Source organism: Arachis hypogaea, chromosome 12, assembly GCF_003086295.3.
Source record: "Arachis hypogaea cultivar Tifrunner chromosome 12, arahy.Tifrunner.gnm2.J5K5, whole genome shotgun sequence".
Taxonomy (NCBI): domain Eukaryota; kingdom Viridiplantae; phylum Streptophyta; class Magnoliopsida; order Fabales; family Fabaceae; genus Arachis; species Arachis hypogaea.
The window spans coordinates 2,826,535-2,965,989 of NC_092047.1; the positions used below are offsets into that span (position 1 = coordinate 2,826,535).

General features: G+C 32.0%; 13 protein-coding genes across 59 annotated transcripts; 5 read left to right on the forward strand and 8 right to left on the reverse strand.

Annotated features, from left to right (window-relative positions):
• The first annotated feature begins 2,909 nt into the window (after window positions 1–2,909).
• LOC112726345 (putative disease resistance RPP13-like protein 1) lies at window positions 2,910–31,856 on the forward strand. 32 transcript variants are annotated; one of them, XM_072210051.1, is made up of 8 exons: window positions 2,910–6,845; window positions 7,093–7,138; window positions 7,230–7,313; window positions 7,442–7,515; window positions 7,670–7,945; window positions 8,092–8,211; window positions 8,307–8,417; window positions 8,515–8,905. In XM_072210051.1, exon 1 carries the CDS (start codon window positions 3,078–3,080, stop codon window positions 6,825–6,827), a length of 3,750 nt encoding a protein of 1,249 aa, XP_072066152.1. In that variant the 5' UTR covers window positions 2,910–3,077; the 3' UTR covers window positions 6,828–6,845; window positions 7,093–7,138; window positions 7,230–7,313; window positions 7,442–7,515; window positions 7,670–7,945; window positions 8,092–8,211; window positions 8,307–8,417; window positions 8,515–8,905. The 32 variants fall into 32 exon arrangements, with proteins under 32 accessions (XP_072066152.1, XP_072066154.1, XP_072066141.1 ...); XM_072210053.1 differs by having other exon boundaries at window positions 7,680–7,945; window positions 8,298–8,421; window positions 8,523–8,905; XM_072210040.1 differs by having other exon boundaries at window positions 7,680–7,945; window positions 8,298–8,417.
• On the reverse strand, window positions 10,668–12,589 carry LOC140177186 (probable serine/threonine-protein kinase At1g01540). 3 transcript variants are annotated; one of them, XM_072210070.1, is made up of 4 exons: window positions 12,135–12,344; window positions 11,473–11,591; window positions 11,145–11,354; window positions 10,668–11,024 (listed from the first exon to the last, which is right to left on the reverse strand). In XM_072210070.1, the coding sequence occupies exons 2-4, from the start codon at window positions 11,524–11,526 to the stop codon at window positions 10,866–10,868; spliced, it is 423 nt and encodes a 140-aa protein (XP_072066171.1). In that variant the 5' UTR covers window positions 11,527–11,591; window positions 12,135–12,344; the 3' UTR covers window positions 10,668–10,865. The 3 variants fall into 3 exon arrangements, 1 of the variants encoding a protein (XP_072066171.1); XR_011868994.1 differs by lacking the exon at window positions 11,473–11,591 and having other exon boundaries at window positions 12,135–12,589; XR_011868995.1 differs by lacking the exon at window positions 11,473–11,591 and having other exon boundaries at window positions 12,229–12,479.
• A 2,333-nt stretch (window positions 31,857–34,189) lies between the features above and the next one.
• LOC112729078 (probable serine/threonine-protein kinase At1g01540) lies at window positions 34,190–37,088 on the reverse strand. The gene is made up of 7 exons (XM_072210069.1): window positions 36,188–37,088; window positions 35,703–35,807; window positions 35,493–35,615; window positions 35,237–35,407; window positions 34,997–35,126; window positions 34,660–34,869; window positions 34,190–34,539 (listed from the first exon to the last, which is right to left on the reverse strand). Exons 3-7 carry the CDS (start codon window positions 35,612–35,614, stop codon window positions 34,381–34,383), a joined length of 792 nt encoding a protein of 263 aa, XP_072066170.1. The 5' UTR covers window position 35,615; window positions 35,703–35,807; window positions 36,188–37,088; the 3' UTR covers window positions 34,190–34,380.
• Window positions 37,089–40,195: 3,107 nt separating this feature from the next.
• LOC112726346 (putative disease resistance RPP13-like protein 1) lies at window positions 40,196–45,504 on the forward strand. Of its 3 annotated transcripts, none has more exons than XR_011868997.1 (3): window positions 40,196–43,981; window positions 44,373–44,445; window positions 45,041–45,504. XR_011868997.1 is itself a non-coding variant. In XM_029290484.2 (2 exons), exon 1 carries the CDS (start codon window positions 40,327–40,329, stop codon window positions 43,975–43,977), a length of 3,651 nt encoding a protein of 1,216 aa, XP_029146317.1. In that variant the 5' UTR covers window positions 40,256–40,326; the 3' UTR covers window positions 43,978–43,981; window positions 44,373–45,504. The 3 variants fall into 3 exon arrangements, 1 of the variants encoding a protein (XP_029146317.1); XR_011868996.1 differs by having other exon boundaries at window positions 40,224–43,981; window positions 45,033–45,504; XM_029290484.2 differs by having other exon boundaries at window positions 40,256–43,981; window positions 44,373–45,504.
• Window positions 45,505–46,309: 805 nt separating this feature from the next.
• On the forward strand, window positions 46,310–52,284 carry LOC112729079 (putative disease resistance RPP13-like protein 1). Of its 6 annotated transcripts, none has more exons than XM_025779452.3 (5): window positions 46,310–50,622; window positions 50,870–50,917; window positions 51,009–51,092; window positions 51,229–51,320; window positions 51,785–52,284. In XM_025779452.3, the coding sequence occupies exon 1, from the start codon at window positions 46,768–46,770 to the stop codon at window positions 50,602–50,604; it is 3,837 nt and encodes a 1,278-aa protein (XP_025635237.1). In that variant the 5' UTR covers window positions 46,310–46,767; the 3' UTR covers window positions 50,605–50,622; window positions 50,870–50,917; window positions 51,009–51,092; window positions 51,229–51,320; window positions 51,785–52,284. The 6 variants fall into 6 exon arrangements, with proteins under 6 accessions (XP_025635237.1, XP_029146315.1, XP_029146316.1 ...); XM_029290482.2 differs by having other exon boundaries at window positions 46,347–50,622; window positions 51,793–52,284; XM_029290483.2 differs by having other exon boundaries at window positions 46,347–50,622; window positions 50,870–50,897.
• A 185-nt stretch (window positions 52,285–52,469) lies between these two features.
• Window positions 52,470–55,734, reverse strand: LOC112726348 (probable serine/threonine-protein kinase At1g01540). Its single transcript, XM_025775702.3, has 7 exons — window positions 55,002–55,734; window positions 54,050–54,154; window positions 53,841–53,963; window positions 53,585–53,755; window positions 53,345–53,474; window positions 53,017–53,226; window positions 52,470–52,896 (listed from the first exon to the last, which is right to left on the reverse strand). Exons 1-7 carry the CDS (start codon window positions 55,610–55,612, stop codon window positions 52,738–52,740), a joined length of 1,509 nt encoding a protein of 502 aa, XP_025631487.1. The 5' UTR covers window positions 55,613–55,734; the 3' UTR covers window positions 52,470–52,737.
• A 4,478-nt stretch (window positions 55,735–60,212) lies between these two features.
• Window positions 60,213–67,829, reverse strand: LOC112726350 (CAAX prenyl protease 1 homolog). Of its 3 annotated transcripts, none has more exons than XM_072210074.1 (16): window positions 67,746–67,829; window positions 67,322–67,526; window positions 66,888–67,156; window positions 64,348–64,495; window positions 64,155–64,239; window positions 63,971–64,066; window positions 63,275–63,340; window positions 63,024–63,122; window positions 62,775–62,888; window positions 62,564–62,674; window positions 62,303–62,365; window positions 61,513–61,605; window positions 61,275–61,388; window positions 60,954–61,025; window positions 60,779–60,844; window positions 60,213–60,568 (listed from the first exon to the last, which is right to left on the reverse strand). In XM_072210074.1, exons 4-16 carry the CDS (start codon window positions 64,488–64,490, stop codon window positions 60,452–60,454), a joined length of 1,239 nt encoding a protein of 412 aa, XP_072066175.1. In that variant the 5' UTR covers window positions 64,491–64,495; window positions 66,888–67,156; window positions 67,322–67,526; window positions 67,746–67,829; the 3' UTR covers window positions 60,213–60,451. The 3 variants fall into 3 exon arrangements, with proteins under 3 accessions (XP_072066175.1, XP_025631490.1, XP_025631491.1); XM_025775705.3 differs by lacking the exon at window positions 67,746–67,829 and adding an exon at window positions 65,511–65,680 and having other exon boundaries at window positions 67,322–67,581; XM_025775706.3 differs by lacking the exon at window positions 67,746–67,829 and having other exon boundaries at window positions 67,322–67,596.
• LOC112726347 (uncharacterized) lies at window positions 67,809–70,947 on the forward strand. Of its 2 annotated transcripts, none has more exons than XM_025775700.3 (2): window positions 67,809–68,288; window positions 68,949–70,947. In XM_025775700.3, exon 2 carries the CDS (start codon window positions 69,070–69,072, stop codon window positions 70,873–70,875), a length of 1,806 nt encoding a protein of 601 aa, XP_025631485.1. In that variant the 5' UTR covers window positions 67,809–68,288; window positions 68,949–69,069; the 3' UTR covers window positions 70,876–70,947. The 2 variants fall into 2 exon arrangements, with proteins under 2 accessions (XP_025631485.1, XP_025631486.1); XM_025775701.3 differs by having other exon boundaries at window positions 67,941–68,288; window positions 68,926–70,947.
• A 3,009-nt stretch (window positions 70,948–73,956) lies between these two features.
• On the reverse strand, window positions 73,957–79,944 carry LOC112726349 (CAAX prenyl protease 1 homolog). 3 transcript variants are annotated; one of them, XM_025775704.3, is made up of 14 exons: window positions 79,401–79,944; window positions 78,195–78,342; window positions 78,000–78,084; window positions 77,816–77,911; window positions 77,127–77,192; window positions 76,869–76,967; window positions 76,620–76,733; window positions 76,408–76,518; window positions 76,156–76,218; window positions 75,388–75,480; window positions 75,147–75,260; window positions 74,830–74,901; window positions 74,653–74,718; window positions 73,957–74,442 (listed from the first exon to the last, which is right to left on the reverse strand). In XM_025775704.3, exons 1-14 carry the CDS (start codon window positions 79,429–79,431, stop codon window positions 74,326–74,328), a joined length of 1,275 nt encoding a protein of 424 aa, XP_025631489.1. In that variant the 5' UTR covers window positions 79,432–79,944; the 3' UTR covers window positions 73,957–74,325. The 3 variants fall into 3 exon arrangements, with proteins under 3 accessions (XP_025631489.1, XP_072066177.1, XP_072066176.1); XM_072210076.1 differs by lacking the exon at window positions 74,653–74,718 and having other exon boundaries at window positions 73,957–74,479; window positions 74,804–74,901; XM_072210075.1 differs by lacking the exon at window positions 74,653–74,718 and having other exon boundaries at window positions 73,957–74,479; window positions 74,796–74,901.
• A 2,323-nt stretch (window positions 79,945–82,267) lies between these two features.
• LOC112726352 (protein REVEILLE 5) lies at window positions 82,268–86,540 on the reverse strand. Of its 2 annotated transcripts, none has more exons than XM_025775708.2 (8): window positions 85,878–86,540; window positions 84,610–84,667; window positions 84,081–84,204; window positions 83,797–83,988; window positions 83,578–83,712; window positions 83,305–83,414; window positions 83,092–83,151; window positions 82,268–82,834 (listed from the first exon to the last, which is right to left on the reverse strand). In XM_025775708.2, the coding sequence occupies exons 1-8, from the start codon at window positions 86,138–86,140 to the stop codon at window positions 82,733–82,735; spliced, it is 1,044 nt and encodes a 347-aa protein (XP_025631493.1). In that variant the 5' UTR covers window positions 86,141–86,540; the 3' UTR covers window positions 82,268–82,732. The 2 variants fall into 2 exon arrangements, with proteins under 2 accessions (XP_025631493.1, XP_025631492.1); XM_025775707.2 differs by having other exon boundaries at window positions 83,569–83,712.
• A 6,759-nt stretch (window positions 86,541–93,299) lies between these two features.
• On the reverse strand, window positions 93,300–96,353 carry LOC112726353 (uncharacterized protein At1g01500). Its single transcript, XM_025775710.3, has 2 exons — window positions 95,093–96,353; window positions 93,300–94,004 (listed from the first exon to the last, which is right to left on the reverse strand). The coding sequence occupies exons 1-2, from the start codon at window positions 95,789–95,791 to the stop codon at window positions 93,771–93,773; spliced, it is 933 nt and encodes a 310-aa protein (XP_025631495.1). The 5' UTR covers window positions 95,792–96,353; the 3' UTR covers window positions 93,300–93,770.
• Window positions 96,354–105,977: 9,624 nt separating this feature from the next.
• On the forward strand, window positions 105,978–108,445 carry LOC112726354 (heavy metal-associated isoprenylated plant protein 39). The gene is made up of 3 exons (XM_025775711.2): window positions 105,978–106,353; window positions 106,681–106,756; window positions 107,902–108,445. Exons 1-3 carry the CDS (start codon window positions 106,348–106,350, stop codon window positions 108,297–108,299), a joined length of 480 nt encoding a protein of 159 aa, XP_025631496.1. The 5' UTR covers window positions 105,978–106,347; the 3' UTR covers window positions 108,300–108,445.
• Window positions 108,446–122,093: 13,648 nt separating this feature from the next.
• Window positions 122,094–127,079, reverse strand: LOC112726355 (1-aminocyclopropane-1-carboxylate synthase-like). Its single transcript, XM_025775712.2, has 4 exons — window positions 126,740–127,079; window positions 126,438–126,569; window positions 125,805–125,965; window positions 122,094–123,503 (listed from the first exon to the last, which is right to left on the reverse strand). Exons 1-4 carry the CDS (start codon window positions 126,908–126,910, stop codon window positions 122,450–122,452), a joined length of 1,518 nt encoding a protein of 505 aa, XP_025631497.1. The 5' UTR covers window positions 126,911–127,079; the 3' UTR covers window positions 122,094–122,449.
• Window positions 127,080–139,455: the final 12,376 nt, after the last annotated feature.

Consider the following 139,455-nt stretch of genomic DNA (forward strand, 5'->3'; position numbering starts at 1 on the left):
TAAGTTTACCCACATTATTGTTAAGACATTTTTTTTCTTCTACTAATGTCATGTCAGTAACATTGTTTATTTGGAAAAATTTTAGTATCGACCACTCAATTTTTGCCAAATCAACTATTATTTTCAAATCAGCAAAAAAAATAAAATATACAAAAAAATATACAATAGAAATACATGCAAATTGGTTTATCAAAGTTTGCGTGGTTCGTCTATGGGAAACATTAAAACCCATAAATGAAGAAGAGTCTCTTTGCTTAGAAATGATTATATTAGATGAAAATGTACAAAACAAACATATTTATTGTGTTTTTAAATTGAATTTACGAAAAAATACTTTAATTATTTTTACTTTTTATATTATTTTATAATACTTTATATATAATTGTATTTTAATATCGTTAAAATTATATTTCTTTTAATATGCTATTCATTGTTTCTTTTTTAATAACTTAAAAAAAAATGTAGTCAGTTCTTTTAACTAATTATTAACTATGATTTACTAACACCATAGGGAACATCTCTTCATGTAATTGTGAAGAGAAATATGATGAACAAATTCAAATATTTGTTATAAGAAGGAAAAGTCTATACTATAAAAAAATTTAAAAATAGAAGATGCAAATGATTTGTATAGACCAATTAAAGGTACAGTGAAAGCAAATTTTTTACTCATAACTGTTGTGAAAGAAATTAAAGATTCAATTTTAAACATTTTTCAATACTATTTTGAATTTACATCACATGAGATATTGTCCGATAGAGTTGGTAAAAAAAATATTAACAGGTAATTTCACTTTATACTATTTCAATTATTCTTATTAAAAATAACTTATTTAAAAAAAAATTCTACACATTTTTTGTTCTTTTTATTGTAGATGTCATTGGAAAGCTGCATGCACGTCAAGAGATTAAGGAGAAAGAAAACCATACAAATTCAAGACAACATATATGCAAAGATGGAACAAACAACACAATAGAAAGTGCTACAACCCAATAATTCATAAAAAACATGCCTTCACAATAATCTACAACAAAAAGAAGAAAGCAACAACTCTAACAATAATCAATAAAGAAGAAGGAGGACGAGCGCCACATAATAAGACTAAGTTCATCAACTAAAACAAATGCAAAAATCAAACTACCAAATAAAAATATCACTTTGTACAACTCAAACATCCAAATCTTTTGTACTACAAATTATTTTAAACAAAATATCTTTTAAATTTAACTTTAGTTTACCCATATTTAATTTAATTCTACAAAACATAAGTACGAGACTGAGACATTACTACAAAATTTAAATCTTAAGTGTTAAAATCTTTTAATATTATAATTTTGGATAAGCCAATAAATTTAAAAAATTTCTATAAAATCAAATGATTTTTTGATTTAAATCTAGTTACGGTTTTACATCTTACATGTTTAATTTATAATTCAATTTCAATCTCAACTACCTTGCTGTTTACTACAAATTCATTTCATTGCATGCATTATTAGCTTGTATTAGAAATAATTATTTTAGACTTCTTTAGTTTGTTGGGTAATAGTCAAATTAGTCTCTAAAAAATATAGTAAGAAAGGAAAGAAATAGAGTGAATTTTTATTTTCTTTAGATGTGTTTAGATGGAAGGAAAATAAGACGGAAAAAAATGTTATAAAAAAATAATTTTACCCCTATATTATAAAATATATTAAAAAAGTGAAAGGGTAGTATTGGAAATAGAGAGAGAAACATTAGTTTTCTCTCCATTTTCTTTCCAATGTTGGAGAGCCCCACCAGTTTTTTTCCATCCATTTTCTTTCCTCTTTAATTTTCCTTCTTAACGAAACAAAGAAAAATAATCATTTTCCTTCCCATTTTCTTTCCTCCCTTTTCTTTCCTTCCATTTTCCTCTCAAACAAACATAGTGTAATTGATAACATATATAATGCTTAATATATCTAATTGGATATTGACTAAATATGTTTATGAAAATTTTTTAATTTAGTCATTTTTTCCAATTACAAAACTCTTATTTCTAATATGAACTAGTGACTAAATTGATAGATTTTCGTAATAATCACCATCCAATTGAACATGTTATGGTCATGTATGCTATGATATCTATCAATTAACATTTCACATCATCAATCATTGATGAAAATTGTGAGTGGAGTAATTGAAGGACAGATATCATTAATTCGTAATTTTTGAAGGATCAATTTAATTAAAAAAATCTTTCAGAGACGAATTTGAAAAATATTTTATCTTTCCGACACTAATTTAACTATTAACTCTTAGTTTGTTATGTTTCTTTCATCTTTGTATTTTGTCAATGCTTATAAACAAAAGTCTGTCTCTATCTCTATTATTTGGTGTTTAGATTGTTTTTTTATTTTTACTGAAACTAAATCCATGATACGCTTCACAACTAGTTGTAAACTTGTAATAGTTCAAATACTTAACTCTTAATATAGTACTGAGTGGTGACTAGTAACTAATATTAGCATAACTACTCCGATTTGATGCATTTGAGAGAGATTAGTTTGGTAGTACTATTGAACCCGGTCCCATAACATAACACGTTAGTTGAAAATTGAAACTTACCCCAAGATGCATTTATGTTGCCTGCATGAAATAAATTTGAATCAAGGACTAAAATTAGTGCGAGCCAGGTGGGACAACTTGAAGTCAATGTCCTCTTGCCTGAACCTGAATTATTGGAAGGTGCAGCTCTTCATCATATCACATTATACAAAATTAATGAATTAAGTTTTCAATCACATGGCAAAAATTAAAGGTAACAATAGAGAAGTTAATGGCAAAAATGAAAATTACTTTGTATGCACCTTCCAAATTAATAGAGAGCTAGAAAGACAGTCCCACAAAGGACATCAATATTTAATTATTAGGACCCTCAGACCCCTGTATCGTTAATTATCTTTGTCTTGTTGCCAACAAATTATTGACAACTGCTTCTTCATCTTAACTGTAAGCTTTGATATACCAACACACACTTCGGTTACAAAGCCTGCAAGCGTTGCGTTTTTTACTCACCTTCATATCTAAATTTCCGATCACTTGTTGAGATCATATCATGGCTGGTGAACTTGTTGGTGGAGCATTTCTTAATGGCTTCCTTAACGTTGTCTTTGACAGGCTCCTTACAACTGATGCTGTCAACTTGGTCCTGGGAAAGAAGCTTGGCCGTGACTTGGTTGAAAGGCTGAAGACTACTCTGTTGGGTGCTGAAGCTCTTGTTGCTGATGCTGAGATGAAGCAGTTTGGCAATTCATCGGTGAAGGAGTGGCTCGATAATCTCAGGGATGCTGTTTACTGTGCTGAGGACTTGCTCGACTCTGTCCTCATCAAAGCTAAAACGGGAGAAAAGGTACGGTCTTCCTGGCCTATTAGCTTCTTCAAGGACCGGCATAGGGAGATGGTAGATAGGATGGAAGAGGTGGTTACAAGAATACAGCATCTTGGAAACCAAAAAGATTCCCTTGGTCTTGAAAAGATTCCCACTGGTGGCTCATCATGGAGGACTCCAACCAGTTCTCTTGAGAGAGGGAATGTGTATGGCAGGGAGGATGACCAGAAGGCCTTAGTCCAGATGCTGAAGGACAACAATGAGCATCACCTGTCTGTGATAGCTATTGTTGGCATAGGTGGGGTTGGTAAAACAACTTTAGCCCAATGGCTGTACAACAATCAGGAGGAGTTCATGAAGGGATTTGATCTGAAAGCATGGGTTTGCGTTTCGGAGAAGTTTGAAGTTGCTGAGACTACAAAGAATGTCATAAAGCAGCTCCATGGAGGTACTTGTAGTCTCGATGATTTCAATTCACTTCACAATGCTTTGAAAGGAGAATTGTCCAATAAGAAGTTCTTTCTTGTTCTTGATGATGTTTGGAGTGATGATGCTGACAAATGGAGAAATTTTATGACCCCTTTCCAACAAAATGGGAATAAGGGAAGTATTCTTCTTCTGACTACTCGGGAAGAAAATGTTGCTTCCGCAGTTCAAAATTGTCACCCTTATTTTCTCAGGAAGTTGTCGGAGGACCATTGTTGGTCAGTGTTTGCGGAAAATGCATCTTTTCCACAATCAAATTGGAGTGCAGCACTTGAAGAAATAGGCAGAAAGATTGTCAAGAAGTGCGATGGCTTGCCATTAGCTGCAGAAACACTTGGTCGCTTGTTACGTACTAAGCATGATGTTGAGGAATGGAACAAGATACTAATGAGTCATATTTGGGAATTTTCGGTGGAGAAGAGTAAGATTATTCCAGCATTACTGATAAGTTACTTCCATCTTCCTCCACATTTAAAGGGTTGTTTTGTTTACTGTGCTCTATATCCCAAAGATTATAAATTTGAGAAGGATGAATTAATCCTTATGTGGATAGCAGAAGATCTTTTACCACCACCAAAGAGAGGAGAGAGTTTAGAAGAAGTTGGTTGCGAGTGTTTTGATGAACTTACTTCCAGATTATTTTTCACGAAGAGTGAAGGCTTTCGTCATTATTTTGTGATGCATGATCTCTTGCATGACTTAGCAATATTCCTTGCTGGAGACTTCTACTGCAACTCAGAAGAACTTGGTAAAGAGGAGGAGATAAAGATTCAGACTCGGCATTTGTTTGTGGATTTATATCATTGTAGCTCAAAACTTTATAATTCTATTTCTAAAGTAGAATCTTTGAGAACATTATTATTGTTGGACGATTTCTCATCTCCCGACTCCAACACTGAAGCGGCAACATATGAGATATTATCAAAGTGTAAATACTTGAGAGCTTTATCCTTCTGTAAACGTAAAATGAGAGGTTTATCCTTCAGTGTACCTGTTGTGGTGCCTGATTCAATTAAAGAATTAGTCCATCTGCGCTACTTGGATCTGTCTTGGTCGAATATTAAGACATTGCCAGAGTCTTTGTGCAACTTGTCTAATTTGCAAACCTTGAAGTTGTATCATTGTCGTAAGCTAACTACGCTGCCTAGTGGTTTGCATAAACTTTTGAAGTTGCAACATCTCGATATTAGAAAAACTGCTTTGGAAGAAATGCCCAGAAAAATAAGCGAATTGAAAGAGTTGCACGTTTTAAGTTCCTTTGTTGTCGGCAAGCATGAAGACAATGGAATCCATGAGCTAGGGGGGCTGGAAAATCTTCATGGACCCCTTGAGATTAAGAAGTTGGAGAATATTGTTGATGTGAAAGAAGCAGAGAGTGCAAAGATAATGGATAAGAAGCACATTCATCAATTATGGTTGGAATGGTCTTCAGGCGAAGATATGGTTTCAAGCTCAGAAAGAGAAAAAGTCATGCTTGATAAGTTGCAACCGCAGAATGGGTTGAAAAAGTTGAAAATCAAGGGATACAAGGGTACAATATTTCCAGATTGGTTGGGGAACTGTTCCTACCAAAACATGACACGCGTATCTCTAGAGTCTTGCAAGAATTGCTGCATGCTGCCCTCACTTGGACAGCTGCCATCTCTTAAGTCCCTCAGCATTGGAGTTTTGGATCAGCTGAGGAGTATTGGCGAGGAGTTTTACAAGAATGAAGGAGATCATCATTCTTCGCATATTGCACCGTTTCCCTCACTGGAGACTTTGGTATTTTATGACATGCCATGTTGGGAGGTGTGGCACGTATCTGAGTCGGAAACATTTCCTCAACTTAGGAAGTTTCAAATAACAAATTGCCCAATGTTGAAGGAAGAGATGCTTAATCAGGTCTTCTTTAGAATCGTTTCTTCTTTGTCGGATGTTTCCAAAGTTCGCAAACTAAGTATAGGCGACGAAATGTATCCACAGATGAAGACCATGATTCTTGATGGGGACAGTTTCTCAGTTAGGGGATGTGAATCTGTGAGGGAGTCTGCATTAAAGGCAATGAAGAGCATGAACCATCTAAGTTGCCTGCAAGAAATAGACATCTCAGGGTGTTCCTCTCATGTATCCTTTCCGGGCAATTGTTTTCCCAAATCTTTGCAAAAGCTGAAACTCTCCCAGTGTAGTAAACTAGAATTCCCAGAGCAACAGCAGCACAAGTATGATTTGGTAGACCTACAAATGGCATACAGCTGTGATTCACTGACTTCCTTGTCGTTGGATGTCTTTCCCAATCTCAAGAATCTCGGGATATATGAGTGTAGGAATCTGGAATCAGTGTCAATGTCAGAGGCACCACACGCTGCTCTTCAACGTCTCTCCATCAGTAGATGCGACAAATTAGTGTCATTAGCAGGAGAAGGACTGGCTGCACCCAACTTGACTCATCTCGGCGTCGCATATTGCAACAAGTTGGAGGCATTACCACGTGACATGAATAGTCTACTCCCAAGTTTAGACTCTCTCCGGATATATGGCTGCCCAAACATTTGCAGGTTGCCAGAGGGTGGTTTGTGGCCTAACTTGAAAGAGCTTCAAGTGGGAATTTGCGAACAACAAATGAGGGATCTATCATGGATGCCCAACTTCCACGCCCTCACTCTTCTTGCAATTGATGGTGCTATGTGTAAGAACATAAAGTCATACCCAGAGGTGGGTTCGCTGCCTCACCTTCCCTCTCTTACCACTCTGAGACTCTATCAATTTCCAAATCTGGAGACATTGGAGTGCAACGAGCTTCTCCGCCTCACCTCCCTTCAACAATTAATAATTCAAGAATGTGAGAACCTGGAGAATATGGAAGGAGAAAAGCTGCCTCCCTCTCTCTTGCTACTCAAAATTCAATACTGTGATTTGCTGGGAGAACACTGCAAGAACAAGCATCAACTAATCTGGCCCAAAATTTCCCACATTCGCACCATTGAAGTGGACTCCAAACAAATTGTCTGAACAGAGATTTCTGTGCAGGTAATTCTCTAATCTTCATGATTCACACAAGCTACCACAATTAAATTCACACATGCACAAGTCATACCAAAAAAATGATAGCTTGATTTGTGGAAAGAAAACAGTTAAACAATGGTGTTTTTTCTTTGCCTAATCTTTATGTTTATGCTTAACCAAATTCATTGTACATATCAAATTAAATACGGCTATTAAAATCGTTTACGAGATTGAAAATGTACTTGTTTCTAATCCTTTTTTTTTATCAAAGTTACCTATCGTGCTAGAAGATTCAAGGTAAAAGGAATCAGCATGAGGTATATAAGCTTTCAAAATAAAAGGATCAAATTATTGCTGTATAATCTTTTCTAACAGTAACTATTTCTTCCTTGTCTTGCTTGTATACAGAGATAGACTGTCCAACGTGCTATCTGAAATCATTGGTAACATATTGTACCATATCTATCCTTATCATCAGCAAGAACTAGAAGAGTAAGTTGGGATTTATGCCTTCAACTGCTTGCTGGATTTGTAACTCTTAAGTTGAATAGATGGAGAGTTATTCATATTATTATACACTCATCTAATGCCTTGTATAATTTCTTTTGAACACGCTATAGCTAATGTCATTAGAAGGTCAAGTTGCGATGAAGCCATCAGACAACAATTTCATCTCTATCAACTTCACTTATTGGTTAGACTCTATCCTTTTTTTTTTTTTTGAAATTATTATTTTTAAATAAACTAAAATATAGGCATACCATGAATTTAGCCAATGGTCTTTATCCTGGTATGTGCAGTTTGGACATATATAACTGTGCTTGGTTTTTCTGATGACAATCTCTTAGTCTTGAGCAGAGAAGGTCAAATATTCTGAAACCGAAAGAGTGTCAATTGCAGAAAAGGAGAGGGAAACTTAAAAGCTAAAATGTCGTGGATAATTAGCTGCTTGCAATGGTCAACAAGGAAAGTGGGAAACAACACCTTACAAGCTAGCTGCTAAGGGGGAAGAACCACTCTCCTTATATACAACATCAAGCATCCTATACTACTCGATGTGAGACTTTGAACACCCATAATACCCAAGTCCCTAACACAATGCATATATGAAGAGGCTTGATTGAGTATGATTAAGTTGTCCCTTTCAGCACATAATCTTTATATAAATTCAAACCATATTTACATTACCTTCATTCAATCAAAAGAAGTTATTTCTGTTTTAGCTTCAGGTTGGTATAGTTACTCTATTCCTCTCTGCAATTTACTTCAGGTTGGAGAATATGGCAGGAGAAAAGCTTCCTTTCTCTCTGTTACTATTTCAAATTCAAACACTGTCCTTTGCCCGGCAAACGCTATAAGAAGAAGAGTTGCAGCTAAACTCTTCATGAAGGTAACATAAACTTGATGGATCTAGAGGTATTGATCTTTGAAGCTGCTCTATCTCATATCATTTCTTATGGATACCAACTCAAATAGATTTTCCAGAGGCATCAAGGGATAGATAACTGCTGTGCTGGAGGATTTGCTTTCTTTCTGGTTTCAACCATTAAAATGCGCATTAGGCAGCTTCTGTGGCAATTGCAACTTGGTGAGCATGTAAGTACATTTGTCAAAATTTTGCATTGCGGTATTATTATTTTGATGTCAATCTTCTCTGAAGCTGAATCTGTCTCTTTCGGTTCTGTTTTTGAAGCTAAAAAGGAATGCAACAATGTTGAACACATCATTGTGTATTTATCAAGCAGGTTCTTATCATAGTCCTTCAACTTTGAGGTGTGATCGCTGTCCGTGCTCTCTAGCCAAAAAGTTCATAAACAACCGCTATCTATTGTATCATTGATTTCACCATTTAGTTGTTCTTGGACAAGAGTTCTGCATGTATGATTAGTATGTAGTGCTTGTAAGTTTTGAGACTTGTTTGTAGCTTTGATTTGGAAAATAGAGAATATTTTTACCTTCCCGTGGGTTTTTTCCCTCTCACATTGAGAGGTTTTTTCCCACGTTAAAATTTGGTGTTCTGTTGTTCTGTCTTCTCTTCAATTATTTGCTGGTATTGATGCTTCCGTATTATGCCTTTGACAGGTTTAGTTTATTCCCACCATGAATGATCATTTTACAATGTTAAATATCTTGCCTATGAAAATTATATTGAGGTGCATTCTATATAACTAGTAGTTTAATGTTTCTCTCTCCTTTTTTTATAAGAGAAAGAAAAGAATTAAAGAAAACTAAAAGCAATTCAATTTGACTGTACTAAACTCAGGAATATTGAAAATAATGCACCAACAAATTATCTTAGAAGGTTTTCATAGGTGTATACAAGAACTACTCTCTTCCTTGAATAAATGGAAGAGAAGAATCATCCTCTTCCAAAAGGAAATTCAGTTTCATTAGAAAAAACTTTTTCAAAAAAAAAATGTATGAAAAAAAAATATTGGTTCCCCCTTTCCCCCTAAATCATGGTCGAGGGGACGACAAGATTAGAAAATTGCTAAAAACATACAAGTTGTATGCTAGAATTACTGTCTGTTTGGGAAATACCAAAAAGCTACTTTTTTCAACTTTTGACTTATAGAAAGTTACATTAATGTGTTTGGTATAATTTTTTAGATAAACTTTTAACTTTTCAAAAAGTTATTCAAGAGCTTTTGAAGAAGTTAAAAAATGTGACTTCTCCTATTTTCAAAAGCTATTTTATCACTCTTATTTAATGCACAACTTTAAAACAAAGATTTCTATAATAACTATCCGAACTCAAAATAACTTACTTAAAAATTATTATTAATAAAAGTCTTTATATTTTAAGCTCCTTTTTTAAAAGAACTTATTTAAGAAGTTTAGCCAAACTGGCCCTTAGTATGTTACAAAGTTATTTTTATAAGTTGATAAAAATAATTGAAAAAAATCAATATCACTTGATAATTCTCAAATGAGATATATTTTTAGACGCAATAATAATAAATATGAGAAAAATATTTATTCTTGGATGCAGGAACAACCTTATTTTAGAGATGCAAGGCAATTAATGTCAATCACCAGAGTGAAAAGGTGTATAAGACTAAAAAGAGTGGTTTAGACATTAAATCATAACTAACTAACTAACTAAAGGTTGAATAAGGCAGCAAAAGACAAAGAAAAAGGATGTCCCAAAAAGACATTCATGATCAAGCTACCAATTAGTGCCGATTGTCTGGCTTCTAAGGACAAATTGGCAAATTCTGGAGTGGCAAGTTTTGCATTGATTGTGGATCCTAATTCTCTAAATGATCAAATAATGATATACTTTCTTACTTAAATTGCTTGTTCCACCAATTGAGCAATCATAGCCAAAATGACAAAAAAGTTACAGCTACATTTAATATTTGATTAGCCAGCCAGCAAGACCAATTCCCACAAGCATCCAACTATGAATTAGGCAATGATGATGATGATGCAATGATATTTCTTCTATCAAGATAGCTGGATGGTAGGCCTAGCATTAATGATAGTGTATAATATTCATTTTTCTTGTTCTTCATGTGTATTTATTTACCACTTTTTTTGTATAAGATGACTCACATTCAATATTCGATCCAAGTTACATAGCAATAGAATGATGAGTACATAATAAATACATAAAGAATAAAATAAAGAAAAAAAAAAAACAAATCATACAAGCTTTACTCTAGGTCTAATGCTCATAACAACTACACTCACAAAATGACAGGCACTTAATTTATGATGGGGCCATAAGTTATGATGGACCAGAATGAGACAAAGGTAGTTTGATACTACAGTTTGAACAACTTGAAAATATTAATACTTTTTATTCAACATTTGAGCTACTTTTGTCGTATAAAGCAGAAGGACATCAAAATTTTGATTTTTAGTAATAATGAATATGAGTATACAATGAATCCTAAATTGTGGTGGGAGAGGAAATTATGCAGCAAAAAATACACTCATTGCATGTTGTCCAGATTGAGGTAGAAATTAATATAGGCAAACTACTAAAACCAAAAATAATAAATACATAGCTACATTTACCATTTAACAACTATCATCTCAATCTAGTGGGATGGGCAAGATTTTACTACTATTATCATCTTCACTTTGATCAGTGATCTCTCCACCTAGTCGCTTTCTCTCTCTGCTAGAGTTCTTTTGCTCATGATGATGATAATTGCGATAGGATCGCGACGATTCTCCTCCGGTCCTCTGCTCCTACAAGAAAGAATGATAAAGTAGTGATAAATGAGAATCAGATTATAGCAATGCTGAATCATCTTGCTTTTGCTCTCCAGTTATGTATAATGTAGAGTTCAAGAAAGGGAAAGAACATACGTCACGGAATAGGATCTCGTCGGCCTCAAGCATGTGGATTATATGTCCGATTTTAGGTCTCTTTGTGGCATCAGGATCAACACATTTAAGAGCAACCAACAGAGCAAGCTTAAGAGCCTTTGAAGACGGCTTTTCAGGAAGGTTCGGATCAATGAGTTCCTCTGATTTTCTATTGCCAACCATAGTTTTCAACCACTCAATTAAATTAACCTGCAAATATACCAAATTCTAGTTAGGAAAACAGAAAAAGAGAGAAAATAATCAGCATAGAACAGTGTAAGAAGATTAAAACCAAAACTGTATACTATTATTGGTTATAGCCTCTAACCTCTCCTTGGGGTTTACTATAATCAACGGGACTTCTTCCGGTAATTATTTCCATATTAAATATCTCAAACTATAAACGTCACTCTTCTCAGTCAGCATGCATATTCCAGTGCAACATAACTACAGAACAAGAAAAGGAGAACATGAACTTTGAAGCCTAAAATATTTGAGTATAGAAAGTCTTTCTGCAGCTTCATTTCCTCAGAGAACGAGTGCATTCTAGAGACATACACACATACACTCATACTTGTTGCTCAAGTGTTGGGCTTCTTAGTGTTTCTAATTAAAAACTAAAAAGGCTTCTTAGTGTTTCTAATTAAAAACATTCGTGTGCTTCCTTATTGGTGTTATTCTTTAAGGTGAAATTTGTTTTGATAGCCTAGACTGAACTTTGGTTCTTGAAGGCTTACTTATCTATTCCTAAGAAGAATTGAAATAAAAAATACTTTTGGTTTGAGATGAACTTTGGAGGTGTTCCAGTCTGAAGCTGTCACTTACTTTTTAAAGATAAACACTATATTCTTAGTACACGGTTACCTGTAATATCAAGAAATTGTGTGTTTATCAATTTGTATCAGTAGATGTGTGTGTAAGATGAATATTGTATATATTAGAAAACTGTTCATCCGATGTTAATTAAGTTGTTAGTGAAATGCAATTAACCTGTAAGAAATAGAATCAAATTGAACTTTAGCATCCTCGAATTCAAGGCATTTCTGAATTGAAGCAGTAATAACTGTAAGGGAATGGCTCAAACCTATTAAAACAGAGAATAGCTCATGATCCTATCTATGGTCATTGTATATTCTCTTCAAAATTTTACAATATGGAGGACTATATAGCTTCCAAAACTCTTATTGAAAAATTTAAAGTATAGTTTATCTCTCAAAGAAGAAAGAAATAAGAAGTTAAAAAAAAAAAAGAAACAATCACAAGTGTCTCAATCAGTAAAAAGAATTGCAGAAAACTGTACTACTGCCTTTCTCGCACGAAATTGAAACCTTCCTCGACTTGTATTTTTGTTGCGTCTTTCATGAATTAAAAACACAAAGATGAGCCATTATTACAAAAATTTAGATCGAATTCTTAAAACTTTCTAATATTATAATTTTGGATAAGCCAATAAGTTTTAAAAATTTCTGTTAGATCAAATTGTATCAGGTTATGGTTTTACATGTTTAATTTATTCTTCCATTTCAATCTCAACTACCTTGCCGTTCACTACAAATTCATTCCATTGCATGCATTATTAACTTTTATTAGAAATAATCATTTTAGAATTCTTTAGTTTATGTTTCTTTAGTCTTTGTATTTTATCTATAAGTAGAAACAAAAAAAAATCTCTCTCTCTCTCTCTCTATTATTTGGTGTTGAGTTTTTTTACTAACAAAAATATATATATTTTATAAGGAAAAAAGAAAAAGAAAAAATCTACTAGTCGATACTAAATCCAAGAAAATACTGCTTGATAACTACCTGTAAATCTGTAATAGCTAAAATATCCGGATTTAGATCTTTTAAATTTTGAATTTCACTCTACAGGTAAAGTGTGATCTCTTGTCATTTATTTCATTAGTGGGATTAAGAGAAAGTATGAGAGATAAACCGGTGAACCGACAATACCAATCCGATCCAATATTCTGATATTCAGACCGCATAAGGTAAAAACCGGTGAAAACCGGTCAAACCCGGACTGAACCCCTGTCTTCAGGGAAATAGAAGTCATCCATTGACCATTACCGTGGACTATTATTTTTCGTATTAATATAGATGCAAATTATAATACATATACATATCTTTCATCAAATAGTTTACTTCTATTTAATTTATTTTAATTTTAGTTATAAACTCACTCATTCTTAAATTAATTATATTTTTATTTAACAATAATTATAAATTCACTCATTTTTTTTATAATTATACAATATCTATTAATATTATTTTTAAATAAATACTTGTAATATATAACAGTATAAAAGATATAAATTAATTAATTATTAAAATTTAAAATAATAACTATTTTTATATAAAAATAAAATAAAAATATTTATGATAAAGTAAAATTAACAAAATACTTATTGTTTTTGTTCCGTATTGTTTTAGAATAGTTAGATATTCTTAAAATATTAGTGAAAATATATTTTTTAAATTTTAATTTCACATTTTTTACTATTTTTTATTTTTTATTTATATAGGACTGGGTTAATCGGTTCAACCATCCATCGGTTGACCAATGATCCAATGACTCAGTAGTTTGACCGGTTCGATCATCGGTTCGGTTCTGACAACTATGTCTGAAAGTAAAAAGTCAAAATTTAGAGGATCCAAATTCAAAATACCATAACTCTCAATCTGATGCTGAGTAGTAACTAATATGCTATATAGCATAACTACTTTTTTTTTTCTAGTTTCCTATGGTATTCTCGAACTGCTAAGACTTAATTAAGTGGATTAGTGAGCTAACTATCATCCCAACCATCTTGGTTTGCATAATTACTTCTATTTGATATGTTTGAGAGAGACCAGTATAGTAGTACTGTTGATATTTGAACCTGGTCCCATAACATAACACGTTGCTTGAAAGTTGAAACTTTCCACAAGACGAGTTGAGGTCAATGTCCTCTAGCTAACAAGTTAGAAGCACCACACAATCATAAAGGGAATACACTGAATGAAGCTGAATTATTCGAACTTGGAAGAAGGACCAACCAACTCCTCATCACATCACATTATACGAAATTTCCACAAAAATCTACAATTTCCACGTCTAGCAATCACATCGCTTGTTTCAAAGTTTTGGAAATGAAAGGTAACAACAAAAATGAAAGGCAAAAATGAAAATTACGTTGCAGGAACCTTCCAAATTCCAAAATAACAATCAAATTATTAGCCCCTCAGACCCTGTATGGTCAATTGTCTTTGTCTTATTGCCAATAAATTATTGAGAACTACTTCTTCATCTTCACTGTAAGCTTTGATAAACCAATACACAGTTCGGTTACGAAGCCTGCAAGCGTTGCATTTTTACTCACCTTCATATCTAAATTTCCGATCACTTGTTGAGATCATATCATGGCTGCTGCACTTGTTGGTGGAGCTTTTCTTTCTGGCTTCATTAATGTTGTCTTTAACAGGCTCCTTACAATTGAAGTACCACGACAGTTTTAAAACTTATAATATATAATATATATCCAAAAATTTATATAACTAGAAGCCCGATGAAGGAATAAAGCTCAAATTGCATATAGCGAAATTACGAAACACGAAGCGTTCACACACTATCACTAAATGCGTAGGCACGAACAGAGAAAGGACATAATATATATAAAACTTTATAGATAGCTCTAGGATACACAAGGTAATAATTAAATTAAACAATATATATACAAAAAGATGACTAGTCACAACCTGTTGAATTTAGGCCGGCTAGTCAAATTGAATACAGCAGAATTATGAGGTTTTAAAAAAAAAACAGCAACAATCTATCTCTCAAAGTTTTCAAAAGTAAAGCCTCTAAGGCAACAAGGTTATATAAATACAAAGGATGAGAGAGCGACTACATCAAAATAAAGCAAAATAAAACAAGGAAGAAACTATACTCCGCTTTGTCACCATCTCGCAACTCACCGAGGTGGGTTACGACCTGCATTTGAAAAACAACAACATATCGTATGAGAACCGGAGGTTTTCAGTATGGTAACAGTGTCCAGTATATAAGATGTAATGTTCTGGGACGCCAAAGGCAATCCTAGAACTTCACACCGATACAGATATTCAAGCTTAGAATAAATAAATAAGTTAAACCATAAACAGGGTATTCTATCTTAGGGGATTTCTAACTAACATAGCACCGCTGTCCCACAGCCTTCGCCAGCCTAACCTCCATGCGATCCCATCGCCACCGCCTGCCGAGCCTCCTCAATCCCAGTAGAAAACACAGTTAATGCAAACAAGTAAGGCACAAGTGATATACATATACAGCAAGTAAACAAATAGCAAGTAGACATGTGATTCATTTAGGCCTAACTGAAGTTAAGCAAAGCAAACAAGTATATAGAAGATGCATATGATGAATGTCTGTCCTATTAACTCGTGATATCACTTGTCAGTCTATAAATGCCAACCCAACACATCCTCCCGGATGTAGCCTTCATGTCATGCCAGAGATATAGACTCTGCACACTCATGCAGCAGAGAAGTCTGCTATGCCAGAGATATAGGCTCTGCACATTCATGCAGCAGGGAGTCTGTCACGCCAGAGATATAGGCTCTGCACACTCATGCAGTAGGGAGTCTGCCACGTTAGAGATATAGACTCTGCACGCTCATGCAGCAGAGAAGGAATCAACAACAACTGTCTCACCATAAATAATTACAAGGATATAGTGTCTGGTAGGGGTGTTCATGGTTTGGTTAATCTAAAAACCAAACCAGTTTTTTGGTTAACCAAAAATATAGTATTAGTTAATTAACCAAATTGGTTTTACATGATGAAACTGGTTATTAACCGGTTAGTGAAATTCAAAATCGGTTTTTAACCGGTTATTAAAATAAAAACTAGTTTTTAAAAAATAACCGCTTTTATATAGAAAAACCGATTTCTACATTAAAAAATCAGTATAAAAACCGGTTTTTACACCAAAAACCGATTTTTATACCTTAAAATTGGTTTTTACATGTAAAAAAATATTTTTACACAAAAATTAATACTTTTACATACCAAAACCCAAATTTTTAAACCTTTTTTTAATTGAATTTTTTTAATCTAATTTTTTTTTTCTTTTTAAATGATACAAGTAACATTTGTAAATAATGAAATCCCTTCCATTACTTTCGTTCTTTTTTCTTTCCTATCTCTTTTTAACATTTTCTATAAATAATTTTTTCTAATATAAATAATTTTCTTTCTAAATGATACAAGTAACATTTTCTTATCTCCTTCTTTCCATCTCTCGCCATCTCTCTCCCCCTTCTCTTCTCTCTTCCTTCTCTCTCTCTCTTTCTCCCATTCCCCTCTTTCTCCCCCTCCCCTCTCTTTCTCTTCCTCTCTCTCCCCTCTCTCCCCCTCCTCTCTCTCTCTCCTCTTCTCTTCCTCCTCTCTTTCTTTTCTCTCTCTTCCCCTCCTCTCTATCTATCTCTCTCTCCCCTTCCCCTTTTTCTCCCCCTCTCTTTTCTCTCTCTCCCCTTCCCTCTTTCTCTCTCCCACCTCTCCCTCTCTCCTTCTCTCTACTCTCCTTTCTTTTCTCTCTCTCCTTCTCTTTTTCTATCTCTCGTCTCTCCTTCTCTCTCTCTCCATCCTCTCTCTCCTCTCTCTTTCTCTCTCTTTGTCCCCTTTCTCTTCCTCTTTCTCTCTCTTCTTCTCTCTCTCATATCCTTCTTCTCTCTTCTTATCTCTCTCTCTTTTTTCTTTCTCCTCCTCTATCTTCTCTTCCTCTCTCTCTTCTCTCTCACTTTAGAGAGAAGAGGGATAGAGATTGAGAGAAGGTTGAGAGAGAAAGAGAAAAGAGAGAGTAAGAAAAGAAAGAGGAGAAGGAGAGAAAAGAAAGAGAGGAAGACAAGGGGAGAGAGAAAGAAGAAAAGGAAAGAGAGAGAAGCGAGAGAGAGAAAGAGAGAAAAGAAAAAAAAGAGAGAGAAAGAGAGGGGAGGAAAAGGAGAGAGAGAGAGAGAGAGAGAGAGAGAGGAGGGGAGAGAGAGAAAGAGAGAGAAGGAAAAAGAGAGGAGAAAGGAGAGAGATATGGGAGAGAGAGAGAGAGAGAAGGAGAGGAGAGGAGAGAGAGATAGGAGGGGAGAGAGAGGAGGAGAGATAGAAAAAGGGAAAAGGTAATTAGAGAGAGGAAGGGGAGGAAAGAGAGGAAGAGAGAGAAGGGAGGGGAAAAGAGGGCAAGGAGAGAGAGAGGAAGTGAGATAGCGGAGAGAAGGAGAGAGAGACAGAGAGAGAAGGAGAGAAAGAGAGAGAGGGAGAGAAGGAAAGAGAGAAAGAGGGAAGGGGAGAGCGACAAGGGAGAGAGAAAGAAAGATGAGGGAGAGAGAGAGAGAGAGAGAGAGAGAGAGAGAGAATGGGAGGGGAGAGAGAGAGAGGAGGGAGAGGGGAAAGAGAGAAAGAGAGGAAGAAAGGGAAAGAGAGAGATAGGGGAGAAAGAGGAGGAGAGAAAGAGGGAAAAGAGAGAGAGAGAGAGAGAGAGAGAGAGAGAGAGAGAGAGAAAAGGGGGAGAAAGAGGGAGAGAGAAGCGGAGAGAGAGGGAAAGGAGAGAGAGAAGGGGAGAGGAGATAAAGAGGAAAATGAGTGAGAGAGAAGGGAGAGAGAGAGGGGGGAGGAAGGGGGAGAGAGAGGGAGAGGGGAGAGAAATGGGGGGAAAGAAGAGAGAGAAGGGAGAAAGAGGAGGGAGAGAGAGAGAGAGAGAGGAGGGGGAGAGAAAAAAGGAGAGGACAAAGAGGAGGAGGACAAAGAGGAAAATGAGAGAGAGGGGAGGGAGAAAAGGGAAAAAGAGAGATATGAGGAGAGAGAGAATGGAGAGAAAGAGGAAAGAGAGAGAGAGAGAGGGAGAGAGAGAGAGAGAGAAGAAGAGAAAGAAGGGAGGGAGAGATAAAGAGAGAAGAAGGGGAGAGGGAGAGGAAGATGGAGAGGGAGGGAGGGAGAGAGAGAGAAAGAGTATGTAATTTGGTTTTGAAATTAGGTTTTGATTTTAATTTGGTTTTGGTTTTGGTTAACCAGTTAAAAACCGATTTTTTTTAATTTGGTTTTGGTTAACCAATTCTATAAAATATGGATATGATTTTTAAAATTGTTTTATTAAACTGGTTAACCAAAATGTGGTTATGGTTTTTTAACCGGTTAACCACATTTTGGTTTTTTTATGAACACCCCTAGTGTCTGGTACACTCTTGCAGCAGAAAAATTGCCACGCCAGGGATATAGGCCCTGCACACTCTCATATAATCCAATAATTTCATCATTTCTTTCCAAGTTCTCAACTCATCATAACCATCACCGGTTTTTAATTTCTCAAATTCATCATAAGCATTCCCATTTCTCAAAAATCTCTTCAACCATATACTTCACAACTCAACATTCACCAATTCAAACTAGAAATTACACAAACCTTCCAAAACTTATGTCGTTGGCTCTAAACTCATAACTAAAAATACCCATGTTTATTCACTTATTATTTTCTCCCTTGATTCAAAGCCTAAAATACTAGCAAAAAGATTTTAAACAAGTATTACGGAAGTTTGCAAGCTTGCCGGAAAGGTAAAATAGTTAAAAACAGGGTTTTAGATGAAAAACAGGGCTTGTGCATACACACAGGATTGTGTGCGTACGCACAACTTGCAAAATTCGTCGGGTGTGTATGCGCACCAGATTGTGCGAATGCTCTCAACAGTAGGAATATCCATATGTGTGCGTTCGCACCAGAGTGTGCGTACGCACGTTTTCTGAAAATCACAGGGTGTGCGTATGCACAAGTGAAAATGTGGCCCCTGTTCAGAACACGCGCACAGCAGTGTGCGTGCGCACATAAACCAAAACTCAATTTCTGCAACATCACAGAAATTAGATTTTTGACACCGACTTCCAATAATCATATCTTTTTCTACAAAATTCCGATTTTCACAAAATCTATACCGTTTTAAAGCACTTTGAATTATCTTTAATTTGATACCAAATTTAATCAATTTCAAAAACTGTAGCTCAAGATATAATCCACCAAACTTGGCCTAAAACTGTAACTCATTTTGTTGCTTTCTTCTTTATGTCGTAGATTCTTGTGAAGGCATATTTTTTATGAATTGTTGAGTTGTATGCACCTTCTATTGTGTTGTTTGTTCTATCTTTAATTTGCATGTATGTTCTTCTTCCGAAGATGTGTCTTAAATTTGTATGATTTTCTTTCTCCTTAATCTCTTGATGGGTATGTGATCTTCGTCTGATGATATTAGTGTTGGCGAAGTTGGTTTCTATAATCAATAAATGATTTAAATTAGAAATAAAAATAATGTCTTGAATAAGTGAATTTTTTCTGGAGTATTACCTGTTTTATTTGTTGTAATGGGTGTTGAGGTTCAGTGTTTTTTGTTGGAATAAATGTCTTGGTAACAGTGTATTATTGTTGACAATCTTTTTTGAGATTAAAATAATTTATTTTGACTTTAAATATAAGTGTAAGGTTGCACAAATTTTTCAATTGGGATGATATTTCAATGTCATTACTTTTCTAGAGTGTCATTAGATTTGAAGCAGTTGTGCCCAACACTTTTTGTTTCTTCACCATCAAATAGTACAAAAATTGTTGTAGTACTTTGATCTGAAATAAGTATTGGGTTAGTAACTAATAATTTGATAGATGTGATTATGAAAAGTATATAGAATTACCTTATTGTTGGATATTGTGGTGTTTGATTACATGTGCTACAAATGTAGTTGTCTCATTTTCATCTAATATAATTATTTCTAAGCAAAGAGGCTCCTCTTCGTTTGTGGTTGTTAATGTTTTTCATAAACGAACCACGTAAACTTTGATAAACCAATTGTCTGTTTGTTTGGTAATATTGTCCAAAGAATGATACTTCATTAAGTAAGTTTGAGATGTTGTGTAGTTTGGAAATAAATTTCTTGTGCTAAATTTGATGTTATTTGAAGAAATAGTGATAAGAGACTTATATAAGTAGGTCAAATAGAAATTTAAATATTTGTCACGTAAAATTTATTATGATTAATAATATTATTATGACATTTGTAATATGGATGTTTATTATATTTAATGAGTTATTTATAGAAATTAATTATTGGAGGTTATAAATTTATTGTATAATTTATTACATTTAATAAGTTTTTTTTGTATAGTTTATTTTTTTTTGCTGATTTGAAAATAATAGATAATTTGGCAAAAATTGAGTGGTTGATTCTAAAATTTTGCCAAGTAAGCGACGTTACTGACATGGCATTAATAGGATGAAAAACATGTCTTAAAAATAATGTGAGTAAACTTATGTATCTACTTTTATATATTAAGAATAGATAATCATTTTAGAATTCTTTAGTTTATGTTCTTTCGTCTTTGTATTTAATCTATAAGTAGAAACAAAACTTTGTCTCTCTCTATTATTTGGTGGAGTTTTTTTACTAACAAAAAATATATATTTTAGAAGGAAAAAAGAAAAGAAAAATTCTACTAGTCGATACTAAATTTAAGAAAATACTGCTTGATAACTATCTGAAAATTTGTAATAGCTAAAATACGAGGATTTAGATCCTCTAACTTTTAAATTTCATTTTAGAGGATGAGATATCACATTTTATCATCTAAAATAAAAATTCAAAATTTAGTAGATTCAAATTCAAAAGAACTGTTGATATTTGAACCTGGTCCCATAACATAACACGTTAGTTGAAAGTTGAAACTTTCCACAAGACGAGTTGAAGTCAATGTCCTCTAGCTAACAAGTTAGAAGCACCACACAATCATAAAGGGAATACACTGAATGAAGCTGAATTATTCGAACTTGGAAGGATCAACCCCTCATCACATCACATTATACGAAATTTCCACAAAAATTACAATTCCACGTCTAGCATCACATCGCTTGTTTCAAAGTTTTGGAAATGAAAGGTAACAACAAAAATGAAAGGCAAAAATGAAAATTACGTTGCAGGAACCTTCCAAATTCCAAAATAACAATCAAATTAGTAGCCCCTCAGACCCTGTATGGTCAATTGTCTTTGTCTTGTTGCCAACAAATTATTGAGAACTACTTCTTCATCTTCACTGTAAGCTTTGATAAACCAATACACAGTTCGGTTACGAAGCCTGCAAGCGTTGCATTTTTACTCACCTTCATATCTAAATTTCCGATCACTTGTTGAGATCTTATCATGGCTGCTGCACTTGTTGGTGGAGCTTTTCTTTCTGGCTTCATTAACGTTGTCTTTGACAGGCTCCTTACAACTAATGCTGTCAACTTGGTCCTGGGAAAGAAGCTTGGCTCTGACTTTATTCAAAGGCTGAAGACCGCTCTGACTTTATCCACAAAACGCACATGTTATCACCTTGACTAATAATTTCCAATCTATGTAGTCTTTCTTTAGTATTTACTCTTCCTATCAGAGTAAACCAAATAAATAACTCTACTCGTAGCGGCACCAAATCTTTTCATAGGGTTCTTGTGAAACTGTAGCTGGTTATATACTCTGGGAGAGATTCGGACTATACTACCTGCACAAAAGAATTAGTTGAAAATATACCTTCCTTGTCAGACTTCTAGAAAATTCTGTCTTGCTTATCATGTGCTAGTTTTACAGGCCTTAAAGACTCATGCAAACGATCCACTAATTCCAACTCCCATTGGTATAAATCTCGCCTCCACTGGAAATTCCAAATCCATTCTAACCCATCCCAAAACCCACAATCCCCTATGACAGATCCTTTTTGGTTTGAAATGGAGAAGAGCCTCAGAAAACTCATCTTTAACGGACCACTTTGTAGCCAAACATCTTCCCAGAATCGAGTCCTCCTTCCGTCACCCACCTCCATAAACAACCCCGCAATAATCTTATCTTTCACAGTACTATCCTTGAACTGCAGCTGGCAGATATCCTTCTATGGACCCCCTCTGTTAGGTAATGTTTGAGCTGATAACATCACACTGGGTCCAAATCATAACAAGAGTATACTACCTTCTTCCATAATGGACATTCTTCTTTTGAAAAGCACCACCACCACTTGAATAGGAGTCTAGTATTTCTGACCACGGCATCACCTACCCTCAATCCCCCAACTTTTTAGGGGCTTGGACCACCTCCCACTTAACTAGCGCCAGACCATTCCTACATTCCTCCTTGCTCCACAGCAATCTTCTCTGCAATGATATCAACTTTTCTGCCACTGCCTTCGGCATCTTATACAGGCTCAAGTAGTACACCGGCAAGCTATTCAACACAGACTTAATAAGAACTAGCTTACCCTCTTTATTGAGCACCTTTGCCTTCCACAGGCTGAGCTTCTCCTCTACCTTATCAATTATTGGTTTCCAAGTCCTGACCAGTCTTGGGTTCGCTCCTAAAGGGATGCCAAGGTATCTGACTGGAAGGTATGCCTCCTTGCATCCCAACAAGTTGCACATGTTGTACGTCCACTGCTGTTCACAATTGATTGGGATTAGACTTGATTTATCAAAGTTAATGGTTAACTTCGACATCATCTCAAAGCACCTTAGCAATCTGGCATAGTTTCTGATGGTCTCTTATTCTGGTGGACAGAACAATATAGTGTCATTTGCAAACTGGAGATGTGACAACTCTATATTGTCCTTTTCAACTAGCAGCGGCACAATACGTCTGTTCCTGACTGCCTCCCCTACCATCCTATGCAGAACATCAACAACTAGAACAAACAGAAATGGAGATAGAGGATCACCTTGTCTCAAACATCTCTCCATCTTAAAAGGTTTAGATGGTGAGCCATTTACCAGGATCGACATAGACGCTGTAACCACACACTCCTTAACCCATTCCCTCCATCTCCAACCAAAGCCCATCTTCTGTAACACAATGTCCACAAATCTCCATTTAACCCGATCATAAGCCTTCTGAAAGTCTAGTTTAATGATTGCCGCTTTTTTTCTTTTCGTCTTCAGCCATTGCAGTGTTTCGCAAGCAATAAGTGCCCCATCATGTATTTTCCGATCCTTCACAAAAGCGCTCTGCGTCTCCCCCACTAGACCTGGCATGACTGATCTCATCCTTCTGACTATCACTTTGGAAATCACTTTGTACACGCAACCTACCATGCTGATCGGCCAGAGGTCCTTAATCTCCTTGGCTCCAGTGTACTTAGGTGCAAGAGACACCCAAGTAATATTGGAGTCAGAAGGCAACCTTGAAGATCGAAAGAAATTCATAACAGCTTTGGTAAACTCTGCACCAATCTCATACCAGCACTTCTTAATGAAGTTCATGTTATACCCATCACTTTCTGGAGCCTTGGAAGATTCGCAATCCCAAACTGCCTCTCTAATCTCCTCCGATGTCAGTAATCTCTCCAAAGCTATGGACTCCTCTTCATCAATCCGGTTTACCAGTCCGTCCCTAAATCCCACCACCGGTGATCTCTCCTGGTGATACAAATTTTTATAGAAATCTCTAATAGCGATCTTGATCCTAGCTTGATTTCTTACCAACCTTCCGTTAATTAACAGGGTATCAATTCTGTTATTCCTCCTTCTTGCCGATGCCAAGTTATGAAAGTACCTGGTGTTTTTATCCATATCCTTCGCATGTTTGGAGCGTGACATCTGCTTCTAGTGTATTTCTTTTCTCACGTACCACTGCTTGCAATAGCTTACTAGAGCCTTCCTTCTAGCCTCCGATGTACCATCATATACTCCATTTCCTGCCAACTCATCTATCTTTCTGATTTCCTCCTCAAAGTGTTGAATTTTCTTATCCATGTCACCAAATTTGTCCTTATGCCATCTTCCCAAAGGCACCGTAAGAGCCTTCAGCTTATCTGTGAATTGCACCTCACCAAGATTCCTCAATTCCTCTCTGACCATTCTTAGGAAACCTTCATATGTAAACCAGGAGTCTAAGCTTTGAAATGGACGCGGACCACCTCTGCACCTGGTATTCTGAACTATAATTGGACAGTGATCGGACAGGCCTCTCAATCCACCTTTTAACCAAACCTCTGAGAACTCCTCCATCCATTCTACACTCACAAGAACTCTATCAATACGACTACAAGAGTAGCCTCTAAACCATGTATATTTGCGATCATTCAAAGGCAAATCCACTAACTGCATATCTTGAACCCAGCTCTTAAAATCTTCTGCTGATGCTGTTAATCTGTTCTGACCTTTCCTCTCTTCAACATGTATAACTTCATTAAAGTCACCCATGTAACATATCGGGACTTGACATAAGCCAGCTATAAAGCTCAGTTCCTCCCACACAACAAGTTTATCCGCTCTAGTATGAGCACCATATACCAAACAGAAAGCACAACGAAAATCATTTTTCAAAAGGACTCCTTCAACACATAACCATCTTTCCCCTTTGTAACAATTATTCATTCTGAACAGCATGACGTTCCACATCAACAGTAGACCCCCCGATGCGCCTTCTGATCCTACAAACTCCCACCCCACAGCATCGCTCTCCCAAAGCTTTTTATTCACTTATTCGCTACTATGATTGAGACCTATTTTGAATATAACTTAATAATGTAATTTTTTTTTTGAAGTTAGGAGTGAGACTCAAACTCAATATTTTTAAATAAAGATAGAAAGACTATGCTATTTTAATAATAGCTAGTTGGCAATTTTTTAAAATTAATTATGAAACTTTTGTTTTGTATGATTTTGTTAAAAAAATACCAATAAAAAATTAGCTACTAAATTAATTATTATATATTTATATATATTTATATATTTTATTTTATAAATTTTTAATTTATATTTTAAATTTCAATATTTATTCTATATAGATAGCATGATCAAATTTTATAATATTTTTAAAAAGGAGGTAAACTGTTTTTTTTTTTTAAAAATAAAGCAACTCTACATCAAAACTAAATCATAATTTCATTTAGATATATATTGTTTTCTTTAATATATTATTTTGTCTAAACAGATAGTAATTATTAAGAATTCAAATTTAAAATAAATTTTTTTAATATAAGAATTTTGGTAACATAAGCATTAAAAACATATTTTAAAAATATCACAAAAAATATTTTTTAAAATTTATTAAAAAGATTTTTTATATTTTTAATACATTAAATATATCAAAAATTTAAATCCTCTTAAAATATATCTTTAAGATACAAGATAACTAACTTGAAAATAAAAATACTTGTAACTCTAAATTGAGTCCTGAACACATTCGCTCTCATTCTTACTTTACACTTTTGAGACTCAAATTCCTGAGTTCAGTTACAAACTTGTGAGCATTGTTACTCTCATTCTAATCTGCAGAATACTCTTACTTTTCCTTGATATCACCATGAACAAAGTGGGTGAAGCTTTTCTGTCTGGTTTCATCACTGTTCTCCTGGAGAGGTTCATTTCAGCTGAGACTTACAACTTGGTGGTGGGGAAGAAGCTTGGCCCTGAATTGGTGAGAAGGCTGAAGACTGCTCTCTTGGCTGCTGAAGCTCTGGTTGCTGACGCTGAGCAGAAGCAGTTTGGTAACCAATTGGTGAAGAAGTGGCTGGATGATCTGAGGGATGCTGTCTACAAGGCTGATGACTTGCTGGACCGTTTCTGCATCAAAGCTGCAACTCAGAAGAAGGTAGGAACTTTCTTGCCTAGCTTCCTCAATTTTGAAGAAAGGCAGATGGTCAATGAGATAGAAGAGGTTGTTAGAACCATTGAAGATCTTGAGAGATGCAAAGAAAGCCTTGGCCTTGAAAAGATTCCCACTGGTAGCTCCTCATGGAGAGTTCCATCCACTTCTCTTGCAAGAGGGAACGTGTATGGCAGGGAGGATGACCAGAAGGCCTTAGTCCAGATGCTGAATGACAACAAAGAGCATCACCTCTCTGTGATCTCTATTGTTGGCATTGGTGGGGTTGGTAAAACAACTTTAGCCCAATGGCTGTACAACAGTGAAGAGGAGTTCATGAAGGGATTTGATCTGAAGGCATGGGTTTGCGTTTCAGAGAAGTTTGAAGTTGTTGAGACTACAAGGAATGTCATAAAGCAGATCCATGGAGGTACTTGTAGTCTCGATGATTTCAATTCACTTCAAAATGCTTTGAAAGAAGAATTGTCCAATAAGAAGTTCTTTATTGTTCTTGATGATGTTTGGAGTAATGATCAACATCAATGGAGAAATTTTATAACCCCTTTTCAATACGGGGCTAAGGGAAGTACTATTCTTCTCACTACTCGTACGGAAAATGTTGGTTTAGTTGCTCAAACAAATTATCAACCTCTCATCCTCAATACGTTGTCAGAAGATCAATGTTGGTCGGTGTTTGCATCTAGTGCATCTTTTCCAGAATCAAATGGGAGCCCTGCACTTGAAGAAATAGGCAAAAAAATAGCTAAGAAGTGTGATGGTCTGCCATTAGCAGCAGAAACACTTGGTTCCTTGTGCAGAAACCATGACGCTGAGGAGTGGGGGGAAATATTAAAGAGTGATATTTGGGAGTTTTCTACGAATGACAGTAAGATAATTCCAGCATTATTAATAAGCTACTATCATCTCCCTCCATATTTGAAACGTTGTTTTGTTTATTGTTCATTGTTTCCCAAAGATTATACATTTGTGAAAGAGGAATTAATCTTGTTGTGGATGGCAGAAGATCTATTACGGGTATCAAATAGAAGAGAGACTTTAGAAGAAGTTGGTAGCAAATATTTTGACGATTTAGCTTCTAGATTATTTTTTAAAGAGCATCAACATAACCATCATTACTATTTTGTGATGCATGATCTCTTACATGACTTGGCAATATTCCTTGCTGGAGATTTCTACTGTAGATTATCAGAACTTGGTGAAGAAGAGGAGTTGGGGAGTTTGACTCGTCATTTGTCATTTGGAAAATTGAATCGTTCAGTCTCAAAAAATGTTAATTCCATCGCTACATTCGAATCTTTGAGGACATCCTTGTATGTCAATGATTTGTTTAGCATGGAAAGCGTAGCATCAAAACTTAAATACTTGAGAGTTTTATCCCTTGGAAAACTTGATGTGGTGCCTAATTCAATAGGAGAATTGATCCATCTGCGCTACTTGGACCTCTCTGGGACTGATATTAAGACATTGCCAGAGTCTTTGTGCAACTTGTCTAATTTGCAAACACTGAAATTGTATTATTGTTTTCAGCTAACTACGCTGCCTAGTGGTTTGCATAATCTTGTGAGTTTACGGCATCTTGATATTAGAGGAACTTCTTTGGAAGAAATGCCCGGAAAAATGAGCAAATTGAATCAATTGCTCGTTTTAAGTTCCTTTGTAGTTGGCAAGCACGAAGACAATGGAATCCAGGAGTTAGGAGGGCTGGAAAATCTTCATGGATCCCTTGAGATTAAGAAGTTGGAGAATATTGTTGATGTGGAACAAGCAGAGAGTGCAAAGATAATGGATAAGAAGCACATTGATGCATTATGCTTGGAATGGTCTTCAGGCGAAGATATGGTTTCAGACACACAAAGAGAAAAAGTCATGCTCGATAACTTGCAACCACACAATGGGTTGAAAGAGTTGAGAATCAAGGGATACAAGGGTACAATATTTCCAGATTGGTTGGGGCGCTGTTCCTACAACAATATGACAAGTGTATGTCTAGAGTGTTGCAAGAATTGCTGCATGCTGCCTTCACTTGGACAGCTGCCATCTCTTAAGTCCCTCTACATTGAAGGTTTGGATGAGCTGAGGAGTATTGGGGAGGAGTTTTACAAGAATGAAGGAGATCATCATTCTTCGCATATTGCACCGTTTCGCTCACTGGAGACTTTGGTATTTTATAACATGGCATGTTGGGAGGTGTGGCACGTATCTGAGTCGGAAACTTTTCCTCAACTTAGGGAGCTTGAAATAAGAAATTGCCCAATGTTGAAGGAAGAGATGCTTAATCAGGTATTCTTCAGAATCGTTTCTTCTTTGTCGGATGTTTCCAAAGTGCGCAAACTACATATAGACGGCAATGTTATAAAACACAACGAGGCCATGAATTTTGACGGGGATAGTTTATCAGTTAGGGGATGTGAATCTGTGAGGGAGTCTGCATTAAAGGCAATGATGAGCATGAACCATCTAAATTGCCTGCAAGAAATGGACATCTCAGGGTGTTCCTCTCATGTATCCTTTCCGGGCAATTGTTTTCCCAAATCTTTGCAAAAGCTGGAAATCCGGAGGTGTAGTAAACTAGAATTTCCAGAGCAACAGCAGCAGAAGTATGATTTGGTAGAGCTACAAATAGAATACAGCTGTGATTCACTGACCTCGTTGTCGTTGGATGTCTTTCCCAATCTCAAGAATCTCAAGATAGAAGGGTGTAGGAATCTGGAATCAGTGTCAATGTCAGAGGCACCACACGCTGCTCTTCAACGTGTCTCCATTTTTTGGTGCTCCAAATTAGTGTCATTTGCAGGAGAAGGACTGGCTGCACCCAACTTGACTCATCTTGAAATCAGCTTATGCTTAGAGTTGGAGGTAAACATGAAGAATCTACTCCCAAGTCTACAGTCTCTCAAGATATATGGTTGCTCAGACATGTGCAGGTTGGCAGAGGGTGATTTGCCGCCTAACTTGAAATCACTTGCAGTGGGAATTCACGAGCAACAAATGAGGGATCTATCATGGATGGCCAACTTGCATGCCCTCACTCATCTAATAATTGAAGGTTATTACTGCCACAACATAAAGTCATACCCAGAGGTGGGTTCGCTGCCTCACCTTCCCTCCCTTACCACTCTTTATATTAAATACTTTGAGAATCTGGAGACATTGGAGTGCAACGAGCTTCTCCGCCTCACCTCCCTTCAACAATTAAACATTTATAACTGTTCAAAGCTGGAGAATATGGAAGGAGAAAAGCTGCCTCCCTCTCTCTTGCTACTTCAAATTAAACATTGTGGTTTGCTGGAAGAACACTGCAAGAACAAGCATCAACTAATCTGGCCCAAAATTTCCCACATTCCCACCATTGAAGTGAACTTCAAACAAATTGTCTGAACAGAGATTTCTGAGCAGGTAATTCTCTAATCTTCATGATTCACACAAGCTACCACAATTAAATTCACACATGCACAAGTCATACCAAAAAAATGATAGCTTGATTTGTGGAAAGAAAACAGTTAAACAATGGTGTTTTTTCTTTGCCTAATCTTTATGTTTATGCTTAGGGCTTATTTGGGTGAGCTTTTAAGAAAAGATCTTTTTCCGAGTTATCTTTTTTTAAAAGATCTTATAGAAAAGTAAAAGTAATTTTATGTTTGGATATCTAATGTAAAAAGGTCTTTTTATTAATCAATTATGTTTGGGTATAACAATATAAAAGTACTTTTTGTTTATTTATTACATGAAAAACATCTTTTTTTAAGGAAAAAAGATCTTTTAAAAAAAGATGTAAATTACAGCTTCTCAAAAAAGATCTTTTTTTGATTTTACTAGTGCTTTTACTTTTACTACTAGAAATTTGCCAAACACGTTAAAAAATAAAAAAAGATCTTTTTTTTAACAAAATAATAGCGTCCAAACATGCACTTAACCAAATTCATTGTACATATCAAATTAAATACGGCTATTAAAATCGTTTCCGATATTGAAAATGTACTTGTTTCTAATCCTTTTTTTTTATCAGAGTTACCTATCGTGCTAGAAGAATCAAGGTAAAAGGAATCAGCATGAGGTATATAAGCTTTCAAAATAAAAGGATCAAATTATTGCTGTATAATCTTTTCTAACAGTAACTATTTCTTCCTTGTCTTGCTTGTATACAGAGATAGACTGTCCAACGTGCTATCTGAAATCATTGGTAACATATTGTACCATATCTAGCCTTATCATCAGCAAGAACTAGAAGAGTAAGTTGGGATTTATGCCTTCAACTGCTTGCTGGATTTGTAACTCTTTAAGTTGAATAGATGGAGAGTTATTCATATTATTATACACTCATCTAATGCCTTGTATAATTTCTTTTGAACACGCTATCGATAACCAGTTTTCCCAAGGTGAACTCGATTTAGCTAATGTCGTTAAAAGGTCAAGTTGCGCATCAGACAACAATTTCATCTCTATCAACTTCACTAATTGGTGAGTATCAATCTTTTTTTCTTGAAATTATTATTTTTAAATAAACTAGAATATAGGCATACCATGAATTTAGCCAATGGTCTTTATCCTGGTATGTGCAGTTTGGCCATATATTAAGCTACTTAAGATTCTGTTCTGAAATGTCTATATTGAAAATCTTTTCTTTCTAACTTGTAATATTATGGAAATTAAATTATACTTGTTGATCACTTTATTTTTCTCTCTAACTGCATTTAACTTCTTCTTTGCAATTTCACTTTTTGGTGGCATTTATGTTTGTTAAATATCATTTCACTGCTGATCCTAAAATCAAAACAATGATCCAACATTACTGCAGTATTATGCATTTCAGAAAAAAAGTGTAGAAAATAAAAAGAACTGAAAGACTATAGAATGATAACTGTGTGTTTGGTTTTTCTGATGACAAACTCTTAGTCTTGAAATGTTATTAATTTGTGTATTAGTGTGTCAGGAGAAAGCCTTTGAGCTCTGCATGAGATACATTGGGGAATAAGCAGCAATACAGAAACATGGGAATACCCTTGCTGTCACTTGAGCAGAGAAGGTCAAATATTCTGAAACCGAAACAGTGTGAATTGCAGAAAAGGAGAAGGAAACTTGAAAGGTAAAATGTTGTGGATAGTTAGCTGCAATTGTCAATACGATGCACATATGAAGAGGCTTGATTGAGTATGATTAAGTTGTCCCTTTTAGCACATAATCTTTATATAAATTCAAACCATATTTACATTACATTCATTCAATCAAAAGAAGTAATTTCTGTTTTAGCTTCAGGTAGTATAGTTACTCTATTCCTCTCTGCAATTTACTTCAGGTTGGAGAATATGGCAGGAGAAAAGTTGATGGATCTAGAGGTATTGATATTTGAAGAAGAAGAGTTGCAGCTTAACCCTTTATGAAGGTAGCATAAACTTGATGGATCTAGAGGTATTGATATTTGAAGCTCCTCTATCTCATATCATTTCTTATGGATACCAACTCAAATAGATTTTCCAGGGGCATCAAGAGATAGATAACTGCTATGCTGGAGGATTTGCTTTGTTTCTGGTTTCAACCATTAAAATGTGCATTAGGCAGCTTCTGTGGCAATTGCAACTTGGTGAGCATGTAAGTACATTTGTCAAAATTTTGCATTGCAGTATATTATTTTGATGTCAATCTTTTCTCAAGCTGAATTTGTCCCTTTTGGTTCTGTTTTTGAAGCTAAAAAGGAATGCAACAATGTTGAAAACATCATTGTGTATTTATCAAGCAGGTTCTTATCATAGTCCTTCAACTTTGAGGTGTGATCGCTATCCATATTCTCTAGCCAAAAAGTTCGTAAACAACCGCTGTCTATTGTATCATTGATTTCACCATTTAGTTTATGTGGTCATGTTCTTGGACAAGAGTTCTGCATGTATGATTTGTAGTGCTTGTAAGTTTTGAGACTTGCTTGTAGCTTTATTTGGAAAATAGTGAATATTTTTAGCTTCCCGTGGGTTTTTTTCCCTCTCACATTGAGAGGTTTTTTCCCACGTTAAAATTTGGTGTTCTGTTGTTCTGTCTTCTCTTCAATTATTTGCTGGTATTGATGCTTCCATATTATGCCTTTGACAGGTTTAGTTTATTCCCACCATGAATGATCATTTTACAATGTTAAATATCTTGCCTATGAAAATTATATTGAGGTGCATTCTATATAACTAGTAGCTTAATGTTTCTCTCTCCTTTTTTTTATAAGAGAAAGAAAAGAATTAAAGAAAACTAAAAGCAATTCAATTTGACTGTACTAAACTCAGGAATATTGAAAATAATGCACCAACTATTAATTATCTTAAAAGGTTTTCATAGGTGTATACAAGAACTACTCTCTTCCTTGAATAAATGAAAGAGAAGAATCATCCTCTTCCAAAAGGAAATTCAGTTCATTAGAAAAAAACCATTTAAAATTCTTTAAACAAGAATTTGGTTGGCTGATCAAGATCCAACTCCAAGAGTGACAATAAAACTTTTTAAAAAAAAAATGTATAAAAAAAAAATATTGGTTCCCCCTTTCCCCCTAAATCATGGTAGAGGGGAACAACAATATTAGAAAATTGCTAAAAAGTAAAAGCATACAAGTTGTATGATAGAATTACTCTACGTAGTATGTTAAAAAGTTATTATTATAAGTTGATAAAAATAATTGAAAAAAATCAATATCACTTGATAATTCTCAAATGAGATATATTTTTAGACGTAATAATAATAAGGTGAACTCTACCATACCCTCTCTAAAATAAAGGATAAATTACCCCTTGTGACATATATAGTCATTATTGATAAATTATCTTTTCATCAGAACACCAAGATTTACTTTATCTTCTTTTTCTTTATGTTTCCCTTGAAATTTAATAACAGTGTCATTTTCATCATCTCCACCAAATATACCTCTTCCCTAATTTAAAAAAAAAAACTAATGCATTGGTGAGAGCATATTAAACTATTATATTGTCACAAAATATTAAATTATTATTCAGATAACAATAAGACAAAATGGAATAAGTATTTTAATATTCACATTCGCCTCAAATATTAATTAATTATTTTATTATTCATGCCATTAATTATGTACAAGAATTTTAATTATGGCGCAAATTCATATCTGTCATATAAACCCATATCTTCTTGCTTCTCTCCGAACGTAATATCTTCTAATACGAAAAGAAATTTTAGAAAGAAGAAAGCTGAAAAATTGATAGTTGTGCTCATTGAAATTGGAGATTAAAAACGTAAGAACAAGTTCAAAATCCTAACTTAATTGATTGAAAATGGTGATTCAATTTGAAAGGAATTATAATTTTAAAATTGGAGAAGAAGAAGTATATTTGGTGGGGATGATGAAAATGACATTGTTATCAAGTATCAAGAGAAACATAGCGTCAATTGAAAAGAAAAGAGAAGATAACGTGAATCTTGACTCTGATAGAAAGATAATTATCGATAATCACTATATATATTACAAGGGATAATTTATCCTTTATTTTAGAGAGGGTATGATAAAATTCACCTAATAATAATAAATATGAGAAAAATATTTATTCTTGGATTAAGGAACAACCTTATTTTAGAGATGCAAGGCAATTAATGTCAATCACCAGAGTGAAAAGCTGTATAAGCCTAAAGAGAGTGGTTTAGACATTAAATCATAACTAACTAACTAAACGTTGAATAAGGCAGCAAGAGACAAAGAAAAAGGATGTCCCAAAAAGACATTCATGATCAAGCTACCAATTAGTGCCGATTGTCTGGCTTCTAAGGACAAATTGGCAAATTCTGGAGTGGCAAGTTTTGCATTGATTGTGGATCCTAATTCTCTAAATGATCAAATAACGATCCACTTTCTTACTTAAATTGCTTGTTCCACCATTTGAGCAATCATAGCCAAAATGACAAAAAAAGTTACAGCTACATTTAATATTTGATTAGCCAGCCAGCAAGACCAATTCCAACAAGCATCCAACTATGAATTAGGCAATGATGATGATGATGCAGTGATATTTCTTCTATCAAGATAGCTGGATGGTAGGCCTAGCATTAATGATAGTGTATAATATTCATTTTTCTTGTTCTTCATGTGTATTTAACTATTTATTTACCACTTTTTTTGTATAAAATGACTCATATTCGATATTCGATCCAAGTTACATAGCAATAGAATGATGAGTACATAATAAATACATAAAGAATAAAATAAAGACAAAACAAAAATCATACAAACTTTACTCTGGGTCTAGTGCTCATAACAATTACACTCACAAAATGACAAGCACTTAATTTATGATGGGGCCATAAGTTATGATGGACCAGAATGAGACAAAGGTAGTTTGATACTACAGTTTGAACAACTTAAAAATATTAATACTTTTTATTCAACACTTGAGCTACTTTTGTCTTATAAAGCAGAAGGACATCAAAAATTTGATTTTTAGTAATAATGAATATGAGTATACAATGAATCCTAAATTGTGGTGGGAGAGGAAATTATGCAGCAAAAAATACACTCATTGCATGTTGTCCAGATTGAAGTAGAAATTAATATAGGCAAACTACTAAAACCAAAAATAATAAATACATAGCTACATTTACCATTTAACAACTATCATCTCAATCTAGTGGGATGGGCAAGATTTTACTACTATTATCAACTTCACTTTGATCAGTGATCTCTCCACCTATTCGCTTTCTATCTCTGCTAGAGTCCTTTTGCTCATGATGATGATAATTGCGATGGGATCGCGACGATTCTCCTCCGGTCCTCCGCTCCTACAAGAAAGAATGATAAAGTAGTGATAAATGAGAATCAGATTATAGCAATGCTGAATCATCTTGTTTTTGCTCTCCAGTTATGTATAATGCAGAGTTCAAGAAAGGGAAAGAACATACATCACGGAATAGGATGTCGTCGGCCTCAAGCATGTGGATTATGTGTCCGATTTTAGGTCTCTTTGTGGCATCAGGATCAACACATTTAAGAGCAACCAACAGAGCAAGCTTAAGAGCCTTTGAAGACGGCTTTTCAGGAAGGTTCGGATCGATGAGTTCCTCTGATTTTCTATTGCCAACCATAGTTTTCAACCACTCAATTAAATTAACCTGCAAATATACCAAATTCTAGTTAAGAAAACAGAAAAAGAGAGAAAATAATCAGCATAGAACAGTTTAAGAAGATTAAAAGATTTAAAACCAAAACTGTATGCTATTATTGGTTATAGCCTCTAACCTCTCCTTGGGGTTTACTATAATCAACGGGACTTCTTCGGGTAATTATTTCCATAATAAGTATCCCAAAGCTATAAACATCACTCTTCTCAGTCAGCATTCCAGTGCATGCATACTCCGGTGCAACATAACTACAGAACAAGAAAAGAGAGAACATGAACTTTGAAGCCTAAAATATTTGAGTATAGAAAGTGAAACTAACTGATAAGAAAGGGAAACTGTTTGGTTAACTCATACTAACCCAAATGTCCCCATCACTCGGGTTGTGACATAGCTATGATCAGAACAGAGAAGCTTAGCGAGCCCAAAGTCAGAAACCTTTGGGTTCCATTGGCGATCAAGGAGTATATTGCTTGATTTCACGTCTCGGTGGACAACTTTTGGTTCAAGCCCCTCATGAAGATAAGCCAATCTGAAAAACACACATTACTGTCAACAAAACATTTCATGCAACAACATGCGAAGCACTTCAAGCAGATTAAGATCATGATCCCTACCCTTTCGCCGTTCCCAAGATGATGTTCATCCGGATATCCCAAGTCAGAGGGCTTACAGAATCAACATCCCCATGCAGCCACTGGTCCAGATTCCCATTGTCAACATATTCATACACAAGCATCCTGAGAAACATATCAATACTTAAAATCTTACTAGTCTTGAACTTTTTAGCTTTAATTTTTTCCAAATGAAATGTCAAGAGTTAATACCTGTATGCGCCCTCAACACAGTATCCAAGCAATCTAACAAGATTCTTGTGCCGCACACGACCAATAGCTTCTACTTCTACCCTAAATTCTCTCTCAGCTTGTCCCCTAAAATGAGTCAAACATTAGGTGCTTACTTATATACAAGAGTAAGACCAGAGAACCTTCATTATATTGAAAAGAGTAAACAATCAAGAAAAAAAATCCAGAATATGACACTGCAAAACTTTTGAGAAGCAACAACAACAAAGAAACACAGTTGTGAACTTGTGATTCTTTTCTTCACATCAGTGGTAAGTCATGCTACCTTGAAATCAAATTATTAAGAAAATAAGTCCAAAAGAAGAAAGAGAAACATTGTATTTCATGTTCCTTCCTCTTGATTCAAAATTTCGAAGGCCTATAACTTCTTCACCATCTGCAACCAAATTGAAAAATCCCGAAGACACTAAGTACACAAATTTACTACGGCCAACCATGAAACATACCAAGTGTATTGATGATTACGAAACAGAATACACCAACCAAGTAAATGAACCAGGATGGAGCAACTGCCAAAATTTGTTGCAGAATAAACTTTAGAAGAAGTTGGTGCTGAGTGTTTTGATGAACTAACTTCCAGATTATTTTTCACAAAGATTGAAGGTCATGACGATTCTTTTGTGATGCACGATCTGTTGCATGGCTTGGCAATATACCTTGCTGGAGGTTTCTATTGCAACTTAGAAGATCTTGAAGAGGAGGAGATAAGGATTCAGACTCGGCATTTGTGTGCAAGTTCACGTTATTGTAGCACAAAACTTTATAATTCTCGTTCTAAAGTAGAATCTTTGAGGACATTATTATTGTTTAATGACCAAATCTGGCATCATGAATTCAACATTGAAACGGCAATATGTGAGATATTATCAAAGTGTAAATACTTGAGAGCTTTATCCTTTGATGAACTCAATGTGTTGCCTAATTCAATAGGAGAATTGATCCATCTGCAACTTGAATCTCTCTGTGACAAGTATTGAGGTACTACCAGAATCGTTGTGCAACTTGATAATCTACAAACATTAATATTGTATCATTGTACTGAGTTGACCATAATGCCTAGTGGCATGCATAATCTTGTGAATTTACTGCTCCTTGATATTAGGGAAACTTGCTTGCAAGAAATGCCTAGAGGAATAAGCAAATTGAAACACTTGCGTATTTTAGATTACTTTGTGGTGGGCAAGCATGAAGATAATGGAATCCAGGAGTTAGGAGTGCTCTCAAATCTTCAAGGCTCATTTGAGATTAGGAAGTTGGAGAATGCTGCTGGTGCCAAAGAAGCAAAGAGAGCAAGGATGATGGATAAGATTCACATTGATGGATTAAGCTTGGAATGGTCTTCAGGTGCTGATATGGTTTCATTATCAAACACACAAAATGAAATAAAAATTCTGGAAAACTTGCAACCGCAAAATGGCTTGAAAATGTAGGGAATCAAGGGATACAAGGGTACAATATTTCCAGATTGGTTGCGCATTCTTCTTACCAAAACTTGACAATTGTAGGTCTGTTGTATTGCAAGAATTGCTGCAAGCTGCCTTCACTTGGAGAGCTGCTTCTCTTAATGTCCTGTACATTCAAGGTTTCGATCAATCTAGAGTGTTGGCATGGAGTTTTACAAGAACAAAGGCCATCATTCTTCTTCGTATATTACACCGTTTCCCTCACTTGAAACATTGGTGTTTGAGGATATGGCAAGTTGGGAGGAGTGGCACTTACCTGACTCAAACTTTTCCTCAGCTCAGGAAGCTTGAAATAAGAGATTGCCCAATGTTATAACTATATTTTGATTATCTTGCATTAATAGATTCTGCTGCATACTTAAGATACTTAACTATATTCATATTGCACAGTCAATTGTGATATTATTTAAAGAGACTGGCTATTATGATTTTATTGAGCAAGAAAGTTTTTTGATGGTATTTGATTCAATCGCCTTCTCAATACTATCAGTTGTTTTCTAAGTTGGAATATCCGTAAGCTAATGAAGTCCTTTAGTGAATAAATAATAGAGTAAAACCCCTCACCCGTCCCTAACCATTTATGAAATTGACCTAGCGCCCCCTCACGATTGGAAATTAACAACGCGGTCCTTAACCATTCTCTCTATGTGACCAAAAGGACCCTCTTACCGGTACTTTCGATTAAGAGGGTCCTTTCAGTCACACAAAGAGAATGGATAAGGACCGTGTTGTTATTTTCTAATAGTGAGGGGACCGGGGAGGGATTTTACTTAAAATTAAAAAATAAATAAAAAAAGCATTGTTTTAAGTTTTGCATCTAATGCATTCTGTCATATTTTACATGTGAACGGAGAGCAAACAACGTCAAACTTAATAGATAGCACGAAATCATTAACAACGAGACTTAACACAAAAGTGATAATTATTTGGGTTGATTAAGCATTATTATGTCTTGGATTTAGGGTTTTAAGAACGACATGTATGTTCTATATTGTTGAACCTAAAAAAAAAGTTAGTTCAAGATTATTAATCCATACACCTTTTTTCTAGAAAAATTAAACTGCTTTTCTTATTAGTGAAATTAAATTCATCAGCCATAATTTTAATAGTAGGGTTACACGTAGAGACTAACTATTCTTTTTAGATTTTTAGAAGTGATATTTGTTTCATCCAAATGTTCATGATATGACTAATTAATTTTAATTTAATTTTACGTATTTTAATTTTGTTTATTTAGTTACTAATTTGAATTTTATGTCAGAGGATTTAGAGTTTTCTTTATTTAACCTAAAGTTGAGTGAGTTTCTTCGATTTAATTTCCAAACCAGTGAACAAATTATATTGAGGTATTTCTTTCTTATTGCATCAAGTAATTGAATACAAAGAGAATCAGTTGATCTTTTATTCAATTTCTTGATGCAACAAGAAAGAAATACCTCAATCTAATTTGTTCATTTGGAAATTAAATCGAAGAAACTCACTCAACTTTAGGTTAAATAAAGAAAACTCTAAATTCTCTGACATAAAATTCAAATTAGTAACTAAATAAACAAAATTAAAATACGTAAAATTAAATTAAAATTAATTCGTCATATCACAAACATTTGAATGAAATAAATATTACTTCTAAAAATCTAAAAAGAATATTTAGTCTCTACGTGTAACCCTACTATTAATATTTAGTCCCTAACCATCTAGAAAAGGACCTGGCGTCCCTTGACCATTAGAAAATAACAACACGATCCTTATCCATTCTCTAGTGTGACTGAAAGGACCCTCTTGTCGGTTTTCAGGTAAAAAATAACCGGAAGTACCGGTAAGAGGGTCCTTTTGGTCACACAGAGAGAATGGTTAAGGACCGCGTTGTTAATTTCCAATGGTGAGGGGCGCCAGGTCAATTTCGTAAATGGTTAGGGACCGGAGAGGGGTTTTACTCTAAATAATAAGGAATGGATTAAAAAATTTTGCATTATGGAGGACCAAATGATTTTTACACATTTAATATGTCAAAAGCTATACATTTGCATCTCTTCTATAATTTATCTTGGAGCATCTTTCAAAGAGAAATTATATTAAGTGTTTGTTATTTGTGTGAATAAATATTTTAACTTCCAACTCTTCATAAAAAAAAAAAAAAAAATAGACATTATGGTATTTCTTAGAAGGTATGTGTTTGTTATCAGAAATTGTAAAGAAAGTGGAACTGAGCATAATAACTATTTAGTTGCTTAGTTGATACTCCTAACTTGTAAGAGAAAGACATAACAAGAACAGATATCCTTAGCACATAGCAACATAAGTAATTAAAAACAGAAAAAGTAAGGAATCCGAACTCGAAATATATAACATTGCAGAACTTTTGACAAGTGAGAACATAATCAATACAGTGGTATGGGGAAAATTTATCAACTAATAAACAAGATAATATTATACATGATAAAGTAGAAGTTATTTATTATTGACGAATAGACTAACATGAATATTCTTTTGTTAATTGTCCTTCTGCCAAGAAATTATGAGAACTACAACTATCAATATTGATGGCTTATTTATTTCTTCCTTTTCTTGTTTCTACATGAAGATACGAAGGTGGCTACCATGCTTGTGGATTCTTCTGGATTGTCAAGCTTACCAGCACTGCTTTGAATATCATGTGGTTTCTTAAACTTCACACTAGTCTAATGATTAAGAAAGCAAAAGTAAGAAAATAAAACAAACACAACATAAGAAGACTAATAAAAATACAAAAATTATTACCACAGCAAAGCCAATGTCTATTGCCAACAAATTATAACCTTATATTATTGCCATAATACCATGATCCATGTGCAACTTCATGCTCCTTAGTTTTATACAATATTTTTGCTATTTAACAATGTGTTGCTTCTTTCAAACAAGAATTAACAAATGGAGTTAGTGCAGAGCCAGCTAAGCACTCCTCTGATACCGAATTTTTTATAGTTACCTTGGCGATACCACGTGATTAAGAAAACCCCTCTATTGACTTCTTTTTTCACTTGATTAAGAAAACCGCTCTATTGACTTCACTGCACCCTGCAACCGTTGTTCTCTTACCTTTCTCTGCAAATCCATTCATTTTCTGTTGTTGTTGAGATCATATCATGGCTGGTGCACTTGTTGGTGGAGCTTTCCTCTCTGGCTTCATTAACGTTGTCTTTGACAGGCTCCTTACAAAAGATGCGGTCAACAAGGTGTTTGGCAAGAAGCTTGGTTCTGACTTGGTTCAAAGGCTGAAGACTGCTCTGTTGGGTGCTGAAGCTCTTGTTGCTGATGCTGAGATGAAGCAGTTTGGAAATCTCAATGTGAGGAAGTGGCTCGATAGTCTCCGGGATGCTGTTTACTGTGCTGAGGACTTGCTTGATGCTGTCCTCCTCAAAGCCACCACTCAAAAGAATGCAAGTTTTTCCTGGTGGTCCCCTAGCTTCTTCATCAACCAAGATAGAGATGACATGGTAGACAAGATTGAAGGGGTGGTTACAAGAATTGAGGATCTTGGAAAACAAAAAGATTTCCTTGGTCTTGAAAAGATTCTCACTGGTAGCTCATCATGGAGGACTCCATCCAGTTCTCTTGTAAAAGGGAGTGTGTATGGCAGGGAGGATGACAAGAAGGCCTTAATCAAGATGCTGAATGACAACAATGAGCATCACTTGTCTGTGATTGCTATTGTTGGCATAGGTGGGGTTGGTAAAACAACTTTAGCCCAATGGCTGTACAACAACGAGGAGTTTATGAAGGGATTTGATCTGAAAGCATGGGTTTGCGTTTCAGAGAAGTTTGAAGTTGTTGAGACTACAAGGAATGTCATAAAGCAGATCCATGGAGGTACATGCAGTCTCGATGATTTCAATTCACTTCACAATGCTTTGAAAGAAGAATTGTCCAATAAGAAGTTCTTTATTGTTCTTGATGATGTTTGGAGTGATGATGGTGACAAATGGAGTAATTTTATGACCCCTTTCCAACAAAATGGGAATAAGGGAAGTATTGTTCTTCTGACTACTCGGGAGGAAAATGTTGCTTCCGCAGTTCAAAATTGTCAGCCTTATTTTCTCTGGGAGTTGTCGGAGGACTATTGTTGGTCAGTGTTTGCAGAAAATGCATCTTTTCCACAGTCAAATGGGAGAGCAGCACTTGAAGAAATAGGTAGAAAGATTGTCAAGAAGTGTGATGGCTTGCCGTTAGCTGCAGAAACACTTGGTCGCTTGTTACGTACAAAGCATGATGTTGAGGAATGGAACAAGATACTAATGAGTCATATTTGGGGATTTTCTTTGGAGAAGAGTAAGATTATTCCAGCATTACTGATAAGTTACTTCCATCTGTCTCCACATTTAAAGCGTTGTTTTGTTTACTGTGCTTTATTTCCCAAGGATTATAAATTTGAGAAAGATAAATTAATCCTTTTGTGGATCGCAGAAGATCTTTTACCACCACCAAAGAGAGGAGAGAGTTTAGAAGAAGTTGGTTGTGAATGTTTTGATGAACTAACTTCCAGATTATTTTTCACGAAGATTAAAGACGGTAATGATTATTTTGTGATGCATGATCTCTTGCATGATTTATCAATATTCCTTGCTGGAGATTTCTATTGCAACTCAGAAGAACTTGGTGAAGAGGAGGAGATAAGGATTCAGACTCGGCATTTGTTTGTAGATTTAAGTCGTTGTAGCTCAAAACTTTATAATTCTATTTCTAAAGTAGAATCTTTGAGAACATTATTATTGTATGGCGGTTTCTCATCTCCCAACTGCAACATTGAAGCGGCAACATGTGAGATATTATCAAAGTGTACATACTTGAGAGTTTTATCCCTTACAAAATTTGATCTGGTGCCTAATTCAATTGGAAAATTAATCCATCTGCGCCACTTAGATTTGTCTTACACTGGTATAAAGACATTATCCAAGTCGTTGTGCAACTTGTCTAATTTGCAAACCTTGAAGTTGTATCATTGTCGTAAGCTAACTACGCTGCCTAGTGGTTTGCATAATCTTGTTAGTTTGCGGCATCTTGATATTAGAGAAACTTCCTTGAAAGAAATGCCCAGAAAAATGAGCAAATTGAAGCAGTTGCACGTTTTAAGTTCCTTTGTCGTTGGCAAGCAAGAAGACAACGGAATCGAGGAGTTAGGAGGGCTGGCAAATCTTCATGGATGCCTTGAGATTAAGAAGTTGGAGAATATTGTTGATGTGCAAGAAGCAAAGAGGGCAAAGATAATGGATAAGAAGCACATTGATGAATTATGCTTGGAATGGCTTCCAAGTAAGGATTTGGTTTCAAGCAAACAAAAAGAAACAGACATTCTTCATAACTTGCAACCGCAGAATGGGTTGAAAGAGTTGAAAATCAAGGGATACAAGGGTACAATATTTCCAGATTGGTTAGGGAGCTGTTCCTACGAAAAGATGACACGTGTATCTCTAAAGTCTTGCAAGAATTGCTGGATGCTGCCTTCACTTGGACAGCTGCCATCTCTTAAGTCCCTAAGTATTGAAGGTTTCGAGCAGCTGAGGTGTATTGGCGAAGAGTTTTACAAGAATGAAGGAGATCATCATTCTTCGCATATTGCACCGTTTCCCACACTGGAGACTTTGGTATTTGATAAGATGCCATGTTGGGAGGTGTGGCACGTATCTGAGTCGGAAACTTTTCCTCAACTTAGGATGCTTGAAATAAGAAGATGCCCAATGTTGAAGGAAGAGATGCTTAATCAGGTATTCTTCGGAATAGTTTCTTCCTTGTCGGATGTTTCCAAAGTTCGCAAACTACGTATAGGCGACCACTTTATAGAACGGCACACCGAGGCCATGTTTCTTGATGGGGATACTTTAAGAATTAGGGGAAGTAAATCTGTGATGGAGTCTGCATGGAAGGCAATGATCAGCATCAACCATCTAAGTTACCTCCAAGAAATACGCATCTGGAGGTGTAGAAAACTAGAATTCCCCCAGCTACAGCAGCACAAGTATGATTTGGTAGAGCTACAAATACTAGACAGCTGTGATTCACTGACCTCCTTGTCGTTGGATGCCTTTCCCAATCTCAAGAATCTCCAGATATCATGGTGTAGGAATCTGGAATCAGTGACAATGTCAGAGGCACCACACGCTGCTCTTCAACGTCTCTCCATCCGTGGATGCGACAAATTAGTATCATTTGCAGGAGAAGGACTGGCTGCACCCAACTTGACTCATCTCAATGTTAGCAGGTGCTCAAAGTTGGAGGCATTACCACGTGACATGAAGAGTCTACTCCCAAGTTTACACACTCTCAAGATATATGGTTGCCCAAACATTTGCAGGTTGCCAGAGGGTGATTTGCCGCCTAACTTGAAATCACTTGGTGTGGGAGGTTGCGAGGAACAACTGAGGGATCTATCATGGATGGCCAACTTGCACGCCCTCACTCATCTTATCATTAGAGGTTCTGGTTGTGATAACGTGAAGTCATACCCAGAGGTGGGTTCGCTGCCTCACCTTCCCTCCCTTACGACTCTTTGTATTGAATACTTTGATAATCTGGAGACATTGGAGTGCAACGAGCTTCTCCACCTCACCTCCCTTCAACAACTACACATTTCATTCTGCATCAAGCTGGAGAATATGGAAGGAGAAAAGCTGCCTCCCTCTCTCTTGCTACTTCAACTTACAAGGTGTGGCTTGCTGGGAGAACACTCCAAGAACAAGCATCAACTAATCTGGTCCAAAATTTCCCACATTCGCACCATTCATGTCAAAAACGGATTCTGAGTAGGTAATTTTCTAATCTCTCATGTTTGTCATTTCCTTTATTTTAAAAACAACATGCTGTTTTTCACAGAGGGAAAAAGATGATAGCTTGATTTGTGGAAAGAAAACAGTTAAAAAAATGGTGTTTATTTCTTTGCCTAATCTTTATGTTTATGCTTAACCAAATTCATTGTACATATCAAATTAAATGGGGCTATTAAAATGGTTTCCAAGATTGAAAATGTAGTTGTTTCTAACCCTTTTTTTCTATCAAAGAGTTAGCTATCTTTTTTAGAAGATTCAAGGTAAAAGGAATCAGCATGAGGTGTATAAGCTTTCAAAATAAAAGGATCAAATCATTGCTGTATAATCTTTTCTAACAGTAACTATTTCTTCCTTGTTTTGTTTGTATACAGTGATATATCAGTGCCCAGCATTTGGTAACATATTGTACCATATCTATCCTTATCATCAGCGAGAACTAGAAGGGTAAGTTGTGATTTATGCTTGCAACTGCTTGCTAGATTTTAACTCTTTTAAATAGATGAAGAGTTATTTTCATATTATTATACACTCATCTAATGCCTTGTATAATTTCTTTTGGACACGTTATCAAACAGGTTTTACATATACTGAGCTACATAAGATCAGGAAAAATATATTATTATTATAATATGCAGGGGTAAAATATTCAAGAAGAAATCTTGTCTTAGAATATTTGATCTTTTGGGACTTAAAGGGGATGGCTACTGCTACTCTGTTCTAAAATGTCTATACCGAAAATCCTTTCTTTATAACTTGTAATATTATGCCAATCAAATTATGCTTGTGGTCACTTTATTTTCTATCGAACTGCATTTGACTTCCCCTTTGCAATTTCACTTTTTTGGTGGCATTTATGTTTGTTAAATATCATTTCACTGCTGATCCTAAAATCAAAAGAATGTTCCAACATTACTGCAGTACTAAGCATTTCACAAAAAAGTGTAGAAAATAAAAAGAACTGAAAGACTATAGAATGATAATTTTCTGATGACAAACTCTTAGTCTTGAAATGTTATTAATTTGTGTATTAGTGTGTCAGGAGAAAGCCTCTGAGCTCTGCATGAGATACATTGAGGAATAAGCAGCAATACAGAAACATGGGAATACCCTTGCTGTCACTTGACCAGAGAAGGTCAAATATTCTGAAAACAGAAGCAATGTCTATTGCAGAAAAGAAGAGGGAAACTTGAAAGCTAAAATGTTGTGGATAGTTAGTTGCAATGGTCAATACAATGCATATATGAAGAGGCTTGATTGAGTATGATTAAGTTGTCCCTTTCAGCAAGTATGAGAGATAAACCGGTGAACCGACAATACCAATCCGATCCAATATTCTGATATTCAGACCGCATAAGATAAAAACCGGTGAAAACCGGTCAAACCCGGACTGAACCCCTGTCTTCAGGGAAATAGAAGTCATCCATTGACCATTACCGTGGACTATTATTTTTCGTATTAATATAGATGCAAATTATAATACATATACATATCTTTCATCAAATAGTTTATTTCTATTTAATTTATTTTAATTTTAGTTATAAACTCACTCATTCTTAAATTAATTATATTTTTATTTAACAATAATTATAAATTCACTCATTTTTTTTATAATTATACAATATCTATTAATATTATTTTTAAATAAATACTTGTAATATATAACAGTATAAAAGATATAAATTAATTAATTATTAAAATTTAAAATAATAACTATTTTTATATAAAAATAAAATAAAAATATTTATGATAAAGTAAAATTAACAAAATACTTATTGTTTTTGTTCCGTATTGTTTTAGAATAGTTAGATATTCTTAAAATATTAGTGAAAATATATTTTTTAAATTTTAATTTCACATTTTTTACTATTTTTTATTTTTTATTTATATAGGACTGGGTTAATCGGTTCAACCATCCATCGGTTGACCAATGATCCAATGACTCAGTAGTTTGACCGGTTCGATCATCGGTTCGGTTCTGACAACTATGTCTGAAAGTAAAAAGTCAAAATTTAGAGGATCCAAATTCAAAATACCATAACTCTCAATCTGATGCTGAGTAGTAACTAATATGCTATATAGCATAACTACTTTTTTTTTTCTAGTTTCCTATGGTATTCTCGAACTGCTAAGACTTAATTAAGTGGATTAGTGAGCTAACTATCATCCCAACCATCTTGGTTTGCATAATTACTTCTATTTGATATGTTTGAGAGAGACCAGTATAGTAGTACTGTTGATATTTGAACCTGGTCCCATAACATAACACGTTGCTTGAAAGTTGAAACTTTCCACAAGACGAGTTGAGGTCAATGTCCTCTAGCTAACAAGTTAGAAGCACCACACAATCATAAAGGGAATACACTGAATGAAGCTGAATTATTCGAACTTGGAAGAAGGACCAACCAACTCCTCATCACATCACATTATACGAAATTTCCACAAAAATCTACAATTTCCACGTCTAGCAATCACATCGCTTGTTTCAAAGTTTTGGAAATGAAAGGTAACAACAAAAATGAAAGGCAAAAATGAAAATTACGTTGCAGGAACCTTCCAAATTCCAAAATAACAATCAAATTATTAGCCCCTCAGACCCTGTATGGTCAATTGTCTTTGTCTTATTGCCAATAAATTATTGAGAACTACTTCTTCATCTTCACTGTAAGCTTTGATAAACCAATACACAGTTCGGTTACGAAGCCTGCAAGCGTTGCATTTTTACTCACCTTCATATCTAAATTTCCGATCACTTGTTGAGATCATATCATGGCTGCTGCACTTGTTGGTGGAGCTTTTCTTTCTGGCTTCATTAATGTTGTCTTTGACAGGCTCCTTACAACTGATGCTGTCAACTTGGTCCTGGGAAAGAAGCTTGGCTCTGACTTGATTCAAAGGCTGAAGACCGCTCTCTTGGGTGCTGAAGCTCTTGTTGCTGATGCTGAGATGAAGCAGTTTGGCAATCCATCGGTGAGGAAGTGGCTCGATAATCTCAGGGATGCTGTTTACTGTGCTGAGGACTTGCTCGACACTGTCCTCGCCAAAGCTGCCACACAAAAGGAGGAAAGTTCTTCCTGGTGGTCCCCTAGCTTCTTCATCAACCGAGATAGGGATGACATGGTAAAGAAGATGGAAGGGGAGGTTAGAAGAATAGAGGATCTTGGAAAACAAAAAGATTTCCTTGGTCTTGAAAAGATTCCCACTGGTAGCTCATCATGGAGGACTCCATCCACTTCTCTTGAGAGAGGGAATGTGTATGGCAGGGAGGATGACAAGAAGGCCTTAGTCAAGATGCTGAAGGACAACAATGAGCATCACCTCTCTGTGATAGCTATTGTTGGCATAGGTGGGGTTGGTAAAACAACTTTAGCCCAATGGCTGTACAACAATGAGGAGGAGTTCCTGAAGGGATTTGATCTGAAAGCATGGGTTTGCGTTTCGGAGAACTTTGAAGTTGTTGAGACAACAAGGAATGTTATAAAGGAGATCTCTCCGGATACTCAATGTCTTGAGCACTTCAATTCACTTCACCATACTTTGAAAGAAAAATTGTTGAACAAGAAATTCTTTATTGTTCTGGATGATGTTTGGAGTGATGATGGTGACAAATGGAGTAATTTTATTACCCCTTTCCAATATGGGAAGAAAGGAAGTATTATTCTTCTGACTACTCGCGGGAATAATGTTGCTTTAGCCGTTCAAAATTGTCGCCCTTATTTTCTCAGGAAGTTGTCGGAGGACTATTGTTGGTCAGTGTTTGCAGAAAATGCATCTTTTCCAGAATCAAATGGGAGTGCAGCACTTGAAGAAATAGGCAGAAAGATTGTGAAGAAGTGTGATGGCTTGCCATTAGCTGCAGAAACACTTGGTCGCTTGTTACGTACAAAGCATGATGTTGTGGAATGGAACAAGATACTAATGAGTCATATTTGGGGATTTTCTGTGCAGAAGAGTAAGATTATCCCAGCATTACTAATAAGTTACTTCCATCTTCCTCCACATTTAAAGGGTTGTTTTGTTAACTGTGCATTATATCCCAAAGATTATAAATTTGTGAAGGATGAATTAATCCTTTTGTGGATGGCAGAAGCATTGTTAACACCAGAAGGAGGAAAGAGTTTAGAAGTAATTGGTCGTGAGTATTTTGATGAACTAACTTCCAGATTATTTTTTACAAAGAATAATGACAGGGATGATTATTTTGTGATGCACGATCTCCTGCATGACTTAGCAATATTCCTTGCTGGAGATTTCTATTGCAATCTAGAAGAACTTGATAAAGAGGAGGAGATAAGGATTCAGCCTCGACATTTATGTGCAAATTTATGTTATTGTAGCTCAAAACTTCATAATTTGATTTCTGAAGTAAAATCTTTGAGAACATTATTATTATTTGGCGATTGCTCATCTTCCAAATGCAACATTGAAGCGGCAACATGTGACATATTATCAAAGTGTAAATACTTGAGAGCTTTATCTTTCTGTAAACGCGGTGTGGTGCCAAGGTACATGAGAGATTCATCCTTCAGTATACTTGTTGTGGTGCCTGATTCAATTAAAGAATTAGTCCATCTGCGCTACTTGGATCTGTCTCGGACGAATATTAAGACATTGCCAGAGTCTTTGTGCAACTTGTCTAATTTGCAAACCTTGAAGTTGTATTATTGTTGTAAGCTAACTACACTGCCTAGTGGTTTGCATAATCTTGTGAAGTTGCGACATCTCGATATTAGAGAAACTGCTTTGGAAGAAATGCCCAAAAAAATAAGCGAATTGAAAGAGTTGCACGTTTTAAGTTCCTTTGTTGTCGGCAAGCATGAAGACAATGGAATCCAGGAGTTAGGGAGGCTGGAAAATCTTCATGGACCCCTTGAGATTAAGAAGTTGGAGAATATTGTTGACGTGAAAGAAGCAAAGAGCGCAAAGATAATGGATATGAAGCACATTGATGAATTATGGTTGGAATGGTCTTCAGGCGAAGATATGGTTTCAGACACACAAAGAGAAAAAGTCATGCTCGATAACTTGCAACCGCACAATAGGTTGAAAGAGTTGAAAATCAAGGGATACAAGGGTACAATATTTCCAGATTGGTTGGCGAGCTGTTCCTACAACGATTTGACAAGTGTATCTCTGAAGTCTTGCAAGAATTGCTGCATGTTGCCTTCACTTGGACAGCTGCCATCTCTTAAGTCCCTAAGCATTGAAGGTTTGGATCAGCTGAGGAGTATTGGTGAGGAGTTTTACAAGAATGAAGGAGATCATCATTCTTCGCATATTGCACCGTTTCCCTCACTTGAGAAATTGAAGTTTGATGACATGGCATGTTGGGAGGTGTGGCACGTATCTGAGTCGGAAACTTTTCCTAAACTTAGGAAGCTTGAAATAAGAGATTGCCTAATGTTGAAGGAAGAGATGCTTAATCAGGTATTCTTCAGAATCGTTTCTTCTTTGTCGGATGTTTCCAAAGTTCGCAAACTACGCATAGGCAACTGCTTTATACGACCGCCCATCGAGGGCATGTATCTTGATGGGGATAGTTTAACAGTTTGGGGATGTGAATCTGTGAGGGAGTCTGCATTAAAGGCAATGATGAGCATGAACCATCTAAATTGCCTGCAAGAAATGGACATCTCATGGTGTTCCTCTCATGTATCCTTTCCGGGCAATTGTTTTCCCAAATCTTTGCAAAAGCTGGAAATCCGGATGTGTAGAAAACTAGAATTCCAGGAGCAACAGCAGCACAAGTATGATTTGGTAGAGCTACTAATACACAGCTGTGATTCACTGACCTCCTTGTCGTTGGATGTCTTTCCCAATCTCAAGAATCTCAAGATACATAATTGTAGGAATCTGGAATCAGTGTCAATGTCAGAGGTACCACACGTTGCTCTTCAACGTGTCTCCATTACTAACTGCGACAAATTAGTGTCATTTGCAGGAGAAAGACTGGCTGCACCCAACTTGACTCATCTTGAAGTTAGTGGATGCTCCAAATTAGTGTCATTTGCAGGAGAAGGACTGGCTGCACCCAACTTGACTCATCTTCGTGTCACACATTGCTCAAAGTTGGAGGCATTACCACGTGACATGAAGAGTCTACTCCCAAGTTTACACTCTCTCCACATATATTGTTACCCAAACAGTTGCAGGTTGGCAGAGGGTGATTTGCCGCCTAACTTGAAAAAGCTTCATGTGGGAATTGGCGAGCAACAAATGAGGGATCTATCATGGATGCCCAACTTGGACGCCCTCACTCATCTTACCATTAGAGGTAGGGAGTGTAAGAACATAAAGTCATACCCAGAGGTGGGTTCGCTGCCTCACCTTCCCTCCCTTACCACTCTACATATCGAACACTTTGATAATATGGAGACATTGGAGTGCAACGAGCTTCTCCGCCTCACCTCCCTTCAACAATTAATAATTCAAAAATGTTGGAAGCTGGAGAATATGGAAGGAGAAAAGCTGCCTCCTTCTCTCTTGCGACTCAAAATTGAATACAGTGGTTTGCTGGGAGAACACTGCGAGAACAAGCATCAACTAATCTGGCCCAAAATTTCCCACATTCCCACCATTCAAGTGGACTTCAAACAAATTGTCTGAACAGAGATTTCTGAGCAGGTAATTCTCTAATCTTCATGATTCACACAAGCTACCACAATTAAATTCACACATGCACAAGTCATACCAAAAAAATGATAGCTTGATTTGTGGAAAGAAAACAGTTAAACAATGGTGTTTTTTCTTTGCCTAATCTTTATGTTTATGCTTAACCAAATTCATTGTACATATCAAATTAAATACGGCTATTAAAATCGTTTCCGAGATTGAAAATGTACTTGTTTCTAATCCTTTTTTTTTTTATCAGAGTTACCTATCGTGCTAGAAGATTCAAGGTAAAAGGAATCAGCATGAGGTATATAAGCTTTCAAAATAAAAGGATCAAATTATTGCTGTATAATCTTTTCTAACAGTAACTATTTCTTCCTTGTCTTGCTTGTATACAGAGATAGACTGTCCAACGTGCTATCTGAAATCATTGGTAACATATTGTACCATATCTATCCTTATCATCAGCAAGAACTAGAAGAGTAAGTTGGGATTTATGCCTTCAACTGCTTGCTGGATTTGTAACTCTTAAGTTGAATAGATGGACAGTTATTCATATTATTATACACTCATCTAATGCCTTGTATAATTTCTTTTGAACACGCTATCGATAAACAGTTTTCCCAAGGTGAACTCGATTTAGCTAATGTTGTTAAAAGGTCAAGTTGCGCATCAGACAACAATTTCATCTCTATCAACTTCACTAATTGGTGAGTATCAATCTTTTTTTCTTGAAATTATTATTTTTAGATAAACTAGAATATAGGCATACCATGAATTTAGCCAATGGTCTTTATCCTGGTATGTGCAGTTTGGCCATATATTAAGCTACTTAAGATTCTGTTCTGAAATGTCTATATTGAAAATCTTTTCTTTCTAACTTGTAATATTATGGAAATTAAATTATGCTTGTTGATCACTTTATTTTTCTCTCTAACTGCATTTAACTTCTTCTTTGCAATTTCACTTTTTGGTGGCATTTATGTTTGTTAAATATCATTTCACTGCTGATCCTAAAATCAAAACAATGATCCAACATTACTGCAGTATTATGCATTTCAGAAAAAAAGTGTAGAAAATAAAAAGAACTGAAAGACTATAGAATGATAACTGTGTGTTTGGTTTTTCTGATGACAAACTCTTAGTCTTGAAATGTTATTAATTTGTGTATTAGTGTGTCAGGAGAAAGCCTTTGAGCTCTGCATGAGATACATTGAGGAATAAGCAGCAATACAGAAACATGGGAATACCCTTGCTGTCACTTGAGCAGAGAAGGTCAAATATTCTGAAACCGAAACAGTGTGAATTGCAGAAAAGGAGAAGGAAACTTGAAAGGTAAAATGTTGTGGATAGTTAGCTGCAATTATCAATACGATGCACATATGAAGAGGCTTGATTGAGTATGATTAAGTTGTCCCTTTTAGCACATAATCTTTATATAAATTCAAACCATATTTACATTACATTCATTCAAACCAGCAAGACCAATTCCCACAAGCATCCAATGATGATGATGATGCAATGATATTTCTTCTATCAAGATAGCTGGATGGTAGGCCTAGCATTAATGATAGTGTATAATATTCATTTTTCTTGTTCTTCATGTGTATTTATTTACCACTCTTTCTGTATAAGATGACTCGCATTCGATATTCGATCCAAGTTACATAGCAATAGAATGATGAGTACATAATAAATACATAAAGAATAAATAAAGACAAAAAAACAAAATCATACAAACTTTGCTCTGGGTCTAATGCTCATAACAACTACACTCACAAAATGACAAGCACTTAATTTATGATGGGGCCATAAGTTATGATGGACCAGAATGAGACAAAGGTAGTTTAATACTACAGTTTGAACAACTTGAAAATATTAATACTTTTTATTCAACACTTGAGCTACTTTTGTCTTATAAAGCAGAAGGACATCAAAATTTTGATTTTTAGTAATAATGAATATGAGTATACAATGAATCCTAAATTGTGGTGGGAGAGGAAATTATGCAGCAAAAAATACACTCATTGCATGTTGTCCAGATTGAGGTAGAAATTAATATAGGCAAACTACTAAAACCAAAAATAATAAATACATAGCTACATTTACCATTTAACAACTATCATCTCAATCTAGTGGGATGGGCAAGATTTTACTACTATTATCATCTTCGCTTTGATCAGTGATCTCTCCACCTATTCGCTTCCTATCTCTGCTAGAGTCCTTTTGCTCATGATGATGATAATTGCGATGGGATCGCGACGATTCTCCTGCGGTCCTCTGCTCCTACAAGAAAGAATGATAAAGTAGTGATAAATGAGAATCAGATTATAGCAATGCTGAATCATCTTGTTTTTGCTCTCCAGTTATGTATAATACAGAGTTCAAGAAAGGGAAAGAACATACATCACGGAATAGGATGTCGTCGGCCTCAAGCATGTGGATTATGTGTCCGATTTTAGGTCTCTTTGTGGCATCAGGATCAACACATTTAAGAGCAACCAACAGAGCAAGCTTAAGAGCCTTTGAAGACGGCTTTTCAGGAAGGTTCGGATCAATGAGTTCCTCTGATTTTCTATTGCCAACCATAGTTTTCAACCACTCAATTAAATTAACCTGCAAATATACCAAATTCTAGTTAGGAAAACAGAAAAAGAGAGAAAATAATCAGCACAGAACAGTGTAAGAAGATTAAGACCAAAACTGTATGCTATTATTGGTTATAGCCTCTAACCTCTCCTTGGGGTTTACTATAATCAACGGGACTTCTTCCGGTAATTATTTCCATAATAAGTATCCCAAAGCTATAAACATCACTCTTCTCAGTCAGCATTCCAGTGCATGCATACTCCGGTGCAACATAACTACAGAACAAGAAAAGAGAGAACATGAACTTTGAAGCCTAAAATATTTGAGTATAGAAAGTGAAACTAACTGATAAGAAAGGGAAACTATTTGGTTAACTCATACTAACCCAAATGTCCCCATCACTCGGGTTGTGACATAGCTATGATCAGAACAGAGAAGCTTAGCGAGCCCAAAGTCAGAAACCTTTGGGTTCCATTGGCGATCAAGGAGTATATTGCTTGATTTCACGTCTCGGTGGACAACTTTTGGTTCGAGCCCCTCATGAAGATAAGCCAATCTGAAAAACACACATTACTGTCAACAAAACATTTCATGCAACAACATGCGAAGAACTTCAAGCAGATTAAGATCATGATCCCTACCCTTTTGCCGTTCCCAAGATGATGTTCATCCGGATATCCCAAGTCAGAGGGCTTACAGAATCAACATCCCCATGCAGCCACTCGTCCAGATTTCCGTTGTCAACATATTCATACACAAGCATCCTGAGAAACATATCAAACTTCAAATCTTACTAGTCTTGAACTTTTTAGCTTTAATTTTTTTCAAATGAAATGTCAAGAGTTAATACCTGTATGCGCCCTCAACACAGTATCCAAGCAATCTAACAAGATTCTTGTGCCGCACACGACCAATAGCTTCTACCTCTACCCTAAATTCTCTCTCAGCTTGTCCCCTAAAATGAGTCAAACGTCAGGTAGTGCTTACTTATATGCAAGAGTAAGACCAGATAACCTTCATTATATTGAAAAGAGTAAACAATCAAGGGGAAAAAAAATCCAAAACATGACACTGCAAAACTTTTGACAAGTAACAACAATAAAGAAACATAGTTGTGATTCTTTTCTTCACATCAGTGGTAAGTCATGCTACCTTGAAATCAAATTATTAAGAAAATAAGTCCAAAAGAAGAAAGAGAAACATTGTATTTCATGTTCCTTCCTCTTGATTCAAAATAACAAAGGCCTATAATTTCTTCACCATCTGCAACCAAATTGAAGAAACCCGAAGACGCTAAGTACACAAATTTACTACGGCCAACCATGAAACACACCAAGTATATTGATGATTACGAAACAGAATACACCAACCAAGTGAATGAAACAGGATGGAGCAACTGCCAAAATTTGTTGCAGAATAAATTATACTAGAATCATTTGACCAATCCTCAGGTTAACTGATTCAAATTTCAACATCTTTATTAGACTCTAACCAAATTAGTTGAAAAAGCACAAACTTTCACCATCAATTAAAGTAAGCAAGAACACAACACAACACAACATAACATAAAGAAGTCAATTTTGATGCACAGTTTTGTGTCTACATCCAATTAATTATGTATTATCAAGTCATCAAAAATAACTACAAACATAATTGGACGAATGTGTAAACAGTTTTATCGTTTTCAGTACATCATAATTAAATTCTTATACTAATGAACAACATATATGAATTGAATTTGTGATGATCAAATGCAAAACTTAGCAGAGAGAGAGAGAGAGAGAGAGAGAGAGAGAGAATACTTGTTATTCAAGAGATTCTTAACAGCAACATTGGTACCATCAGAGAGAACACCACGGTACACGATTCCATAGCCACCTTCACCGATCACATTCTCCTCACACATTCCTCCAGTCGCATCCTCCATTTCCCTCAGCGTAAACCACTTCCCCCAACCAAGATGCGAAACCTCTGGTCCCGCCGATACGCTTCCACTCCCAAACGACGACGTCGTTTCGCACACGCTTCCTCCTCCTCCTCCTCCTCCTCCTCCGCCGCCGCCGCCGCCGCCGCCTTTGCTTTCTCCGCTTGAGAAAGCCACAGCAGACACCACCCTGCGGTGCTGCTCCGCCGCCGCAGCTTTTCCGATGTCGAGGTGGAGTTCATGCGGTTGAGGATTGGGAGGAGTGGAAATGATTTCCTGGATTTCCTTGGAGACGAGAGGAGTGAGAGGCTTGTGGTTGCGGCGGTGGCGGCGGTTGCGGCGGGAGGTGAAGCAGAGAGAGAGGAGGAAGAGGGAGAAGACGATGAGAGCGCCGACGAGGATTCCGATGAGGACCCATAGACGGAGGCCGAAGATGGAAGTGCGCTTTGAGAGCTGTGTTTCTACGAATGCTGCGTCGTAGACTGACATTGTTACAAGTTCGAAGTGAGAAGTGATGAGTGTGTGTTTCTCTCAGAGAGAGAGAGAGAGAGAGAGAGAGAGAGAGAGAATCAGAATCTGAGTGAGTTCAAGTGAGAGAGACGGAGAGAGTGTTCAAAAGAAAAACTTTCAAATAAATTATAAAAAATATAAAAATACGATTATTATCAACTACTGTAAATTTGAAATTTTTTTATTTTTTTTATTAAAGAAATACTCGAATTCGTAACTTCTAAAGAATATGGAGAGGTTATAATTATTTTTTAATTATAAAACAAAGAAAATATATACTTGATTATTAAAAAATACTAAGTCAAAACAAAATAGTATTTATTATAAAAGATGTGTATATAATAAAATTGATAAAATATTTTATAAAATTCTAATCATTGTTCGTAAATTTTGTATTTTTTAAAAAATATATTATATATATTAAAAATTATAATATTTTACTAAATCCCAATCTTTTTAAGTTTTTTCTCCTTATTTTGTATAGTTCAATGAAAAATTAAAAATTAACAAAGGTAAGGAAAGTACTTTGTAGGCTAAAAATTTTTATTATGGAAGATAAATTCAATTCTGTTGGTGGTGCATAGGTTTTTATTTTGATATGAAAATCAGTAATCAGTAGGTCCAGATTACTTTGTAAGTTAATTTTTAAAATTTTGTTAATATCAAATTGGAGAGTCCAATTTGTTTGTTGTGACTTTTAAAAAAAATTCATAAATCAGATAATCCGATTTTTATTCTTAATAAATTAGATGGTCTGATTTTTATTCCCAAAAAAATCAAAAAATTTAATTTCTACATTTTAAATAAAAAAATTTCATATTTATCATCCATAATTCTAAAAAACCCTATTTCCACCCCCAATATCAAAATAATTTGAATACTTTGTAGGTGAGAGGACAATAGTACATCCTTAATATCCGCAACAATCAAAGGAGTAATAAGGAATCAGATTTGGAGAAGGCTCTTCAAACGAAACTGAAACTGAGTTAGCTTTATTTCTGACAAGATATTTTTGTTTCCATAAACACATGAACAAAAGTCAAGATTCACATGCCACTTCCTCCATATCAACCTTTATATTTAAACTACTCTCTTTATAAAATGAGGTTATATAATGTCACGCATGCTGCTTAAGATTTAAGAAAAGAAAACATAAATAATTATAGAAGAAATTATTTCTAGTTAATTTTCATATTATAATTATGTATATATGTTGATACCTTTAAGCTAATAACATCATTTTAGCAAATCAGTTAGATTGGTTATGATTTAAGTTAGTTGTAACTAGCTGTAACATTATTTTAGCAAATTAGTTAAATTATAAAATTTCGCTTTAGGTAAAGATCTAACTAAAAGAATAATTGCCGATGAATAATAGCTCAAATGACATAGTCTCCTCATACTCAATTAAGAGGTTGCGGGATCGAATCTCCTATCTTTAGTAAAAAAAAATAAATTAAGAGAATAATTGAGACTATTGTATCAAGTTTTTTCATAACAATTTCTATTAGAAATAAATTTTCTAACATTTGATTCCGTACCACTGAAAAGTTTAGCAGTACATTTGAAAGATAGCCCTAAAAAAAATGAAATAAATTCTCAAATAATTCGTTTATATGGATCATTCGAGGTTGAGACCAAATATCAAAATAACATTGTCAAAAATAAATAAGATAGTATCTCCATTTATTCATCAAAAAAGACGCATTCTTTAAAGTTAGAATGGATTTTTTTTTATATCTAGTTAACTAATTTACTAAAAAAATGTTACAGCTAGTTACGGCTAACTTAAATCATAGCCAATTTAACTGATTTACTAAAATGATGTTATTAGCTTAAGGATATCAATAATATAGACAAAAAAAATTAAAAATATCTTGAGGGAGATAATACTCAATTTGGTCCCTGAACTTGCATGCAAGCCACAATTTAGTCCCTAAAGTTTCAATTGCCTTTATTTAGTCCTCAAACTTTGTGAACATAACTCATATTAGTCCTTGAAACAATTTTCAACGTACAAACGTTACCGGAACACTGTCGTGAACAGTCGGATGCCACACTAAACCTTGTAAAATGATGTCGTTTTAGTTTTGGCACTCAAATAACCCAAAAACAACATCGTAAATGGTGTTTATTAAAATTTTACCTAACAAAATAAGTGATATGATACCGTTTTTGAGCTATTTAAATACCAAAACCAAAACTACATCATTTTACAAGTTTTAACATGACATTTGATAGTCTATAACAGCGCTCCATTAACGTTTTTATACTAAAAATCGTCTCAGGGACTAATATGAGGCACGTTTATAAACTTTGGGGACTAAATAGAAGCAATTGAAACCTCAGGGACTAAATTGAGACTCGCGGGTAAGTTCAGGGACCAAATTGAGTATTAACTCATCTTGAGGATAAACGTAAATGAATGGATAACGTTATCTTTATTAATTGTTAGGTAAAGTTTTAACATATAAAACATTTTCCTATCCTTCAATGTTGCATAATAATTGTCCAAAGTGACTTAATAGAAAATTTATAATTCTACCTTTTTAATTAAATTTTATTATTTTTAATATCCTCGAAAGATATTCACGTTTTAACCTTATAATAGAGAGCAATATACCTAAGATTAAGGACTCATATCTTACTATACACACAACTCATTTTGATTATACCAAGAATAATAATTTTCTAAGCTTAACTGATTTGTTTGTTTCGTTTTCTGTACTAGGTTGCAATGATTAATGAATGATTTTAAAATCCTCGTTTCACTATTCCATCACTATTAAGTGAACAGACATGAAAAAATTGCATAATGTACGAAATGGATAATGTTACGTGGGACCTAAACTTTTTTTTTTTTTCTGAAAAATTATGTTTTGTTTAAATACGTGAGACACAAACTATAATTTTGGTAGTAACACTTCAATTTTTTTTTTTTTCTGGTTAGGCTTGGATATGCAATAAGTTTCAGAATGAGTACCAAGAAGGTTAAGATTGATTATGTAGTTGTAATTTAGAAACAAGGTTCAATTTATGAATGAATAATTAATTCAATTATTTCATTTTTTTTATTGTTCTACTTATACTACTAAGTTTCCGTGAAGGTATACATTTAAGAAATAAAAATGAGAGTTATCTCTAATAAACTAGTGAATATAGTATTCTAGTGAATCGTGACAAATTTACAAAATGTAATTAAAAATAGTCGCCATTAATGGGTTGCCCCCATGGATTTAGACAGCATAATGCACCATGAAAGTTCGAAAAGGCATTTCTTAAAAAAAATATTATTTGTCTTGTGGTGGTTATTTTTTATTTTCTTAAAGAATAGGATTACTTAGTCTTACACTCATGTTTAACTTTTTTTTTTATTTTTTAATCACTTTATCTTATCTTTAAATCACTAAACAAAGTGAGCTCCATTTGGAGCTCTACGGCATTAATTACTGCTGATCAACTATGAAATTCTTTTAATACAATTTATTCATGTAATTTGATCAAGTTACTCACTAGTCAATAAGGTATTTTTTTTAAGGTGCAAGTGGTTCAGTGCAAAAATTTCATGCATTATTATATCATATAATGTAGGCCACTAAAGTCTAGTGCTTTTTCAAGAAGGCATTATATAGGAGGGGAAAAAAATACAAATGTTTCGGTGACTAAATTTCTTTTATATTTATTGTATAATTGGTATTTTATTTAGCCGATTCTACCTAATAGAATAAGGTTTTGTTGTTGTATTATATTATTGGTATTTTATTATTATAGAATAAAATATAATTCTCATGTAATTATTGGATTTAGTACACCATGGGTACAAAAATATATGTAATGAGAATATGAGATAATGAAATAATAAACACATAGCGAATATAAAATATCAAAAATACGAGTAAAAAACGATTAAAATAAAACAACTGAAAATATTGAAGAGTGTGGAACAAAGTGGGGTAGGTCACAAGAAATAACAGTAAAAGTAATGGGATGCTACCAATTAAAGGCAGATATAGATAGCATCTAAGTAGGGCAGGTCATAAAAGATATGAAACAGATGTCTGGTGTTTTCAAAAAGCAAATTCCAGAGCCAATGAGTTATAGTTCAAATGGCATAATCTCCCCATACTCAATTAAGAAGTTACGGGTTCAAGTCTTATATTTTTGGTATAAAAAAAAAAAAACATTCCAGAAAATGAAGCGTGAAAAAAAAATGACCAATTTTATGATTTAGTTATTCCATCCAATCAATTTCTTTAGGATGTTGGAAGCCAATTAAGGACACATAAGGGATCATATAGGTGAACTTCAAACCATTGCTTTGAATGAGAAAGGAGCATCACTTTATCCCTTGCTTGCCATTGAAATTTCTCTTATGAATTCTTTATAACACATTAAGCTTTAGTTTGAGCATTATATGTCAAACATAAGGATTAAAGTAGCTAATAATGCATATTTTTGAAGTTCCTATGTTGTCTAGTGAAGACTTGAGGTTTAAGATAAGGTTTCTTTTTTGTCAATGCTTTACTATCATCCACTTAAAGGAGCTAGAATATTCAATCAATCAATTGAGATTTAAAAATGAAATGTAAAGGTAATCTACTTTCATTAAATAATTTCATCAGAAACTGAAAAGTAGAGAATCTTATAGACTACTCAAAATTCAGAACAATGGATATCAAATAATCCTTTTTAGTTATTAAACAAACAAACTTATCTGATTCAAAGCCTTGCTACTAAACAAACAAATTGTAGCACTCATTCATAGCAAGTTAGAGTACAATGAAGCTTTGAATCTCTTCGTCTATAGTTTGTTTTTCCCTATTTTTCCTTCTTATCTGATTTGTCGATTGCAGCCAACCGTTCAACAAGAGGGGGATGAGAGTAGTGATATGCAGAGTACCATGGATCTGTGTTCATAGCTGATAGATTCTCCTCCTGAAAGTCACAATTAGAAATTCAGTCAGATGCAGCAGTAAAGATTCAAGATTACTCCATCTTTTACCAGGAACAAAACCCATGTACTGATTAATTTTGCATAATTTCAAGCAAAGAATAAAATGTTAGGTATATCATGAATCAGATGTATCGCCGAAATTCATAAACATACAATTATATGAAACTAGAACATCAAATAGATAGAATTACCTGTAGTTTCACAAGGGCGTCCCGTAGTTCAGCTGCGTATCCAAGCTTCTTGGCGAAAGCATCAGCCTGCATTGGATGATGATACACATAAGTAGAAGAGAGAGATTTAAACAGGAAAACAGAAAACAAGAACATCACCACTGTAACACATGGCTGAATAAGGAAAGGGAGTAACCTGGAATTCAAATGATCGGCTCACGAGATTCAGACCAAAGCTCACAAGGTGCTGGATGGGGATTACAGTATGCTGCCGATAAAGCCAGGTAAAAAAAAAATGTCAAAGGCATTCTAAGTAAATTTGAAACATTACAGTAAAGAAATGTCAACAAGGAGGTTCGAGTGAACGAGCTCTTGTAAACTAACCGGAAAAAATGTACTAATGTGACCATCTTTTATAATGCTTCTTTACAACATGCTTCGTCTTTTCTGCGGTTTTAATGGACAGACAGAAACTAGCTATACTACTTTTCAACTCAACCATGATTTCGAAAAATACCTGAAATATGATTAGTCCAATGAGGACTGGCTGTGTATCAAATCCAAAACTTCGAAACAGATCGCTTGAGTTCCTCACAAGAGTATATCCGCCAAATTGCAATAGTGTAAGAACCTGTACCAATCAGAAGAGTATATATCAGGCAAAATAGTCACCCAACTCAACAATGAATAGCTCAAAGCAATGTGATGGGACAAGAAAGTATGTTGTATGAGAAAAAGAATGCTACTACACAGACCTGGAATAGAACAAACCCGTACACAGTGTGGTTAAGCTTCCAATGCCCCAGTTCATGGGCAATAACAGCTACAACTTCATCATCATTTTTGTACTGTAAAATAACATTTGATAATGTGAACATCAACCATGACCAACTACTATACAACTAAGGATATGATATCAATAATATATTCCCCAAATGTTTGCAAACATTTGTATATCAATAATATATTCCCCAAATGTTTGCAAACATTTGTTAGTTTATATGGCTTTTGTCACTATGAGTTGGCCTCCACAATTCTTTCACATTTGCCCCCCAAACGCGACAAGAAAAGGAAACAGCACATTATTTTTTAAAATAAAAGAGTTTCATTAAGATGCATAGAAAGAATTTTTTTTTTTTGGAGGGGAGGATGAGGGATAAGAGGCCCTCGATATGGTAGCCAAATACAAGGAAAAGAACTGTAATTTCCTACTATATCATATGATAAGTAAATCTGCATTTTGGTCCCCCAATGACAATGTCATGTCATATGGTTCTTCAGTTTTTAAATATAGTAGTTCTCAAGCAATAAAAATTAGTACTATAATCTTCAATATGCAAGCTTAAACTAGACTAACTTTCCCAAACCAAGTCAATAAGTAGAAGACAACCGTATGCATAGAAGGATTCTAGATTTATTAAACAAGTCACTGCTTGAAATAATGCAAGAAGGGTTTTCAAAGAAATAATTACATAAAGCCTCACAGGTACACAGAAGAAACTGTAACAATCACAAACATGAAAATAATTTACAGTAATCTAAAACCTGCTGAATCAATGTGTCATATAAGACAATCCGCTTGTTCTTGAAGAATCCATACATATAGGCCTGCAATATTTGTAATCATATATTGAGGAAAATTTAATAATAGAATCACAACAAAAATGAGAAAAAAAAGAATACACATCCTGTAGCCTATGCCACTATTGAGCTGTGGTGGTTCCATCCTCATGTAAATAAATAAATAAATAAAAAGGAAAAGGAAATGGAAATGGAGTAGTAGATTTCAAGGACTTCAATCCTTACATTGCTGTGGCTTGACCTTGTTGATCCATCAACAACAAACAACTTCTTTAATGGAAACTTGAGGGAGGCAGCAAGTTTCTCAATTTTCTCCCTGAGTGTACCTTCGGGAAGCTGGACCCCAGCAAAACATGAAGGGAGTGGTGATTAAAAAAAAATATTGCACATTCAAAAACTGTTCTTAAAAGATTATTTAATGTTTTGAAATACTAACTGGGGTGAATTTGTTGAAAAGTGGAGCTATCAGGACTGGATAAATTGTCATCATCACAAGAGAAAGAACAAGAATGAATCCCCATAGATAGATAGCAAGGTAAGGACTTCCTTTCTGCAAAAATCATAGAAGAAAGAATATAAGCACTCTAAAATTACAATAACAGTGATAACATATACAGTATGACAGTAAATATTGCAACGAAAAGTTTACATGTGATAGTTGTTTCAACAGCGCTCAGGATCTTACCTGCACCATTACAATAACTGCAGCCACAATAGGTGGACCAATTACAATGGCTATCAACATTCCTTTGATCATGTCCCTAAAGAACAACCATATTGTTTGCTGTAATAGATGAAAAAGGTAACAACATGAACCATTATGAAGATGAAATGTATAGAAGCTAGACAATATTATCATTTAGCAAAATAAGACATTAAACAGAAATAATTTAAAAAAAATAAAGAATACAAGAGGATCAAAGGAAGAGCATGAACCTTGTTGAAACCATGACGGGCCTCAATCACAAAAGTTAGGTACAGAGAGAAAGGCAAATCAGTTATCTGCAAAAACAGGTAGTAAAGCTTAGGTCATTCATTCACAGATAAGATGTGAATTGAACACTACAACAAAAGTGACAAGGCCTTCTCCGACTAAGGGCTCAATACACGGATCGAACAATAACATTGAGTCCTCTTGTGAATCGTGTTTGCAAAGAAGCCATTCAACCTTAGTCAATCTTAATTGTCATCAGTAATTTTTCCTTGCTTCCCTCTACCTCTAATTATTGAACAGCTTCTCATTTTGTTCTACTCCTTACTAAGGCTTCTACTGGTGTTATTCCTGGTCTTCTCTTGTCTTTTGTGACCACTCTTAAAAATAATACTCATCTTTGCAACATTGAGGTTTTTTGCTTTTTGGTTTTGGTTGCCGAACATTCATTTAAATACAACAGTGCAATACAAGTAGATTTGCATTGAATATTGAGTGGCAGTTTTCTATCGCAAGTAACACTCAACACACTGCCGTATCTCATCCCAACAACTCAATTCTTATGGTTCACATCTCTCTTTATTTTCCATAATTTTGCAAGATGGACCAAAGAAACTTAAACTGGAATGGAATATACGATGTAAATATTGATATCAATAAAGCTTATTTTTATCAAAGGTCTTGCAACATTTTGTACATACCTGTGACCAGAGCATGACACCAGCTAAAAAACCAAGGGTATGCAATATTTCATTTTCTGCATTCAGACCTACGAATGTCATCAAATGTTCTGATTTCTGCAATCAAGAATAGGATTAATTGGTCAAGACTCATGATATAGTTGCTATGTTGGGTTTCACAAAAAACACTGAATTGAACTTTTACCTTCCAAAACCAGGGTAACACCCAAAAGTACAAGATTGTGGAGTCCATCACTACTTTTACAAACTTCTGAACAAAAAGGAAGTATCTGAAAAAAATAAATAAACCTCCCATGTATAAGAACATTAACAAGACATAAACTATAGAAGCAAACTTCAGGAAGACATATGAATATCAAATAAACAAAATAACAAACCTTTTATCAAGACTGTAGGCCCTGGATTTCAAAAATTTATCTTGGCTGATTACGCCTTCTAAAGTCTTTGGAAGAGTAGGAAGTTTGAGTGCCTTATATTGTCGTATATCCAAGTAAGTTTCAAAGAAGTACATAAAGATCATAAACCCTGAAAATTTATTAGATGAAAAACATAAATCAGGTATATCCTATATGTTTCTGACATGTAATATTACCACAGTCATACACAACATTGGATGATTTGGGGTAAATCCATACAGAATCAACACTTGATATGACATTGCCAACAAATTTTTCGTTTTCTAATTGATATTTCTTAATTTATTCAAAGCTACAGCCCGAAAATGCTGCAGATTGTCACAAGTGTATAATTAACATGTTCTATTTTGGTTTAAGATGCTTAAGGAGTTCATCTTACAACCAAAGCCAGCTAATTTATAAGAAACACTCAAACGAGTAGAAATGCAATACAAGGCAACGATGTTCTCATCAGAAAAATAATATTGAAAAAAGGCCACAATGTTATCAAACTCTCATTTACCAGTTCAGGTCCATAAATTGAGTTTGATTCGTGTTTATGTCAACTTTGAGTTTGATTACTTTGCAAGGACGCTTTTGACCAATTCAGTTCACTCTAGCTAGAAGTTATAAGTACTATGCACTATTTAACTCCCACAAAGATATGAACATAAAGAATCATGACTATATCGATCACAAGGTTTTACCTTCTTTTTTCATATCAATTATCCATAAAACTCAACACTTCTAACTCAAATTTTCCTAGAAATGCACCTAGCTCCAAGGTCCTATGAAAATTGAAGGATTCATAATCCTCATAAGGTGAAAGAAAAAAATAATAATTTTCACCTAATCGGGAGGAATTAAAAACAAAAAAAAAACCCATAAATTTTGATGATAAACCCTGAATTCAGATCCCAGAAAAGTTGAAGATAAACCTAAGCTTCCCACAAGTCATTCACATGAAAACTCATCACAAATGGAAACCTTCTCATATCATGAAATAAATGAAACAAATTATCAACACAGCTAACAGCAGCTCATTGAAAACGATTCCTAGCTTGTAAGAAAGGACATGGAAAATTACGACAGTGCCATTGCACAGAGAGAAGAAGAAGAGGAGGGAAGCAGAAGAAGGAGCTCACCAACAACAGCTTCCATATAAGGGAACGCCATGGCTGAAGTATCTGAAGAAGAAAAGGAGCAAAGGGAAGATCTTTCTTGTTTTCAGCTGATACTAGTTTTCCAATGTGCCTATATATATAATGGGAGTTGGGTTGACCCAATTGTGTTTTCTTGGGTCAACACGCCAAATCTGTTTGGTGAAGATATTTTTGTGTTTCATCAGTTTTACTTAAGAGTTAAGATATATATATATGGTAACTACATAAATAAATTAAATGGAATCAGATATTATTCGTTTATAATCTTTCTGAAAAAAGATTACATTTCGATCCTGTTTTATTTCTATATAATCCGCTGGAGATTTCAGCAAGTTATAAGATAATACATAAATTGTAGGATTTAAAAGCGGTTTATATGCAAACAGAAAAAAAAATGTAAATTGTGAAACTTCAATGCGGTTTACATGAAAAAAAAAAAAAAATAAACCATAAGACATTCCAGTGATTTATAAAAATTTATTAGAATATGATCGAAATATAACCTTTCTTCAAAAGTTGTAAATGAATAATATTTAATTCTATTTAATTTATTCATGAAATTTGCCACAAGGATGTTTATTTGAAAAATTATTAAATTCTTTTCACTAAGTCATGAGAAAATAAGAAATTTATTTTTAATAGATTGTAAGTATATAAAACTTTTTATTATCACTCAATCATGTTTTTTTTGTTACCAACAAAATCTAGAGGGTTTATAGTTTAGATGATATCCTTTAAGCATTTGATAAGAGATTTGATTTCTAACTATGTATATGAAAATATTTGTTCAAATTTACAACACAGTTGATAAAAATATTTGTTTTTATCTGTGTATTTCTTGTATTATTTATGTCTAATTAGCATTAGCTTTAAATCATCATTGGAGGATGAATTCAATGCATGATGTTGGATAAACTTTTTTCTTTTGACTTAAGTTCAAATTATGATTTTTGGAGTTTAACCAAACTTCCATACATGCTTTCAATTGATCCAAGCAATGTACATAAAACGATTTAAGTATTAACCTTGTCAAACTATTAAAAGTTTTCATGTCAAATACAGATAAGGGATTCAAGTCCCCTTAAGTTTTGATTTCCATTTCTAAACATTTCAGTAGCAGATTTTTCAGCTCATAAAACAACTAGGGGAAAATATTGAGGATCCCCCTATAACAAAGGCAATAGTTAATATTCCAAAGTCTGTGCTAAACAGCTCTATTTGTAGTAGTAACTACCTATAATAACAAACTGGTAATTACTAAGCTAGCATTGCAACAACTTTAGAAGAACAAACTTGATGTCCCAGAAAGATGGAAAGAAAATTGCAAATTTGAATTAGGGCTCAAATAAAATAAAATACCTCCTTTGGTGAGCTGCTCAATTTCCTTCCCCTTCTTCTCCAACTATGAACTAAGCCCCGAGACCCTGACCTCCAACCTATTCACTTCCTTTCTCAAAACTCCGGAATCTTCTTCAGAATCAAATGGCTTCCGATGCATAACAGATTCGACCACATCTCCCACCGATTGGAAGTAAAGCCTGCAAGCATCGCTGACCCTGCAATTCTGCTTGCAAACGGGGCAAGTGTGCTTCTTCACTCTCGAACAGTACCCGAACCATTGCTGCAAGCTGCAGAATTTCCAAACACAAACACGCACAAGAAATTATCGAGTTAAAAAGACGCAACTTTAGTTAGGTTTTTCTTCAATTGAATAGCGAAAACCGAAAAGCGGGTTTGTAGCGGGAATTTTCACATTTTCTTTTTCTTTTGTTTTTAATTTTAATTTTGTTTACCATAGCTCGTGGAAGACGTGGCCGCAAATGGAGATAGACTGAAGATCTTCGGAAACTGGTTTGAGATCTTCGTAGCAAATGGAGCAAATTGTGCCGGCGAATTCACCTTCTTCGTCCACCATCACGTTGCGGTGCGTGGTGGTGGTGAGCTTCAACTGTTCTTCACTCTCTCTGAGTTGTTGTGAACATGTTAGGTTATTATTTTCTCGCCAGTGGCAGTTTTTTTTTTTTCCGAGAAAATAATTAGGGAGAATAGGAAGAAATTTGAATCTTCTAAATTTTGAATTTATATTTTAGAGAATAAAATATAATCTCTTACTAATTTTTTTTATATTTTTTTTATTCTCATTTATAATATAAATAATAAAAAATTATATTTTATCTTCTAAAATAAAATTTAAAATTTAGAGAATTTAAATCCAACGGAAAAAATGGAAGAGAAAAGAATGGCGCAAAATTAGATTTGGTGGAATGAGCTGTGTTATTTGAGAAGTTACTAAGTTAGAGTTCTAGTAGGTGTCTATAGTTAGAAAATGTCACATCAGCAGATATTTCATATTCATTATTAGAAAATGAGATGTCTGAAACACAAAAACGACACCGTTTTGTTTATTAGAATAGGAAAAGAGAACCCTAGTCCCTAATTCTAAAATTCCCAATCATCTCTCAGTCTCTGCGCTCTAACTATCCCTGTTGCATACAGACACGCACAGCAGCGGCGTCTCCGCGCATCTTGCCGGCAGCTGTGCCTCATCTCCCCGCCGCCAGTCGCCGCTCGTATCTGCTCGATGCTCGCCGCCAGTCGCTGCCTTGTCTCCTTGCCGGCAGACCTTGCCTCCTCTGTCTGTGTTGAAGCTGCCGTCCTGCTCAGCCGTGGCTCGCCTTCTCTGCGTCTCCGTGCCGTGCCTCCTCTGTCTCTGGTGCTCTTGTTTCTCTTCCATTGTCCAAGCTGAGCTAGGTTGCAGAGGTGAGCTTTATTTATTTTTGGTTATTGTATATCAATCTGTTTGCTTTCTCTTCTAGGTGTGCTTTATTGTATATTAATTTTCTTGAATTGTATCTTAATCTGTAATTGGTAATTTCTGTCAATTGGATTTTTGACTATTTATTATATATTGATCTGTTTTGATGCTAGTGTTGTGAGTTGTGACTAAGGTTATGTGATTTATGCTTTATTGTATATTAATCTGTAATTGGCAGTAGTTGTTGTCAATTGGATTTTTTTTCTAGTTATTGTATATTGATCTGTTTTGACTTTTGATGCTGGCGTTGTGAGTTGCGACTAAAGTTATGTGATTGATGCTTTATCGGATATTGATATGCTTGATCTGTTTTGATGCTTTATTGATGCTTGGTTATGTTTATTTGGTGAATTTGATACTGAATTTGCTGAATTAATTGCATGCCTTATGAGTAGAAAATTGTTTAAATTAATTAGATTTTATAATTTATTACATATGCAATCCACAATCAAAAACTATGTTTTGATCAAATTGTGTATTGTGTGGTTACTTAGATTGTTGGAGAAACCTACCTGTAAAACTAAGATAGGAAATGATTAAATATTTAACCATTATCACGGCTTTCTAAAGTTTGTATGACAGTATAAATCATTCCGCTGTTGCAGGAATAGGAGCCTTGATGCTATCACACTTCCCATGCTTCTATTTCATTGAAGGTGGAGAAAATATAAGATCATTATTCGGTGATGATGTTTTAGCTTCTTCCATATACAAAAACCCATCACAATGATCAGGGCAATAACACGTTCACATTCTCTTATTATACCCCTCCACCATAGCGCTCCCCAAACCTGTCAAACCCAATTCCGAAGCCTCACATTGGAGACCAAAGATGGGGATCATGCTGGCAACATCAACTCAAATGCCAAAGACCGTAACTTTGTTGATTTCGTCATCGAAATTTGCAGAGTCACTCGGACAACACCGCGTTGGGAGACTACCCTTCTTTCCCAATACCCATCTTTCAATTTCAAAGAGCCTTCTTTCTTCCTACATTACCTGACCCACCAGAACAATGCGTTCTTCTCCCTTCGATTCTTTCACTGGCTTTGCTCTACTTGTGGCTTCTCACCGGACCAATCTTCGTGCAGCGCCCTCTTTGATCAACTTGTGGATGCTGGGGCATCTAAAGCTGCAAAGGCCTTGCTTGATTGCCCCGATTTTAACCCTGGGCCTCATTCATTGGAGGGTTACATAAGGTGCCTTAGCAGTGGTGGAATGGTTGAAGATGCACTCCATGTGTTTGATAAATTGCAAAAGGTTGGATTTTGTCCGTCAGTGGAAACTTGGAAGAAATCTCTATTGGGTTGTTTGAAGATTGGGAGGACTGATCTGGTTTGGACATTGTATGGGCGTATGTTGGAATCTGGTGTTGCGGCTAACATTGATGTTGAGACTGTTGGATATCTGGTAAAGGCGTTATGTGTTGAAGGCAAGGTTTCGAAGGGATATGAACTTCTTAGGCAGGTTCTAGGGAATGGCTTGAGTCCTGACAATACTGTTTTTAACACACTTATTAGAGGGTTCTGTAAGAATGGAGAGTATGATAGGGTATCTGAGATCCTTCATATCATGATTGCCAAGAAGGGTAATCCAGATATCTTTACTTACCAAGAAGTCATCAATGGGCTCTTGAAAGAGAACAATTCTGAGGGATTGCGGGTTTTCAATGATATCAAGGATAGAGGGTATTTCCCCGATAGAGTCATGTACACAACAGTGATCGAAGGCCTCTGCAAGAAGGGACAGCTTGGTGTCGCAAGGAAGTTGTGGTTTGAGATGATTCAAAAAGGGTTACTTCCTAATGAGTATACCTATAATGTAATGTTACATGGGTATTGTAAGGCTGGTGAACTTGTTGAAGCAAAGAAGCTCTTTAAAGATATGCGTTCTAGAGGTTATGTAGGAAACACATTTAACTACACCACAATGATTTCGGGTTTGTGTTCACATGGTGAGGCACATAAAGCATGGGTCTTGTTTCAAAAAATGCCTCAAAGGGGTGTGGTTCGTGATTTGATCACTTACAATTCTTTGATTAATGGACTTTGCAATGAGGGGCATCTTGTTAAGGCAACAAAACTGTTTAATGAACTTCAGACACAGGGTTTACAGCCATCGGCTTTCACTTTTACTCCTCTTATAAAAGGACTTTGTAGATTTGGAGAAACGCAGGAGGCAATAAGGTTATGGAATGATATGCGTGATAGGCACTTGATACCACCCTCTATTACACATGACCATATTATTAAGGGGTTATGTAAAGAAGGCAATTCTGCAGAGGGAATGAAATGGCTGCGAAGAATGGTGAGATGGGAGCTAAAACCAGTGTGGAAGACTTTAGAGATCCTGATTTGCACTCTATCACAAGAGAAAAGGTTAGATGATGTTTTGATTGTCTTAAATTCAATATTTAGATTGGGATATACACTTGAACATAGCACAATTCATTTTTTAGTGACGATATTTAACTGGAAAAATGATTGCTTTACTAGTTTATGTTTGGAGAAGATATTAGGAAATAAAAGATAAGTTGATGTTGTGTATATCTGACTTTGTAACATCTTTTTCCAATAGAATGAAGAAATTGAGTATCTCTTGTAAGCTTTTGAGACTATAATCCTGTTGACACTTTCCATTGTTTCCATGTGTTCTTCTTGTCCAGTGAAATAAATACCTCTAAATGAAGCAAACGAAAATTATTACTATCGATTTGAGTTGAGTTAGCTTACATGTTATTATCATTAAACGAAATCGCATATTGCACAATTAGGATTGTGAATCACTTCATAAATGGTCGTGAGACTTCTAACTTCTAAGCTTCCTGTGAACATTCAATGGTAAAATGCTAGTGATTATAGCAAGCATACATCCTATTTATTCTAGGAAAAAAATTGCATGATGTCCGAAATGGATAATGTTACGTGGGACCTAAGCATTTTTTTTTCTGAAAAATTATTTTTTGTTTAAATACGTGAGACAAACTATGATTTTGGTAGTAACACGTCGATTATCTTTTCTTTTCTGGTTAGGCTTAGGATATGCAATAAGTTTCAGAATGAGTACAAAGAAGGTTAAGATTGATTACGTAGTTGTAATTTAGAAACAAGGTTCAATTTATGAATGAATAATTAATTCAATTATTTCATTTTTTTTAATTGTTCTACTTATACTACTAAGTTTCCGTGAAGGTATACATTTAAGAAAATAAAAATGAGAGTTAACTCTAATAAACTAGTGAATATAGTATTCTTATGAATCATGACAAATTTACAAAATGTAATTAAAAATAGTCGCCATTAATGGGTTGCCCCCATGGATTTAGACAGCATAATGCACCATGAGAGTTCGAAAAGGCATTTCTTAAAAAAAAAAATTATTATTTGTCTTGTGTTGGTTGTTTTTTATTTCTTAAATAATAAGATTACTTAGTCTTACACACTCTTGTTTAACTTTTTTATTTTTTAATCACTATCAGTTTATCTTATCTTTAAATCACTAGACAAAGTGAGCTCCATTTGGTGCTCTTTGCCACTAATTTTACTGCTGATCAACTATGAAATTTTTTTAATATAATTTATTCATGTAATTTGATTAAGTTGCTCACTAATCACTAAGGTATGTTTTTTGAGGTGCAAGTGGTTCAGTGGTAAAATCTCATGCATTATGTCATATAGTGTAGGCCACTAAAGTCTAGTGCTTTTTCAAGAATGCATTAGATAGGAGGGGGAAAAAATAAAAATGTTTCGGTGACTAAATTTCTTTTATATTTATTGTATAATTGGTATTTTATTTAGTCGATTCTGTTTAGTGGGATAAAATTTTGTTGTTGTATTGTCTTATTGGTATTTTATTATTATAGAATAAAATATAATTCTCATTGAATTATTGGATTTAGTATACCATGGGTACAAAAATATATGTAATGAGAATATGAGATAGTGAAATAATAAACACACAACGAATATAAAATATCAAAAACACAAGTAAAAAACAATTAAAATAAAATAACTGAAAATATTGAAGAATGTGGGACAAAGTGGGGTAGGTCACAAGAAATAACACTAAAAGTAATGGAGTTAATACTTAAAATGAACTCTAAAATTTGATTTTCGATTTAATTTAACCTTTGAATTTTTAATTGATCCAAATTGTACTGTGAAATTTTAACACATGCCTTAAGTTGCCCCTTCTATCTATTTCCGTCACTGGAAAAATGACGTGGCAAATTTAGTTGACATCTGACACTGGCACAAGAAAAACGACGTCGTTTTTCAAAAATCCAATTCCTTGATCCTTCGTTATTTCAAATTTCCAATGTGCCAAATCCAAACAAACCAACAAGAAGCTCCTGCAACATCCTTCTACCACTGCGTATTCGTAATTGTTGCCATCTCTTTCTGGATCGTGCAACCTTGGCCACTGCACCGACATGCACCATTCGTCGCCCCTTCCTTCTCCTCCTCCTCCTTATACTGTATCTTCCTGTTCTTTCTCTTACCCATTTTGTCTTGGCCGGAATAATTAGCCTCTAAATCAGCCACATAAATCACATGAAAGTGGAACAGCATTCACGACGGTAGCGACAGAATCGTATGTGCCGGAGTCCGAGGTGGGGTCGGCAATGTGGTCAATGGGGGAGGGGGCAGTGGTTCTGGCATCGACGGCTTTGAGAACGTGGAGGGAACTCTCGATGAAGGAAGAGGATGAGTTGAGGTTGTAGTGTTGCACCAGAACCCTATCCCTCATTCTATATTTTCTTTTTCAATAATAATAATAATAATAATGATAATTAAGAATCAGTTTGAACTTTGAAGTGAAATGAAGTAGAAGAGGTTGTGGTTGTTGTGAATGAAGAAGTTGCTCATGCGTATGTGGATGAAGGTGATGATGATTACTTGATCACTAAAAATGGATTGGAGAGAAGCCATGGAAAAAAGGAGAGTGCGAGTGATAGATTTAGCGGCTATACAGAGGAAGAACGAAAAAAGAAAAAAGAAGAAGAGATGAGTCTAAAGCCAAGGATGAGACCATAACTGAAGTTTCTGAAGCTCGAAGTAGTACCCAAACTATGGTTGATTGAGGAGGAGGAAGAAGAAGAGGGAGAGCAAAACAACATCGTTTTGGAACAACTAGCAAAACAACGTCGGGTCAGGTTTCCAGTGACGAGAATGAACGGAAGGGCCAACTTGAGGCATGCGTTAAAATTTTAGAGTACAATTTAGGATAATTGAAAATTGAAGTGTTAAATTGAATCAGGAGTAAAATTTTTTAAAGGCCATTTTGAGTAATAACTCAAAAGTAATGAGATGCTACCAATTAAAGGAAGATATAGATAGCATCTAAGTAGGGCAGGTCATAAAAGATATGAAGCAGATGTCTGGTGTTTTCTTTAAAAAGTTGGAAGCCAATTAAGGACACATAAGGGATCATATAGGTGAAGTTCAAACCACTGCTTTGAATGAGAAAGGAGCATCACTTTATGAAGTTCCCATGTTGTCTAGTGAAGACTTGAGGTTTAAGATAAGGTTTCTTTTTTGTCAATGCTTTACTATCATCCACTTAAAGGAGCAAGAATATTCAATCAATCAATTGAGATTTAAAAATGAAATGTAAATGTAAATGTAATCTACTTTCATTAAATAATTTCATCAGAAACTGAAAAGTAGAGAATCTTATAGACTACTCAAAATTCAGAACTATAGAAATTAAATAATCTTTTTTAAGGCATGGTGTTAGTCATTAAAAAAATAGCATGCTAAGACATCAAAAGGGCCTTCAATTCAGTTTCATTTCACAGCCAAGGCATTTCTATTTTCCTCTCACTCTAATCTGAGCCTTAATCATTTAGATTCAACTTTGAACTCTGCATCAAAGCATTGCTATTGAAACCTATATACTACACAAACAAATTGTAGCACTCATCATTGCAAGTTAGAGTACAATGAAGCTTTGAATCTCTTCACCTATAGTTTGTTTTCCCTATTTTTCCTTCTTATCTGATTCATCGATCGCAGCCAACCGTTCAACAAGAGGAGGATGAGAGTAGTGATATGCAGAGTACCATGGATCTGTGTTCATGGCTGATAGATTCTCCTCCTGAAAGTCACAATTAGAAAATCAATCAGATGCAGCACTAAAGATTCAAGATTACTCCATCTTTTACCAGGAACAAAACCCATGTACTGATTAATTTTGCATAATTTCAAGCAAAGAATAAAATGTTAAGTATATCATGAATCAGATGTATCGCCGAAATTCATAAACAGACATTTATATGAAACTAGAACATCAAATAGATAGAATTACCTGTAGTTTCACAAGGCCGGCCCGTAGTTCAGCTGCATATCCAAGCTTCTTGGCGAAAGCATCAGCCTGCATTGGATGATGATACACATAAGTACAAGAGAGAGAGATTTAAACTGGAAAACAGAAAACAAGAACATCACCACTGTAACACAAGGCTGAATAAGGAAAGGGAGTAACCTGGAATTCAAATGATCGGCTCACGAGATTCAGACCAAAGCTCACAAGGTGCTGGATGGGGATTACAGTATGCTGCCAATAAAGCCAGGTAAAAGAAAATGTCAAAGGTGTTCTAAGTAAATTTGAAACACTACATTAAAGAAATGTCAACAAGGAGGTTCGAGTGAACGAGCTCTTGTAAACTAGCCAAAAAAAATGTATTAATGTGGCCATCTTTTATAGTGCTTCTTTATAACATGCTTCGTCTTTTTTGGGGTTTCAATGGACAGACAGAAAGTAGCTATACTATTCAACTCAACCATGGTTTTGAAAAATACCTGAAATATGATTAGTCCAATGAGGACTGGCTGTGTATCGAATCCAAAACTTCGAAACAGGTCGCTTGAGTTCCTCACAAGAGTATATCCGCCAAATTGCAATAGTGTAAGAACCTGTACCAATCAGAAGAGAATACATCAGGCAAAATAGTCAACTCGACGATGAATAGCTCAAAGCAATGTGATAGGAGAAGACTAAAGTAAATATGTTCTATGAGAAAAAGAATGCTACTACACAGACCTGCACTGCAACAAACGAATACACAGTGTGGTTAAGCTTCCAATGCCCCAGTTCATGGGCAATAACAGCTACAACTTCATCATCATTTTTGCACTGTAAAACAACAATTGATAATGTGAACATCAACCATGACCAACTACTATACAAATAAAGATATGATATCAATAATATATTCCCGAAATGTTTGCAAACATTTGTTAGTTTATATGGCTTTTGTCACTATGAGTTGGCCTCCACAATTCTCTCACGTGCCCCCAAACACAAAAGAAAAGGACACAGCACATTATTTATTTTTTTTTTTTTTTGAATAAACGAATTTCATTAAGATGGATAAAAAGTAATTTTTTTGTTGGGGGGTGAGGATGAGGGATAAGAGGCCCTCCATATGGTAGTAGCCAAATACAAGGAAAAAAACTGTAAATTCCTAATATATCACATGATAAGTAAATCTGCATTTTGGTCTCCCAGTGATAATGTCATGTCATATGGTTCTTCAGTTTTTAAATATAGTAGTTCTAAAGCAATAAAAATTAGTGCTATGATCTTCAATATGCAAGCTTAAACTAGACTAACTTTCCCAAACCAAGTCAATAAGTAGAAGACAACCGTATGCATAGAAGGATTCCAGATTTATTAAATAAGTCACTGCATGAAATAATGCAAGAAGGATTTTCAAAGAAATAACTACATAAAGCTTCACAGGTACACAGAAGAAAGTGTAACAATCACAAACATGAAAATAATTTTTAAAACTCAGTAATCTCAAACCTGCTGAATCAATGTGTCATATAAGACAATCCGCTTGTTCTTGAAGAATCCATACATATAGGCCTGCAATATATGTAATGATATATTGAGAAAAATTTAAAAGCCCAACAAAAATGAGGGCAAAAAAAAACATCCTGTAGCCTATGCCACTATTTAGCTGTGGTGGTTCCATCCTCATATAAATAAATAAACAAATAAAAAGGAAAAGGAAAAGGAAATGGAGTAGCAGATCTCGAGGAGTTCAATCATTACATTGCTGTGGCTTGACCTAGTTGATCCATCAACAACAAACAACTTCTTTAGTGGAAACTTGAGAGAGGCAGCAAGTTTCTCAATTTTCTCCCTGAGTGTACCATCCGGAAGCTGGTCCCCAGCAAAACATGAAGGGAATGGTGATCAAAAATAAAATATTGCACCTTCATAAACTGTTCTTAAAAGATTATTTAATATTTTGAAATACTAACTGGGGTGAATTTGTTGAAAAGTGGAGCTATCAGGACTGGATAAATTGTCATCATCACAAGAGAAAGAACAAGCATGAACCCCCATAGATAGATAGCAAGGTAAGGACTTCCTTTCTGCAAATATTATAGAAGATAGAATATAAGCACTCTAAAATTACAATAACAGAAATAACAGATAAAGTATGACAGTAAATATTGCAACAAAAAGTTTACACGTGATGGCTGTTTCAACAGCGATCAGGATCTTACCTGCACTATTACAATAATTGCAGCCACAATAGGTGGACCAATTACAATGGCTATCAACATTCCTTTGATCATGTCCCTAAAGAATAACCATATTGTTTGCTGTACAATAGATGAAAAAAGTAACAACATGAACCATTATGAAGATGAAATGTATAGAAGCTAGTCAATATTATCATTTAGAAAAATAAGACATTAAACAGAAAGATAATTTTAAAAAAACAATAAAGAATACAAGAGGATCAAAGGAAGAGCATGAACCTTGTTAAAACCATGACGGGCCTCAATCACAAAAGTTGAGTACAGAGAGAAAGGCAAATCAGTTATCTGTAAAAACGAGTAGTAAAGCTTAGGTCATTCATTTGCATATAAGATGTGAATTGAACACTACAACAAAAGCGACAAGGCCTTCTCCAACTAAGGGCTGAATACATGATAAGAACAATAACAGAGTCCTCTTGTGAATCGTGTTTGCAAAGCCATTCAACCTTAGTCATTCTTAAATGTCATCAATAATTTTTCCTTGCCTCCCTCTACCTCTAATTCGAACAGCTTTTCGTTTTGTTGTACACCTTAATAAGGCTTCTACTGGTCTTATTCCTGGTCTTCTCTTGTCATTTGTGACCACCCTTAAAAAATAACTCTCATCTTTGCAACATTGAGGTTTTTTGCTTTTTGGTTATGGTTGCCAACCATTCATTTAAATACAACAGAGCAACACAAGTAGATTTGCTTTGAATATTGAGTGGCAATTTTCTATTGGAAGTAACACTCAACACACTGCCGTATCTCATTCCAACAACTCAATTCTTATGGTTTGCATCTCTCTTTATTTCCATAATTTTGCAAGATGGACCAAAGAAACTTAAACTGGAATGGAATATACGATGTAAATATTGATATCAATAAAGCTTATTTCTATCAAAGGTCTTGCAGCATTTTGTACATACCTGTGACCAGATCATGACACCAGCTAAAAAACCTAGGGTATGCAATATTTCATTTTCTGCATTCAGACCTACTAATGTCACCAAATGTTCTGATTTCTGCAATCAAGAATAGGATTAATTGGTCAAGACCCATGATATAGTTGCTATGTTGGGTTTCATAAAAAACACTGAATTGAACTTTTACCTTCCAAAACCAGGGCAACACCCGAAAGTACAAGATTGTGGAGTCCATCACTATTGTTACAAACTCGTGAACAAAATGGAAGTAGCTGAAAAAGGTAAATAAACCTCCATGTAGAAGAACATTAACAAGACACATAAAACTATAGAAGCAAACTTCAGGATGACCTATGAATATCAGATAAACAAAATGACAAACCTTTTATCAAGACTGTAGGCCCTGGATTTCAAAAATTTATCTTGGCTGATTACGCCTTCTAAAGTCTTTGGAAGAGTAGGAAGTTTGAGTGCCTTATGTTGTCGTATATCCAAGTAGGTTTCAAAGAAGTACATAAAGATCATAAACCCTGAAAATGGATCAGATGAAAAACATATATCAGGTATATCCTATATGTTTTTGACATGTAATACTACCACAGTCATACACAACATTGGTTGATTTGGGGTAAATCCATACAGAATTAACACTTGATATGACATTGCCAACAAATTTTTCGTTTTCTAATTGATATTTTCCTGATTTATTTGAAGCTGCAACCAGAAAACACTGCAGATTGTCACTGAGTGTATAATTAACATGTTCTATGTTGGTTTAAGATGCTTAAGGACTTCATCTTACTACCAAAGCCAGCTAATTTATAAGAAACACTCAAATGAGTAGCAATGCAATACAAGGCAATGATGTTCGCATCGGAAAAATAATATTAAAAAAAGGCCACAATGTTATCAAACTCTCATTTCCCAGTTTAGGTCCATAAATTGAGTCTTACAGTTTTACAAAATGAGCTTTATGATTCATGTTTATGTCAACTTTAAGTTTGATTACTTTGCAAGGGGTGGCTTTTGACCAATTCAGTTCACTCTAGCTAGAAGTTATAACTACTAGTCTACTATGCACTATTTAACTCCCACAAAGATATGAACATATAGAATTATGAGTATATCGATCACAAGGTTTTGCCTTTTTTTTTCTCATATCAATTATCCATAAAACTCAACATTTCTAGCTCAAATGTTCCTAGAAATGCACGTAGCTCCCAGGTCCCATTAAAATTGAAGGATTCATAATCCTCATAAAGTTAAAGAAAAAAAAAATTCACCTTATAGGGAGAAATTAAAAAAAAAAAGAAAAACCCTAAATTTTTATGATAACCCCTGAATTCAGAACCCATAAAAGTTGAAGAAAAACCTAAGCTTCCCACAAGTCATTCACATGAAAACTCATAACAAATGGAAACTTTCTCATACCATGAAATAAATGAAACAAATTTCTATCAACACAGCTAACAGCAGCTCATTGAAAACGATTCCTAGCTTGTAATAAAGGAAATGGAAAATTACGACAGTGCCATTGCAGAGAGAGAAGAGGAAGAGGAGGGAAGAAGAAGAAGAAGAAGGAGCTCACCGACAACAGCTTCCATATAAGGGAACGCCATGGCTGAAGTATCTGAAGAAGAAAAGTAGCAAAGGGAAGATCTTTTTTTTTTTCAGCTGATACTAGTTTTCCAATGCGCTTATATATAATGGGTTTTGGGTTTAAGGTTTTGAGTTGGGTTGACCCAATTGTGTTTTGGACTTTCGGGTCAACACACCATTCATCTGTTTTACTTAAGAGTTAAGACACAAAACAGTTTATATATATATATATGGTAACCAACTTGGGTTGGTCGGGTGGTCAGCTCACTCGTCCGCTTAAGTAAGTATCGCGAGTTTGAATCCCGCCTTGTGCATGCAGCAACTCATTGGCTAGCGACAGACCTTTAAATGGAGTTCAGATCCACAACGGATTAGTCCTTAACCTGTCGGGTTGGGGGATACCGTTTGAGTAAACCAAAAAAAAAAAAAAATATATATATATATATATAGTAATTACATAAATAAAACTTCCATGAAAAAAATATATATATATAGTAAAACTTCGAAGCGATTTACATGAAAAAAAAAAAAAAGTAAACCATAAGACATTCCAATGATTTACGAAAATTTATTATAATATGGTCGAAATATAACCTTTCTTCAAAAGTTGTAAATGAGTAATATTTAATTCTATTTAATTTATTCATGAAATTTGCTACAAGGCATGTTTGTTTGAAAAATCTAATAGATTATAGATTCATGTCAGTAAGTCATGAGAAAATAAGAAATTTATTTTTAATAGATGGTTAGTATATAAAACTTAATATTATCACTCAATCATGTATTTTTTCTTACCAACAAAATCTAGATAGTTGATAGTTTAGATGATATCCTTTAAGCATTTGATAAGAGATTTGCTTTCTAACTATGTATATGAAAAGATTTGTTCAAATATATTTGTTTTTATCTGTGTATTTCTTGTATTATTTATGTCTAATTAGCATTAGCTTTAAATCATCATTGGAGGATGAATTCAATGCATGATTTTGGATAAACTTTTTTCTTTGACTTCAGTTCAAATTACGATTTTGGAGTTTAACCAAACTTCCATACATGCTTTCAATTGATCCAAGTAATGTAAATAAAACGATTTAAGTATTAACCTTGTCAAACTATTAAAAGTTTTCATGTCAAATACGGATAAGGGATTCAAGTCCCCTTAAGTTTTGATTTCCATTTCTAAACATTTCATTAGCAGATTTTTCAGCTCATAAAACAACTAGGGAAAAATATTGAGGATCCCCCTATAACAAAGACAATAGTTAATATTCCAAAGTCTGTGCTAAACAGCTCTATTTGTAGTAGTAACTACCTATAATAACAAACTGGTAGTGACTAAGCTAGTTTTTATTAGTGTAAAATTGTGGAACCAATTGAAAATGTGTCTGCATATCAATAAAATAATGTGAGCTTTAGTGTTCAGTTCTTGTTCTTTACTTGTTTTGTCCATAATATTGGTGAGAGTTCCATCACAACAAAAAAAAAAACATGAGTTTTGATCCATGGATACCAAAAAAGAAAAAAAAAATCAGTACTTTAAGGTACCGTTTGGTGGAGAGATAGAGACAGAAAGACTGAGACTAAGAGACAGGGATGGAAATAAATTTCAATATTCTATTTGGTGCAAAATGGGAGACAGAAATTGAAACAAGAATGAAACTCTAATTTAATTTGCACAAAGGGTAAAATTGGAATTCATTAATTGAAATGAGCGTATTTTAGGTATAAAATGTTATTAAAGTTTCAGTCTCCATCTCTAAAAATTTTAGTCCCCTGTGTCCTTACTTTTTGGAGGTACTGAAATACTAAAATTTTGAAAACAGAGAAAAAAATTTTAGTACTAGTCTCTGAATCAACAAACATAATACTAAGTCTCAGTCTCTCAGTCTCTGTGTCAGTACCTCAAAACAAACGCTACCTAAGAGATGCTACTTGTATAAAGGTTTTAGTGTAGGTGGATACTCTAATAAAGATTTCATAATTGTCTTCATATAAAAATACTTTATTGTGACCATTAGATGATAGATTTTAGGGCTTAATTTTCATATACTATAAAAGTGTTATTTTTATTTAAAGTTGGCAAAACAAATAAGTCACACTTTTTAGACCAAGATCATCATAAAAAGATGTTTTTGACATCTTCATTGGAGTAGCTGCCTTCAATTTAAAGCTATGTTTTTGAGTATCTACATTATTCCCATTTCATGATAAGTACTTCAAGGCATCTTTATTTGAATTGTTATCCGCAAAAAAAATTGCTCACTAGTTTGTTGAAGGTACAATGAAGATAGAGTCTCAATTGATACTCTTACATTATGTTGTTCTTATAATCCAAAAGAACAATTTAGAACTCAATCAATATCTGAAAAGATAGAAGTTATTGAATGAAATGAAAATTTGACCTTGAATTATCATGATTCATGAGGGTCTAAAAAGCAAGGGAGAAAAAAATGAAGAGAATCCAGACAACCCCGGTACAATAATGTTGGAATATTCTTATGTTACTGGTGGAAATTATTTCTCACCGATATTGCACATGCTACAATCCATACCAAAATGCTAAGATGCTTGGCTACATGGTACTAAGGAATCTAGGATCCTAGGACTTGGAATCATATTTCATTCTTCAACATCTAATGTTCTTTTCTAAGAAAAAAAGGTCTGTTCAGGTAAATTTAATCTTTCAACTACCAATTTCTCATCAATAACTGGTAATTATAATAAATTTAAAACACTCAAAATTATAACCTAATAATAGTATAAGAATGTCTCCCCTCATATCAAGAAAAATTTTAGGGAAATTATGACCTTTTTGTTCAGAAGTGCGAGTAGCTGCTTAATCAACTTCAGCAGAAATTTAGACCAGGCAACAAGACAAACTTTTATTATGTAAAATATATGTAAATGCATGAAACCATAAAGTAAAAGCTGCATGGCTTTATTGGTTTATATACACCACCATACACACAATCCTAAGTCCCTACTTGTATATACTACATTGTAGAAAGGAGAGCTTTCAAAGCATAACACACAAAACCTGAAAACCACTCAACATACTGTACATCATAGCCTCCAGAAGTTAACAAAGACACTCAAATTGTCCAAGGCATTCCAAGGATATACATTCAAGCCTCCTAACAAGGATTCTTCCTTACCTAAGGTCCTAACCATATGCCTAAATAACTATATATACGGTATTATATACACATGTTTGCATCTGCATCCTACATTTTTCTTCTTCTAGCAAAACCTTCTGTCGCTTTCCACCTTCTCACATGTCTGATTTTGTATGCATCAGAAAATGTTCTATCTGCCAACACCTTAAGCAGTTAGAACAGCACTCTCAGATTTGAGCAACTTGCTGCAAGGATTGACAAACTTTGCCTCTTCAGAGTTGGCTCCGTATGACGAAAGCAACCTCTTCTGCATTGTTTAAAAAAATGGGAAACAAGAGAATAGCTCAGTACACCATATTATAGTACGCAGGATGAGAGTAAAAATGATGCTGGAAAAGTCTGGAAAATGACCGGACAAAACTCGACCATAGAATGGACAAAGTAATGCACTAAACTTCAGAATAGATTCATCTTTTATCAAATGATTGAAGAATACAATAAAAAATCGACATGCACAGTCACTCTGTTGGAGAAGTACCATTGGAAAGGGGAAACAAAACTTACATGATCCTCAAATTCAGGACTCATTAGATTCATGGAGAGGTTTCTCATCAACAACAGTACCTGCAAAAGAGAGCCTTGTGAATAACTCGAGCAGAGGGGCCATGAATTTAAACCATAATATCAGACTTCCCTTGTAACCTTGAACCTTTACACACTGCAGAAAAAAAGGAATGATATGGAGGCAAGGCAAGGGAAGGACTAGAGAATAATTACCGTTTCCATATTTATTGGGTCCATCTGTTTCAGCCTCTGGAGATGATTAGTAGAATTGGGATCAAATACACTGCCAATGAAGCTGTAGACTTGTGCAAAATCTGGCATAACTGTATAGAACAGATGAATTTGTCAACAGGACAATCAATCATCATAAAATATATATAGTATGAAACAGATGCATAACAAATGACAACAATGCACAATTCAAACACTATTGATGCAAAAACAAGAACCAAAAACCATTAGTTGCAGTTTAAGTACCATCCCAACCTTTAATTGGCTTGGTCTGGTTTCTTTGTTCAAACCCATTGTTACTTGGCCAAGTTGGAGGGGTGTTCTCATTACTGCTGCTATAGCAACAAGTAAGAGGGACAGCTTGTCCAGCTCCAGCCAATCCCATATCATCTGTCAAAACAAAAAGTTCAGCAAAAAGCCCCTCATATTTTAATATTGAAATGTCAAAAGGTGGCATTGAGGTAAAATAAAGACCTTTAGTTGCTGGTGGCACATTGCTTGGGGCCACATTGCTTGGTGGCATGGTGTTATAATTCCAAGATGATAAAGGCACACTGGTTACTGGAGTTCCTAGCACAGATGATGAATCCGGGCTATAAATGTATGCAGGTTCAATGAAAGCTGAGGAAGATTGCAATGGCCCAGTGACATGGGATGCAGTAGGAGCTGATAAAATGCAGAAGTAGAAACCAGTGTTAATTTAAATACTACGCAACAGAAAGAAACAAGAAATGCATGAAATGTAGATAGATGCTAACCACTCTTGGGAGCTTTTTGAGGGTATGGATGAGAAGCTTTTCTCTTTGGCCGAGGGGGAGGTACATGTTCACTTGTTCCATTCTTCTGGACTTTAAGGAAATATTTTTGTGCATGACTCCGTATCTGCCAAGAAATAGGAGAAGCAAAGTTGATTCTACATTTGTTCATGGAAGGATGAAGAGAGGATAGAAATAAGACCACACAATGAATGTTTAGACATTTCAAAAGAAGAAAATTGATGAAGCACGTACAAATTACAAGTGTGTATTCCTATGCCTGTAAATAGATTTGTTTTTAAGGGAAAAGATAAGAAACAAAGTGAATAGCACCAATCATCACATATAACTGAATAAATTTAACAAAATACATAATTTGGAATTCAAAAATAAATAATCATGTTAAATAACGAACAAAATATAAAGTCACATCATTCTCACTGTCTAGACAGAAACCAAAACTATCCAGCAATCACCAGTAACTTCTTCTCTGCTCTTCTAAATTTTATTTTTCAGTAACAATAATAATTACCTGGATAACAGTTTTTGAGCCGACAAATGCTTCAATCTTCTTCCAATCACGATCAAATCTGAAACCAATCAAGAGAAATATAGAAGGAAATAAGCAAAACAAGACCATCAAGAAAATAACACAAATATTATAACAGGCACCAATTTTTTTGGATACCGTAATTCAATCTCATAAAAGTGGTGAATCCCAATCCTATGGCTTTGCCTAAAACTCAAATCAATGACTAATTTTCTGATACTTGTATGAAATGAAAGATTCCATGACTTGTAAAACCTATTTCTTTCAATTCTTAATTTTAGCAGAATCTTAGTTATTTAAATTATAAAGAACAAGAAAATAATTTTATGCTCCATGTTTCAGAAGCAGATTTCGTGCAATCCCAGCTCACAGAGGTGTGAGATTGAAAGCACCAATGGTTTTGGTAGTGATGTGGAGGAGCTGACTCACAGTAAAGATATCCGGTAACAAAGGGGGACTTCTAGTACAAGGTACACTAACTCCATAAGCACACTTTTGCAGCGCTATGCTATGCATTCACAAGGGATGCATATATCCTCTAAGGCTCACTAGTCACTACCAAACAGTTCCTACGGTTTAACCCTCAAAAACTAAAAAACCTATACTTTTTTCTGGGGGGGCAGGGAACCCTAGCAACCAAACTGTGATAAACAATATAAGGAAGAAGGAAATAAGTAAAGGACTTTGAGACCCCAAATTCAAGAACCAAATTGGTATACAGTGTTAACAATATAATCATTTTTACATGATCAATCAACCACGTGTTCCTTTTATCATTCAATGAGTTCAAAGTCATCACACGAGATATCAAACTCGCTAATCAACATGAAAAACACACATTTGGTTTAGATTTAGCTCACTTGCAGCTCAAAATATGATCTATTATCTAAAGCTTCCTGAGATAACTTTCAACAAGGGGGAGAAATTTTATTACTTCCCTGAAATCGGCTATATCAAACATAATTTTACAAAATTCAATAAAAAAACTTTTGAAATTCCAAAAACTCATCACCAATCCACACAATCTTAATTATCCATAAAATTCAATAATTAGGGAAGTAGGAGGTGGTGGGGAAGAGATACTAAAGAAATAACCAATTCTCACCATTCATCTTCATCCTAATCCAAACATTTAACCAGTATCAAACTTTACCTAATACACAAACAAAATCAGATATCCCAAAAACCATAAAAATCCAATTTTTATATTCAATTAAAACCGAAAATATAAAGAATTTAAAAAAACTTACAATTGAAGAGCTTCTAGAAACTTGTCATGCTCCTGCTCGGTCCAGCTCTCCCTAGACTTAGTAATCGTGTAGGGTTTCCGGATCTTCTTACTCGGATCCTCCGCCACGTTAACGGCGGAAGACGCAGCTGATGGCACGGTTGCCGGAGCATGCTGCGGCGGAGGCGGAGGCGGCATCGGATTAACGCCGGGAAGTCCCATATTGGACGAAGAAGGATCGAAGAAGAAAAATCCTTGAGCTGGGTTCGGATTCACCGACACCATCAAGTAACCCTTAGAATTCAATCAGAACCAAAAACCGAAAAACAACTCCGATTGCGTTTCAGATTTTCCTTCTCTTCTTTTTAGGGTGTGTGACTGTGTCAGTGGGTTTTCCAACAAACTCTGCGTCTGCTTGTTTCTGATGTCCGTTATCGTTTTTGGATCGCAAATTTTTGTGTGTCGTAATCTTTCGTTTCTCTCGAATCGAAATGGGAGGCTCAGGTTTTATAGAGGAAAATGGCGGTGTGAAATGTCTGTAATACCCTCAGCACATGGCTTCTATACATATAATGAGTGGCCGTGGCGGTTTCTCTTTTTGGAAATTTACGTACAAACAATTTTCTTTCCCCCCTAAAATTAAGAGTGACCCTAAACTCGCTACTATTAGAAGAATATAGAAAAACTATACTATTTGAGTTATAACTTATTAATACGAATAAATAATATTTATATTAAATAAAAATTAAAAAATATTATATATATATATATATATATATATATATATATATATATACTAAGAGAAACCAAAAATATTTTGGTAATGGTAAAAATTATATGAGGTGATAAAATTATGTTTATTGACGATGTTTTACTTCAATTTCTTAAAACTATATCATTATTTAAAAATAAAAGAGAAACTGTGTAAATATTATTAATAATTTGGAAAATAACAAATAAAAATATTACAACTATTATAAAATAATGAAGAGAATACTTTGTGTTTTAGTATTTATTTTTTATGAAACATAAATTTTCTCATAATCATTAAAAAAATAAAAATAAGAGAAGAAGTATGGTCCTAATTTGTTATATTCATTAAAAAATTTATGAAATTGAGAGTCATAAGAAGAATTCCTCATGTCATATATTCTTAAGGCTAGTCACAAGCTTAGTTTAATATAATAGGTTTTAATTTTTTTTTCATATATTGTAAATGTAAAAAAAATAAATATAAATTGACATTATGTATTCCTATTTGATTTAATCATTAATTATTTTAAACATATAAGGCTATGTAATTTAATATGATGACATACCTTACATTTGTGTTTATATTTAATTAGTGAATAATAATTACACATTTAAGAAAAATATGCATTGATGCATGGTATTTAGCCTACAATTCTAAGAATTTGATAATGTTTCCTACTAAATAAACTATTTAGTGATTTGAATGCATTGTATCAATGCCTAACTTCCTAATTAGGACGTTCTCTCTTCTTATCCTTTATATTATAAACTTGGTATGTGTAAATTAGGCTCAAAACGTGTTAGGAATAGATAGGTAAGAGAAATATTCCATATCAATATATATATATATATATATATATATATATATATATATATATATATATATATATAACTATTTCACTATGTTTTTATTTCTTTAGAGTTTAGGCTCTAGTTATATAAATATTATAAAATGTTCAAGAGAGAAAAATATGATTGACTCATTTAAATATTTAATATTTTGGTTTAGTCATCTAATATTTTGGATTGATTAGCTTTAATTTCTGTTCGGTTGGTCGGGTACCGGACGTTTCGGGTTAGGACTCTGAGGTCAATGCTTCGGTTGATGGGATAGCTCGTCTGGTCGCGGTTTCCAAATTCCGGGTGAGCGAGGTCCCGAGCACTTCTGATGGAGAAGGGGGGGGCCACCTGCAAAGACACTCCGACGCCCTTGTCAGAATATGTGCAGGCGGAGAGAGTGATGTATGAAATGTGACGTACCTTGGGGGGAGAGCCAGTCTCCCCTTATATACATGCCAGTAGTGGGCCCTTCCAGTGGGCGGGCCCACACTCTCGAGGGTGTTGTCACACGGCTGTGCACAAGCCGTACGGGACACGTGTTCGGGTCGGGTGGAGGGCGAACCATCGGGCCGGCGAGAACTCGGGTCGGGTCGACCCGCGCGAGTTTTGGGCCAGGCCGTAACAATTTCTCATAAAATATTTTGGATTGATTAGTTTTAATTTCTCATAAAATATTTACGATGGTGTTACATGTATATTAAAAATTAGTTATCAATTAATTACTGAATATTAAAATAAGTATTTGATATTTTATATTATTTTAGGATAAAATACTAAATTAGTCTCTTATGTTTAGGCGTAATCTTATTTTGGTCTTTAAAGTTTAAAGTGTTCTATTTGAATCCAAAAAAGTTTCATTTAGTTTCAATGTAGTCCCACTGTGACGTCAAAGTTAAATAATTAATGAAATATCCTACATGACAACAGTACAAGAATAAGGTTGATAATCTGGAGAATAACTGAATAAGTACAAGTTTCAGAGGCACAAAATCAACTAGGAATACATCATTATATTTATTTATCAATTTTTTATAATTTAAATGAAATATTTTTCATAGAACTATGGAGAATAATAAATAAATGTATTGATACATCCACAGTTGATTTTATGCCTCTGAAACTTGTGCTTATTATCCAGATTATCGACTTTGTTTTTGTACTGCTATCATGTATGATATTTCGTTAATTATTTAACTTTAACCTCACGGTGTGACTAAATTGAAGTTAAATAAAACTTTTTTGGATTTAAATAGAACACTTTAAACCTTAAGGACTAAAATAGAATTACACCCAAACGTAAGGACCAATTTAATACTTTACCCTATTATTTTATTATCATAAACAAATTTAATTATCGTCCATTACAAGTATTTTAGTTAATTTTTATTGTATATAAAATATTTTTATAAAACAAATTACACAATTTGTATCAACTTAAGTGATATATATTAATAAGTACTAGTAATAACCCAAAGTTTGCTCATAATTTAATACGACAACTTGAAACTTAGAAACTAATGCTGCTACCATGGCGAAAACATTGTAATAATGTAATTATATGAATGGAAGCGTAGCTTCAAAGATCCTAAGTTGACTAATTATATTTTGAATGAAAATGATATAATAATATTAATATCCAATAGTCTTTAACACAGTATATCCGAATTCTAAAGTGATAATTAAAATTGTGGGGTAATTGAAACGTAAGGAGAAATGCAATGTGATCAAAAGTATATTACTTTAGCTTTGAGAAGGTTTAACTTTAGGCTCCATAAATTTTAGCTTAAGAAACAACTTTTTTTTCCATGTGTCAACAAAATAATCTATGTTGCAACTTGCTTTAATACAAGTATATCCATGATTAGTATTATTTTACTATTATTGTTATTATTAAAAATATTAAATAAACAAGGTGCTAAAGAAAAATTAAAAATTAATTTTTAAAGGTTAGAACGTGGAAGGTTTGGAACTTTGGATGCTTCTGAAGGCTACAATTTACTAGACACTATATGCTGCAAAGTCTATCCAAAACTATATATTAATTTTAAAACTATAAAAAAAATTCTCATTACAAATAGAGACTCATTAATTTAGATATGCCAATCATATGTATGTTATGTATCGACATGAATGATAAAATGAAACCTGATAGAAGAAGAAATCGGACCATCTGAATTCTATGCAAAAAAAATTGGGTAACCAAATCGGATGGTCGAAATTGTGAGGGATGGAAAATTTGAACTTTAGGAGTAATTAATCGAACCGTCTGATTAATTTTTTTTTCTTAAAATCAAAACGAACCCTTTGCTTAGATTTTTTATTTTATTTTTTTTCTTAAAATCAAAACGGACCCTCTATTTAGACTTTTTTGTCTTTTTTTTTTTATTTCTAAAATCAAATAAGATCTTCTGAGTTTTATTAAAAAATATTTTGTAGATACCCTCTAATTGGACCGTCCGAATTTCTTACTCTAAATTCCTCGATCCGATTTTAACCCCTTTAACACTACATTCATAAAAAGCGCCCCTATTCTCCATAACGTTGTATCACCTACACTCTCCTCCATATTAAAAATAAAAAACGACAAATAGAAGCTTTTAATATATCTGGAATTTTTCCTTTTTTTTTTCTTTTAAGAAAAAAGAGTATTTTTTATATCTTAAAAATAATTATTAGCTAAATCATTTTAATATTAAATATATAAAAAATGTTAATATTAAATATTCTAAAAATATTAATAATTCAATAATTTTAATTATTATTTTTTATCACAAAATATATATATATAATTAAATTAATAACTAAATCAATATTTCTAGAACACCTAATAATTTTCCAATTTATAGATGTAGGCATTATTGTCTCACACATAGAAGTTGTAGTGTTTGGAAATGTCATGTGGGTGAGATACTAAGATTCTGACAGCAAAATATAATATTGAAACAAGATAAATGTGGTGGTGAACATTGAGGACTCAGTGAGGTACGAAATTACCTTTATACCCCTATCCTTGTACTATTTATATATAGGAGTTACCGGACAAAGCTTAGTACCTTCACTTTGAAGAGTTCTAGACTTCTAGTTTTGTCTAGAACTACAAAAGGATAACTAATCCTGTTGAAATAGGTATTGTCATAGAATCATAGCTCCATTTTTATATTCACAATTGATATAATAATTAATAAGAGAGTTACACTTGAACTTGATAGGTTCTATACAAAAACTTTGAAATGTATTGTTTTAATAATTTTTAACTGTTAATTAAAATTAACATTTAAAAATTATTAAAATATCGGTATATTAGTATACTTAAAAAATTTTTGATTTTATATATGTCAGTAATTTTATCTTTAGTTATAATTTTTTAATTAAGTTTACAGTTGAGTTTGAAATTTTATAAATAACTCTTATTCTTTTATACAAGTTTTAAGAATAATTTTTATTTTTATTATTTTTTCTCAACTTTATAGAAGGCCAAGAAGGCCACTTAACATTTAGATAATAAGAGTGGGAAAGGTATTAATCGATTCACTCGGATTGAATTAATTTTCATGCATTTTTATTATTATTCATCTCTTGAAAATCATAAAAGTAAGACATGTCAATTGATAATTATAGCAAGATTAAGGGCTCGTTTGAAAAATTTTAAAAGTAATCTTTTTTGAATTTTTGATTTATAAAAAATAGTAGAAAAATAGTAGTATTAATGTCTGGTGTAATTTTTAAAATTAAATTATAGCTTTCTAAGAATTTATTTAGGAGTTTATAGAAAAGTTAAAAAAAAGACTTTTCTCATAATACTACTATTTTTTATCATATTTTTATAAAATAAGTATTTTAGAACTAAAAATTTAAATATAAAATAATTTATTTATAAATTACTTAATATAGTTATTTATTGTTTAAACTATTTTATTAAAAAAAATTTAATTAAACTATTTATCTAGGCCTAAGTCCTACTATTGGTACAAACTTTGAATGATAAATACTAAATAGTTTACAATTTAAAAGGATTTGCGTTTAGCTTATGAACATGCATGTTTAGATATTTTTTAACTTATTATACAAAACAATGGCTAAGAAAAATTTAGGATGAATAATCAAAAGTTTGAATAGTTTGGTGGAATTTCTTTCTTTTTTTTTCTTTTTTTTCTTTTTTGGTGGGAGAGAGGGTATTCTAGAATGGAAAAAAATTAAGTGAAAAAAATTAATTATTATTAAATTTATAATTTTTGTTATTTGTAAGTTTTATTATTTTGATTTAAAAATAATTAAAAACTCATTTTTTATCATGAAAATAGTAGAATTTCTATTTTTTTTTTCAACAAGAATTTATTTGAGTTGACAGTAGCAAATGGTATGTGGGCCCAAGGAAATGAGGATTCCATTGATTTGCACATGATATTATGGTCCAAAAAAGTCATATCAATCACGAGGTTACAACTTTGGGTGGCCCATAAAAATTAAGCCATATGCTTCATAATTACGCCTTCACTCTTTGCATTCAAGCAAAGTGTGTGTCTTTCCACTTTCATGTCCCATAAATTTGAACGTCTAAAGTTACTAACATATATATATGCTTCTGATCTGTCTCTCAGATTAATCTCATTCTTAATTTATTCATATAGTTAAAGTAAGTAGTCATTTTTCCTTTCGAGATTCACTAGTGTTCAATTGATCTTATTCTAGTATTCATTCTTAACGGTTGTTATATGTACAAGGTAAAAAACTTTTGAAGTGGACAAATGAGTTGATTACTGGACTAATGTTTAGAATAACTTATTCAACCGAAATTTAAATTGCATTTGTACTTTAAAGAAATGCTAAAAGCCTAAAACAATTGAGAGTGATATAAGCTTTTGAGAAAATTACTTTGGGAAGAATAAATTAACAGTTACTTTTAAAAAAATTTAAGAATGGAATAACTATTTTTTTCCTTTCATTATTTCAAAAATCATATTTTAAACAAGAATAAAGTATATTTTTTATTTTCGAAGTTCGGCAAAAATGTTAAAAATATTCGTAAGTTTCATTTTGTTTTAATTTTGTCCTAAAAATTTTCGATTTGAATCAAATATATCTCTAACCACTAATTTTTCAAAATATTTAGGACCAATTCAACAACAATTTTACAAGAACAACCTTCAACCCAAGCAAATCAAGCATAATTTCATGCATTTTATTGGACTGGTCTTATTTTTTAAAAAAAAATTAGCAATCAGAAGTATATTTCATGCAAATCGAAAACTTCTCGAATAAAATTAAAACAATAAAACTTAAGAGTATTTTTATAAATTTTACCAAATTTCAAAGATAAAAAATATACTTTACCTTTTAAACCATTGTTTTGGTTTTGATATAATAATAATAATAATAATAATAATAATAATAATAATAAATAATTATATTCTTAATTACCATAGAGCACAATAAAGAAGGTGATGAAAAGTTGAGTTAGGTAGAAGTAAGAACTTTTATTTTTATTTTTATTTTTTGGTAAAATGGAGATTACAGAAACTTAACCATATTTCTAGACTTTCCCTTGAAAAGCCTTGTTAGTCATGTCTATGGAACAAAGCTATCTGAAATTTCAAGGCAAATAAAATTTCCAATTCCAAAATCACTTCCTCATCTCATCACTATATTCAAATAAAACTAGAAAACTTGATCAAATAACCTTGTCCTATGGGCTATGGTGAGGTATACATGCAGAAAACCTATATTAATGTATAAAAAAATGAGAATAAAAATTATCAAAATGGTTAAGACTTGCTGAGAGTTTGATGAATAATTTTTTTCCATATACATAGCATGCAAAGTTGGGAACAAACACTATAAATGCTTGCAAAAATTGAGCTCTAAAGACTAAAATTGTTTAAACAATATATAATATCTACAAGACTAATAAACAAATAAAATCTCGGATACATATGCTCAGTGTCAAAACTCAGTAACTCTCACACACCACACCCTCAACAATCTTCTTGTATTTCTCTATTTTTTTTCATATCTATTATGGTGGAGGATCAGATAGAATTTACAGCACAGTGTAAAATCAACAGACCACAGTGATACATCAACATATATCAGCAAGACAAGGCTATAGAACAAAACCATTCACAAACTCCACTTATCTACAAAATTAACATTTTGTGCATTCAAGTATTTCTTGCTTTCTTGGGGGTTCTACTTTTGACACTTTCATCTATAGGAAAGTCCTATTATCATCGATCGGAGCTACAAAGTATCCTCCTTTTGCTATTTTATTTTTCTTTTTTTGTGCTTATCTTGAAACTAGAACGACGGAATTTGTTGTTACCGGTCAGAAGAATCTCCTTCTAAAGTTCCTGGTTGTCGTTTGATAGGAACGCATGAGGAGACCAACGCCAATTCCAATCCCTACACACATCCCAAGGCCGATTCCAACACCAACTCTAACACCGGCATTAAACCACGAAAGTTGTCCGTCCTCGCCAAGATACATCTCTTGAGGATAGAAACCATGGCCCATCATCTTACCATCAGGATCATAGTCATCGGCATCCGGCCCTGTTATCTGCACAAGTATCATCCATGTTAATATTAATATCAGGAGTTCCAAATAGCTTGTCCAAAATCTATCACTAAAAATGCGGGAATTGTGCTCTAACCAAACACTAAGAACTAGTGGTGCATACATGTTGACCAGTGAAAAGCTAAAAAGCTTACTTTGATGATTAAGTGAGACAAATATAAACATTATGCTAGTTGTTGCTAAGGTACACCTATGGGAATGGTATTGGCATCCAAGGTGATTGGTCAAGATAGTACCGGTCGGTTGTTTACACAAAAAAAATGTTGAGAATTTATGAGACATAAGTAGAAAACTAAAATTCTTTGTCATGGCACTAAAAGCATATGAACCAATGAGAAAGGAGCTACTGCATTCAATCAAACATATGGCTTGAAATAGTGATCCCAGTTGATGGCAGGAACAGTCATAAAAAATACAAGCATATGGCTTGAAATCGACATGTGCAATAACAGATTCTTCAAATTCCACGCGCAACTCAGACTTTACCCAGCATGAAAAAACACAAGCATGACTCCATGCAAAGGAACAAACAAAATCACTAAATAATCACACTAATGTTATTCCTAAACACGTTCAAGCAGTTAAGGAATCATCCGACGGAGATTCAAATACTTGCAGAAGCATTGCTTATAAAATATAAAGAAACAGACACTCCTAATTGTAAAGCAAACCAACTAAATAATCTGACAACCTACACAGAAAATCATCTGAGACGCCAGCACTTCCAATCACATCCATAATTCATCATCAAAAACAACCACCACCACCTAGCCTTTACTCCACTATGTGGAAATCAAACAATTTTTACATTGCACCATCATAAACCCTATCTTCAAACTATTAAAACCTAGAACCTTTCTAATGGTTTTTCCTCTCCATAGTTTCTGTATCCAAACCACCTAAGACGAGATTCTATCATCTTCAAAACAAAACACCAACATTCCTCTCTAATGTCTATTGGATTAATTCCCAAATCCCTAATCCAATTTTGTATAATTTGTAAACTAACTATCCAATACATCATTCAAAATTGAAAAATCTTAGAACAAAATTGACACAAGAAAAAGTACCTGCAATTTCCCATTTGGTACCAATGCTTTAACACCCTTGTGCTCCTTCTCCATCACCTCTTCATCTTCAGGTATAGCATCTAAAGTGAAATGCCTTGGCACCCTCCTCCTTGGACTCATCTGAATCGTCTTGCTTAGAATCACCGGCATGCCGGAGCAACACCCTGCAACATAAACCTCGATCGAAGGCGCCGAAACCCCAAGTTTCGGCCTGAAAAACGCCGAAGAACCCGACCCAACCGAACCAGCCGCCACGTGGCATTCAATGCTCCAACCTGAACCCGAACCAGAACCCGCAGGAGGAACCACACTTCCCCATTGACTCTCCACACGCTCCAAAGACCCGCATAGGAACAACAACCCTTCTTTCTCGTAAACCTCGAACTCCACGCTCCCCGTGGCGCGCACGCTATCGGTGCTGACGTATGTCACCTCGGCCGAGTCCCTGTCGACGCGGTCACGACGAAGAGTGAGCGGCGCCGCCTCTGTCGCCGCCGGAACGGGAGAACCGTTGATCTGGAGGGATACGCCGATCTCGCGGTGCGGGTGGCGAAGTACGAGGTGGTCGGGGACGGCGTCGACGAGGCACGGCGAGATTCGGACGTAGAAGAGCCTGATCTCAAGCCACGCCGAATGGTTCAGCGACGGAAACGGAATCGAGTTCGCCGTTTTCGCAATTGCCTCGTCGTTTTGATCCATCTATATCGGAATCAGGAAATTCCGCTTTTTGAATGTGCAATCGAAGCCCCTTTGGTGAGAATCGAAGCCGGGTGTGTTCAATTTAGGGATTTAATTCTGTTTTCAGGTGCTATTATTATAAGGATCCCGTGAAGAATTTGGGGAAAAGAGAGAAAAAGTTATGGTTTTGAAGGTGAAATTGGAGACCCTTTTGAGGGAATTGAATCGAGAGCGAAGAAAAAGGGGATGGGTTTTAATTAACTAAAAAAACAAACAAAAACAAACAAAAAGAAAGATCTTGAGAGAGAGAGAGAGACAGGGGAAAAGAATGATTATGTTGATGAATTTAGTTATATGATTTGATTATGAGGGTGATTTTTATACTAAAGAGGGTTTTTGTTTTGGTGTGTGAGAAGTGAGAAGATATTAATAGAATCATACGCAGTCAACTCAAGAAGAGAAAGAGAAGGAAGAGACGCGTGTTCTGTTGGGGTGTGATCGGAGAAGTTAGATTTTTCTGTTATGTCTTTGTTTTCTTTTGTGCCTCTCTCTCTCTCTGTCACAGTGCTCAACTTCAAAATTCAAATGCTGTTTTTCTTTTTCTTATATAATATATTGAAGAATATTGTATACCTTTATTCCTATTTTTAGTCAATTTAATTTGATTATAAATATGCATATATTTTATATATATCTTAATATAAATAGAGATATAGTCTAACTCTTAAATTAGGTTTAAAATTATATTTTAATTCAACAAAAATATTTAATAACAAAAAAAATTAATTAAAAACAATAAAAATTTATCTTATTTAATATTTTTAATTATTATGTAATAATTAATAAAAATTAAATAAAATAAATTTTAGTTTTTTTTTTTTGGGAACATAATCTAAATCATAAGTGTATCTTGTGTAGATTTATTTCGATTTTTAATTTTTTTTTTAAAACACTAAAGATAAATATCTTAATACTTGCTAAAAAGTGTCAGAATCTCTCGATTAGTGTGTCAGAATCTCATGTAATATACTTCTACTTCCTAAGAGATACCAACTCAGAGAAAGGAGATTCTTCCTTAAAAAATTGGATAGGGACTAGGGAGAGCTATGTTCTTTTCTAAACTGGGATGACTTCAATTTTGGGCTGAATTTATTTGGGCTTTGTTGGCCCAGTTGCTACACTAAGAATTGAAGTCTATGCATCCAACTTGGACACTACTATCAATTTATCATCTAAAATTGGGCCAAGACCAAAAACAAAACGCCGCCCAATTTATAGCAAACAAAGAAATCATTAGCTTAACCAACTTGGACTAATGAAAAAAAAAAACTGAAAATTAATCGAGTAGTTAGGTTACTCGTTGGTTCACTTAAATAAATATCGAAAGATTTGAATTTTGCATTGTGTATGTAACAATTTATTAGTCCAAAACAAGCTCTTACATAAAGCTAAAATCTGTGACGGATTAATCTTTACCTTGTCGAATGGAAGTTTTTTTTTTGTTGGAACAAAGGGAGCTTCACACAATAAAGTGGAACAGAAAGGAATAAAGCACCACAAAATACAAGACATAAATATAAACAAAAAGGTATAATCCATTGTTATCTTCGGCATTGCCATCAACAATCAAACGGATCAACTCCACACCATTCCCTATAACTCAAGAAGGATATAATCATTACTCCTTCAACACTTGTCTCTAAACTCTGGAAAACTCTGCTATTCTGCTCAAACCAAATGTTTTAAATAACCGCACAAAATCCTATCAGTAAAACTGTAACTCGTGATGTTCTTTGAGAGAGTCTCTTTCTGCAATACCTGCATAAAAGAATTTGTAGAAAAAACACATTTTTTTTTATCAAATTTCTATACAACTGAATCAACCAATAATCTTACAATCTATAATTGGCCATAAAGTTGATTGAGCAACTCTAACTTTCATTAAAAGAATTCTCTCCTCTACTAAAAATTTCATATCCACTATAACCCATCCCAAAATCCACCGTCCTATTTCGGATTCTTGTTGATTTGAAGTTAGCACAGGAAGAAACATGATCATTGTAACAATCATTAACTTGCACCAACAATAATATACTATTATACTCCCAATATTGTGTTGAGTAAACTATATTATTATTGCATTAAAATTGGTATATCGTATGACATACCAAATATTATCATCAAAATCCAAATAAGCCTTAATTACGATATTACATAGTGTTGGATTCAATTAACTCCGGGGTCATTTTTATAGCTGATATGTATTGTATTCAGAATAAAATTTTTTCAGATAAAATTAATAGAATTATAGAAATCCATGTTAAAATGGGCAGGAAAAATAGATAAAAGTATAGAAGAATTAAACATCCAAATCCGTTGGTAACTCCCATAATTATTGTACATTATGTGGTCATCCACACTATAAATCTCACAAGACTATAAAATCTGAAAACTGGAAATTCATCCAAAATAAAAAGCCGAAAAATTAGTAGGAAAATGTTTGTAGGGACAAAGAAATGAGTGAGCATGACTCAGCTAACAGTCTGACACTGACTCATTGGGCTCCAACTGAACCTAACAAAGTATTGGAAAAATTTTAAATGTACCGAAAATACTAATATTCTATTATAAAAAATATATATATTAATTAAAATTAATGGTTAAAATAATTGGAATACTAATATTTTAATACACTTGAAACTCTTCCCAAAGTATTTTTGCATGTTAAAAATAAATCAATGATTTGATATGATAAACTAACTATTTCACATAATATGTACTTATATTTTTCATCTTTACATAAAAATTAATTTAATTATCTTCATGTGAATAGCTAACAATAATAAATAGAGTTAATACTTGAATTAATTTTTAAAGTTATATTCGCACAAAATTTTAATTTACTCAATTTGATATTTTATTTTAGTATTTTTTATTTATGTTAGTCTTTAATTCTATTTTTATCACAAAATTATTAATGATATAGAGAAATAAACCGATGATTATCACACTAAATAGTATAAAATTATCTGGTATGGCTATTAAAATTTTTTACTTCAATTTATTTTTTAGAATATCTCTAAAACCCTTTAAGTAAAATTAGAATCTTAGTTTAAAAATTTGATGAGGAAAAAATTGAGGTAATAAAATTTTAATACCACATCAAATAGTTGTTAATAAATGTCCTTTTATTAGAAATTTGTTGAAGAGTTGGAAAAAAACCCTAGCAGAGAAAGAGTACGTACTCCGTACTCAAAGAGAATGAGAGAAGGAGAAAGCGGGGACGAGCGGTTGAGGGTGAAACACGGTGAGGAAGATGGCCATGCCATCGGAAGAGATAAGGGGGAGAGCGTGGGTGGGTGTGCATCCGGTGTTAAGGAGGGTTCTTCTCGAGAGGGGTTAGGAAAGCCAACCAAGGTCTCTTTTAGAGATAAAGTTATTGGTGCAGAAAAGTCTAAGGCCTTTGCATTAGTAGGGTCTTTATCTGGGGATGGTATCGCGACGGTGACAGGTAAGCAGGGTGATTCTCGTCCACCAAGTGTCAGTTTTACCAAGGAGGCAAAGAGCTGTCTAGCTGAACCTTATAAGGAAGCCATCGTGATCAAGGTGCTGGATAAGTATTATGGCTACACGGCTCTCATGCATAAGCTCCGGATAGTATGGCGCATCAAAGGAGGGTTTGATTTGTTGGATGTGGGATTTGGATATTTTTTGGTTAAATTTGATATTGCTGGGGATCGTGAGAAAGTCATTCTTGGTGGCCCGTGGTTGATAGACGGTCACTATGTTGCAGTAAAGCCATGGGATGTGGATTTTAGGCCATGCGAAAAATCCTTTGGATCAACGCTGGTATGGATTCGAGTCTCGGGACTTCCAATTTGGTGCTACCAGGAACAAGCAATGCTGCGAATTGCTTCTGCAATTGGGATTCCGGTGAAAGTAGATTTGGCTACTAAGCTTGCAGAAAGAGGAAAATATGCCCGAGCTTGTGTTCAAATTAATCTTGAGTTGCCTGTAATTAAACATATTATAGTGGAGGGTGTGACTTATGAAGTGGAGTACGAGAGTTTACAGTTGATTTGTGCTACTTGTGCACGGTATGGGCATGATAAATCGTTGTGCATGGAGAAGGAGTCCTTGGAAGGAAACATAAATTCCTTTGGTGATGGAAAAAATAATGAAGCCCCAACACTAGTGCCACACAACAATCATGAGATTCAAAAAGAGGCTGAATCAGAAGCTCGTGATTTGGGTGAGAAATTAGGAGTTGTTAAAGGGAAGGATGTGGTTACGGAATCATTGGCTCCTCACGTGCCTGATGGTCTTGTTAATGAGGCATGCATGGATGATGGAGAGGGCTGGCAACAAGTGCTGCGTAAGAAAAAATTTACAATGGGCCAGTCATCAGGTTTGAAGGACCAAGATGGAAAGCAGCACAAGTTTGGTTCGAGAAGGGTTCCAAGGCCCAATTTGCATGGTGATGGAGGCAAATCAACTGGCATTAGGATGGGGAAGCAAGAAAAACATGAAATTGCGCCATCTCCATCGCGCAGAACTCCTGCACGTCGTGGAATTTCTCTACGGAAGCGTCCTCGGCCTTCCTCCTTGCAGAACTCGCCAGTTGATAAAAATGGTGGCACAACGGAGGAAACCTTAGTAGATGGAAGCATGGCAAATGCAGTGTCAGGGGGTCCAAAGGTGGCAATTATTGAGGATCAGAGTGTGCCAGTACCGCAGGACAAACCACCTATTGAGGTTGGTGATTCTGTTTAGAGTTTATGTTCTTATTTATTCTGTCCCTATTATTTATGGATAGTTTAAATATGATTGTTTGGAATATTAGGGGTGCTTCTAATAAGTTAGCCCGGGTGCATTGTAAGGAACTTGTTAGGAAATTTAGACCTGTTTTCTTTATTGTGGTTGAAACTCACTCCCCTTTTCAGCATTTAAAATTATTTTGGGAAAGGTTGGGGTATCACTCTGTTGGTATAGCAGAGGCAGAGGGGCATAAGGGAGGTATTTGGTTTCTATCCTCTATGAAGGGTGTTTGTTGTAAGTTCATTGATGCTTTTGATCAGGGTGTTACTGTTGAGGTTCACTTTGATAATTTAATTTGGAGGTGTAGTGGTATTTATGGCAGTCCTCAATTTAATAAAAGGGTTCTCCTTTGGGATTATCTTGTTGCACAATCCATGGTTTTTCAAGGACCTTGGATTGTTCTTGGTGATTTTAATGAAGTCAAATTTTCTCATGAATCTAAGGGCTGTCAATTTTCTCATCAAAGAGCAGACATGTTTGCTACTTCATTAGGGGATAGTGGTTTGTTTGATCTGAAGACTATCGGGAGGCAGTTTTCTTGGTACAGGAGGGTGAAAAATTATGTTGACGTGGCAAAAAAGCTTGATCGAGTATGTATAAATAGTAGTTGGTTATCTATCTTTCCAGAGGCTTATGCAGAAGTTTTAAATAGGCTTCAGTCTGATCATTGCCCTATTCTGGTGCGTTGTAAAGGTCGTCCTCAGCCTAAAGGGAATCGACCTTTCCGATTTGTTGCTGCTTGGGCTACTCATCCTGGGTATAAAGATATTGTGAACCAGTCATGGTGGTCTGGTAATAGAGGAATTCATGGCAAGCTTTCAGAAGTACAGAAGAATTCACTAGAGTTTAACTCGAAAGTATTTGGTAACATTTTTGTTAAGAAATGTGAATTAGAGCAGCAGATTAATTATTTACAAAAGCGTTTGGAAGTGGTGGATAGTATTTATTTGCGTCAGAAAGAGCAACAGTTGCTTGATGATTATAATAATACTCTAGTGCAAGAAGAGCTCCTATGGTTCCAAAAGTCCAGAGAGCAGTGGGTAAGGTTCGGGGATAGGAATACAAGATTCTTTCATATTCAAACTCTTGCGCGAAGGAAGCATAATAAGATTCATGGCCTTTTTCTCAAGGATGGAGTGTGGGAAACTGATCCAGAGGTTCTGAGTCAAGAAGCAGAGTCTTTCTATAAAAGCTTATTCTGTCATTTGGATTATGTTGATTTGGGTTGCCTTGGTGATGTGCCTCTTCCTTCTCTGAATGAGGAAGCTTGTAATAATCTTACGGCACCAGTTACTATGGAGGAAGTTAAAACAGCTGTTTTTCACATGAACTCTTTTAAAGCTCCAGGTCCGGATGGGTTTCAAGCTTTCTTCTTCAAAGAATATTGGGAGATCATTGGTTTTGATGTTTGGAAGATGGTTAAGCAGGCATTCTCCGGTGTTACTCTTGATCCGAGAATGTTGGAGACTTTACTGGTTCTCATTCCAAAGGTTGAATCACCGGTATCTATGAAAGATTTCAGGCCGATTAGTCTCTGCAATGTAGTTTACAAGATCATCACGAAGGTCCTTGTTAATAGGCTTCGTCCTCATCTTGCGGAGATTGTTGGCCCGCTTCAAGGAGGATTTATTCCGGGACGAGGAACTCCTGACAACATCATTATTGCTCAAGAAGTCCTCCACTTTATGAAGAAGACTAAATCAAAGAAAGGCACACTGGCCTTTAAGATTGATCTGGAGAAAGCTTATGATAGAGTTGACTGGAGGTTTTTAGCTCATACCCTTAAGAGCTTTGGTTTTCCTATTCCTACACTTAATTTGATTATGAATTGTGTCACTGCTTCTTCCTTATCTATTCTTTGGAATGGGAGTCGTCTGAATGGCTTTACTCCTAGCCGAGGTCTTAGACAAGGAGACCCTATGTCACCCTATCTTTTTGTGTTGTGTATGGAGCGACTGGCATGCTTTATTAGTCATCAGGTTGATTTGGGCTTGTGGGAGCCGGTTGCTATTTCTAGAGGGGGACCAAGAATATCCCATTTAATGTTTGCGGATGACTTGCTTCTATTCTGTAAAGCTACAAAGAGACAAGTGCAAAATGTGATGTTGGTTTTAGAGAGTTTTTGCAAAGCATCTGGGATGAAGATTAATGTGGAGAAGTCTAAAGCGCTTTGCTCCAAGAATGTCTCTGCAAGAAGGAAAGAGGTTTTCACTGGGGTATCCTCTATCAGATTTGTCCAGGATTTGGGCAAGTATCTTGGAGTTACCCTTAGCCATTCTAGGGTGACTCGTTCAGCTTTCAATGGTGTCCTGGATAAGATTCGGAGTAGGCTAGCAAGCTGGAAAGGGAGTTTACTCAATCGGGCTGGTAGACTCTGCTTGGTTAATTCTGTTGCCGCTGCTATTCCCACGTACCAGATGCAGGTCTCTATTTTTCCCAAAGGAATCATTAGTAAATTGGAGTCTATGATGAGGAATTTTCTTTGGAAAGGACAAGTTGATGGAAGAGGATTGAATCTTGTTAGTTGGAAGGTACTGGTTACTCCAAAAAAATATGGAGGTTTGGGGATTAGAGATCCTTATTGTGTAAATATTGCTCTTCTTGGGAAGCTAGTTTGGACTTTTTTCCAGCAGCCAAACAAGCTATGGGTCCAATTATTGGATGCCAAATACCGATCATCTCTATATGACTGTTTTAGTTATCCTAAGAACAAGGACTCTCCCATTTGGAGGTGTCTTTGCAAGGCTTGGAAAGTGTTGAAGGATGGGTTTGCTTGGTGTATTGGAGATTTGAACCAGAATTTTTGGTTTTCTAGCTGGAGGAGAGAAGGACGGTTATCTAATGAGATGGATTATGTCCACATTTCTGATTCGAATCTCCGGATACAGGATATTTGGTCGGTTGGTAGGTGGCATTTGGATACTCTTTATTCTCCTTTATCTCAAAATCTGAAAGATAATATTCTCTCTTACAATCCAGATGAACAAGCAGGTCCGGAAGTGGGTTGGTATTGGAGTGGGTCTGCTGCCAAAGTCTATGACTCACGCAATGGTTACTTGTGGTTGTGTAAGCAGCTGTTTGGTTGGGAGGAGAGGGAGAATTGGCTTTGGCTTTGGCGTCAGCTTGTTCCGGAAAAGCATAAATTTTTGGCTTGGTTGTGTCTTAAGGAGGCTCTTCCTACTGCAAGTTTTCGCTTTAGAAGAGGGATGTCGTCATCGGATATGTGTCCAAGATGTCTTTCTAGCCAGGAATCGGTTATACATTGTATTCGGGATTGTCCAAAAGCTCAGCTTGTCTGGCAAAGGTTGGATATTCCTTGTCATCCTTTGGATTTGAAGAACTGGTTCTTGTATCATAGCAGAGAGCACCCGTTCAAGTTCTTTTCGGGACTTTGGTGGATATGGCGAGCAAGGAATAACGACATCTTTAATCCCCATGAAACTTGGCCTCCGGAAAAAGTCATTTGTCTGGCATTAACTTCAGAAAAGGAGCTTAGAAATATTTTTGAATTACAACGTATGTCCCTTCCCTCTACTCTAAATGGTTTTTGGAATCCCCCATCCATTGGTACTTTTAAGATTAATTGTGATGCTAGTTATTTTGGTTCGGGTGATAGTGTTGGTTTTGCTTGTGTTATTAGAGATTGTAATGGGAGCTGGCAAAGGGGGTGTTTGGGAATGATTGAGAGTAATAGTATTCTTCAAGGAGAATTGTTTGCTATTTGGAGAGGATATCTCTTAGCTTGGGATGTGGGTCAACGAGATGTTATTTGTGAGACAGATTGTGTGGAAGCATTTAATCTTGTTACTCAATATGGTTTTGGGTTTATTGATCCACTGGTGCTCAAAATAAGAGATATCATGCATTGGAATTGGCGTGTTGACTTTCGTTTGATTATGAGAGATGCAAACACGGTGGCAGATACTATGGCAAAGATGGCGATGAAGTTACAACTTTCGCATGTGGAGCTTCTTTCACCTTGGGAGGAGTTTAAGAGTAGTCTTAAACGGGACTGTCCCTCTATTTAAGCAGTTCCTTGTTTTATTTTTTTTGTTTTTCTTTGTTTAATTTATTTCAGTCACCAAAAAAATAGTTGTTAATAAGTTCAACGTGACAGCTCACAGCTGTTAGCATGTCATTAACGTGGTGAAAATTAAGTTAGAGAACAACATGGGTTTTTTTATTTTAATAAATAAAATAATTATAATAATTATCGAAATAAATAATTTAAAAAATATTTACAAAAATAAATATTTTTTATCTTGTTTTACAATATAAAATAAAATAGGTGAATGCAACACATGAATATTTTTTCTACCAACTTTTGTATATACTAATTATATTTTAAAAGTTTGGATTATTAATATTTTTTATTATTTTTAAATATTTTTTTAAAAAATACATATATCTTATTTTACACGATAGACGAGATATACACGTGTCGTGTCCATCTATCTTAAGAGAAAAATATTTATTTCGGTAAATATTTTTTAAATTATTTATTTTGTAATTATTATATTTATTTAATTTATAAAAATAAAAAATCCGAACGATATGAGTCATAAATATTAAAGTGAGGATCAAATTAAATAAATCAAAATTTTAGAAATTATAGCAAATTATAAATAGAATTTTATGAACTAATTTAAATATTAATTTTAAGAAAGATAAGATTAGTTAAAATGATCAATATATTATATTATAATAAAAAAGTCTTAGATTTAGATTTTATAAATAATATAGCTTATGAATTATATGTAATGAAGAGTATTTAAAAAAAAGTATACAATATATATTTTTTATAGTATCATTATATATATATTAATTGTTAATGAATAAATAAATATTTTGAACTCCACATAATGACTTTAATTAGCTAGTGGGACAAATGCCGATAAATTGAAAAACGAGTGATATGAGAATTAATGTCATTAATTAAAAGTAGGAAAACCATAAGCCATAGTCATATACTCATAATAATAAATAGTTCAATGTGTGGTAGCATTGCATACAATCCCAAACCAGCAGCCACCAGTCAAAATCTCATTCTCATGGTTAATACCGAGCAGTCAATTCACTCATCTAATTAAATAAGTATCAAAATTTGTTTTGCACATTTAATAATTTATTAACTAACGATAAATTCTCAAATAAAATTTAGATCCACGATATATTATAATTCTTGATCTATTAAACCGAAAGAAATAAATCATCTCAATTGTTAAAAAAATATATATTTGGTGCTTAAGCAAACAATAACCAAAAAATAAAAATATCAATTATATTATATTAAATAACTTAATTAATTATATTAAATTATTTAAGTCATCAAGTTATCATATATAGTAAAAGAAAATAATATATACTACATCAAAATCAAATTTGTCTTGACCCGGAGCACAATTATCTTGATGTTGGAAAAGAACTCCATAACACATTAACTCTATACCACTAATTACTCTTCTCAAACTTATAAGACATAGTATTTCATACTAAAACCACTACCATAATAATATTCTCGTCTCGTCACTTTCTTTGACTCTTTCTTTCTCCAAACCTTCCTTCTTGTTCTTCTTATATTTTTCAATTCTCATTTTCTTCTTTTCTCTATCTCTTCTTAGTTCTTACATCACAACCACCCTTCACTCTTCAGTTATATAACCTTTTTTTTTTCTTAATTATTCTTATTCTCTCAAACTTTTTCATCTTCAAAATAGTTTGATCCGCATATCCTTGGATATCATACAAAAAGTGTAGAAATGAAGGTATATGATTCCTATGATCCTAGTTTCTAAATTTTTTTTTTTTCATTTTTTTTTAATTCCTCTGTTTTTTCCCCTACCCTTTTGCTCCTTATTCAAAGATCTGGGGTGTTCTCAACTGAATTTTGATGTTTGAATCATAAAAAATATTCCTTTATGATTTCTATTGAAAAATCTCTATGTGGGGTGCTTTAAGATTTCATCTTTTTCTATTTTTTTTTTTTTTGGTTTGATGAGTTTTTTGACAATTTTCTTTTTCTTTTTCTTTTTTATTAACATATTCTCTCTTTTCTGTTTATATTAAATATTTATATGATCTTTTGCTTACAGAAGTTGGTCCTCAAATTAGACTTGCATGATGACAAGGACAAACAAAAAGCTTTGAAAACAGTGTCAACACTTTCAGGTATAATCTTCTTCACTTTGGTTTGAATTTGTTCTTCCTCTATTATTATTAATTTCTAAGCTTAGCCATATTTTAATTAAAAAGTTGAATTAATGGATTAGTGAAAATTAAAAAAAAAAAATAGAATTTGAGGGCTGCACGTATGTTATGGATCCCCAATTTTCAAACATTATTGGATTAAAATGATGTGTCCTTGATTCTTTATAGATAAGGCATACCTAATATGTGATTATTAAAGTATAACAATTTATTTTAATATTTGTGGCACACAAATATGATTTGTTTCCATTTTAGTGTATATTTAATTATTTATAGGAGGTTGTGTAAATTGATGGTTAGTGGATTATCTTACAACAACAGTAATATATAGTACTACTATTGAATAAAATAGAAGTTACAAAAAAATTATATCATAATTTTGATCAAAATTAGCAATTTTAGAAAAAAAAAAAAGGGACATATATAAAAAATTATTTCTTATCTTGATGTAGCTCTTGTTTGAGTTGTCATATTGAATTGGGCTCCATTAAATTATAATTTTCTATAGCCGCCATCGTTCTTCCAAAGTGATCTTTTAGTAATCTCTCTTATTAGTTTTAAAAAAATATTACCATGATATTTTAGGATTTTAATCACAAAATTAATTTGTAAATTATTATTTTATTAGTCAAATTAATTTTTAAATAGATTGTTCCTTTATATAAAGAAATTAATTTGAGAATTTAAAAAATTCTTAAAGATTTTTATGTCGAACTTTTTATTAAAATTTGACGTGAAAATTAATTTGTTTAATAAAATAACATATCAAAAAATTGATTTGATGATTAAAATTGGTTAAAAACTAAAGTATTTGATTACAAATTCATAATTCCTTAAAGATTGATCTGAATAAAGTATTAGTCATGATTTTTTGTTCTTCATTATAATAACCTTTTGAAGCAAGGAATTCCTAATACTAATAACGATTATGTTAGAGAGAAAAAAAGTGGTTAAAAATTTGTTTTATTTAGCATTCATTGATTATTGTAATAATTAATAAATATTAAATAAGATAAATTTTGACTGATTTTGATTAAAATTTTTTTTTGTTACTAAACATTTTCGTACTAATAATAAAAACAAACTTTTTGGTACAACATTATTAGGTATTGATGCAATCTCAATGGACATGAAAGAGAAGAAATTAACAGTTATAGGGACAGTGGATCCAATAACTGTTGTAAGCAAATTGAGGAAGCATTGGCAAACAGATCTTGTGGTGGTTGGACCAGCCAAGGAGCCAGAGAAGAAAGATGATGGAAAGAAAGATGAAGGAAAAAAAGATGGAGAAAAAAAAGAAGAGGGAAAGAAAGATGGAGAAAAGAAAGAAGAAGAAAAGAAAGATGATAAGAAGAAAGATCAAGCACCACTTGACCCTGCTGCTGTTATGGAGATGGTTAAGGCTCAACAAAGGGCTTATTATTATTATAATAATCCCTACATGACAACACAATATCATACTCAAAGCATTGAAGAGAATCCCAATGCTTGTGTCATTTCTTAAAATAAAAGAGAAATGTTTGTTTGTTTGTTTATGTTGTGATTATTATCGTATTCTGATCCGACATATCATCTATTTATTATCGGATATTATGTTGGTTCGAATGTAAATAGAGTTATAATTAATGTGTTATATGTTTTGATAGTAAATTTGATAGATTATATTTTTAAAAATATTTATATCTACTTATTTTGTTAAGAATATTTAAAAAATATATAGCAATTTTTTTTACAACACATTTATTTTAGGTTAAATTACACGGTTAATTTTTACAATTTTATTGAAATTATAAATTGGTTTTTTCACTTTAAAAGTTTGTAATTTGGTCTTTAAAGATAATTAAAATTTGTAATTTAGTTTTTGTCGTTTGATTTAACAGAATATTCTCAGCACATTCTAAGAATATTCGGTTAAATTAATATTTTTTGACCAGCAGAGATTAAATTACAAATTTTAATTCTCATTAAAAATTTAATTACAAACTTTTAAAGTATAAGGACTAATTTATAATTTTACTGAAAATATAGAAACTAACTGTATAATTTAATTTTTATTCTATGAGCATGCTAGTATTTTTTAAATATTAGGTGGTATCAAGATATGAAAATTGATAATGAATTTGTTCAAATTAAATTACACTAATTTCTTTATAAATTCAACATCGAAATATGTAAACATGAGGGAAATATGAAAATTATCTTCATGGTAGCTCCTTGATTTCAGTTGTTGTATGTATTTCATGCCTTTTGGAAAATCTAATGATCATATCTAGCCAAATAAAAAAGACAGATAGTAGCTCCTTGTATATATAAAATATAATAAATTAATACTATATATGATGATGCCTTTTTCAATTTTGGAGGCATTATAATAGTGTGTAGAGAATAGAGAGGAGGAATAAAACTTTTGTGGTGAATATGCTTTCATATATCATTTGTATATTTTTTTTTTTTTTTCTTTCTGTCTATTTTTTATCATATTATATCACTCTCAACTCTGAAATCTCAACTACTAATATTTTATATATATTTATAAAAATATTATTTATATATTAAAATTAATTACTAAAATCAGTTATTAATATATTTATATAAAAATATATATAATTTAATTTATTTTTAATATATATTTATATTTTAATATATATTTTATATTAATAACTGATTTTAATAGCTAATTTTAGTGTACATGTAGCGTAGTCATACATTTATGTATATGTATGTATCTTTTTTCCTCTAATAGTTGTTTTGATCTCATTACATCACTATCAACTACTTGGATCAACATAAATATATGTTTGTTTAGAAATTAATTGAAAAAGAAAAAAGGGATCAAATTAATGTGTAGCAACCTCCTCTTGGCTCTTGGCTCTTGGCACATCCTCAACCACTATAATCCATCAATAAATTCATATATTTTATTTTTCAATATTAAAATTTTCACCATTTTTGTTTTTTCCTTCTGAAAAGCATAGTACCCATCACGAGGTTGAGATTTGATCTCATTTCAAACATTTGTCTTTATTTGCAATTTGTGTTGTTACATATTTTTCTTCAATAATAATTCATGACTTAAAGAATCATGGTCCCAAGGGTAAAATTGACCTATCATATTTATATATGATCATTTCTTTTTCAATTGTTGTTGATTAGTTAATGGGTTTATATGAACAAAGAAATCATGTTAATTTTGATCCATGCCCATATATTAATTAATAGCTAGCTAGATCTATATTTTTTGTTTCATAATTACTTGAATATATAGTGGTGTACCATTAAAGTGATTGTGGTTCCACCTCACCTTCATTATCAATATCTTTTTGTTTCTTTCTTCATCTTTAGAGACAGAACAACCTATGATACCTTAAACTTAATTTTCAATCCTTTTATATATTAATGACTGATTTTATGGCATTTTAAAAATTAATATTATATCTAATTATTTTTTGTTTACAGTATCTTTTAATCCGACAAATCAAGAACTAATTCGTCGCACAGATCTAAGTTTTATTTAAGGTCTGTCATTGACCAATAGGTTGCTGCATACATAAGGCGGAATCACTACAAGGAAAGAGAGTTATTTTAACATAATCTTTTTTAACAGCCATAATTAAGTGTAAAAATTAATATATATTTTTGACAAATATTGCAAATGTCAAATTTTTTATGTTTTCTTGATGAATAATTTGACCGTAGAAAATTACTCCTCAATTTTGACACTCGTTTGTTTTTAATTTACTCCACTGTTCCTCTTCTTTTTTAGGCTCCGTCAATTTTGGCATCACACTACTCTCAGTTTAGGATCATATTACTCATTATTTATCTTCAAAATCACAGTTTATTCTTCGATTTCAAGATCTCATCTCATTCTTTGTTAAAAATTTTTGTTAAAAATTTTTTATGGTCAATAAGTGTCAAAATAAATAGTATTTTTGACGGTTAAAAGTATCATAAAAAATATATTCTCAAATTTTTTAACAAATTATTTTTTACAGCCAATATTTATCAAAATAAGATTTAAACTTTTTTCACAATTACTTATATATTAAAAATATTATTTTTGACAAAATTTTTATTAACATATTTTCATAGTTAAAATAGTGTCAAAATTTATTTTTTGAGAAATTTTAATTCTTTTTTTACACATATAACCCTAAAAAATAATCTATATTGTTGTACTGAATTCAAATCTCCCGACATTTACTTAAACGGACGAATGAGCTGGCCACTCGACCAATTCAAGTTGGTTATATCTAATTAAAACTTTATTTAGGAAACATCATATCATCCTAGCTCAATCCCCACATGGTGGCCCAACAAACTATTTGTAGCCGTAGATTAAAATCTTAAATCATGTGAAGATATGATTATCATATTAATTAAATATGATGATAGATTAGCATTTGAAATCTCAAATCTGTCTCTAGGCACATGCTCCATTTTGACATATTCTCTATATAATAACTATTTGGGACTAATATAATAATTAAATTTCTATTTCAGTTTAGATTATTTTGGGAGTTCAAGTCACATTTTTAAAGAGCAAAAAGTAAAATATTTTGAAAAATGGGAAAAAAAAAGTTTAGATTCTTAAAGAGCATCTTAAAAAACCATATAATAATTAAGTGTGGTCTAATGTTAAGTTAATTAGGTATCTTAACTAAATAATGGAGATTCATATATATCCCACCTTTTAAATATGAAAAACATGTTGTAACTAACACTCTTGCTTTAATTTGAAAGATAATTCCATAAGTAGGAGAAGTTTAATCATTATTTTTTTTGTTGGATATCCTAATTTGATACCTTGAAAAAGAGCATCATAAAGATTTTTGTTATCAAAATTCCTAGATTTTATTTCTCCATGCAAAATGATCACCATGGGCCTTTTAATTTATACCTTGTTGATTTAAAAATAAAAAGGGATCCAATTCCATTTAAGCTAATTTTAGTTAGTTTAAGGGTTTAATTGTTATATATTGAATATTGATGGAGTTTACACCATTTATTTAATCCGATATTTGTGTTTTAAACTTAAAATAATGGTTAACTAATTCATACTAATGTTTGAATATATGCTTAAATAATTTTCATATAAAAAATTTTAACTATATTATATGTATATTAAAAATTAGTCATCAAATTAATTAGTTATATAAAATACATGTTAAAATATAAAATATACATTAAAAATATTTAATATATATAAAAAAAGTATTATTTTAATTTTTAATATTCGAAATAATAATTCTTAATTTGGTACCTAACTTTTCAAATGTACTATTTGAATTCTAAAAAAGATTCAAATTTTTTATTTCAGTTTCAAAAACTTTTAAACGTGTTTAATATTATCCCGTAATTAAATTTGATATGAACAATTAGCATATTAAAGAGTTAATAACATTTGATTTCGATACATAAGTAAAATTAATCCACCAACAATTACTAATGTAAAAGTTTTTCTTTTGATTTTGGAGCATTGATGATTGATTGATAGGATTTGAAATTTTTTGACAAGAAGGAGATCGACAAAAAAAAGTGTTATAAGAAAATTTTTGTTATGTGTTTTTAACACATGAAAAAATATATGATTTAACAATAACGTTGTTAACGTCCACGTCGGTCATTCTATTAATTATTTATGTAAAATTTAATGATAACACAATATTAAATCCATTAAAAAATTTTTAAGATAGAAATAAGACGTTTTGAATATTAAAAATTAAATTATGATTTAATTTAAATATTAAAATAATATTTTATCCTCTCTATACGCGTGCGCGCACAAATACATAATAACTGGTTTTTTTTATGTGAATATACTATTTTTAAAACCTTTATATAATGACCATATATACATAAACTGAACTAAATTAGAAACAATTAATTGGAATTTATCTTTTTTATTTAAATCTAAACGATCACCTGTTAACCTTTATGATCAGGGGTGAAGCCTTGGGTAACGTTTTGTGTGTGTGTAATATATATATATTTTTCTTTTTTTTTTTTGTGGTTTCTCTAAATCTATTAATTTACATACAAACTTTACATAAAAATAGTATTGACCCTCCTTTTTAAATAAATAAATAAAACACAAAGATGATAAAATTTATTTTGAATCAATTCAGGTCACTGTTGATATTAAGTGACAAAAAATCCAAGTAACTGTTGATGATATAAACCATTGACAATATGATTTGGTCGGCGAAGAAATGGAAATGGGTGATTAATCTTGTTTTGGTCATCTTAATAATTATCATTTCAGTACTTACTTTATAAACAATGTCAAAAAGCAAATCCAGCGGCTAATTAATCACAACATTTTTGTGTGGCTGGGGAGATAACCCTATTAAGCAAAGTTCAAAATGATCATGGTAGTAGCAATTTTTAGGTACAGTTTGAATAAATAATTTAATTAAATTTTTTTTTTGAAAAAATAGTTTAAATAATAAATAATTATATTAAAAGTAATTTATAAATAAATTATTTTGTATTTAAATTTTTAGTTTTAAAAATATTTATTTTATAAAAATGTGATAAAAAGTAGTTGTATTATAAAATAAGTCATTTTTTTATTTTTCTATAAATTCCTAAATAGCTTCTTAAAAAATTACAATTTAATTTTATAAATTGCATCAAACATTAATATTACTACTTTTCATAAATCAAAAATTCAAAAAAATTATTTTTAAAAATTTTTAAACGGACCATAATGGAAAAAAGAAAGATAATGTTACTATTTTCTATGTTTCTTCAAGCTTGTTATTAGAACTTTGAGTAATTAATCGTAAATAAATTAAATATTAAATTGAAAAAGAAAAAAAAAAAAAGCTAAGTGAGGTTCAACGTAAAATGTGTAAGGCTTACTTTTATTAATGCAAATTTATAAGTTAGAGTTGTTAGACAATTATTTCAAAGAGGAAAAAGTTATTCAATAAGTTTTTTAAATAGTAAAATATATATATATAGCATTATTTGTCCTTTAAAAAAATTATGGATTTAAAGAAAGTTAGTAGACAATTATTTTTACAGTCATATTATATGTGTACACTGAATATTAAATTAATTACTAATAATATCAAATATTAAAATTTTTATAGTAAATTGTTGATTTTTATTTTTGCCAAATAGATTGAATCTCTAACTTTGATATTTTTTATAAGCCTATAAAGTAACTTAGTGATCCATTTTAAATTTTGAATATCAATATATATTATTATTATTTGGTTTTAGAATGTAATAATTAATATACATAATAAAATAAAATAATAATATTAAGCCTTCTGATTTAAATCTTTAATAATTAAGATGACTAAATTCTCATATAAATTTTTATTTTCTAATTATTTGTCTCAACTGTAATCATTATATATATATATATATATGGTATTTAATGTTTTAAATACCTAGTATTACATCTGTGGTATCTATTATAAAATGGATGAATATAAAATAGTTAAAGTCTACATTAAAAATATATAAAATAGCATATATGTTAACTTTATTTATATATATGTGGTAAAGTAGTAAACACTAACAAACAATTATTGCTAAATTAATCGTATTTATATATTTTAATGATATAATATTATATTAATAAAATAATTATTTTTTATATAATTTTATAAATAATTATCTAAAAAAATAAATATAATGATATAATTGTATAAATTATTTTACACTATTAATGTATTAAAATAAACTCTTATATATAATAAAGTACTAAATTATTTTAGTTCTCAATATTTAGACTAAATTTTAATTTAACAGTGAATTAAATTAATAATATTAAATTTGTTTAAAATTTTGTGATTAAAATAAAATATTTAAAATATTAAAACAAAATTAAAAAAAATATGGTATATAAATAATTAAATACGGCTAATTTAGTAATGGTTTGTTAGCGTACAGTATTTCTTTTTTTTTTCTCTCTGATCTATTGCTGCAGATTGAATTAAGTGTTCTATATTCTATGACGATTTTATTGTTATTCTTTTTACTTAGTAGAATTTAAGGAAATCATGTAACTGCAGTATGCATATATAAGTATGTATTAGTGTTGAAACCGAAGTTGCATTGTCATTGTTGAATATACGTGCAAGATAGAAATGCAACTAAGTACTTAGTATTACATACACACGTCAACAAGAACCAAAGACACGTAGGATTCTTATCCTTAACAATGTTGCATGTGTAGCATCCTAACAATATTGATGTTTGTGTCAACAGTTTAGATTGCACAATTTTCCACTTTGCATGGATCATGATGTTATGGAATTTGGATTCGAATTTAAACTCCATCATATATATAAGAATGAGAATTTTTTAGAGGTGTATACATTAATCTTATTGTAGAATAATGATTCTTCTGATATGAATTGATTATCATGGGAAAATTTATATATGTTTTTTTTGGTGTCTAGAAAATTTATATATGTATAATAAAGAAAATAATTATTTAGAAAAGAAAAAAAATACTAAATGATAAATATATGTTTCGAGTTGTAGTTATATATTTGGGCCGTCTCTTGGGTCTTTTTGGGCCATACAATAAAGGAATGGTTTCCAAAAAAAAAACAACTCTGTAGAAAAAAAGATAACATTTTTTTTTTGTTTTTCTCTTTTTAAACACTAGGTTTTGAAAAATAATTTAACTAGAAAATCAAATTAAGAAATAATGTTTATTTTTTAACTTAATAAATCACTTAAAGCACTGATATTAATTAAATCCATAAATTAATACGAATTAATAACGAATTTAATATTTTCACATTGACGAATAACTTGGTATATATATGAGAACAAAAATAAAGAAAAAACAAATTATAGATGAAGTTAGCAGTATTAGATATAAAATTAATTATGTATCTTTATCTAAGAATTTAAACTTTTACAAAACATTGTTTCATGACAGGTAATGGGTAAAATTGCATGAAAACTTATTCTAAGTATTATTTTTCTAATAATCAATTGTTTGAGTTAATTATTATTTTAAAAATATTATTTATAAACTAAAATTAATCATTATATATTTATATATAAATAAATATAGTTTAATTTATTTTTAATATATATTTTATATTTTAATATATATTTTATATTAATAAATAAATTTAATAGTTAATTTTAATGTGCATCTAATAAGATTGTTATTCTTTATATGTCTCCAAATAGTACTAAAAAGAAGCCCCATAATAATAAGAAGCAGCTTATTAAGTTATTTATGAATGAATAATTAATCATTCATTGATGATTTCCAATTCATAATCAAAGCTCATTTTCATATATACCACCATTACGTTATTTTCTGTTTCTCTCTTTTTCGTTTTCTATTTTTGTTATACCTTATGCAAAATGTGTAGCATTGCTGACTTTGATTAGTACCTAACGATTTTGTTATTATCTAATTAATGACTTGGTTATTAGATTATTCAGAATTTATATTATATTGGGCTATTGTAAATTCTATTAAAATATAGCTATTATATATATACATGTGACTTTATCTATTAATTCAAGTTTTTAGGATAAATATAATTTCTTGACACATCAAAAATCAATAAATGATCACAACTGTACTAATAATCAGATTTTTATTATTGTCAAAATAGTAAAATCCAACTCGAGTAGGATGACCCTATACCGAATATGGGTTTATTTAGGTGAATTTTAGAAAAGATCTTTTTTTTAAGTTATTTTTTTAAAAGATTTTATAAAAAAAAATAAAAATAATTTTATATTTAAGTAATTTATGTAAATTTTATTTATTTATTAATATTTAAGTATAATCATATAAAAATATTTTTTATTTATTTATTACTTAAAAAATATTTTTTAAAAAAAATATTTAAAAATATAAATTATAATTTTTCAAAAAATATATTTTTTATTTTTTTAATACTTTTATTTTTATTATTAGAAATTTATTAAATATACTAAAAAATAAAAAAATAAAAAAATATATTTTTTATCAACTTAATAATACATAAACAAATATTAAATTAGAACACGTTTTTTTAATATAAATAAATGAGTCCATTAAATGAGACTTATTATTATATCAATCATTTGAATAAAGGCTATATCATATATTACCCAATGAAGCATAGCTGAAGTTCAACTCATACGCATGCAATAGCACTAGCTAGCAATTTATGTATGTGGAGATATATAATTTATTAAAGTCAAGGAATAGTAGTATATATATGTAATAGAAGAACAAATTAAAGATGTCCCAAACGGAAAGAAAAGCTCCCAAAATATATATGTCATGCTCCTAACAGATTGGAATTATTGGCTTTACATTTTTTTTGTCACTTAGCATCAAGTTGACTACTTTAACGATGTTATGTTTACGTAAGAATGATATTGTAAATTGTTAAATAATTTAATTAAATATATTAAATTATATAATAATTTAAAATATTATTTTTTATGTAAAAATATCATGATTAATAATCATCTTATAGCAATTATATCTTTATTATGAATAGTATTTTAGAAACATTTTTTTTTAAAACAAAGAACTTAACACAATAAATAGAGCAATTCAAGAATACAAAATTATTAGCCAACCAAATACAAATTAATCCGTAATCATTTTTAATATTGCTATTAATAAATTAAATGGATCAAAATCAGTTTACTCTTTGTAATTTTTAATCGACTTGTTGATAATTTTTGATACACCGAAATTTTTATTTTTGAATATTCTATTATTTCTTTTCAATCACATATTTTAAATAGTAGAAATTTAGGTGAAGTCGACTTCACGTGAAGTTGATACCTGAGAGTTGTTAGATGATTTGACTGATTTAACTAAATTTTCATCAAACGACTCTGAAATATCAACTTCACGTGAAGTCGACTTCACCTGAGCTTACACCCTTTTAAATAACAACAAAAAAACAATCAATTACTTATTACGCTTTTTTCTTTAGAGATGTTCTTGTCCAACTTTTATAGTATATTATTCTAGAAACATTCTTTCAGGAAGGAACATATAACAGAAGTTTTTAAATTTTTTTATACATTTAAAGGTTGGTGTTTAATTTAAATATAAGTAAAATAATCATGATTTATTGCTCTATTTTTGGACATAAAAAAAGCGTATTATAACTTATATATCTCTTAAAGATAAAATTTTAAATAATTTATAACGGTAAAGTATTTCTCATTTCATAGTAAGATTTTGGAGTTAAATTTAGCATATATTCAATCCTAATTTTAACATAATATTATTAGAATTTATCAATCTAATATTATTAGGCCATTCACCTGTAAATATTCAGACTTTAGATTATTTCATAAGTTTTCTGTAATTAAATTAAATCTATTCCATCACAATTTTAAACATATTAATTTTTTAAATAATAATAAATAAATCTCTAATTTTTTATTTAAAAAATAAATAAATTGCTCACAATCCTTATAAAAAGAGAATACATAAGTTCTTAATAGGAATCTAACACAAAATGAAGTAACTAATTCTATTACACACCAAGAGAAGCAAAATCTGAACAATTGAGAGAGAAGTTTAATTTGTATTCTGTACTTCAAGTGAAAAACTGAAGAAGAGAACACCAAGTTTGTTGTTCAAAGTTTTCATCAAGAAGAAGGTCTTGATTTTAAGTCTTTAGTCCTGTAATTAAGTCAGCTACAATTTAATTAGTTTTGACCATAATTTTGTCTAAAAACTGAATTATACGGCAATTTAATTTGAAAATAAAAACTAAGGTACAGTCGATTTTACGTTAAGTTGATAGTCGAGAACCATTATACGAAAATTTAGTCAAATCAGTCAAATCATCTAACAGCTTTCAGTTATCACCTTCACGTGAAGTAAATTGTACCTAAATTTCCACCTAATTTAAATAATACATTCTTAAATGAGAATTTACATCAAATATTATATATGCAATAACTTATTGATTTTGAACAAATCCCTTCTAACTATGTTTTCAAATTGCAAACTCATAAATCTATTTATGGATTGAAACAGAAATGGACACATTTTAATTTGATAAGAATTTTATTTTTTATGATAAAATATTAGAAATTTATTTCTTTTAAAAATATATGTGCGTGTCTTCAGTTTTGGACGCGTCGGTGGAGTTCTAGAAATGTGATGGTAAGAACCAATTTTGGTTTGAGTTCAGGGGACGTGGGTGGAGACTTCACGACCTCTCGAATTGTTGCGGTGTGAAGGGGGTGCCACCTGCAATGACACTCCGACACTCAAGTCAGAAGTGGTACAGATATCAGTAGAACGGGTCCCACAAGCTAGGTCTCTTTTCTAGAAGTTCCTTTCTCAGCTGTCAGGTAGCTGACTGTTGGAAGGCAGGTGTCTGGGTTGTGGTCTGGATGTGTGACGCCCAGCAAACCAACCGCTCGGATCGGATAGTCCTATACGCCGAGTCGGATTAGGCAGGGTGACAACTGGACTGGACCGTAACAATAAAAAAAAAAAATCAAAACGACAATTCATTTAAAAGTAGAGAATATTGTTCTAGAAAACCCTAAATTCATATGAATGTGAATTATCACATAACTGTATACGTGTTAAGGGTCGGTTTGATTGACATAAGAGAATAGTTGAATTTGGATATAGATGTAACCCAATGGAAACACAGAAAAATGTGTCCATGTGGGATGTGGGTCCCACCTATGTCCCCCTTCAGTTTGTAGGAAGAATAATCAAGTAGTGAAATTCACATGCTACCTAATAAACATAGAAAGCCAAAGAAAGATTGATCATATATATTGTAACACACTACACTATAATTGGAATTCCTTGATCACCCCGGAATTTTCAATAGCACATGGCTCATGCAATCACTTAGTTTTTCAATTACTACAAAAATGGAAATCTGTGTTTGTAGCCGAAGAACAAACAGTGTGTGTATACTCTAATAATAGTTATAGGTTTAGATATACTTGAAGTTCTTAAAAAGGAAGGTTTTATTATTAGGTTTGGTGACTTGATTTTGATGTATAATAACTCCCTCTTCTCTATTCTTTCTTTTTTTATTGTTTGGTTAGTCATTTAAAAATCTAGAGAGAAATATAAAGGATTTGGTTACGAAATTATTTTTCTTAGAAATTTAAGTTGATAAAAGAAGTATATGAGAAATCTCTTTTTTGTTAAGTTTGCATAAATTTTTGTATTATTTTTTATTTATTATATGTTTTTTTTTTTGAGAAAACAATAATCAAATTCCAAATATTTACATTATAAAATTATTTTTATCAAAATTTTAATAAATTGATAGAAAGAAACATATGGATAATTATATCTCTAACATTATACATAATAATAACTAGAACGAAGTTAATGAAATAAAAAACGGTTTAATCAAAATTTTAAATTAAATTTTTATATTTGATTGTCAATAATATAAAAAAACATATATGATCGTTTGATAGCTATTTTGAAATAGTTCTTAATTAATATGTTACTAGATATGCAATTACAATTCATATTAATTAAATTCTCATTTCTTTAATTTTACTTATATAAAGTCTACAAAGTTTTTTTTAGTCTTTAGTATTTAATGGATGCAAATGTAATTAATTTGAGTTAGTGTAGACAAATATCAGGAGGGACCAAGGCTCCCCAATGAGTGTCAATATAGTCCTAATGAGTGATTATTTTACTCTTTCACTAAAATAAATATAAAAAATTTAAGTCTTATTTTGTGTATGTAATTAATAAATTCTTAAATAAAATTTAAATTTAGGATATTTTTTTTTATTTGTCAGATTTAATGATACTGAAAAATATATATATATATATCCATATTTAGACATTACTATATATGTGTTTGAATTTCAGTCAATCATTGTTGATGAAAAATTAAAAATGGATTGATGATACATTATTAACAGATCAAGTTATGAGTTCCATAACCATAAGCTAGAAAAAATTAAAGTTGGGTTTTATTAGTGTAGAGATCGAGAATATACTATTGGATGGAATAATGAGTAGATATGCACATCGATCATCATGACATCATATACTATATTAATATCATATATATACAACTACCTTAGATTATATTGGTTAAGTGATCAGCTCACTCGTCTGTTTAATCAAGTATCGGGAGTTTAAATCTAGCCTTGTGTATGCAGTAATTTATTAGCCAATAACAAACAGATCCTTAAATACAGCTTAGATTCGTAACGAATTAGTTCTTAACTTATCGAATTAGAGAATACCGTAGACAACAAAAAAAAATATCATATATATACATTTCATCACAAGCTAAGGATGAAAAGAATGACCTGGAATTTTCTATATAGATTGGTTAGTCATTATATATATATATAAGAATATATGAAGCTACTTGGCAAGCGATGAACCTAATATGATTGTTGTGTTCCTTGTCATGTTCCATGGAATTGAAGTATTCATGCCACGCACACACATGCACATGCATGATGTCACATAAAATTGGCAAATTTTTATCAATCCAAACAATCGTCAAACTCTATAACTAACCCAATAAGCATTGCATATAAATTTGGGTATCTTCTTTCATGATAAACTTTTACCAGATTCTGACATTTTCCTTTTTGGTTTAGCAAATGTCCTCATCAAAATTAAAGAAAATAACCGCATGGGTTAATGGACTTTCATAATATCAAACTCCAAAGACAACAAAATTTTTCATATCTGACCATAAGTTGAAGTATCCAAACTGTTCAAGTGTAGATATCTATTATAGTCAAGACATGAGTTGGCACAAATAATAAAAATAATTTATAATACATTTTATAAAGGCACAAGTTTAACTTGTTTTTCTTCTTCAATAATTAATAAGAATAAATATAAAAAATTAGATTTTAGCTAAATAACATAGTCTAATTTTTTTTATTATAAAACCATATTTTTTTATTTTAATTTTTTAAAAAATTTAAAGTTTATAATTTAAATTTTAAAATTTAAAATTAATTTTAAAAATTAAATAATAATATTAACTAGAAGAACTCTCTAATCAAACTCATATAAAAGTGCTAGTTGAAACTTTAGGGTTTAAAATTTACAGTACAAAAATGGTGCATTATAATATATTTATACTACGATATTTATAGTGATTATGATATTTTAAAAAATATTATTAAAATTAAATTAAAACAATATTTTTATTATTTAATAGCGCTTTTGAAAAGTGTTGCAAAAAAATTATTATCAAAATATAAATAATTTTATAATTTTACATTATTTTATATAACTACCGTAAACATAGACATATTAAAATTATATATATATATATAATAAAATAATTAATAAGTGAGATCTGCATTTATAATAATATATAAAATCATGTCATACACTTTCATCAATCAATTGTACATATAATTCATCAGTCACCCAAATACAAACCACAGTTAGTTGTTTGTATACATAGGACAACCCAATATTCCTCTCAACTAACAATATATCTCAACTAAAATTAAATTAAAAACAAAAAACAAAATCATATGATGATGATACCTAATTCTTAACCAAAAACACAAACCTTAATTTCAAACCAACAACATTATTTTTTTCCCTTGATTAAATAATAATAATAATAATAATAATTAGATAGACATGATGCTACTACTCTTCATTATTGGTTAAGTTGAAATTGATGAACCACATGATAATGATTATGTTGCTTGAACAAGTGGTGATGAAGCTGGAATTGGTGAATGTGGAGACAAAATGTGAGGTGACATAACAGTTTCATGATGATCCAACAATCTTGATGAAGAGAAACTTAACCTAAGATTCTGTTGCCAACGTTTTTTCACTTCAACAACGTTGTTGTTTTTCTTTGCCCTATTATTATTATTCTTCTTTGTTGTTTTCTCTTTCCCAATCACAAATGCTCTTATTCTATTCAGTGCAACTTCAACCGTTTCATCATCCATGTTTGCAAAACAAACCCTAAACCAACCTGGTTCCAAGCAATTGAAAGATGATCCCGGAGAAACATTGAGCTTCACTTCGTTGATGATCACGCGCCATAGCGCCATTTCGGCTTCAAAGCTTTGTTCTTTCAACAATGAACTCAGATTCATCCAATAGAATAATCCGGCATTGCTCGGAAACCTTTTGATGTTAACTTCTTCTAGCCCCTTTGAGAAGTATTCGTGTCGTTTCGCCAGTCTTCTAGAACTTTCCTTAAGAAAATTGTCCACAAATTCGTCGTCTGACAGCATTGCGGCCAGCATATGTTGAGTCTGGGAAGAGACTAATCCAAAACTCGACATCTTGCGGCCGCAATTCACGACTATATCGTTGTACGAATAAACTATCCCAACCCTAAAACCGGGGAATCCCATGTCCTTGGATAGGCTATAAACTATGTGAATGAGTTCTTTCTTGCATGATGAGTCATCCATTTCTTCAATGATTTCGGCAACACTTACAAACCGTGGGGAATCAAAAACCGTGGCTGAATAGATTTCATCACACACCAAATGTATGTTGTTATCATTGGTGAAATTCACTAGACTCTTCAATGTGTCACGGTCTAAAGATGTTCCCAAAGGGTTTGAAGGGTTTGTTATGATCAAACCCTTCACATTGATGTTATCATCTTTAGCTTTTTTGTATGATGATTCAAGAGCTTCTCTTGTGATCTTGAAATTGTTGGAGCTATCACAATGAACCGGAATCAACCGTAATCCGGTTCGCCAACACAAATCGCGCGGATATCTGTAATTAAATATCAGTAATATCAGTAATGTTAGAGAGACAATAAAAAAAATATATTAAAAAAAATTAAAATACATAATGTATTATTAATATAACTATGACTTTTGTTTGATTCATTAAACTTGTTATTCTTTTATTTATTATTTAATCATGAACATTGCGTGATGAAACATTGGTGATAGGATATATAATATAAATTAATTTTTGCTACTTCTTATTCGTGTCATATATCATGATATCATGCCTAATTACTCAACTAATTTAGTCAAATCTGTAAACAAATTAGTCAACGTTTATGCGAAAATGGGCCCCATTGAAAGATTTGTAAGAGGAAGGAGAGGTAATTGAACTTTCTAAAAATTAATAATTAAATTAAAATAGAATAATAATAATTTGGAAAACATTACCAAAAAAGTTGAACATACATGATTATTGTGTTTATTAATTATTATCACTATTAAATATGATAACTTCGCTATCAATGTGTGAAGAAACTTGTTATTAACAAAATAATTAAATAATATGAAAATTTTATTTTTTCCAAAATATACAGCTGTGTGTAAAATTATTTTGTTATATGATGACGTTCCTGTTGAAAATATAAGGTGACCGTACAATGACGTTTTCATACGGTTTCAGTTTTTCAAAGTATGAAAGAAATAAAGACAGAATAATATATAACATGGTTACTATATATCCAATTAGTTTTGAGTAATGAAGTGTCTAATTAACTTGGATTAACACATGTTGACTAATAAAACATGCTCGTTGACTAATAACACTAGTAGTACCATAATGTTTATATAATATATGATATAAAATTATTAAAAAAAAATTTCAAGTGTATTGATATATTAGCGTTTCAATAATTTTTAACTGTTGATCTTAATTATAAAAAAATATAATATATAATTAAAATCAACGGTTAAAAATTACTAAAATATCAATATACTAGTATATTTAAAAATTTTTTAAATTATTATTATTATTACTACTACTAATTTGGTGGTAGGTAGGTCTAATATATTTCAGAATGAGATTGATTGACCTAACTTATTTAGTCATGTTTGAAGTTAATATTCTTTTAAATTTTAAATCCTAAATTTTAGGGTTGACACATCATAACCTAGTTAGGAAAAAAAGTAAGTTCATGTAGTAATAACAACATTAGAACTCTTAATAAATTAAGCAACCGAAAAAAATTAATTAAGAAGAAGAATGGAAGTTTAAATAATGAGCCAATTATTTTAGTGATTTCTAGTTTGACATGCATGATTTTGATTGATCCAAACGGAAGCTTTATTATTATCCAATTTGGTGTTTGCGAGTTGCAATGACAAAAAAAAATAATAATAAATAAATAAATAAAGAAACACGTCGCATAGATTTTCATCACTGAAATTTCAAACGTGGCACCATAGAATAACATCATAATAATAATAATAATAATCATCTAAAATTCTAAATTAATAATCTTCTACAGTGTTCTAATGGAATCAAAACCATATACTACTCTTAGGAACTTTATTTTGGTAACGTATTCAAGATTACTTTTCGTACCGGTCTATATGCTGGATTTATTTTCGTAAACAAATTATTAAAACCATTTCTTTCTTTTAATTTTTAGCATCATTCTTAATAACCATAGAACTAGTTAACACGTTTAGTAGAAAAATCTTGCTTTTATAAATTAAAGTGTTCAGAATATCGGAAATGTTTGGTAACCAAAGAAAATCAGTCAAAAATAGCCATAATTTGCTTTATTTAGCATTTATTAATTGTTACGACAATTAATGAATGCTAAATAAGGCAAATTTTGACTTTTTCTTTTCTCGCATTACTCTAAGAATATTATAGTAAGTTTATATTTTGTTACAAAATGTTTTAAAAAATATAATCTTGGTTTTATAAATTGAGTTTAAATTTAAAACAATGATAATTTAAAATATTTTTTAAATAATTTTTTACATAATTAATATAAAAAATGTCCATTAAAATTAAACTCTTATAAATTATATAAAAAATATTAAAATTAACAGATAAAATTATTCGGTTCCAAAATTAAATCGATAAATTTAAAAAATTTATCGATTTAATTTCGGAGTCGAATTTGACCATCTAAATTGACCTAAACTCGAGAATGAAAACCCAGTATATGGTTATTAAACTTTATATAGAGGTGCTTTTTTCCTTTCCACTTTAAACATTTGATGTAGTAGTGACATAGTAACATTCATTGAATGATATATGAAATGAAATATATAAAAAAATGTATGAATGAAAAAGAAAGAGGGTACATACGCTGCATAATAAGGGGTAGGAACAAGAAAAGCATCTCCAGGATCAGCTAAGCAGAACATGATTAATTCATTTGCACCTGTTGCCCCTCCACTCATCAATATACGGTTTGGATCAAACTTGACCCTACCACCTCTCACTTTTGACATAAACTTTGCCACAGCCTGAACACATTAATATCATCATTTTCAATAATTAATTAATTAGCAAATCCAATTCATTATTATATATTATCAACATTATAATAATTAATAATTAATAAAAATTTAATAATTATTCTGTCGGTCCGTATAATTTTATTAAATTTTTAGTTAAGTTTTATATTTTTTTTAGATTGAGTTTTTATATTATATAAGATTTGTAATTAAGTTTTTGATGTGACAAAAACATTAAAATTAACGGAATATTTCGTTAAACAAAACGAATATTCCTAACACTTGATTAAATATTCTATATAGTTTAACAGAATATTCCATTAATTCTAACGTCTTTGTCATAGTAGAAACTTAATACAAAATTTGATATGATATAAGGAATCTCAGTAAAATTATAGAAACTAATAGAGTAACTAAATTATTAATAAATTATTATTTGTGAATATAATTAGTAATAATTATTATTATTATTTTTCCTTACACTTGTGAACTGTGGTAATCCATGATAGTCTTGAAAGTTGGCAATATCTCTGAATTGATGAAGTCCTTCAGGAGTGCAAATGGAAGCCTTGGGATTCTTCTTTAACCACTCCTCAATGAGATCAAAGCATAGCTAAACAAAAAAAAGGAACATATATAAAATAAATAATGTTTTAATTTTACAATATCTTGTGAAATAATAATTATCAAATATATAGCTGTAATAATTTCACATTATCTTGTGAAACAATAATTAATATAAATACATGCAATTAAGCTAATTATATATAAAAAATGATGTACCTGATTTTCAGCAAGACCCATTTGAATAACACCTTGAGGGTTTTTTGTAGGGTGAAATGGATCTCTATCATAAGCTTTCCATCCATCAAAGTAAGGAGAGTTCTCTCCATGTTTGTCATTGGTTGCAATCTTTGATAGAAGCTCATAGCTCTTAGAACTCAAACCCACCATGTTGAGTGTTAAATTTGGTTATTGGAATAATTAAAATGAAAAATCTAAGGTTTATTTATATATAATAATATAAGGTGATCACACACTAGTATTTAATTTTATGAGTAGGTAGATAGTATGTAGTAGCAAAAGGGTTTTATGTGTGTGTGGAATTTGTTATTAGAGCTTAGAAAACATGCAAGAGTGTAAGGAAAATGGAAGAGAATGTGTGATATTTATAGGAAGAGAATAATGGATATGTGGGTTTATATTGAAATAAAATAAAATAGTTAGAAGCTTGAAGGAGGAAAAGTCTATATCGAACTTCAAAACTTATGAAGACTCAGAAGAAATCAAAAAGAAAGAATAATAATAAGCATGATGATGTGTACTTGTGTTGGTCAAATGCAAATTGCTTCCGTGTATTCGCATGAGTCTCATCACGTGTGGAAAGAGCGCTATTAATTATCGAAACAAATAAATTAAATTCATTATTAATATATTTATGTATAAATATATATTATTTATTTTATTTTTAAGGTATATTTATATTTCGATTTATAAAGTACGGATGTTTTTTTGATCATTTTGAACACAACACTCATCGACAGTCTGACACGCGTATTTTTTATGTCTAATTGTATCTTAATAAAAATAAAATATTTTTTTCGGACATGCTTGAACATACCTAAATAGTAAATACTATCATGTGTTAGCATGTCTAACTTTATTCTTAACATATATTTTTAAAACGAGTTTAGAAATATTATATATTATTAATTATTAAAATAAGAAATATTTTAAATACTTTATATAATTAAAAAAAGGCCTTTATATTTTATATATATATTGTGTCCCCGTATCTTGTAAAAATTTTAAATTCGTGTGTCCTGTGGCGGGTCGTGTCCGGTATTTGGATAAATTTTAAGTTATATTTTATACTAGTGTTTGATTTTAGTGATTAATTTGAATGCACATCTAACATAATTGATTAATTATATATCAATGAATATTAATTAATTAAAAAATGTAAATTAAAAAATATATAGGATCAATTTCCATTGATGAAATAATAATTCTTCTCTTGTCCAATGTTTTTATTTTTTTATTTCTTATTATTTATTAACAATTAAACGCTTGATTTTGACAGCGGTAAAATTTTAAATTAACTTACTTTTTGTGTTAGTAATGTTACTATAATAAAAGTAGCTATATATATGTAGTAAGCGTGTGTTAGGTATTTTAATTTGTGGATTCAACAAAACATGCATGAAAAATATATATGAGGCATTATTGTTCTGCCAAAATTTCTTTAAAAAAATACATGTGCTTTTAAGAGATTAGGGAAAATGCTACCATAAAAGGACACTAAAAAAGAAAAGATAGATAAAGAAATTCATATATGATGATTGACTATTCATTATTCATTATTCATTATTCAAGTAGTTAATGTAAGAGTTAACTATTATACCTAATTGGATAATTTATAGCTTTAGAAAACTTATATTGTTTAAAATAATTTAATTTATAACCTATTTTGTTAATAAATACTATTAATCAGTCCTTTGAGCATTTTAAAAGTTTTAATAAATAATGCATTGGTGAAGCATAACTGTAGTTGTCTCTTGTCTATATTTTTATTAAAAATTAAATTTAAACTTAATTCAATAAATACTTCTTTCATTTTTTTATTAATCCATACAAATTGTTCTAATTTGTAAGCAAATTGTCCTTAGTTACTTGTTAACCAAATATTCATTTTCAGAAAATCATTACAAATATATATATACCTAGAAATTTTCTTTTCCTTTAAATACTGGTAATATATATATATATATATATATATATATATATATATATATATGGATCTAATTCCAATTTGTTTAAGTATTTATGGATTTAATGATAACCTTTAAAAATGTATATAGATTGTAGATAGAATTATATGGATCAGTTTAATTTTGATTTTACTTTTTTGTTGTTGATGGTAATGGCAAAAGAAATAATAGGCAAAATTATGAATAGTTTGCAGACAATAATGAACTATATCTTTTGTAATTGTGAACAATACTATTTAGTAGTTTTTGTTATATAATTTTTATAAGAGTAAGTATAAGAAATCAATTTTTAATTTTAGTAATTTTTTATTATATATTTTTATTAATTTTTATTTTTTGAAAATTTTAGAATTTACGGTTAGAATTTAAAATTTAAAATTTAGACTTTAGATTTTAGAGTATATAATTTAAAACTAAAAAATTACTATTTTATTAGTTGAAAAATTTAGTTCTCCAATTAAACTTGTGTATGTAGAAGTTGATCTAATGTACCACTTTAATATCTTGCTCATTTTACTTTGAGTTAATTAGATACTTGGCTTACTGAAAAAAAATTGATGATAGAATTATAATTTCATAATAACTAGCTGAATCTCTAAATTAATGAAGTATAAAATAATATAATATTTAAATACATCTTATATTTTATATTCATTTAATTTAATAAATAATATTGTTAGGTTTTTCATTGTATCCCTCAGTTTGGCGCAGACAAAGGACTAATTCGCCGTAATACTAAGTTTTATTTAAGAGTTTGTCTCTCGTCAATAAATTACTGTATACACAAGGCGAGATTCGAATTTTTGACACTTATTTAAGCGGACTAGTGAGCTAACTACTAAACCAACTTAACTTAATTTTTTATTAGGATAATATGATTAGGTTATATTCTATGTGCGTGTTTATATTCTGTGTGCGTGTATAATAATTGAATCAAACATAGTTCTCTTCATATTATTAATAGCTTTCCATTATGAAGATTGAAGACAGGTACTGAATTTGAAGAGAAGAAAGAATTCTTGGCCGGTAGTTTGACACTTTGACTATACTATGAACCGAGTGGCTTCTCAATCTGACATACGGTCATACCTAACCATATTAATTACTCTGTGAAACATGCATGTCACATATTTGCAAGCCAAAATTTGAAGGATCAAATACACACTTTCTCCATAGCATTTGAACGAAGGTTTTTTTTTTTTTTAATAATTAGTTATATTTAGTTTTATTTTTAATGTTTTTTATTTATATAAAACTTAATTACTTTTGGACACGTTAATTTCATATAAAATATTAGAGATAAAATTAAAAATATTTAAAATAGTTTTGACACAAATTAGAATTATTAAGCAGAAAATTGAATAAATTAAAAGTGTTAAACATAAAATTAAATAAAATAAAAATTAAGAATATTATTTTAAAAAAATTACAAACATTAAAAAAATGGTATAATTTACCCTGATTTTAATTTATAAAAGTTTAGCATATACTAAGATTCAATTTTAAATTAATTTAAGTTGGTTGAGTGAAAGATAAAAAAAAAAAGACAATACATTCCACTTTAAATTTTTAAAATTTTAAAATTTTTAAAATTTCTAAAAATTTTTTTTGAAATAAAGAAAGCTCAACACACTAAAGTAGAGCAACAAACAAACAGACACAAAACCAATTCAAACACCATGGTTATCAATCCTCTGTCATCTTCGACATAGCCATCAACAATCAACAGGATCAATATCAGTCAACTCCTTGTAGCTAAAAAACGTCCTTCTTTAAATGACCTCAACACCTGCTTGTTTATAGTTGAAAATTCTGTCATTGCGTTTCAACCAAATGTTCTAAATTACTACAAAAAATCTTGTCAGCCACATCTTTTACTCCTCTTTTCTATTATGGATGTCATTCCAACTCTCAAACAGGCCTTTAATAATTTTTAGGACAGCCCAAACTCTATGAAAATACCTCAAAGCACACCACACATGTTACAAAAACTCACAAAACATAAACAAATAATAAATAAATTCTATCTTCCTTTTACACGGGACACATAAATTATCACATAAATTTTAAAATTATGAATTTCTTTCATCTTATAAAAGTTTTGTTTCTTTGTATCATATGTGAAGCTATTCTTCATATATGATCACATTGATTATTCAATGCAATAATCTATTTTTTAGCATTAAATTTTTAAATAAAACTTATAATCACAATAAATTAATCTTTAACTTTCGAATAAAAATACGGTAAAAAAAATTAAATATATTTACAATTTTAGAATAATATATATATATATATTTTTTTTTCCTTGAGAAGCAAGAGAGTAGTGGGGTTGGGTAAGAAGGTAGAAACCGTTGTGGGGCGGCAACAAAAATTTGTCAACGTGGCAGGGTTTGGCTCCGACTTTTTTATTTTACACATTTTTCTCAACGTTACAATAATTATATACAATATATAGTGTTATAGGATGCTTCAAAGAACCTTGCTCAAAAGAAAGTTAATAGCCTATGTTGCCATGTATAGTAAAATTAAAACCCCGACCATGAATCATGCATGAATAATATGGTTCCAATTTTCCTGGGGAATCTTATCTGTTTTCCCATTTTTATGGATTATATTATATGCGTGTATCACATTGAAATTGACATATAATGTTATGAATTTAATTTTAATATACCGTTAGTATAAAGTAATTTTTTTATACATATATTTAATTACGTAACATTATATCAGTAAAAATAACTACTTTTTTATATTAATAACGTAAATCATCATAAAAAAATAAATATAATTATACGATTATATAAAAGTTTTACACTATGATCAGTGTATCAAAATTAAACTCATAATATTATAAGTCATATATGTATGTGTAAATGGTAATTAGGTTTTAGTAAAATTCAACTACCAAAAATGGAAATAGAAAAATTCAACTCAAATGAGAATGGGACCTTGAATCAAACTTTTGGGCCTTCTTAATTAGTAATAATAGAAGTATTTTTCACGTAGATCGGTTTGAAATTATAAACCACCATGAGAAGCATGAGTTTCTTGCCAAACTTAAACCCTTCATAATTTAATTATTTTTTATTATTTTATTAGTTTGTATACTCAATTTTAGTTTTCTATATATCCAAATAATTACCATTCGTTTTATTTTGCTTTACTATCTATTTTGAAAAGTGAGAATTATATTTACCAGTTTTAATATATGTATGTTAATTATTTTTCATATATTAACTAGTCCATTTTCATGCATTAATTATCATTTTTATTGTTAGATTAATTTAATTGAGTTCTTAGGTATATACATATTTTAAATTATTTAATTTTTCTTTTAGTTATTTTTTTAGTACTTTGTGTTTGCTTTCTCAAATTTTACTTATGATTCAGTTTCGTCTTTTAAATTTCAATTCATCAAAATTAATTTATGTGAGTAAATTTGGTTTCTTACTCTTAGTAGATCAAAATATAATTTTTAAATTTGATTTTATAACCTAATTTGGTCCTCCCAAATTTGATGATGTAAATGATGATCAAATATACTATAGTAGATTTGAGTTAAAACGTCAAATTTAAAGAGACCAAATAAACTAGATTAATTGAAGATTAAAGAATTAAGTGATAACTTAGTTCCTAAAAAATTGTGTATTAAATAAACTCGCCTCTAAAAAATGAAAAGTATTAAAAAAATCTTTGACGTTTATTTTCATTGGATTCGTCAACTCTTTATATCAAATTTAAATCCTAAACTTTAAATTCTAAATGCTAAATTCTAAATCATAAATCTTAAATTCTATATCCTAAATTGGTTTTACTTTGTTTGATTATATAATAATAATAATAATAATAATAATAATAATAATAATAATAATAATAATAATAATAATAATAATAATAATAATAATACCCTAATTCCAATCTCTTTTTTCCTTTTAACTTCATCTTAATTTTTTCTTAAACTTATTATTATTATTATCATATCAAAGGTGGCAAAATTGTGTACTAACACTTAGTACATAGAAACTAAGATTTGTATTTTGAATAAATGTTGATCTCTGATCTTAACATTTTCTTATTACAGTATCCTCAAAAATTGTTGATATTTTTTATTTTGAAGGATATATTCTATAAGGTGGCTAAGAACTAGGGTTGCTCAAATTAAAACACATTCACATTGATCTGATTTGCCACTAGCTATGGAGTGAAGGCATTGTCTAATTCATACATACATGTTTTACTTTAATATTCTACGTACCAACCCTAACAAAAAAAACTCTAAAGAGTTTAATTTTAATTTTCCCCTCTCTTGAATTGACCAACTTTTGTTCCTTTAATTGATTGATTCCCTTCAAATTTCAAATGTGTTTCTTCATAGCAAACAAATAAATAAAGGGTAATATATATTTCTTTTTGTCCTTGAAGTTTGATATAAGTTTCAATAATAGCTGTAAGTTTTATTTTATTTTAATTTTGTCTCAAAAGTTTTTTATTTGTATTAAATATATCTCTAACAGCTAGTTTTTAAAAAAAATTTAGAACTAATTTAGCAATAATTTCAAAAGAACAATTTTCAACATAATAAAATTAGACATAATTGTTATGTATTATTACTGGATTGATCTTAAATTTTTTGAAAAATTAACTGTCACTTCTATTATGAGTATATTTAATACAAATCAAAAATTTTAAGATAAAATTAAAACAAAATAAAACTTAAGAATATTTTTAAAATTTTTAACAAATTTTAAGGATAAAAAATATATTTTACCCACATAAATAAATAAATAACACACACGTTCATGATTCATTAATCATCTTTAGTACCCTAAACCATTTATGAAGAAAAATATGATATTTTTTAATACTTCAATTGAATATATCCATGTTCATGTAGGAAACTATAGAATTTATATATTTAAATTTTATTAACAAGGTTTTTCTGATCTCTATTATCATATGATTAAGGGAAAAAATGTTTTGTAAAAATAACTCGCACTTAATTATTAATAAGATTTAGTAGTGGACATTTTTATCCAAAATAAATAAATAAATAAAAATGCGGAAAAATAATTTTTAGGTCCTTGATCGAATACACGAGTCAATAATGAATAATGATGCTCTTAGCTTTAAAATTTTCTACATTTAAGTAATTATTAATATCCTTCTATTTTTGCTCATGTAAGTGTAGGTTTTTCTAAATAAAAGTCAACAAGCTTGAAAAAAGCGATCTATAAGAACAATTAAGGCAAAGAGTTTATATTATTCGAGGGACAATAATAATTTTTTAACATGCTTAATTGTTGTTCAACATGTTTAATTGTTGTTCCCTTTAATCTAAACACATACTCAATTACTTTGAAATAAACTAATTAGCGACGATAATTATGGTAACAAGTACTCTATCTGCAGACAAAAGTCCAACGTTATGTTTTAATCTTCACGACCACATTAGTTTTTTTTTTTTTTTTTTTTTTTTTGGTGACTCACGTCCACATTAGTTGTTAACTTGTTATACATCATCCATGTCTCTTATGTAATAGCTTCGATAATAAAGATTAAACTCTAAATATTTTTAGGGTAAACTATTTTTTTTATTTCTAACATTTGTAATTTTTTAAAAATATTTTAACATTTAATTTTATTTAATTTTGTTTTTAGTATTTTTTTGTATTAAAATTATTTCTAGATATTAATTCCATCTAAAATGTCAGGGACAAAATTAAAAACTTTTAGTAATGGTTTTGACATTAATAAAAAATATTAGGAATAAAATTGAATGAATCGAAAACGTTAAGTACAAACTTGAATAAATTAAACATTAAAAATATTTTTTTAAAAAAATTATAAATATTAGAAACAAAAAATATATTTTATTAATATTTTTATTTATAAAGATTTTAATATTATATAATAAAATTACTTAATTCAAAAATTTAAACTGATAAAAAAAAAACACGTGAATGATTATACAATTTACATTACTAAAATAGTTATCTAAACACATCAAAAACAACTCCGTTAGGAAGACAATAAAAATTTTAAAATATAAAATGAAGAAACTCAAAAATAAGCGGCATAATATTCGCATAATTAACTTGCATTCGTATGTATCATTGGATATGTCATATTGAAACAAACCCTGATCATGCAATAATCTGAAATAAAGAAAAACTCACGCGTTTATGAATAATAATATGTTTAATTAAATGAAAGTTTTTTTTATGACACCTTTCAATTCAGCAGATCAAAGATTAATTTATCATAAATTAAAATTTCATTTAAAAATTTATTCTTTAATAAATTATTATATACACAAAACAAAATTCTAACTCTCAATATTTACTTAAACGAATTAGTGAAGTAATTACTAGACCGACCCAATTTGATTGTATATGAATGACTTTATTGGAGACTCTTGAAATGTATGATAGGAAGGAAATGCCAGGTTTGTAAGCCACCTTACACTTTTGTGTAAAAAGAATGATGACAACACTTAAGTCAGCATTTTGCAATGATAGAGTAAGGCAAATGGGAATAATAATAAAGTGCAATTTGATTGGGACATATAACAAATGAAGATAAGTATTGAGTGAGTTTTGTCCTAAAGTCATATATGCAAACATCTGTTTTCTCAAGAATTATGAAATCGAGTATCCAAATTTTATTAAGAGACAATATTATTGTATAAGATTTCACAAATTAACGGACGCTATATATAGTAGGCCCCATGAACAAGATAAGTGTTGGCCATGAAAATTTAAAAAAAAAAATTATTAAAACAAAAGCTTAACACAAATAATGCCTATTAATTATAAATATTTTCATTATAAAAGTTCCAATAGAATAAATTTAATTCAACTCTAAAAACTAATTCGACAAAAAAAAAAGTGATTATAATAGTATGGATAAACAAAGTTAAATATTTTGTTTTAAATTTTATTTTATTGTCCTCTATTTTTGTCTTTATTTTTTGTTTGCACTACGGATTCATCAGGTCGAAAATTTAATGACTAAACTCGGACGGATATAGGGGGCGAGTAGAGGCCTTGGCACCCCCAATTTTTTTTAAAAAAGATTAATAGTAATAAGTTATTAAGTACCATTTAATTTTTTAAAAAATTTATTTAGTATTTAGTCTAATATAAATAAAAGTCCAATCTACTAACCTAAATATTAATAATTTTTAATATCTAAAAAATAAATAAAATCTTAAAAAAATGAAAATATATTATTACTAATATTTTTTAATTAAATAAAATTTTTCAAATCCCATAAAGTGGATATTTTTCCTACTTCTGAGCATCCTTCTAGATTTATTTGGTATTAATTCTCTGTGTTTCAACTACTACAACTGAGAACTCTTTTTTAACTATGAATATTGTGAAGAATAATTCAGAAACAAAATGAAAGATGAATTTCTTGCTAATTGTCTTTTAATTATATTGAAAAGAAAATTACTAAAAAATTTGATACAGATTCTATTATCGATGAATTTTATGATACAAAGAATCGACCACTTCGTTAATAAAAAAGTGCATACATATTTTTTGTATTTTAAAATATATTCTCTATCGGTATATTTTTGTAATACATTTTACATTATATAATTTTTTACATAATTTTTTAATATTATATATATTATTGGCCCCATAATAATATTTTTAGATCCGTCTCTACTCCCAGCTACTACAGAGACACAATAAACGATAAACTCTCATCTATCTGTGCCAACTAACTAACGACTTGGTCTATTTAATCTTTGTAATTGAACAAATTTGTATAATTATTATTTCTATATTTACACTTATTTCTAAACCACTATACAAATATGGACTAATAGTACATTACTATTTTAAGGTTTCCTATTTTCAAAACCCTAAAATCTAAATCATGACCCTTTATTTAATTTATAAAAATTGGATATGAAAGATGCATGTAAGTACAAGTTGCATCATCACTTAAATTCGCTAAGCGCCATCACAAATTATTATACTTCTTTCAAATCAATTGGGGTCCATAGTTAATGATTTATAACTTTATAGAGAATATATGGGTCTATATGTTGCTTTACCAATATACATGTTCAGATGAATCCATATATTTCATCTGTTCACCTTTTTGAAGTCGTAGAGGTTGAAATTATTATAAAATAATTGACCATATCATCCTTAAAAAAGAATAATAAAATACTAATTAAATAAAAGGGGGAAAGGGGTATGCACATGTCAAATATTTTATGAACAAGAATATCTATGTAATGTAGTGCCAATTAATTAGTATATACTTAAGTTAATTAAAACCAAGCAAACTTAGCTTCTAAGTTCTTATGTTAATAAGATATTGAGTTAAAAGCAAAGCCGAAATTTGCTCTTAAGTTTGCTAAATATATGAAGTAAAAAAATGAAGCCAAAACTTATTGCATGCACTTATTAAAAGCAATAAGTGGAATATATATAATATGAATCACTTTTTTGACCAATATACTATATAGTATTAATATATAAAACCAATTAAACCATATCATTCAAACTTCAAAGTGTGGGAACAAAAGAGGCCAATTAAAATGGTACCAAAACTCAAGTTGATTTAATTTCTTAGCAAATAGAGTTGGTGCTACTTTAATTTCTTAGTTTGATTGTCAATGGGGGATGTCCTTAACTTATTAGGTGGATTTTTACTCATCTATTGCTATTGCTAAGGCTTGATGAATCTATAAAATTTTATAGGGTGTGATCTGTAATTTCCATAAATAACCATACACTTTAACAGAATGTACAAGACCAAAAAAAGAAAACCTTGAAATCAAATACCTTAATATTAAATTATGATGACAAACCTTTTTAGTTTCCACATGCAGCTTTGAAAAACAATGGGCTGTGAAGAGATTAATTGACAATATAGGGCTACATCTTGGTCTTAAATTTAACCTTACTTTTTGGATATTTTGGGTGCACTTGCCTAGTAACCTAAACTTTTTAAATTAAAAAGAGTGTTCTTTTTAATTGTTGCTAATAATTTTTTAAGACTAGAAAATTTGCAAATGCCTATTAAATTTCTGTAGAAAATAATCTAAAATTATGAGTTTATAGAGAATATATATATATATACATATTAAAAATATTATCCGTACACTAAAATCAGTCATCAATATATTTGTGTATAAATATATGTATAATTTAATTTATTTTTAATGTATATTGATATTCTAATATATATTTTATACTGGTGGCTAATTTTAATAACTAATTTAGTATATAAATAATATAGTCATATATATATATATATAATATATATATGATCAAGTGTGTGTGTGTATGTATTCTTGTTGATTGTTTATTGGTGCAATTACCCAGTAAAAAACTAAACATATTTGTTGATAATAAATTTGTAAGACCAAAAGATTTGCAAATAGCTACTACATTAATTTCATGATCAAGGCCATGATGCCATACAATCATAGAATAGACCAAATAATATTTAATGGTCAAACAAATTCGTTTTTAGTGGAAAGATACATATAATTTAATGAAAAATAAATAAAAGGTTATAACCAAGTTGTTGATTAGGCATATATAGTTATGAGTTATGCTACGTGTACACCAAAATCAGTCATTAAAATCAGCTACTAGTATAAAATATATATTAAAATACAAATATATATTGAAAATAAATTAAACCACATATATATTTATACATAAATATATTAGTAGCTGATTTTAATGGCTAATTTTAGTATATAAATAGTATTTTTTGTATAATTATATACCCTAACTATATGGCAACTCGGTAAACGCCTTATGCAGTGTACACAACACATGCATTTCTTATCACTCTTGAGTAGTCCTCTAACCGTGTGTGTGAAAACACAATCCACTTTGCTATTACCTTTTTATTGTTTATGAATATTAAAATGGGTTTGAGATAGAAAAGCAAAGGGTAATGGTCAAAGAGACCAGGGTCAACGCTAACGGTGGTCGTGAAAGAGTTTCGGGTCAGCCCAACGAGGATTAGACTTTGCTTAGACGCCGTCTGGCTGCCTTCCATCATCACACGTGGGCAGCCAGTGTAGCATCAAGCCTTTAAGATTTCCATTTATTTATGTATCCATCCATAATCAATCTTTTCTATTGAACTTGTAAAGTATAATTTTACACCAAATAAGACTTAAGTAGAACAATATATATATGAGAGACTCTTGGCCAACAATTTTCAGTATTTTTTATTAAATAATACTACACATCTAAATTTTTTTATTAATTAAATTTAATTAAATTGATCTAATATAATAAAATCAGTTATGATTAGTATTATTTTAAGTATTATTATTTAACTTAGTTAAATTTAGTTCATAAAAAAATTTGGATAGGTAACATTACTCTTTTTATTATTATTTATTCAATATAAATATTAAATTATTTTTAATAAATAAATTTTACTAATTTATATGTACATATTCTGAAAAATATAAATACAAACTGTATTAATTCATGTATACAAATTTTAATAAATATAAATACAAATGATATATTTCTTATATGCAAAATTTCTCTAAATACTGATAAAAAATTATAATATTTACTAATCATATAATACTGTTATATATATAAGAGAAAAAGTCATATGTTTTGGATCATACTTTAGAATATTAATTGAGAAAAGAATAAAAAAAAAAATCTATTTGCAATATCATATGTCACACTCTGTTTTATCACTTTTAGTTTTTAT

Excerpts from the sequence above, each read along its gene's own strand:
- LOC112726347 (XM_025775700.3), top strand. The coding sequence starts at position 69,070 with ATGATCAGGGCAATAACACGTTCACATTCTCTTATTATACCCCTCCAC.
- LOC112729078 (XM_072210069.1), bottom strand. The coding sequence starts at position 35,614 with ATGCTTGTGTATGAATATGTTGACAATGGGAATCTGGACCAGTGGCTG. Across the intron at positions 35,408-35,492 it reads ATCTTGGGAACGGCGAAAGG|ATTGGCTTATCTTCATGAGG; the intron begins GTAGGGATCATG and ends TGTGTTTTTCAG. Across the intron at positions 35,127-35,236 it reads CGAGTGATGGGGACATTTGG|TTATGTTGCACCGGAGTATG; the intron begins GTTAGTATGAGT and ends CTTGTTCTGTAG.
- LOC112726345 (XM_072210052.1), top strand. The coding sequence starts at position 3,078 with ATGGCTGGTGAACTTGTTGGTGGAGCATTTCTTAATGGCTTCCTTAAC.
- LOC112726354 (XM_025775711.2), top strand. Across the intron at positions 106,757-107,901 it reads AACAGTGTCAACACTTTCAG|GTATTGATGCAATCTCAATG; the intron begins GTATAATCTTCT and ends CAACATTATTAG.
- LOC112726355 (XM_025775712.2), bottom strand. The coding sequence starts at position 126,910 with ATGGTGGGTTTGAGTTCTAAGAGCTATGAGCTTCTATCAAAGATTGCA. Across the intron at positions 126,570-126,739 it reads TGGGTCTTGCTGAAAATCAG|CTATGCTTTGATCTCATTGA; the intron begins GTACATCATTTT and ends TTTTTTGTTTAG. Across the intron at positions 123,504-125,804 it reads CCTACCCCTTATTATGCAGC|ATATCCGCGCGATTTGTGTT; the intron begins GTATGTACCCTC and ends ATTTAATTACAG.
- LOC112729079 (XM_025779452.3), top strand. The coding sequence starts at position 46,768 with ATGGCTGCTGCACTTGTTGGTGGAGCTTTTCTTTCTGGCTTCATTAAT.
- LOC112726349 (XM_025775704.3), bottom strand. The coding sequence starts at position 79,431 with ATGGCGTTCCCTTATATGGAAGCTGTTGTCG. Across the intron at positions 77,912-77,999 it reads TGTTGCCCTGGTTTTGGAAG|AAATCAGAACATTTGGTGAC; the intron begins GTAAAAGTTCAA and ends TCTTGATTGCAG. Across the intron at positions 74,902-75,146 it reads TTGGACTAATCATATTTCAG|CATACTGTAATCCCCATCCA; the intron begins GTATTTTTCAAA and ends CTTTATTGGCAG.
- LOC112726353 (XM_025775710.3), bottom strand. The coding sequence starts at position 95,791 with ATGGATCAAAACGACGAGGCAATTGCGAAAACGGCGAACTCGATTCCG. Across the intron at positions 94,005-95,092 it reads TACCAAATGGGAAATTGCAG|ATAACAGGGCCGGATGCCGA; the intron begins GTACTTTTTCTT and ends ATACTTGTGCAG.
- LOC112726352 (XM_025775707.2), bottom strand. The coding sequence starts at position 86,140 with ATGGTGTCGGTGAATCCGAACCCAGCTCAAGGATTTTTCTTCTTCGAT. Across the intron at positions 84,668-85,877 it reads TTTCTAGAAGCTCTTCAATT|ATTTGATCGTGATTGGAAGA; the intron begins GTAAGTTTTTTT and ends GATTGGTTTCAG. Across the intron at positions 83,415-83,568 it reads GCCAATTAAAGGTTGGGATG|TTATGCCAGATTTTGCACAA; the intron begins GTACTTAAACTG and ends TGTTCTATACAG.
- LOC112726350 (XM_025775705.3), bottom strand. The coding sequence starts at position 65,541 with ATGGCGTTCCCTTATATGGAAGCTGTTGTTG. Across the intron at positions 64,067-64,154 it reads TGTTACCCTGGTTTTGGAAG|AAATCAGAACATTTGATGAC; the intron begins GTAAAAGTTCAA and ends TCTTGATTGCAG. Across the intron at positions 62,889-63,023 it reads CAGTTATTGTAATGGTGCAG|AAAGGAAGTCCTTACCTTGC; the intron begins GTAAGATCCTGA and ends TGATTTTTGCAG.
- LOC140177186 (XM_072210070.1), bottom strand. The coding sequence starts at position 11,526 with ATGGAAATAATTACCGGAAGAAGTCCCGTTGATTATAGTAAACCCCAA. Across the intron at positions 11,355-11,472 it reads ATAGTAAACCCCAAGGAGAG|GTTAATTTAATTGAGTGGTT; the intron begins GTTAGAGGCTAT and ends GTATATTTGCAG. Across the intron at positions 11,025-11,144 it reads ACGAGATCCTATTCCGTGAC|GAGCAGAGGACCGGAGGAGA; the intron begins GTATGTTCTTTC and ends TCTTTCTTGTAG.
- LOC112726346 (XM_029290484.2), top strand. The coding sequence starts at position 40,327 with ATGGCTGGTGCACTTGTTGGTGGAGCTTTCCTCTCTGGCTTCATTAAC.
- LOC112726348 (XM_025775702.3), bottom strand. The coding sequence starts at position 55,612 with ATGTCAGTCTACGACGCAGCATTCGTAGAAACACAGCTCTCAAAGCGC. Across the intron at positions 53,964-54,049 it reads TGTGTTGAGGGCGCATACAG|GATGCTTGTGTATGAATATG; the intron begins GTATTAACTCTT and ends TATGTTTCTCAG. Across the intron at positions 53,227-53,344 it reads ATAGTAAACCCCAAGGAGAG|GTTAATTTAATTGAGTGGTT; the intron begins GTTAGAGGCTAT and ends GTATATTTGCAG.